We start from the raw sequence: 144,179 nt of genomic DNA, 5'->3' as shown, positions 1-144,179 counted from the left end.
AACCCAGTTACGTTCAAACTGGAACTGCCTTACAATTTGAGACGGGTCCACCCAGTGTTTCATTGTGCACTACTGAAACCAACGAGCACATCCAAATGGCATACGGAAGAACCTCCACCCCCACCCATAATGATAGACAACCAACAACATTTTGAAGTAAAAGAAATACTGGACTCAAGAAAGCAAAGAGGAACACTACAATACCTCGTGAGATGGAAACATTTCTCACACCCAGAGTGGGTCCAGGCACGACACGTCATGGCTAGACAACTAACAAGACAGTTCCATGAGGCATACCCAGAGAAACCAGCACCATAGAACATCTTTGGGGGGGCAGCATGTCATGACCTCGTTGCAAGGCACCAAGAGCCTCACAACGTGGATCATGATCATTAAGGAAAAGGGGGAAGAAGATAATCCAATCAGGGATTAAAACAAGCACCCAAAGACACCCACACCCATGATCCCATCAACAACTGAAAAGAGAGACGTCAGAGGAGTGAAGATAAGGAGCACATGGTGCCCCGGAGAACTCAACCGTTGCAGGAAGACAAAGAGGACACCGGGGAAAACGCCCACGCAGCCATCAAGGATCCCATCAAGAGGGATCGGGGCATTGAGGGGTGGGGAAGCCCGGGGCAATACAGGAGGGTATAAAAGGGGCACCCCCACACTACCTACCCCGTTCCCGTTTTTCGTTCTGTCAGCTATCATTCCAATAAACCAGAAATCCTTAATACCCATTAAGTGAGTCTGTGTCTTATTGCGAAGCGAGGCTGGCCCTGACAGCAGCCTTTCCAAGTTGAAGAAAAATCAGGAGACATAGCTGGAGTTAAGTTTATAGATTAACCTTCTCCATCATACAAATTGTCCTCACTTACCAACCACTCGTTCAGCAACTGTTTGAAGTTATGGCAGTGCTGAAAAAGACTTGCCACTGGTCCTTGAAGTTGTGGCCATCACAGTGTCCCCATGATTACGTATTTGCAATTGGGGTGCTTGGCAACTAGCATGCATTTACGATGGTCACATTGAATAGAAATTCAATATACAGTACTTTTTTAATAGGATGAAGATTGTAGTCAGATTATGTCCCTACTCAGACTTGCTCTTTATAAAAATTGTTCATAGACTTTCTTAAGGCTGCTGCTCATGGATTTCTATAACTTCAGGATCACTCAATTTTTAGTCACTTCTTGATTGGACTATTGAAACATGTTCTACGGGGGCTTTTTGTTGATATGATCTTTAAAATTCTTTGTAAAATTCTTTGTATCTGTATCCAAAATTTTCTAGCATTTTCACAAGTCCACCATGCATAGTAAAATGTCCCTTCGTGTTTTTCACATTTCCAACGTTGACTTGAAGTACTTTATACATCTCTGATAATTTCTTTGATGTCATTTACCAACAATGCATCATTTTATTAAAATTCTCTTTTAAATTATAGCACAATGTGAATTTTATCCCACTTACCCACATTCTCTCCCATTTGCCCTCTCTACATTGTAACCAAAATTCATAGCCCATTTTATCATGCAGTCTTTAACTTGTTCCTCTTCCATTTCAAAGTTTAACAAAAGCTTATACATTTTTGCCATCACATGTCCGTCATTTGTACATAGTACATTTTCAAATTCTGTTTTACGTTGTTCAATTCCAGTTACCTTTTTATCTATATTCCGCTGGAGGAAGACAAAGACCGAACCTAACCGAACACAAGCTAGAGCTGCTGTTAAGGCCTACCTTGTGGCAGTAAGAGCGGCAAAATGTCAGCATTTCTCCCCTCTTATTGCATCTGCAGAATGCTGCCTGGTGGCCCTGTTCAAGATCACCCAATCCCTTTTGGGGAAGGGTGGTTCAGAAATCCACCTACAGGGCTGTGCAGAAGAGTTTTCTGGGCATCTGTGAAATAAAATCGCTCAGATTCATTCCAAGTTGGACTCCAAGCATGAGACATGGTCTGTGGAGATGCCTGGGGAACATACTTACCCAGTTATCTGGGAACAGTTTGATCCTGTTGGGCCCGAGGAAGTGGACAGGATCCTCCAGACTGTAAATGCCACCACTTGCCAACTAGATCAACTTTGGATGGGGCTAGCGGAAAGTAATTAAATGATTCTCAGCTTTATGTAATGGTTGCCTAATCCCAAATACTCAGTCTCACAAGCTCGGGCTTAAAGATAACTGATTTATTAAAGGAATAGTATGCAAATAACGGCGTTCCGTGAGTCATGCTGGCCACATGACCCGGAAGTGTCTATGACAACGCCGGCTCCAAGGCTTTGAAACGGAGATGAGCACCGCCCCCTAGAGTCGGACACGACTGGACTTTACGTCAAGGGAAACCTTTACCTTTACCTATGCAAATACAGAGAAAGCTGAGAATGAGCGAAAGCGCACCAAATACAAACTTAAAAGCTTTGCCTGTGAGCTAGTCCCGCCCCAAGCACCCGTCAGTACGCACCCCCTCCCAGGTGCTAGGAACCGTTACACACGCCTGGGAAAGTAACCTTGAACAGGATCGCAAACCCAAACATACATTCCAAAGCTCCAAAACAAAGGAGGGCGCAGGAATGGAAAAACCCTGAACGAGCGAAGCGAATGGATACGGAAAATGACTTGACATGTGAAACGTTACAATGTTAACAGAACATTGAAATGGGGAACATGACAATCCATGTCCCTCCTGGCTGGTGAAGGCAGCTCTGGAGGTGACGTGTGGTTGGGTCCAGACAATAGTAAATACATCCTTGAGAGAGGGAGTGTTTCCAGATGCCTTTAAGGAAGCACTGGTGTGCTCCTTCCTCAAGAAACCATTGCTGGACCCTACTGTACTGGCCAATTTTCGTCCAGTCTCCCACCTCCCCTTTTCGGGGAAGGTGGTTGAGAAAGTGGTGGTGTTGTAACTCCAGAGAATTCTGGATGAAACGGATTTATCTAGACCCATTCCAATCAGGTTTCAGGCCCATATATGGGAGATAAACAGCATAGGTCACACTTATGGATGATCTCTGGTGGGAGCGGGATGGGGACAGTGCATCCATCCTGGCTCTTCTTGACCTCTCAGTGGCTTTCGATACCATTGATCATGGTATCCTTTTGGGGTGACTCAGGGAATTGGGGGTGGGCAGTATAGTTCTGCGCTGGTTCACCTCCTTCCTCCAGGGCCAGTTCCAATCGGTGTTGATAGGGAGCAAGAGATCTGGCCCGCAGCCCTTTCTTTTTGGGATGCCACAGGGTTTGGTACTCTTTCTGCTCCTTTTTAACATCTACATGAAACTGCTGGGTGAGATCATCTGTCACATTGGGATGAGGTATCATCAATATGCTGATGATATTCAATTATACATCTACATCCCGAGTGAAGTAAGTGATGCTGTGACTGTCCTCTCCAGGTGCCTGGGGGCTGTAGGGGTCTGCATGGGGAGCAACAGGCTTCAGCTGAACCCTGGTAAGACAGAGTGGCTGTGGATTAATGGCTCCTCAGTATCCAGGAATTTACCATCTTTAGTTCTGGATGGGTTCACACTGCCCCAGACAGACCCGGTGGGGAATCTGGGGGTCCTCCTGGACTCACGCCTCCTGCTCAAAGAGCAGGTGGCAGCAGTTGTGGCCAGGAGAGCCTTTGCTCAACTTCATGTTGTGCGCCAATTACACCCTTTCCTGGATCAAGAGGCCCTTCAAACATCACTCATGTCCTGGTTATCTCCCATATAGACTATTGTAATGCACTCTACATAGGCCTACTCTTGAAGAGTATCCAGAAGCTACAACTGGTCCAGAATGCGGCCCCGTGGGCAATTCTAGGTGCCCCAAGATCAGCACATGTAACACCTCTGCTGTGTGAGCTGCATTGGGTGATACATTGGTTATCACCTTTAAAGCCCTACATGGCATGGGTCCAGGATACCTGAGGGACCATCTCATCCCCATTATCTCGACCCCTCCCACCCAGTCATGCAGAGAGGGCATGTTACAAACCCTGTCTGTAAGAGAATTCTACCTGGCTGGGTCCAGGAAGTGGGTCTTCTCTGCAGTAGCAGAGTAGCATGCATGCATGCATGCATAAATAAATGAATGAATGAATGAATGAATGAATGAATGAATGAATGAAATAGATTAAATCTTTCTCTTAGCTGTGCATATGAAAACCATTGAAAACTAAATCCCACTGCAGTCAATTGTTCTCTTGACTGCATCTTAAATTCTCTTGAACAGAAAAATGCTCAAAAGAAATGTCAAGAAGCAAGAAAGTGTTTGCTTTCGAAGAATTACCAGGAGCTCAGAAAAAGGTCCATGAAGAGCAGCATTCAGCAGAGAAGAAAGCAACTGCAGAGAGAGGGAGAGGGAGAAGGAGAAGGAGAGGGACAGGGAGAGCTCAGAAAGAGTTAGAAGAATTAGAGAATGCTGGGGAAAAGGCCCTGAAGGAAAAGGAGAAAGCTGTAAAGCTCAGGATGTCCTTCCTTCCTTCCTTCCTTCCTTCCTTCCTTCCTTCCCTTTTTTTCCCCAATCTTTTTATCACTTTTAAAAAGAAATGAGAAAGAAAAAAATAAAAAATACAATAAAAGGTTCAGCAAAGGATCTTCAGCAAAGGATCGTTACCTTGCCGTGGTGCTGGAGCTTGAGCACCTCAATGATGCCATGAGCTAAACCATGAAGGGCCACCCAAGACGGGAAGGTCATGACAGAGAGGTCAGACTAAATGTGATCCCTGGGGAAGGTAATGGCAACCCACCCCAGTATTCCTGCCATGAAAACTAAATGGATCAGTACAACCAGAGATATGTCGGTATACCATGTGAAGATGAGACCCCCAGGTCGGAAGATGGTCAAAATGCTACTGGGGAGGAACAGAGGAGGAGTTCAACTAGCCCCAGATGTGTTGACGCAGCTAGCTCAAAGCCGAAAGGATGGCTAGCAGCCAACGGTGCTGGTGGTGAACGGCAGATCCGATGTTCTAAGGATCAACACACCATTGGAAACTGGAATGTAAGATCTATGAGCCAGGGCAAATTGGATGTGGTTATTGGTGAGAGGTCAAGATTAAAGATAGACATTTTGGGCATCAGTGAACTGAAATGGACTGGAATGGGCCACTTCACATCAAATGACCACCAGATCTACTACTGTGGACAAGAGGACCACAAAAGAAATGGAGTAGCCTTCATAATTAATAGTAAAGTGGCTAAAGCAGTGCTTGGATACAATCCAAAGAATGATAGAATGATCTCAATTCGAATTCAGGGCAAGCCATCTAACATCACAGTGATCCAAATATACGCCCCAACCACAGATGCTGAAGAAGCTGAAGTAGAGCAGTTCTATGAGGATCTGCAGCACCTACTGGACAACACGCCTAAAAGAGATGTTATTTTCATCACAGGAGACTGGAATGCTAAGGTGGGCAGTCAAATGACACCTGGAATTACAGGTAAGCATGGCCTGGGACTCATGCGACAAGCTGGCCTTGAGGAATCCAAGGCTGGAGTTAAAATCTCTGGAAGAAACATTAACAATCTCAGATATGCAGATGATACCACTTTGATGGCTGAAAGTGAAGAGGAACTGAGGAGCCTTATGATGAAGGTGAAAGAAGAAAGTGCAAAAGCTGGCTTGCAGCTAAACCTCAAAAAAACCAAGATTATGGCAACCAGCTTGATTGATAACTGGCAAATAGAGGGAGAAAATGTAGAAGCAGTGAAAGACTTTGTATTCCTAGGTGCAAAGATTACTGCAGATGCTGACTGCAGTCAGGAAATCAGAAGACGCTTAATCCTTGGGAGAAGAGCAATGACAAATCTCGATAAAATAGTTAAGAGCAGAGACATCACACTGACAACAAAGGCCCGCATAGTTAAAGCAATGGTGTTCCCTGTAGTAACATATGGCTGCGAGAGCTGGACCATAAGGAAGGCTGAGCGAAGGAAGATCGATGCTTTTGAACTGTGGTGTTGGAGGAAAATTCTGAGAGTGCCTTGGACTGCCAGAAGATCCAACCAGTCCATCCTCCAGGAAATAAAGCCAGACTGCTCACTTGAGGGAATGATATTAAAGGCAAAACTGAAATACTTTGGCCATATAATGAGAAGACAGGACACCCTGGAGAAGATGCTGATGCTAGGGAGAGTGGAAGGCAAAAGGAAGAGGGGCCGACCAAGGGCAAGATGGATGGATGATATGCTAGAGGTGATGGACTCGTCCCTGGGGGAGCTGGGGGTGTTGACGACCGACAGGAAGCTCTGGCGTGGGCTGGTCCATGAAGTCACGAAGAGTCGGAAGCGACTAAACAAATAAACAACACATGGCCTGGGACAACAAAACGAAGCAGGACATAGGCTGATAGAATTTTGCCAAGACAACTCACTCTGCATAACAAACGCTCTCTTCCAACAACCTAAGAGACGGCTTTATACATGGACATCACCAGATGGACAACACCGAAATCTGATTGACTACATCCTTTGCAGCCAAAGGTGGTGGACATCTATACAGTCGGTAAAAACAAGACCTGGAGCTGACTGTAGTTCAGATCACAAACTTCTTATTGTACAATTTAGGATCAGACTAAAGAGATTAGGGAAGACCCACAGATCAGCTAGATATGAGCTCACTAATATCCCTAAGGAATATGCAGTCGCGGTGAAGAATAGATTTAAGGGACTGGATTTAGTAGATAGGGTCCCAGAAAAACTATGGACAGAAGTTCGCAACATTGCTCAGGAGGCGGCAACAAAATACATCCCAAAGAAAGAGAAAACCAAGAAGGCAAAGTGGCTGTCTGCTGAGACACTAGAAGTAGCCCAAGAAAGAAGGAAAGCAGAGGGCAACAGTGATAGGGGGAGATATGCCCAATTAAATGCAAAATTCCAGAGGTTAGCCAGAAGAGATAAGGAATTATTTTTAAACAAGCAATGCGCGGAAGTGGAAGAAGACAATAGAATAGGAAGGACAAGAGACCTCTTCCAGAAAATTAGAAACATTGGAGGTAAATTCCAGGCAAAAATGGGTATGATCAAAAACAAAGATGGCAAGGACCTAACAGAAGAAGAAGAGATCAAGAAAAGGTGGCAAGAATATACATAAGACCTGTATAGGAAGGATAACAATATCGGGCATACCTTTGACGGTGTGGTCAGCGAGCTAGAGCCAGACATCCTGAAGAGTGAGGTTGAATGGGCCTTAAGAAGCATTGCTAATAACAAGGCAGCAGGAGATGACGGCATCCCAGCTGAACTGTTCAAAATCTTGCAAGATGATGCTGTCAAGTAATGTATGCTATATTCCAGCAAATTTGGAAAACACAGGAATGGCCATCAGATTGGAAAAAATCAACTTATATCCCCATACCAAAAAAGGGAAACACTAAAGAATGTTCAAACTATCGAACAGTGGCACTCATTTCACATGCCAGTAAGGTAATGCTCAAGATCCTGCAAGGTAGACTTCAGCAGTTCATGGAGCGAGAATTGCCAGATGTACAAGCTGGGTTTAGAAAAGGCAGAGGAACTAGGGACCAAATTGCCAATATCTGCTGGATCATGGAAAAAGCCAGGGAGTTTCAGAAAAACATCTATTTCTGTTTTATTGACTATTCTAAAGCCTTTGACTGTGTGGACCATAACAAATTGTGGCAAGTTCTTAGTGGTATGGGGATACCAAGTCATCTTGTATGCCTCCTGAAGAATCTGTATAATGACCAAGTAGCAACAGTAAGTACAGACCACGGAACAACGGACTGGTTTAAGATTGGGAAAGGAGTACGGCAGGGCTGTATACTCTCACCCTACCTATTCAACTTGTATGCAGAACACATCATGTGATATGCTGGGCTTAAGAAATCCAAGGCTGAGGTTAAAATCTCTGGAAGAAACATTAACAATCTCAGATATGCAGATGATACCACTTTGATGGCTGAAAGCGAAGAGGAACTGAGGAGCCTTATGATGAAGGTGAAAGAAGAAAGTGCAAAAGCTGGCTTGCAGCTGAACCTCAAAAAAACCAAGATTATGGCAACCAGCTTGATTAATAACTGGCAAATAGAGGGAGAAAATGTAGAAGCAGTGAAAGGCTTTGTATTTCTAGGTGCGAAGATTACTGCAGATGCTGACTGCAGTCAGGAAATCAGAAGACGTTTAATCCTTGAAAGAAGAGCAATGACAAATCTCGATAAAATAGTTAAGAGCAGAGACATCACACTGACAACAAAGGTCCACATAGTTAAAGCAATGGTATTCCCAGTAGTAACATGTGGCTGTGAGAGCTGGACCATAAGGAAGGCTGAGAGAAGGAAGATAGGTGCTTTTGAACTGTGGTGTTGGAGGAAAATTCTGAGAGTGCCTTGGACTGCCAGAAGATCAAACTAGTCCATCCTCCAGGAAATAAAGCCAGACTGCTCACTTGAGGGAATGATATTAAAGGCAAAACTGAAATACTTTGGCCACATAATGAGAAGACAGGACACCCTGGAGAAGATGCTGATGCTAGGGAGAGTGGAAGGCAAAAGGAAGAGGGGCCGACCAAGGGCAAGATGGATGGATGATATTCTAGAGGTGATGGACTCGTCCCTGGGGGAGCTGGGGGTGTTGACGACCAACAGGAAGCTCTGGTGTGGGCTGGTCCATGAAGTCACGAAGAGTCGGAAGCGACTGAACGAATAAAGAACAAACAATAAAAAACTCAGAGTATAATATATCCTTACAAGAGTTACAACTCTATATATATTTATCTAATGTAAATATTATTCAAGTACATAGATATTTATTTCCAATATATTTATATAACTATTCTTTGTCTTCAACGCACTGTATTTTGCAAAAATATGATCCATATTTCATTATACTTGTCCATACAAAGTCTACTTCTATAGGCAATCCACTCATGGGCGGCAAATGTAATCTGGTCTTCGGTCCATTGAATGAACGAGGCCATAGTTATCTTTCCAATGCTGCAATATCAGTCTTTGGGCCATAGTAAGGGCATGTGGAATCCATTTAGGTGTCCAGTTGTCAATTTTCATGTAATAGGTATTTAATTCAAAAAAGTATTATCCTCTCAAATTTTGATTTTTGTCACAGTCACATTTACGTAATCCACTACTTTCTCCCAAAATTTAGTAAGTACTATAAAAACGTGTGTTTTAAAGAAACATTATCCTTATTACATCTCCAACCAAATGCTGTCTTAGACAGACCTTTTCCATTCAAACATAGTGGAGTCCAGTAAATTCTAAATCTTATTCTTTGTTGTATAAGTCGTGGGTTAAGATCCACTGACACTCTTGGTATAAATGTTAAGATACTCGCCCATTGTCTAGGCAATATAAGAACCTCTAATTCTTTATGCTACTTGTTTCTTAGCATCTGCATATCACATTGTTTTATTGATCACAAATATCTGTAAAAACTAATAGTAGGTTTTTTTAGTTTTAAAGGATTGAACAAGTTGTTCTAGTATCTCAGGTATCTCTGAAGCTGAAAACCACCCAAAGTCATTGTTGAGATGGGCAATGGAAAAATGTGATAGATAGATAGATAGATAGATAGATAGATAGATAGATAGATAGATAGATAGATAGATAGATAGATAGATAGATAGATAGATAAATAAAACGCTGCTGGGCCAAACAAGGCTGAAATGCACAATACTGTCCTCTACTGTTCCTAGGGCACCAGTAAGGCAACCTCCACCCATCTTTTTCTACCACACATCAAAAGTCATGGGCTTTTTACTTGCCAGCTCAGGTGTGCTGTCCAGTTTACCTGCTGTACTTTACATCATTGTAGATAAATACTTACCTCCAATGAACATTAATTACTGCATGCTTTAGCAGGAATGTTTCCTCCCTCCAAGCCATTTTATTTTTACAAAGTTACCAGTGGAAGGATCCGAGTTGGCCTTTTTTTAAAAAAAAATCTTTTCTTTTTTTCTTATACTAATGAAACAGTGAAAAAATAATAATGTCTTTTGTTTTTAAGAAGTGCTTTTGTTTTACAAGTTTATTGATGGAACAATGGAATAGTGTAATTAGATAAAGGACCTATCTTTAAAATTGTAATTGCCATCTAACTAAAAATTATTGATTCCTTTACTTACAGGGCTTATAAGACACTCCTATCAACTGACTCTACAACTTCCCAAATCCATAATTGGAGTTAAAAACAAATAGATTTGTGCAACAATAGTTCTTACATTTCCCCCTTCTAGCCCAAATGACAGGAAAAATGGTAAAACTCCCATCCCACCCCACTCCTACTGGTCCAGGAGTGATGAAAAAGAAAAGGAATTCACCCATAAAAGGTTGTGGCAAACACACCCTAAACCAGCCTTTCTCAGCTAGGTTCTATGGAACCCTAAGATTCTGTGAGAGATTATTAGGGGTTCCACAAGAGATCATGATTAAAAAATAAACTTTTTAAAACATTTGTGTGCCATGCAATGCTACCTATAGATATAATAATTTTTATGCAGGGGTTCCCTGAGATCTTAAAATTATTTTAAGGGCTCTTCCAGGGTAAAAAGTTTGAGAAAGGCTGGCTTAGATTTTAGCCTTGGCTAGTGCATCTTGTAAAATAAAGAGTATCAGACATAAACTAAGTACAAACAAACTTAAAAAATAGTTGATCCCCAAATATTCTAACATTTAGATCACATGGAATATGCAAAAAACAACAATACATGAGCTTTTGAACATAAAGTACCCATGGAAGGATGAGCACATCTGTTGGTGATTTCAGCCAATGTAATTATAGCATAGGATCTCTATAGCAAAACTGAGTATTTTTTTTTAAGTTTGCAGACTCTGCAATAACAAGATGCAGCAATCAGTCATTTTTATAATCAGCACAATAGAATTCTTCCCAAAATTAATCTCTTTTTCTAGCAAAATATGAAGCCGTTTTCTCAAGATGCCAGTGGTGCTCAGAGAAAGCCAATATCCAGAATGACTTTTATTTACATGGTACTTATGCCATTATTTCTTTTAACTGTGGTTTTTATGTGGATTAATGCAATACAGAAAGCCATAAAGCATAGTTTGCTACAAAAATTATAGGACAAAACCACAACCACATTATGGATTGGTTCAATATGTAAATAGTTGTAGTAAATTATATGTTGCAGCTCCACCCAAATGATAAAGTGCAACACTTTTTTTCAAATAAAAGTGCCAGGCTTAGGACATTTATGGTCCTTTTGCTATGAATGTGAGGTTCACTGGCAGTGTCTTGCCCAGACATTGGCTAGATCAGATCGCAAAGCAGAAGCTGCAAGGTGGCTGCATCCTCTACCTAGTTTGGTGTGCTGAAAACGGATTTTTATCAATAAGCAAGCAGATTTTGATCTTCCAGCATCCTTTATTGCTGCAACTGATATTGTCTTCTATTCTGCCAGAAATAAATAGATGTGTCCTCTTTGGAAGATATGAGGTCGGCAATAAGCCAACAAGAGTTACTTATAAGTCATTCTTCAACTTTGCCTAAGGACTATCCAGTTACTTGCTGGAAAGTTTTGATAAATATTTGTTCTGAGAAGATTTTGTTTGCAATGCCTAATAAATTAATATGTCTTAATCAGCAAAAATTATTCCTACAGGCACATTTTCCAAAATGGAAATATCCAAAATGGCATGTTTGGAATTGTGAATAATGTAACTTTCTACTAATGAACTGTACATGGATCTTTTTATTCCCTCTGTCAAATATGAAACATCTCAAAAAGAATTTGAACTGTGCAATAAAGACTTGGCATACCAAAAAAAGGGTGGAACCACATCCAAAAGACACTGTTATTTTGTAAGCACAATGTAATCACCTTGTTCTTACTGTTATTGTTATTATTTACCATTATACATACAGATACAGATGCAATGTCTCCTCTGTCTTTTGGAGAATGATCAAAAAGCCTTGCATTAGTAGTATTAATGACTATTTATGTTTTTTTCCAAAAGAAAAAAAAATGAAACCCAGAAGAGTCTTGGGACTGCTTCCTTTTGTAACCTTGATGACGTTTAAAGAGATCTGAAACACGAAGAGCCTCTAGAACACATCTAGATTTCCAGTCCCATCACAATTGGAAAATTGTACCCTACAGAATATCTGGATTCACACATTACATGTACATGATGTGACTTGTTTTGCTTTTGACTTAGTACAATGTGCAAACCCATCCAATTGTGGATTATTCAACAAACCATGCTTATCAAAATTTTGATTAGGGCAATGCATTAATCCAGGCAATGAAAATGGTCAAGAAGATTGTCTGTTCCTCAAGATTGTAAATTCAATGTACTTGTTGGTGGGTTATTCTGCTTTGTTACATTTCACTCATACTCCTGCTGATCTGCACTTCCTGCTTGCCCCAGCAAGAGGATAGGCCATTGATAATTTTGGGAGGATAGCAACAGATGAAATTCTCAGCATGCCCCTAGCTTTCTTGAGTTTTCTTGCTCTACCTCTAAAGTAGTGTTTTTTGCTGTCCACTTGTTTCCATCTTACACAAACGCTTCCATTCCAATTGGCTGGTGAATGTTCTGGTGGACATGTCCTCCCCAGTCCTGTTGTCTGCCTTCAATGGCCATTTCTACTGAGCTGCTAAGCTTCCTGCCAAGAACCACTGGGCCCTTGCAGGGGTCTTCTGGGTTCAGTAGACCCAAAAGTGAAATTCTGGCTAAATCTTTGTTCTTTTTAACAGGTTCAGCAGGGCCTTTCCTTTCCTTTCCCTACATGAAATTAAAAAGAGTTCTGCCAAGTTTCCCCTTTCTAGTACCCCAGGTGACTAGAAAATCTCTAAAACTGTATTTTGTTTTCAGTTTGATGAAACTGACAAAAGTTATGCCAAATTTCCTCTTCTAGCCCAAGAGACAGAAAGAACTATCAAACTATTGTCATTTTCATTTAGCTTTCCAAAGGCATGCCCCAGAAGGAGAAGCAATTGACACTTGCACGGGTGGGAGGGGAACAGAAACAAGGGAATGGCAAATCTGGGGCCATCACTATGGCCAAAGATTAGGAAGGAGTTGAAATTGAGAAAATAATGTCTTAAGTTGGTTTCATTTCCAGCTGGTTTATGTTCAGGAGAGAAGCAACTGAAGGCTACAGTGTCAAAAAGTCTGTAGTAAAAGAAGTTGCCACCAAATAGGGCTTTTAGCAGAGCCATCTTCAGTTTGCCTTTCCTTTCCCAGAAGTGTCTTCATTCATTCATTCATTCATTTCTCTAGTTGTTGTTTCCATCTTATTTTCTGGGATCTCCATTTTTCCATCAATTTGTTTAACTTCTCCAATCATTTGTATTGCAGATTCTTCCATTTTTTTAATTCATTTTCTCTTCCATATTTGCAAATCTTTCAGCCAAGTCTTTCTTAACAAAAAGTTACACTGAAGTTATCACTGACTTTATAATATTCTTCCCCAATTCCTCAAACATCCTTTCTAACATCCCTGGTGTAATCCCTTTTCCTGGTATTTGCTCTGCTAATAATCCTTTCTTCCCTTCCTTCACAGATTTCCTGATAATTTCTCTCTTTTTTCAATTTGCAATGCAAAAATAAATAGAATGCAAAATCCAAAAGGGAGCCTTTCTTTCTTTTTCCTTTTCTTTTTCCTTTCTCTATATCTTTAACACTTTAGTCCCATTTAACACATTCTACAGTCTATGCACTTTAACAATGATCCCCTGTTTTTTTTGGTTAGAAAAATTCACCAATCATTCCCCAAACAAACCTCTTTCCCATGGAGGTATGTGCTATTTATTTATTTAATTTGTTTAATTAATTCGAAAATGCTTTAAAATAAGCAAAGTCCAAATTCAGCTTTATCCATTTAAAATTTTCATAGTCCGAATTTTTAGCAAGCTTTTTGCTGTAGATTATTTTTAAATCCTTATTTCTTCCCATTTCATTTTATTCATACCCTGGGTCAGGAGCACTCACCAGGAAGTCTAGTTACTCTGATGCTCTGAAGATCTCTATAGCTTTTAAGTAATTCTAATGCAAACGTGTTTTAGAAAGTGGAGTTTGGGCAGACCCAGTGTCCTTTACAGGCTCCATTTGAGGCTGTGAGGTTGATCTTTCCTCCTCGATTCCTGGCGCTCTACTCATGAGATGCCCACAGGTTTCATCGTAAGGAGCTGCTTTCCAGAGCTCACATGGGCAATCTCTCTGGCTTCTCCTTGTCCGCAAAGAATTTGAGATTTCTCTTTGCTGCCATCTAGGCATTCTCTGTATAAGTGTTCATAACTTCTACAGTATTGGGGAAATAACCAAGGAAGGGAAGAGAAATTCAGGTGGGATAAGAAAGTGTATATTAAAGCAGCTATTAGACCCATATTTTCAGCCTGGCTTTCATTAGTTTTTAGAAGTTTAAATGAGTTTAATATGAGTTTTATGCTGATTTTAATCTGTTATTTTGTTTTCATGTATTTAAACGGTTTTAATTTTAATGTAAAACACTTCAAGCCATTTGCAGTATAGAAATTAAATTAAGTACGGGCATCCTATCATTATCTGCCCACTGGAGTGATCAGGATAATGCTGAAATAAAACACAGAAAAGTTGTATGGAACATATACTGTAGTTCCACGGGCAACTTAGCATAGTGGGAAAGGAAGCTTGCATCTAATCTAAGGCCAAAAAGTATAGTACATAATACATTACCATACATCATACACAATCAGGTAATTAACTTAAATGAAGCAAAGCATCTGTGTACCACCAAAGATCATGATGAACCCAAAACACATAACAGGCTCAGCATTAAGTTAGCATTCAAACAAAGCTGTCATTTTCTGTAGGAATGTAATATATAAATACAATTGCCTAACCCATGGTGGGTAAATTAATATGCTGTAGGTATTAGGTATACTATGGGAAAAACAAAAACTTAGTAAAACTAAAAAGGAACAAAGAGAATCGCATCTGTTAATCTGCCTGATTCTTATATGAATGAGATAAAGGCATGGCTAAAAAGGCTCCAGTGCTGGGAATGGTGGAGGGAAAGAGAAGAAGAGGATAACCAGCAATGAGTGCACCATTGGGAGACTTGAAAGAACGGGTTAGGGATAGATCATCATGGGGAAAATCTGTAGTTGCTATGAGTCAAAAATGACTTGTTGGCACATAATCAGCCAACCATTTTTATATATACAAATAAATTGAGCCTTTATCATTCCTTCTTATACTTTTGTGTCTCAGCACTTTTACTTTCAGCTCATCTAACTTTCACTATCAGAGCCAAGCTAGGAGAAAAGTCTTAGGAAAGGGACAAGGGGCACATTCATTTAGGATTGGAGAACCTCTGGATACAACAACAACAACAACAATAATTCTTGACTATCATGGGAAACCAATTCCATTATAGCAGGCCTTCCATATTAGCTTAATGTCTATAACACTTCCCTTACATGAAGAATATCCATAGCTTGAAAACCAGCAGGATTTTTTAAAATCTATTTTAATTCCCTCAGCTACTTACTTTTTTGCTGGCTGTTGTATTATACACTAATATAATTAACACCATTGTTCCAATCATTTGAATGGAGTTTTTATTTTAAAAGGAACTGTGCCTGTAAATCTGTGCATTCTGATGATTCATCTTAATTCAACTTTGTATTTTGTATGTGTATACACACACACACACACTATATACACACACAGAGAGTCTCTCTGTGTGTGTGTGTGTGTAGAGAGAGAGACAGACAGAGAGAGACAGAGAGATCTGCCATAGGAAGGAAAATAATAATTCTTTCCTGGTACAGAGAATTGGTAGGATGCATTAGCAGTGGAAGGATGTGGACTTTTGACTTCCCTTGATATGTCCCTACAAAGAAAATATAAGGGATGAAATTCAAAATGGTATCTGGTGAACTTCCACATGTAAGTAACACTTCAGAGAGGCTTCCCTCCTGACTGCAGTTCTGCACAACCCCCAATAACCAACTTCTGAAATCAGAGAGCCTTGAAGAGCAGCCTTCTAGATTTGGGACTGTGATGGTTGGGGAGTCTGCTTAGAACTGTTTACTTGTACCCTGGTTTCTCCTCAGATCATATAAGCATCCTACTTGGATGTCACAAGTTGGTGGAACCAAGGATGTTTGTTTAGTTTCTAGTGTGAATAGTATGCTGTACATATTGAACTTTATACTATACCGTGTCTTGCTTTCCTGATCCTCCTGATTTATCTTTTCAGTTAGTGGAATGAGCACTCTGTCCCTTCAGTTCTACTGGCTTTTCTTTTAAAATGAAGTAGAAAAAGATTGCCTCATTCTTAAATGTTTGGATTCGTTTTCTCATCCAAAGTCTGTCTGTAACATAATACACTATGGCTCCTTTTTTGTGTACACTTAGAAATGCAAGCATGCATACCCATAAGGGAAGTTCACAATGTTTGTCAAGATCAGAAGCTGCAAATAAAGCTTTTAAAAAATTGCTGTCTTGAGGGATTGATAAGAATCATGCTGTTCAAATTGATTTTATTGATTGATTGATTGAACTTACATGGACACCTATCTTATAGACAAAAATCCTAGGCATAACAAAAGCAATAAAACAGCAATAAAACAATCGTATCACCCATACAAAGGCGCATCACACTTCCCACCATGGTACCATAATATCCTATCAACTCTACATACAGTGGGTCCTCCCCATTCTAGTGCCATGCTCGGGGGAAGAGCTAGGTCTTCACAGCCTTCTGGAAGGCTAAAAGGGTAGGGGCCCTCCAAATCTCAGGTGGAAGTCTGTTCCAAAGGGCTGGGGCAGCTACAGAGAAGGCAGTGCCAGTGGCCCAAGGGAGTGCTTTTAAGCTCACAAATTGTACTCCGCCACTCAACTCAGAAATATATACCAGTGAAGAGTAGACCAGTACTAGGACAGGAGTGTACCCCCCAAGGTTTGTGAAAATACTTTACTTTATGATAACTAGGTCCAGAATCCCAAAGGGAAAATGAGCAGTGTTTCTCCTACTTCCATCTGGAAGAAAGTCCTTAAAGGCCTGCTTTTGCATACCTCTCAAATGTTTCCTGAAAATGTGTCTAAACCATTTTGTTTTGTTTTTTTGGCATCATGGTGTGACCAAAAGCAGCAAATATTACAGCTATGGCAACTAGGACAGAGATACAGCCTTATTTGCAACAAGTGGCCTCTGAGCAATATTTTAATTCATTCATTACATTTCCCAATGAAGAACAGACAGAACCAGGACTGCTTGCATAGACTGAAAATATATTGCATGAACTACCTCTAAATTTACCATTCACATTTGGACCATTAAACTCTCTCCTAGTTTAGTCTGGTGAGAACCTAAGTGGCAATGCTGGAAAATCCTGGAATTAAACAATAAGATGGAACATCTTTTGGCATCTCTTGGCAACTTTCATGGAAAAGGTCAGGACTTCTTTGCTTTCCAACCTGATTCTTCTTTTTCTGTGTGGGTGGCTTTTGTTTTTTGTGATTTGTACCACATGTAGAGATTGGATAACCATCACATAAATTGAGCTGTTTCGCCAGCCGTGGAATAAATTGCATAGCCTTGAATAAAACATTTGCTTTCTTCTGTCTTTATGGATGTCCCTAAGTTGGGACCGGTATGACATCATTGTTTCCAAAATAATCAACAGATGCTAAATCAAAAGAAGGCAGATGAAAAAGATGGGCTAAAACTGCGATTGTGTACCTATACACACTTTCTAATTGTGGCACTTAAATAGGTAGCAAAAAAATTACACTTTATCATGAATTTGCCCTGTTGCAAATTAAGGGAGAGGGACCTGCTGTTCCTGAAACAGAAAAAGGACGAAGTCATATTTACTGGCAACCTTCTCATACATGTTTCCCATACTGCACTGGCAACATAACAGGACTTGTGGAACCACATGATTATTTCCATAAGAGTACTTATAAACCATATGAATATCATCACTTGGATGAAACTGAGGTAGTGTAATGGCTATTGTTTAAGCTTGGGTTAGATTGTTGTTGATGCTTCAGAAATTCTGGAATCCAAGTTGGAATTTGCATATTAGGAAGCTCCTGTTCCAACTTCTATATTTCTTTTTTGTAGGAAATCATGCTTGGGCTGTTGGATATATCTTTTAATTTCTTCCATTTATATGAATGATTTTAAAAAGGCAGTCCCAATGTGATCAGCATCATGATTGCATAAAGGTTCTTTCCCTAATGGCACAATTGTATATTGAGATGGTGTAAGTGGCTAAACAGAAATTAAGCATCCCAATCAAAGTATGTGTTTAAAGAATACATGTTGGCTTGCTAAGCAACTATACTAGTCTTTGTGGTACACCAGAGGCAGCAAAACAGAGAACACAAAACAGAGAACACCATCCCATAAGAGTAAGTCACTGATTATTGTGCTCTATTATGCCAAGCCTCCAGAAAAGTCACTTGGAAAGTAAGGGCATACATTTTAAATGGTTTGTGGAAGTTTTGTTTTTTAAGTTCAAGTAGGACATTTTCTGCATTGGTCCAGGCACAACTTTGGTTCTTTACTGAATACAATCTGAAGCTGCTGTGCTATCTTCTGTTTTGCTATAGCTGCTCTATAAAAAGAGGCAGAGGAAATATTTCAAGGTGACCTTAAAGATACCCAACTGAAACTTGGCAAGGTTAGCACCTTCTGAACAGTCTATTTCATCCCATTTGGCAAAAAAGAAAATGAAGGAACTTCCAGTTGCCTTCCTAATATGGCATATGATTGTTTTTCTAAGCATATTTAAAGCTTTCAAGCCTAGATATAACCCTAGGACCAATCTATATCACTGGTTATTATTGAGTTCTATTTTGTGTCTCAGCTTATAGCATTATGGGATCTAATATTCTGAAAACTGCAGAGCTCATGAAATATATGGCATATTTCTTTTAGAAAAAAGCCAGAAAGAAAATTGAAAAGGAAGAAAACATTTGGCAGGTGCTTCAGATTTTCTGGATTTTAATCAGATTTGAGCTCATAATTATTCCCAAATTAGGTTAAGAAAAGTGAATTATGGTTGGATATGATATCCTGCTCCTCACATTTAATTCTTCAGAAAGGAAAAAAAGAGGGGAAGGCAACTCAAAGCTAGAAGCCAGCAAGCAGTAGAAAAAGACTCTTTAGAATAAATTTGGGGGACTATGGATGGTAATCAGGGGTGGAGTGGCAAAGCGGCATATATAACATCAAGAAAGTAGTAGGAGGGATGGGAAGCAGAGATGGAAAAAAAAGGAGATGCTGGGGAAACTAGCAAATGGGGTAGAGTTGAAAGATAGGAAATGAATTTTAGGGAAATTGAGGAATATGTCGTTTAGAACAATTGTCTTGGCTTTCTATGAAATTGGTATTTGTTGGGTTAGAGTAGAAAACTGTGGGGTCAAAGGAATATGTTTTCTTCTCTTGCATAATGAATTTGTGTTGCATGGTTGTAGTAACTGTTACAACTTCTCACACCCATAGCAATGATTTGATGACTTCTTTCATGTCAGCCATTTTGTAATTATTTTTTTTTGTAAAATCCAAATATACACGTGTCCCAAAATCTTGAAGATGTCATAGTATGGACTATATTTTTGTAACGTTTCTCTAAAATATGGGGAACAGGAGTATTTTCTTGTCCTCATCTCCTGATTTTTTTTTAAGTCCCTTATAAATACTCAAATCTCCCAAGCAATTTATCACAATGTCCTGCCAAGCACCATGAAATGAATATTTTATAAAATTTGATTTGAGGAGGAACAAAATTTAAAAATCTAAACAGATGGTTAACATCAGTCAGACGGAAAGTGGTAGTTGGCATGAATTTTGACTTGTAAAGCAGGAACATTAAAAAACATGTTTATTCTTAATAGAGGTACATCTTGGCATAGTATACTTAGAATAGAGTCAAGAGAAGGCTGATATAATAATAATTTTCAAAATAGCAAATTGAACCTCCTAAATATGGCATCCATGAAGTGTTTCAGATTAAAAGGAAGGAATCTAGGTTTAAAAATTATAACCTTGAACGGGCATATTTTAGATCCCCAGTGTGTTTTTATCTACCGGGTGTCTCACATTGAATCCTTCTAGCTAACCCTTTTGCAATTCCACTCATTTTGAGCCAGTATCCTGTATTTTACAGCCATTATGGTACATTTTGCTAACTTAGAACTTTGATTCTAACATGAGCTCAGAATAAACATTGTGAAGAGATAGAAAAAGACATCCATCTTCTCTCTCGTAATAAATGCTGGAATATTTGAAATTAATTGGCATTAATTTTGAAACAAATTGAGTGCTTTTTCACACAATATACAGTATATTTACATGTCTAGCTTGCACAATGACTCTGTGTGGCTAACACAATAAAAACATTAGTATAAAAATAATAAAACACATAAAAACTGAAGAGCAAAATAAGGCAACTGAGAGTAGACCCATCAACAATAAATTCACACATTTAACAAGCTCAACTACCTCCCCACGCTCTTCCCTGGAAAAACGCCTAAATCTTAAGAGTTCTGTGGAAAACCAGCAGGACTGGGGCCAATTCAATCTCAGGTGGGATGGTATTCCAAAGGGCAGGCACTACAACGGAGAAGGCACGTTGTCCTACCAGGTGACACTCTTTAATGGGTGGGATTCAGAACATTCCCCTCTTGCCAGATCTAATGGGGTGGATAGAAACAGTAGGAAAAAGACAACCCCTCAAATGTCCTGGCCCCCATATGATGGCCACGCACTTATTTCATTTCATGTAAACAGCAGGACTTAGGGGGTTGGGTATATGTTTGTGTGTGTGTTAGGATGAAACAACTCTAGGTAATTGGTTCATCCCTAAAGATTCACTAGGAGAGCTAAATACATTAGCTCCATCTTGCACTTGGAGAATAATTTCAAATACCAGATACTAAAACAAAGCAAAACAGAGGGGCCAGGCAGAGGTATCTACAATGATGAGAAAAAGGAGGCAAAATGTGGATTAAAGCACTGTCCCTTTCTGCATGTATCAAAACATGGACTTTCATCCATGGTTGTGCCTGCCATCTTGAAGGCTGTTCTTATGTTCTTAAAAGAGGCTTGCAAAATCACAGTGGGAGAACAAAATAAATGGATATTGTAAATGATCATAATGAGAGCTACTTCAGAAATATTTACCTGGATGGTTTTATGGGCACATATGGAGTTGTCTAAAATGTGATTATAAGGGATACAATTTTCAAAGAAGCATAGCTAAGAAAAGTTGTGAGCTGCTTGATAGCTGCTGCTGTCACCAATTGTACCATATCATTTCATCCCATGTTAAACTCAATGCATTCCAGCAAGTGGGAAAATTGCTTACTTTTGTAAAATTGTTATATAAACATAACTAACTCCAATTTGTTAGCCAGCCAGCAGGTTTTTATTTTAACAAACAGAGGCAAGACTGATTGGAGCCTTCAGTATACAAATGTATAATGAAGGGATTAACAGATCTAACCTAGAGGTTCAGTGCAGGACACATTGTGGATTAAATGCCGAAGGTTATAGACTTTTCAGTAAACAGTATTTTAAATGAATATACTAGTTCGGTTATAAACAGAATATCACTGTGTGTTAGCTAAAATGGACTTCCAATTTTGTACTGCATGCCCATCATTATTTACTGTAATTCTCACAGTGAATGAGTCGGATTTATGGTTCTACCTACAGACTCCCATTTACTTTAATTGTATGAAGGATTTGAAATGCTGAAGTTCCGTTTTCTTTTAGCATTTCTGGGCTAACAAATTTTCTATGTGTACTCTTATGAAATGCAAAGCTGAGTTAAGCAATTTTAAATTATGTGCACAATTCCAAACACATTTCAGATTTTTCAGTACTGCTTTGCTATTTCATTTCATTCTTTCCTTAATCCCTCTGCTTAGTCTTGTTTTTATTGTTGTTTGTCATGCCTCATAGCATAGTTCATGACAGCAATTATATTTTAGCTTACATGTGAGTGTGCTTGCATATTTGGTGGCTAAAGACCTGGTGCCAAATTCAGAACTTGCACTCGTTTCCAAACTCTCAATATATTGCTAAATACAGTACAGACTGATAACACTATGGATAATCTTGCCAGATGGCTTCCAGGGAGGAATGAAGACTGTTACAGTCCTATTTTCTCCCTTTCTTTTTCCTCTGCAGTTCATCATATATATTAAACTGTATTTACATATAATCATGCATTAGAACATGTTAGGTTTTAAAAAATGTAAATTTTGGTGCAGCACTGGGCCTGCTTGCTGCAAAAGCTGAGCAGGAACCACTTAGGGATGGTTATGAGTAGGGGTCTTCATGAGCAGATCACAAAACCCATAGGCATCATCAACTTTAGGGTTGGCAGGCAACCATTTCATGATGGGATTAGATAACACACCATATCCAGGAGGAGGTAGATAATCTGGGAATGTCTGTCCTGATGGAATTAGGGAACATGTTATATTTGGTAACGGTCATGACCTGATGATGTCTGCACCATGTGGGTTTTGTTTCCTTGGATTAAAACTACTGATAAGCTACTATAATAAATTAGTATACACTACATCTATACATAGCAGCAAGAAATGATAGAGTGGAGAAGATGCTTCTTAAAAGGCAACTGGATCCATGGTCTGGAAGTCATAGAAGATGCAGGAAGCAGAACAACCATAGAGAGAGTGCCAGAAAGCAGGCTGAAGAAAAGACAGAAGAACATCCAAATGTGTGTGAGAGACTACTGAAAAAGGAAGTATGAAAAAGAAAGAAGAGAAGGAGAGAAGATAGGATGTAACTAAATCAGAGAAATTATCTATATGAATGTTGAAATCACTAAGAAGCATAGTAGGGCTGCCTTCAGAAATGAAAGAGACAAGTTAGAAATCAAGATCTGAAATGAAGTTTGTTAAGGAGACAGGATATATATTGCCTATATGACCAACAGGATGGATCCAGGGCTGGATTAAGGCCAGCTGATGCCCTAAGCATAGCCCAACAATGGTGACCCTCATTAGAAGTGAAGCTCATGCCATGAGATCAAAACAAATACAATATCTGAGGACACTTTCAGACCAAACCTTTAAACTTTAGACACTCACCATGCCAAAGGAAAAAAAAAATAACAATGCATATTAAAATCAAACATGGCAGATAAGTACAATTACAAAAAAAAAAATTACTAAAGTCAAGTGTGGCAGGGAAAGAGTTAAGGGCATGATAACTGGGGGAAAAAACGCTGGTGCCCCCCTTCCCTTGGTGCCCTAAACAGATGCTTATTTTGCTTAATGGTTAATGGAGGGCTGGACATTTACAACCTGTAAATGTCAAAACTCCAAACCAAAGGGCCATAGCAATCAGTAGGAAGAGCCAGATATTAAAGAAAACCTCAGCCACTGTCCTTTCTACAGTATTTCAAAATTCAAATTTTTTAAAAATATGGTGCAAAAACATTTCTGAAGCAAAATGGCCTCATTTTGTTTGCAAAAGCAGTTCCCTGAATTTTGGTGTAGAGAAGTTTACAATTATATTTATTTTTTAAAATTAATAACTCTAAAAAGACTTAAGAAATGAAACAAGAAGAACACTATCTTGTGAGAGGCAAATGTGCTCTGAAAAAATGAAATAAAATAATTTAAATAAAATAAATAATAACAGATATTGATTATAAATACTGAGATACCTGAAAGTTACGGTTTTGACAAGCTCTTTTTTTTTTTTTTTTTGCTTTGACTAAACCAAATGTTATGTCTGAAGCTGCTTTTAAAAGTGACCTTGTTTCAAGAGTGGTTTATCAACTGGCATTAAATGCCATGCTCCAGACATATCAAATTTCTCCTAACTCCATAAATCTAGTTGTGCTCTTTTTTGAACTGTGGCCATTAATACAAAATACACATTACAAATTTGGAAAACTTTTTAAAGTATTTTTAAAATCCTAGTAAAATAGCAGCTAAATATTTCCTAAATAGGCAGTACATATATTTTCACTGAACTGAGATTTAGTTGGTTAGTCAGCCATAATTTATTTTGCTCCATGTTCAAATCTAAAGTATAGGATTATCCATATTTATTGTTGTTCAACCTAGGGCATTTGCAGTAATTCTCAAAGTTTCAGTGATAGAAAAGTATCTTACAACTTTCTTGATGATTTTGGAATAGTTACTCCAAGAACACAGTCATGAGGTCTGTGCAAAGGTCAAAGTAAAAGAGACAGCACAGGAATATATGTGTTGGTGTCTCAATTTATCTGCCTTCACAAATGGAGCTCCCAGCTACAGAAGGCCTTGGATGAAGGTTGGAGACTGGACAGAAGTTATCCAAACTTTAGGGTCCAAGGATGGCCTCTTGAGGAGGAGGCAAACCACTGCCTCTTTCAAGGCTGGAGGAACCACCCTTACCCTTTTAGCCTTCTGGAGGGCTGTGAAGACCTGGCTCTTTCTTCAAGCACTGGGCTAGGATGGGGGGTTGAGCAGTGAGGATGTTTGGTCTAGTGCCTGGAGAAGAATATGTTTTTACGGATTGCTCTGAGCCTCCCAGAGTCATTGTATGAGATAGGCAGCATATAAGTCCTGCAAATAAATAAACAAACAAACAAATAAATACATAAAGTACAGCCTGAACTACCACACTGTCATTCAACCCTGATTTTCTATAAAGATGAATTTCAGCAACAGAGATCCAAAGGGTGAACTGTTTCTGAATCCATTACTTTCTCTCACGTATGGACTAAAGCAAGTATGAGAGCAGGAACAGTAGACATGGGGTATCCTCTCCTGTCAGCAGCTGGCACTGTACTTTGACCACATTAAACAGTTCATATGCATCTCTAACAGAACCATGCTTTGAAATTTTGGGGAGTGGTAAGAATTTGTCCTAACAGCCAGAAATCACGCTGAGACAAGGCGTAGGTCTCTAGTGTTTATTACTGCTACACTAAACAGAATCCTAACAAACTGAAGAAGCATGGGAAAAACCCAGACAGATAAACCCCGAAAGTTAAGGCGGGTCTGATCTGTGTCTCTTTGAATGGCTGCTTAATTCCTCAGTACTACGCATGCCTTTTCCCCCCTGGATAGACGCCCCCTCCTGCTCGCCATCAGTACTCATGACAGAATTGTTTTGAACTTCCCCTCCATATTTTCCTTCAAGGATAAGGTCCTTCTCCTCCCCCATCTTATCTGCCTCTTCCTCTTGGGATTTGTTGGAGGGATATGAAATTTCCAGAACTTTTGAAACACATCTCATTGTTTTAGGTGTGGGTGGAGGTGGAGGAATACTAGAAAAAATGGAAATACTTTTCTTTGCATTATTACAAATTTGAAAACAAAAATGAAGTTAATTATTTTACACATTATTCTGAAAGAAAATACATTCTAATTAATGTGCTAAATTAGTCACTCCTCCTTCATTTGCCTGTTGGTGAAGGAAGGGAGGAAATGAAAAAGCAACAAATGAAAATGGATGACATGCAAACAGAATTTCCATGTGGGAAGGAGAGGTGACCTTACCTTGGGTTTATTGGGTATATTTTCCTTTTAATTTTGAAAAGTCCATGCTTGTGCTACTCATAGTAGCCCAGCCCACTCCTAACTTCCTCATTCTTATAGGAGGTATACCCATATGAATACAAGATGTCCCCATTACTTGCTTGGTCATGTGGTCATTCTTATAGAAGGAATGAGGAAAAAGGAGGAGAAAATAATTCTGCATTACTGTCCTAACTGCCAGGAAACACGCTGAGACAAGGAACTGGTCTCTAATGTTTTATTGCTTGTACATAACAGGAATCCTAACAAACTGAAGAAGCGTGGGAAAAACCCAGACATATAAACCCCAAAGGTTAAGGCGGTCCTGATCTGTGTCTCTTTGAATGGCTACCTAATTCCTCAGTGCTACGCATGCGCTTAACAGTCTGGATGGGAGCCCCCTGCTCGCCATCCTTACTCATGACATCACTCTCCCCTCCAGATTCACATTCCATTTCAGCCCCCTCCCCTCCAGAGTCTTGATAAGATTCGCTGTCTGCTTCTAAGCTCCCATGGGAACTGGGCAACGATGGAAAGTCTTCAAAGGAAAACTCCTCCACGGACGAATCAGTGCTGCTCTCCAGGTCTGATAACGCTTCTGGCCCAGGTGGCTGCTGCTGGAAAACATCTAGATAATTAGAAAAATCATCCCCCCTCCCCCACTGGGAAATGTAAGCCCGAAGTGGAGGGCTGCGGTTCCCCCACCTCCTCTGTAACTGGAGTCAAGGCTTCAGGCGGGGGGGGGGGGGAGGTGCACACTCACGAACTCTTCTGCTGGGGATTCGTCGGCCTGCTCAGCCGAAAGAGGAATCTCAGGTAGAGTGCGAGGCTTGGGTTTGTGAGGGAAAAGCTGATGGAAACAATGAATCAGTGCTGGAGCATGTACATCTCTGGCATTCTCCCATGTGCGCTCTTCCTCAGGGTACCCTTTCCAGTGTATGAAATATCGGATGCCCCTTCCCCTCCTCCTAGAGTCCAGAATGTCCTCAACTTCAACTCCACAATTATTGGAGGCGGGGGGGGGGGGGTAGTTGCGATCGCAAGGCACTTGGGGGAAGGTCTTTGGCTAGCAAGGCTCTGTGAAACACTGGGTGGACTTTCATGGATGCTGGGAGCTGTAAACGATAAGCCACTGGATTTATCTGCTGCGCCACAGTGAAAGGGCCCACAAACTTAGAGTCCAACTTCTTGGAGGGCCTGGTAGAGTTCAAAAACTTGGTAGAGAGCCACACTTTGTCTCCTACCGCAATCGCTGGCCCTTCCTGTCTGTGAGCATCTGCCGCCCTCTTGTAAGCACTCTTTGCCCTGTTCAGCTGCTCCTTTAACAAATCCTGTGCGGCTTGTTGCTCTTTAAGAAAGTCAGCCGCGGCTGGAACAGTTCCCTGCTGGGAGGAGGTGGGCAACACCCGAGGGTTAACCCCGTAGAGTGCCTGGAAAGGGGACATCTTGGTAGAGGACTGTACATAATTATTATATGTAAATTCTGCCATGGGTAGCAGGGTTGGCCAATTGTCTTGCCGATAAGTGGTGTAACACCTGAGATACTGCTGTAACCACTGGTTAATTTTCTTGGCTTGCCCATTACTGGCAGGATGATGCACTGATGACAGGTGGATCTGGACCCCTAATGACTGGAAAAGGGCCCTCCAGAACCTGGAAGTGAACTGTGGGCCTCTGTCACTCACCAAGTGATTCACCATGCCTCTATACCTAAAAACGTGGTCCATGAACAACTGCGCTGTGGCTGGTGCAGATGGGAGGCCCTTGCAAGGAATAAAATGTGCCATCTTTGTGAAAAGGTCCACCACCACCAGTATGGAAGTCAGCCCCTGGACCGGGGGTAAATCAGTGATGAAGTCCATGGAGATAGTATCCCAAGGCTGACTGGGGGTGGGTAGGGGTTGCAAGAGTCCTGTGGGCCTCCCTGGGAGAGGCTTGGCTCGTCTGCAGGTGTGACAAGAAGCAACGTAACCCTTTATGTCTGCAACCATCTGTCATGTTCTCATTTCAATGTGCTGTTAACATTGTAACATTTCACATGTCCTTTTTTGTTCCGTGTTCCTTCGCCCGGGGTTTTTCCATTCATTCACCCTCCGTTGTTTTGAGGGCTTGGAATGTATGTTTGGGTTTGCGCTCCTGCTCAAGGTTACTTTCCCAGGCGCGTCTAACGGCTTCTAGCACCTGGGAGGGGGAGCGTCCTGACGAGGGATGGGGCGGAACTTGCTTACAGGCAAGGCTTTTAAGTTTGTATTTGGCGCGCTTTTGCTCATTCTCAGCTTTCTCTGTATTTGCATACTATTCCTTTAATAAATCAGTTATCTTTAAGCCCGAGCTTGTGAGACTGAGTATTTGGGATTAGGCAATCGTTACATAAAGCTGAGAATCATTTTATCCCTTTTCCGCTAGCCCCATCCAATCGTTGGATAAGAGGGAACGCTAGCGATGACAGAACCTCAGCTTCGCGCAAGTGAGGGAAGCGAAGAGGAGCGGGAGGCGGCCAGAAGCCGGCCAGCGCTAACCTCGAGAGCGCAAAGAGCAGCACGTCGGGAGTTGCGAGATATCCAATTAGACGAGCTGCTGATATCCATGCAGGAGAGTCTCAGGAGTGAACATAGAACTGTTATGGAAAGAGCACCGGGGAGGGGGTCTCCACAATTGTCCTGGGAGCCCGAAGTCCCCTTGTCACCGAGGGTGGTGGTAACCAACCAACCCCCGGAGGAGCCGGTCACTCCAGCCCGTATGAGGGCATTAGAGGATAAAATGGATTTAATAGTGACGATCCTCAAGGATCTACCCAGAGAGGCAGAGCCCACCCCGGAGGATTGGGAGGAAGAGCCGTCACAGTACCCCAGGCACAGTACCATATCAACCCGGGGGAGAAGCAAGACTCGATCAGCCCGTCAAGGGGGGGAGCGAGAGGCAAGACCTCCTAGGGATCGACCACCCATGGGGGCTCGGCGTACGCTGACATTCGCGGCACCGCCACAGCCAGCTGAGCCGGCAAGAACCTTCCCACCATTTGGAGTGAAATTCGATGGGGATCCCACAACGCTCTCCTTCTTTATCACTAATGCCAAGCATTATATAGAAGATTGGGGTCGGAACTTTCGGTCAGAACATGGCAAGATCAATTTCATTGCCAACAAGCTGAGAGGAAGGGCAGCGGATTGGTATGTGCAACTATGCCAGGCTGAGGCAACTGAGTTAGAGGACTTCGATGACTTTTTGTGGGCACTTAAACAGCATTTCGAAGACCCCCTAGCTCAAGAAACAGCTAAAAATGACCTGCGGAAACTCTACCAAGGGTCCCTCTCAGTTGCCAAATATGCGTTGGAATTTAAAGCTTTGGCAGGAAAAGTGGAAGACTGGTCTGAGCCAACAATAATTGAATTGTTCAAACAGGGGCTAGAACCCGAAATCCTTCGATGGGCACTAGGAAGAGATGATCCCAAAACGCTATATGGGTGGATTCAGTTGGCGGGCAGCGCAGAAAATGCCCTACAAACCTATGCCCATACCAAAGAGCTTAGACAAACGCGTCTTGCTAGAGGAGCGCGCACATCTGGACTTGCCAGCCGCCCCAAACCGAAAACCTGGGAAGAGGAGAGGGAGCGACGGTTCTCCAAGGGTCAGTGCCTCAGGTGTGGGAAAGAAGGGCATCGAGCCACGTCGTGCCCGAGACGCCGTCCAGAGGAACGACAGACGAAACCTACGGTAAAGTCGCCTGCTCCTGCTCCACCGCGAAAACTGAAAGCAGCTGTCGCGGAACTGGACCCCCCAGAACTACCCTTCGGAGAAGAGGAAGAAGAGTTGCAATTCGAGCAGCCGGCGGGAAAAGCCTACCACCTGCCCTGAAGGGCGCCCTAGGGCAGGTGGAAGAAACCGGGCGTAACCACGATTCGGTGAGTGGAAATTTCCCCACACTGACTGTTAAAGTTAAACTGAGCTCAAAAACCAAAACTGTGGAAGTGTGGGCCATGCTAGATTCGGGTTGCTCCCGTTCCCTGATGCACCCTGATGTCGTAGCGGCTCTGGAACTGCCCACGTTCCCTTTGCCAAGACCTATGATTTTCACCCAATTGGATGGAACTATGGCGGGAGGGAAAGCAGTCAATCATTCCACGGGACTGGTCGCCTTGCAGATGGGCTCCCATCAGGAAAAGCTGCCATTTGTGGTAGCTCCAGTGGGGGGTCCTCTGGTAATCTTGGGGATGCCTTGGTTTGTGCAACAAAACCCTTTTATCAACTGGCTGCATAGAACTGTGACGTTTGCAGATGGATTTTACAAAGTACCCGACAAGGACCTACTGGAGGACATGGAGGGTGGAGGGGTAGCGTATACTACTGTGCAAACGCTTCAACCTCTTGAGGGACTACCCAATCAGTATCAGGATTTTGCTGAGGTATTTGGGGAAAAGGAAGCGGATCGCTTGCCACCCCACCGAAAAACGGACTGTGCCATTGAGTTTTTACCAAACGTAAAATTGCCTCACCCAAAAATATACCCCATGTCTCCCAAAGAGCTTACTACGCTAAGGGAGTTCATTGACAAAAACCTGGCTAGGGGTTTCATTGAGCCGGCAAATTCCCCGGTAGGAGCTCCTGTCCTATTCAGGCCAAAAAAGGATGGGTCATTAAGGCTTTGTACCGATTTCCGCGGGCTCAATGCGGTCTCAATATTAAATAAATATCCTTTGCCCCTGATCAAAGATATGTTATCACATCTGGCCAGAGGCAAAATTTTCTCAAAACTGGATTTGAGAGAAGCTTATTTTCGTATTCGCATAAGGGAAGGGGATGAGTGGAAAACAGCATTTAACTGTCCCCTTGGGGCTTTCCAATACAAAGTCTTACCATTTGGGTTGTCCGGAGCACCTGGGGTTTTTATGCAACTAATCAATGAGGTCTTGCATGACCACCTATTTAAGGGGGTACTGGTATATTTGGATGATGTATTGATTTATACTGAAACCATGTCAGAACATATCCACTTGGTGCGTCAGGTACTGGCTAAATTGAAAAAAGCAGAGTTGTACGCAAAACTGTCAAAATGTGCATTTCATCAGTCACAAATTGATTACCTAGGCTATCGAATTTCAGCGCAGGGCATTGAAATGGACCCTGCAAAAGTAGAGGCTATTGTGGCATGGGAGCCTCCCCGTACCAGGAGACAATTACAAAGTTTCCTTGGATTTTCTAATTTCTATCGGGCATTCGCCCAAAATTTTGCAGAAATCGCCCTCCCCCTTACTGAACTGTTAAAAACTAAAGGACAGGGGGATACGCGACGTTCCAAGAACCCAGGCGCGCTCCTTAAATGGACTCCAGCCTGTCAGCAAGCGTTCCAAGCGCTCAAACAAATCTTTACCACAGAACCAATTTTACAGCATCCAAACCCCTCTAAACCCTTCGTGGTACAAGTCGATGCTTCTGATTTCTCCATAGGAGCAATTTTGTTACAATCTGACCAATCCGGCGCTTTAAAACCCTGTGCCTACCTCTCTCGCAAATTCACTGAAACAGAGAGAAGATGGCACGTTTGGGAAAAAGAGGCTTTTGCTGTAAAAACGGCTTTAGAAACATGGCGACACCTATTGGAAGGCACTTCAAACCCTTTTGAAGTCTGGACTGACCATAAAAACCTGGAAGCTCTAAGCACCAGTCGAAAACTCAGTCCCAAACAGCTGCGCTGGGCTGAGTTTTTCAGCCGCTTCGACTTCACCCTTAAATTTATACCAGGCAAGAAAAACTTCTTAGCTGATGCACTCTCGCGCAGACCCCAAGATGCTGGCCCAGGGCCAACGGTCCAAGGCACCGTCTGGACCGACAAACAATTAAGTTTGGCAGCAGTGACGCGCAGCCAGACCCGAACGCAATCAACGCAGCCTCCAGCCGCTCTGCCTTCCAGCCGCTCACCGCACTTGTCAATTCCCTCCGATTTGCAACAACAGTTGCTTTCACACCTTAAAACAGATACTTGGTTGCAAACCAATAGACACATTTTAACTTTCACCGACGATCTTGCCTGGCGCAACGATCGCCTTTATATACCCGATGCTATGCGAAAAACCATACTCCAGCGCTGCCACGATGACAAGCTGGCTGGACATTTTGGCTACGTAAAAACTTTGCACCTTGTTCGCCGGCAATTCTGGTGGCCAACTTTACTCAAAGACCTGAAGGCATATGTGACTGCGTGCCCTGTATGTGCTGCGATAAAGCGCAAACCAGGCAAACCCCAAGGTCTCCTTCAACCCGTTGCCACCCCATCTGTCCCTTGGCAGGACATTTCCATGGACTTTATCGTTGATCTACCCCCTAGTCAACGCAAAACTGTCATTTGGGTGGTCAAAGACTTTTTCTCCAAACAAGCCCACTTTATCCCATGCGCGTCTATCCCCACCGCACAACAGCTGGCACGCCTCTTCCTCACCCACGTGTACCGCCTCCACGGTATCCCCGCCCGTTTGGTGAGTGACAGAGGCACACAATTTACGTCACAATTCTGGCGGGCATTTTTAAAACTTTTGGGTACAAAACAGTCACTTTCCACCGCCTGGCATCCGGAAACGGACGGATCTACAGAGGCGGTTAATTCCACACTGGAACAGTACCTCAGGGCGTTTGTTAACTACCAACAAGACAATTGGGTCGACTTACTCCCATTTGCTGAGGTCGCTTACAACAATGCCGTTCATCAAACCACTGGTCAAGTTCCTTTTAAAACAGTTTTTGGACGTGACTTTGTTCCTATTCCTGAACTTCCTCATCCTCAACCACTACCAGCCTCCCTTATTGACTGGGCGGACTCTCTAAAAGACTCATGGTCTAATATTCAACTGGCTCTCCTCCATGCCCAGGCTACCTATAAACGCCATGCCGATGCAAAGCGTTCCCCAGAACCATCTTATGCTGTCGGGGATAAAGTCTACTTATCCACTAAGTTTATCAAGTCCCCACAGCCCTCTAAGAAACTTGGCCCTAAATTTGTCGGACCTTTTCCAATTATTGCTCAACTCAACCCTGTTACGTTTAAACTTGATTTGCCTCACAACCTTAAACGTTTACATCCTGTTTTTCATTGTAGTTTACTCAAACCCTGCCTGTCGTCGGACCGCTGGCATCCGCAGCCCATTCCACCACCTCCCCTCATGATCGACAACCAGCAACACTTCGAGGTGACATCCATCCTCGACTCCCGACGCCAGCGCTCCACTTTACAATACCTCGTTCGCTGGAAACATTTCCCTCATCCTGAATGGGTTGCTGCTCCGGACGTCCTTTCCCCTCGTCTCGTAGCCCAATTCCACTCTGCCTACCCTGACAAACCTGCTCCATAATTTTTTTGGGGGGGGCAATATGTCATGTTCTCATTTCAATGTGCTGTTAACATTGTAACGTTTCACATGTCCTTTTTTGTTCCGTGTTCCTTCGCCCGGGGTTTTTCCATTCATTCACCCTCCGTTGTTTTGAGGGCTTGGAATGTATGTTTGGGTTTGCGCTCCTGCTCAAGGTTACTTTCCCAGGCGCGTCTAACGGCTTCTAGCACCTGGGAGGGGGAGCGTCCTGACGAGGGATGGGGCGGAACTTGCTTACAGGCAAGGCTTTTAAGTTTGTATTTGGCGCGCTTTTGCTCATTCTCAGCTTTCTCTGTATTTGCATACTATTCCTTTAATAAATCAGTTATCTTTAAGCCCGAGCTTGTGAGACTGAGTATTTGGGATTAGGCAATCGTTACACCATCTTAGGCCACCAGTAGTCTCTCAGAGCTCTATGGAGAGTTTTGAAAACACCTCCGTGGCCTGCCGTTTGGTGGTCATGGCAAAGTCTCAGTACTTCTTCCCTCAATGAAGGGGGAATATATAATCGCCCACTATGCCAGAGGATTCCTGCCTCCACATTGAATGGTGAGGCAGTGTTTTGCGGGGCCCTCTGGAGGTCATCCATCCTGGCCCTGGCATACGCGTCCTGTTGCTGCTGAGCTCTGACTCTTGTAAATAGGTCCTCTGCTTGTCTGCCTGCTGCTAAAATCTCTGTCTGATTCCCCCTCATAGACTGATCAAAGTTGTGAGGTTGTAATATAGTAGCCTGTACCTCCTGGTGAGTGGCGGGGGTTGCCTGAAAGGATCGAGACAGGGTGTCTGCCAAGCAGTTTTGCGCCCCGGGCACATAAGAAATAACAAAATTGAAACGGGAGAAAAACTGGCTCCATCTGATCTGGCGTGGGGTGAGGGATCTGGTGTTTTGTAGAAGCTGTAAATTCTTGTGATCGGTGCAAACTTTCACAGGAAGGGCTGCCCCTTCCAGCCAGTGCCTCCACTCTTGGAATGCTGCTTTAATTGCCAGCAACTCCTTGTTAAAAACATCATAGTTTCTCTCTGCTGGTGAGAGCAGGCGTGAAAAAAAGGCACAAGGAAGCAATGTATTCTCGGTTTTGTTTGTATATTGCAATAACACTGCCCCAATGGCAATATCTGAAGCATCTGCGTGCATTATGAATTGCTTCGTGGGATCAGGGTGTCTTAACAGCAGCTGGGATGCAAAGAGCTGCTTAAATTCTTGGAAGGCTGCTTGCTGTCTCTCCCCCCAAATGAATTTTGCTCCTTTCTTCAAAAGCTGTGTGAGGGGTCTAGCTGTGTCACTAAAAACGCTTAGAAAATGCCTATAAAAATTACAAAATCCTAACAGCCTTTGAACATCTTTAACATTTCGGGGAGGTGGCCAAGAGAGAATTGCCTGGACCTTAGCAGGATCCATGGATATGCCTTCTGTTGAGACTTTATAGCCCAGGAAATGTAATTCAGTTAAATCAAAGGCACACTTCTCTAGCTTGGCGAACAGCCTGTTCTCTCTCAGTCTTTGCAAGACATTACGTACATGGGTTACATGAGTTGTAGCATCCTCAGAGAAAATTAATATGTCATCTAGATAAATGACCAGATACTTATCTAGTAAATCAGAGAAAACTTGATTCATAAATCTGGAAAATATGGCTCCTGCATTAGACAAACCAAAGGGCAAAACAAGGTACTCAAATTTACCAAACCTGGTGTCGAAGGCAGTCAGATATTCGTGCCCCTCTTTCACCTGGATCAGATTATACGCACTCCTGAGATCCAACCTGGTAAAAATGCATGCCTTCTGTAAGCGATCTAGCAGATCCGAGATTAAGGGCAGAGGATAGGATTCTCTTTTTGTTTATTTAAAAAACTGAAATCGTGGACCACTCTCATGGGTGTCTCCTGGGTTGCAGGTGCCAACGGGTCAGGCTTCTTTGGTACGAAGAAAGTAGGAGCAGACGCTGGGGAAGTAGATGGCCGGATGAATCCCTTTTGGAGATTGGAGTCCAAGTAATCCTTTAAGGTGGATAGTTCCTTGGGAGACATGGGATATTGTTTCCTTGCTGGAACCCTGGCTCCTGGTATCAACTCAATGGTGCAGTCACAGTCCCTATGGGGGGGGGGTAGTGCTGTGGCCTCTTGTTCGCTGAAAACGTCTGCAAAATCTGCATACTTGGCTGGCAACTGGACCCCCCTGCTTCCGTGACTGCGTTGGTTGCTGGAGAGCGTGGAGCGGCTTGAATCTTGTGGTGCAGGCATTCCTTAGCTGGGAAGGAGATTGCTCCTGTAGTCCAGTTCAGCAACGGGTTGTGGATCCTCAGCCAAGGCGTGCCTAGGATTACCGGCACATTAAGCGATGCAGTAACATAAAGCTGGATCCACTCAGTGTGGTCTCCCATTGTCAGTTGCACCGGTTCTGTGAGTCTTCTAATCGGCCCTGCCTTGAGGGGCTGGCCGTCAATGGTCTCCACTTCTATGGGGCATGGCAATTCTCTGGTCGGGATGTTGAAGTCTTGTATGGTCTGCACATCAATAAAATTCGTTGAAGCTCCAGAATCCACGATGGCCTCTAGCTTGACCTGGTGCTCTGGGCTGATGTGCATGATTACGGGTAAGTAGTAAAAGGCTTGCCTGGAATCCTCGGAATGAGCCCTCCTTAATTGATTGATGGTCTCCCTGCTGAGCTCTGTGGAGGGAGACCGCTGGAGTTTCCCTGGTTGGAAGCAGAGGCGGAGATGGTTCCTGTTTCAGCTGGTTGCCTTGGGGGTCTTACTGAAGTTGCTTGGCCTCTCGCTGGGCAAGCTCTCACCATGTGCCACCATGGGTTCTGCAGTAGAAACAAAGGGCTCGCTCTCTCCTTCTCTGCCTCTCAGCCACGGAAATCAGTCTCCTGCTCGCCCCAATCTGCATTGGTTCCTCTTGTGCTGAGTGAGTGGATGCTACGGAGAGAGCTGGAAATCCAGGAAACGCTCTGAGGGTCCTGTTTCTCCCCAGCTGCATCTGCCTGAGCTCTTCTAGTCTGGCATCTATGACCACCGATAACTGATATAAGGCTTCTAGGGTAGCTGGTGTTCCCTGGCGCACTAATTCATTCTTAATTTCCTCATCCAGCCCCTGTTTGAATTGGTCTTTTAATGCACTCTCATTCCAGTCCAGATCTCCTGCTAACAACTTGAAATCAGCAATGTAGATTCCCACCCTCTTGTTACCTTGCTTGAGCTTCCGAATTTCCCGGCTGGCCGTGGCCTCTCTGATCGGGTCGTCAAAGTGTGCTTGGAACCCTGCCAAAAAGTTCTGGTAGTCGTTGAGAATTGGGTCATTGTTCTCCATCATGGGAATAGCCCATTTGGCTGCTGGTCCCTTTAGCAGGTTTAGGATGAAGGTGACTCTGGTTCTGTCTGTGGGAAACTCTGCTGGTCTGCTGTCGAAAAACATTGTGCACTGTGTGAGAAATGTTCTCAACTGTCCTGCTTCTCCTCCAAACTTCTCTGGTAGACTGCCCTGGGATCTCAAGACTACTGGCGGAGCTGCTGCTGCTGCTGCTGCTGCTGGCGCCGGTTGTGGGTTAATCGGAACTGGTTGTTGTAACTGCTGTAGCATGGCAGCTTGTAATGTGTTGATCTGGAGATCTACTTGTTGTTGGTGTTGTTGCAGGGCTGCTGCCAATTGTTGGATGGCGAGCCGCATTTTTTGGTTTTCTGAAGACATTCCAAATGTCTCTCCTTAATTTCTTGTTCCTCCCTCTTTCGATGGGAGTAGGAGTTTGTTAGGATTGATGTCCTAACTGCCAGGAAACACGCTGAGACAAGGAACTGGTCTCTAATGTTTTATTGCTTGTACATAACAGGAATCCTAACAAACTGAAGGAGCGTGGGAAAAACCCAGACATATAAACCCCAAAGGTCAAGGCAGTCCTGATCTGTGTCTCTTTGAATGGCTGGCCAATTCCTCAGTGCTACACATGTGCTTAACAGTCTGGATAGGAGCCCCCTGCTCGCCATCCTTACTCATGACAATTACTGTGAACATATCCTGCGACTTTTTCAAAATAAGTGGAGAAAAAGACAAAGCAAGGCAATATCCCTTCTCCTGCCTTGTGCTTCCCCTACCTTATGTGTTTGTACTCAAGAAAAAAAAAATGTGGCGAGGACAACAGAAAACCAAAAGAAACATTTTCTCCTAGTTTGTCCTTTTTCTTTTTTCTCTGCCCCTTCACATGATTCCTTCCCAGTGCAGCTGCAAATAAGAATGTATGTGTTGGATGAGTAAATGAAGCATAGACAATGCATGGGACCAACAATGGATAAAGTATCTTGCCTTGCACATTTCTTAGAGTATCTGGTTGGAAAGACTGATGTTTTGATCTCACTAGATTCTTTTTGAAATTCTTATTTTACTCATGAATCTATTAATGAACAGTCTGTGGATTTTAAATTATGTTACCAGAAATACATATTCTTATGGAAATTCAAGGCATCTAATTCACAAATGTAAATGTATATTTATGTCTATTATCTGTTTATCACAAGTAATTTACTCTGTTTACTCCCTTCCTCTCTTCTACCGCAGACAGGAACTGAAAGCAACATGCTATCATTTTCTAAATTTCTAATACCAAACTGTGTCTGTAGAGCAACTGACAAACCACACTGCTATCTACAAACACCAGGATATAAGCATATAAGAAATAAAAATAATATTGCTAGGATAAGCGAACTAGTGTTCAAGCAAAGCTGCAAATCGTAAAGGTTCTTTACAAGCATGCACGCACATACACTGCTATGTATTTCCATTCCGAGGAACAGTGAACTCACATGTACACAGACAAAAATGGAAATGAAGTATGGTGTCACATAACAGATGTATGCACAGTGGTTCCTGGAAGCAATTATGCCTGGTAGGTTCTTCCAAAGAAGTAGAAATTCTGGGGATGAGCTGAAAGGGATTCCCATTCCCTTTGACATGTAGTTTTTATGGATGTTAATGTAGCAATAACAGTTATTAGAACAAATTGCCACTCTGCAAACTTGGCTTGTTAAACAATTACTGTTTCCTCAGCAACAGAGTCAAATTAAACTGCTTCAATAGATGATGAGCTCTTGTAAACTTCTCTACTTATGGAAAAGGTTGCTGCTAGTAGTGATAGATGGTCCCTGAAATAGCACTGGGCCATATGTGGCCTTCTGTAATTGACAGATTGAAATTTTGTCAATGAGCAGATTTTCTAACTGCCATCCAAGGTTTTTTGGTATGGCACCCAGTGTGCCGATAACCACTGGGACCACCACGGCTGGTTTAATTATAATTATGGCTGATCACACAGTCAGCCAGGTGTTTAGACTGGATTTTGTGTTTTCATCCACCTATCTAGTCCTTCCCAAGGATATCTGGGATAGGCAGATGTTGTTGTTTAATAATATTAAAGGTACTGTTGCAGAATGTAATCTGTTTCAAGTAAAGCTACCTTTTGTAATTGACTGATGGTGATTTTGTCAATGCCGATGGTGTTGAGTGGTGTCCAGATGTTTTGGGATTGCATCCAAGGTGCCTTTTACTATTGGTACTATCCTTGCTTTCTTTTGCCACTGTCATTCTACTTCTCTTTGCAAGTCTTTATATTTTGTGATTTTCTCCAGTTCTTTCTGTTCTGTTCTGCTGTCTCATTGCAGGTATTGCAATGTCCACTATCCAGATTATTATTATTATTATTATTATTATTATTATTATTTATATGCCACCCCCAGCTAGTGTTACATAAAAATCAGGAATGTTTAACAGTGTTTTGGAAGGGACTTATAGGTGATGTTTGAGGAACCTAAAGTTTCTTTCTAACTCTTATCTATGACCAATGAGAAAATCAAAAGCAACCGATGTCTTTTGTTAATCAAATCACCAGAACAGATTGTGAATTTTAATCATGGCTGAATATTTTATAAGTATATTTCCACTGAATGCAGTATTATTTTGTATTATGTTCTACATCTTGGTAGATAGACATTGTAGGCGTTATCAGAGGAACACCCATGAGATCAAATTGGATGTGGTTATTGGTGAGAGGTCAAGATTAAAGATAGACATTTTGGGCATCAGTGAACTGAAATGGACTGGAATGGGCCACTTCACATCAAATGACCAACAGATCTACTACTGTGGACAAGAGGACCACAGAAGAAATGGAGTAGCCTTCATAATTAATAGTAAAGTGGCTAAAGCAGTGCTTGGATACAATCCAAAAAATGATAGAATGATCTCAATTCAAATTCAGGGCAAGCCATCTAACATCACAGTGATCCACTAATACTCTGCAGTATAGAAATTCATGAAACACCTCATTTATTAACTGCATAAACACATCTGGTGCCCCTGCAGGCTGAATGGCATCACAAGGTACTCAAAGAACCCCAACTGGCAGTTAAAAGCAGTCTTCCACACATCGCCCTCATGGATTCTGACACAAAAGTAAGCTTCTCTTAAGTCTAGTTTTGTGAATATCTTCCCTTTCAAGAGGTGAGCCAGTAAGTCCTGCATCAGGGGTACAGGGTATTTGTTGGAAGTACACATGGCATTGAGACCCCAATAATCTGTACACAATCTCAACAACCCATCCTTCTTCTGAAATAGTACTGGGGCTGCCATTGATGATGACATGGGTCGAATGAAGCCACGTGCCAAATTCTTATCTACAAACTCTCACAATGCCTGTGTTTCAGCCTGGGTCATGGGGTATAGTCTGGTTTTTGGTAATTTGGCTCCTGGCACTAGTGCTATGGCACAATCAGAGCTTCTGGGGGGGGGGGGCAGTTGATCACATTATGTCTCGCTAAATACCACTTTCAAGTCTTTGTATTGTCGTGGAATGCTGACTTGCGCCTCATCGGTTGCCCTCGCCAAAGTCTCCATTAGCCATCACTCCCTTCTCTTGGATTGTTCAATCGGCCTCAACCCCAAGTAGGTCCCATCTGCAAACACCAATTCTCCTGACTTCCAGTCCAAATTAGGGTTGTGATCCTGCAGCCACACTAACCCTAGGGCAACTGATTGCCTCTCTACGGGTGCTACCAAGAATCGCAAAGTCTCTTTGTGTGTCCCTATCTGCATCTCCACTGGTTCAGTGTAAAACTTGACATGTTTGCAGATAACACTGTAGCCACAACATTCTGGGATCAATTTGCTGGCTCTGTGATGTCTCTGCTGTCTCTGGTTCTCACTCACAGTAATCGAGTTTCCCCCCTCCCTCCTTTACAACCCATGACAGAGGAGAGGGATCAGAAGGGGTTTTTATGACTTCTGAGGCCAAACCTCTGACAGTGGACTTCAATACATTTGGTCTTTATCATACCATCAATCTGCAAAATTCCCCAATATTTTATCTTGAGAGAAACAAAGAACATCTTACTGCAGTTGGCTTTGAACTTAAGGCTGATGTCAGCAAGAGCTCAGCTTCTTTTTAGCTGTTCTTCTTATTGTGATACCACAAAAGGATTTTCACTGGCCTGGGAATTATAAATAGAACCACATAATTTTGAAGTTGGTTGTGAGGCAAATGTTTTCACAATGTTTTGTTATATGAAACATTTATTAAAAATCAAGGCAAGTGGGTAAAGATTCAGGAAATGTGTCCAAACAGAGCTAAGTGAGATGAACTCAGAATGCCTGTTACTTCTTCTGACTCAACAAGCATTCATACTTTCCACTCTGACTGTATTCTCAAGGAGACAGGCCTTGTTTCTGTAATACTGCATTCCCTTTATAGTGACAAGGAAGTTAATCAAATATTCTGATCTGTGTGGCATTTTGAAGGGAAATTGTTCAGAGGGCAAGGAAGGTCTGACAAGGACATACAGAAGAATCCCATAATCCTACACTGGTAGTGGTTTTTTTATTTGTTTTGTTTTTAGAAAGGGAAGCATTAAATTGGGAGAGACCGTGCAGAGTTAAACAAGGCCTGCTGATCTGCAATAGGAGAAAGGCTTTTGAAACAATAGCTTTAAAAGCCACAAATCTTAATCCCACTGATATAGTATTAAAAGTGGCATAGATGTCAAAGCAGCAGACAGTATACTGCTTTAAAAATTATAAATTTATAGGGATTTCATAGAATTGTTCCAGATAGGGTTTTTTTTAGTATGCGCTGTTGCAGGAGGTGGAAGCTAGGTGGAAGCTAAGTAGAATTAGATTGGGTTAAAACCTAGATGAGAAGCAACCAGGGAATTCCAAACCTGTGGGCTAGACAAACATCCCAGGAGAAGTCAAAGGTACACTATTTCCATTTTATTGCCAAGAACAATTGCCACTGATGTTACCATGTGGTCCAGGAGTTCAGCTTGATTTGAGATTGTCTTTATTAGACAATGTTCTGCATATTGACAGTTTTTATGATGCCAGCACTTTCCAATAGATAATCTGCTATATCTTCCCAAATGATGAAAAGCTGACTTCTTCTTTGAAATGTGCCTTGAAAATTTCTTTGAAACTTGCACTGATAAGCATTGTTGATGAGAAACTTCTGTTGCACTTCTGCTACCCTTGGGGCAATCTGCTTTCCATGGGAGAGATTTCTTGCTGTGCTTCTTATCATTCCATACCTACATAGAACTTCAGATGTTCATTTCCAGGTGACAACAGGGCAGATAGAGCATCTGCAATCTTCTCTTCCCCTCCCTATGAGATTTAGCACTAGATCCCATATTTATAATGTTGTTCATGACAGTAAATTCAGTATTGATCTACAGAACTGAGATATGTCTTACCATTAAACAATGTTTTAAACTCTAGCACAGGTGCTGAATACGTGCTACTTGATTCCCTTCATTCAGCACACTTAGAATTTATCCTATCAGCATGCCTGTTGAGCCCCAGAATTGCACTTCCCTTTGAAGAGTTAAGCTATTTTGTAGGCTATGAGAAATGTGATTGTTGTACCCTATTTGGCATTTATAAAGACTGACCTAAACATCAGCACAGTCCTGCATTTATTTTGAAGGATTCTGAAAAATGTATACAGGCAAAATGCCTCTCTATAATTATTTCACAATCTCAGGACAATTTGCCATGCATGTTAACAGCATAATTGTCCATTTAAAGTTCCAGTTCCAGCTGTAGTCCACACCCTTTTGCAGGGGGTAAGAGGAAAAAAAATAGAAGTGTGTGTAAATAAAATCACATGGGATGTGATATGACACTGAAATTGCAGACTGGAGTGTGTAATAATAATGAAGAAAAATTGAGCAAACCCCAGACAACCAGCAACAGAGAAGCAGACAACTACCGTAGGACTATCCCATGTATTGCACTAAGTATCACGGATATGCCTGTCTGAATGCTGGACAGAAGTCACAGGTATTCAGTCACTGCAATGAGCACCTGTCTCTGAAGTTTGTTTCCTGAGACTAACTTAACTAACAAGATGGGAATGACATCTTAGTGAAGCAAACGTTATAAGTAAAATAGTGGCAGCCCACTGTAAGTGTGATTGTTGCACTACAGTCATGGAGAACATTCTTGGTATATGAGGTCATGATTCTGAAAAAGATGGAAAAGTTTCCTTAGAAAGAAAGGATATATTACTTAGAGGAGAAATAAATATCCTTTCACACTAAGGACATATTCTGGGAGCTAGGGAGTTCCTAATAGTGGTAGATTCAACTGATGTTGGTATGAGTCAATCCAGATTACCATTTTAGTACACATTGGCAGTTGCTGAATGGCCAAATTACTTTTAACATTTGGTAGGATATTAAAGATGAGTGAGGTACTCCAGAAGGAGAATTAGGGGATATCATGATTTTTAATATAGATTTTATTCTGGAATCCACATTTATGTGGTTATTTCCACACAACTGCATCTGATTCTCTTTCCTACTTGAAAGGATAATACTGAAAAAGATATAATAATTATTTTTGCCTTAAATTGAAAACTAAACATAATTTTAAAAATCAGAATAATTGGCAATGTTAATTCTGATTAATATATTGCCATTTCTGAAAATTAGCACTACAGATGAATGCCAGCAGTGGTTAATTAGCTAGCTCACTATCTACCATATGAAAAGCAAATGCAGTTAAATAAATATCAATGTTTGCGGTCACCCAGATGGCAAAGATCAGTGATTCTATAATAATGCTCCATTTAGTACTCTGTATTGAAAGGATACACACCATGTTTCATAACAAGAAACAACTAATTTAGTTTGAGCAGACTCTACCAATCGCTGAAGTTGCACTTACTATGGCTTTGGTTATTCAGGCAAACCCACTTGCTGGATATCTGAATACAGTGGCAGATTGCGGTCCCAGGGGCTTTCAGTGGTGTGTAATAGAGCATGTCATTCAATTTCCCTCAGTGTTTTTGCAGCATTTTCTTAATGTCAGAGGGATAAAGGCTACAGTAGTTTGGAATATGGAAGTCCAATATATGTTAACAACTGCCCACTAATTCCAGTCACTGTTTCTGCTTCGGCTACTGGAGTTGGCTATTCCTACCAACAGATGAATGTGGAAGCTAGATGAATATTTGCATATAGCTGTAAAATATTCCACACTAGCCTTGGAGACTAGAATAAGAAAAGTTTATGTGGAAAAAAAAATCCTTGCTCAGTCATGAGGTTGGATCTACTGCTAACCCCAGCTTTTTGCCTTATTCATGGAGAAAAAAAAAATCCCATTGCACCATCATTTACACAGGCCCTCTCCAGGCCTTCCTCAGTGTTCCCCCACAAAAGCAGGTGAGGTGGAGCTCTACAAGGGAGAGAACATTTTTTGTGAGGTACCCCATTTATCTTCAGCAAAGGATCGTTACCTTGTCGTGGTGCTGGAGCTTGAGCACCTCAATGATGCCATGAGCTAAACCGTGAAGGGCCACCCAAGACGGGAAGGTCATGACAGACAGGTCAGACTAAATGCGATCCCTGGGGAAGGTAATGGCAACCCACCTCAGTATTCTTGCCGTGAAAACTAAATGGATCAGTACAACCAGAGATATGTCGGTATACCATCGGAAGATGAGACCCCCAGGTCGGAAGATGGTCAAAATGCTACTGGGGAGGAACAGAGGATGAGCTCAACTAGCCCCAGACGTGATGACGCAGCTAGCTCAAAGCCGAAAGGACGGCTAGCGGCCGACGGTGCTGGTGGTGAACGGCGAATCCGATGTTCTAAGGATCAACACACCATCGGAACCTGGAATGTAAGATCTATGAGCCAGGGCAAATTGGATGTGGTTATTGGTGAGATGTCAAGATTAAAGATAGACATTCTGGGCGTCAGTGAACTGAAATGGACTGGAATGGGCCACTTCACATCAAATGACCACCAGATCTACTACTGCGGACAAGAGGACCACAGAAGAAATGGAGTAGCCTTCATAATTAATAGTAAAGTGGCTAAAGCAGTGCTTGGATACAACCCAAAAAATGACAGAATGATCTCAATTCGAATTCAGGGCAAGCCATCTAACATCACAGTGATCCAAATATACGCCCCAACCACAAATGCTGAAGAAGCTGAAGTAGAGCAGTTCTATGAGGATCTGCAGCACCTACTGGACAACACGCCTAAAAGAGATGTTATTTTCATCACAGGAGACTGGAATGCTAAGGTGGGCAGTCAAATGACACCTCGAATTACAGGTAAGTATGGCCTGGGAGAACAAAACGAAGCAGGACACAGGCTGATAGAATTTTGCCAAGACAATTCACTCTGCATAACAAACACTCTCTTCCAACAACCTAAGAGACGGCTTTATACATGGACTTCACCAGATGGACAACACCGAAATCAGATTGACTACATCCTTTGCAGCCAAAGGTGGCGGACATCTGTACAGTCGGTAAAAACAAGGCCTGGAGCTGACTGTAGTTCAGATCACGAACTTCTTCTTGCACAATTTAGGATCAGACTAAAGAGATTAGGGAAGACCCACAGATCAGCTAGATATGAGCTCACTAATATTCCTAAGGAATATGCAGTGGAGGTGAAGAATAGATTTAAGGGACTGGACTTAGTAGATAGGGTCCCGGAAGAACTCTGGACAGAAGTTGGCAGCATTGTTCAATACATCCCAAAGAAAGAGAAAACCAAGAAGGCAAAATGGCTGTCTGCTGAGACACTAGAAGTAGCCCAAGAAAGAAGGAAAGCAAAAGGCAACAGTGATAGGGGGAGATATGCCCAATTAAATGCAAAATTCCAGAGGTTAGCCAGAAGAGATAAGGAATTATTTTTAAACAAGCAATGTGCGGAAGTGGAAGAAGACAATAGAATAGGAAGGACAAGAGACCTCTTCCAGAAAATTAGAAACATTGGAGGTAAATTCCAGGGAAAAATGGGTATGATCAAAAACAAAGATGGCAAGGACCTAACAGAAGAAGAAGAGATCAAGAAAAGGTGGCAAGAATATACAGAAAACCTGTATAGGAAGGATAACAATATCGGGGATAGCTTTGATGGTGTGGTCAGTGAGCTAGAGCCAGACATCCTGAAGAGTGAGGTTGAGTGGGCCTTAAGAAGCATTGCTAATAACAAGGCAACAGGAGACGACGGCATCCCAGCTGAACTGTTCAAAATCTTGCAAGATGATGCTGTCAAGGTAATGCATGCTATATGCCAGCAAATTTGGAAAACACAAGAATGGCCATCAGACTGGAAAAAATCAACTTATATCCCCATACCAAAAAAGGGAAACACTAAAGAATGTTCAAACTATCGAACAGTGGCACTCATTTCACATGCCAGTAAGGTAATGCTCAAGATCCTGCAAGGTAGACTTCAGCAGTTCATGGAGCGAGAATTGCCAGACGTACAAGCTGGGTTTAGAAAAGGCAGAGGAACTAGAGACCAAATTGCCAATATCCGCTGGATAATGGAAAAAGCCAGATGTTTCAGAAAAACATCTATTTCTGTTTTATTGACTATTCTAAAGCCTTTGACTGTGTGGACCATAACAAATTGTGGCAAGTTCTTAGTGGTATGGGGATACCATGTCATCTTGTATGCCTCCTGAAGAATCTGTATAACGACCAAGTAGCAACAGTAAGAACAGACCACGGAACAACAGACTGGTTTAAGATTGGGAAAGGAGTACGGCAGGGCTGTATACTCTCACCCTACCTATTCAACTTGTATGCAGAACACATCATGCGACAAGCTGGCCTTGAGGAATCCAAGGCTGGAGTTAAAATCTCTGGAAGAAACATTAACAATCTCAGATATGCAGATGATACCACTTTGATGGCTGAAAGTGAAGAGGAACTGAGGAGCCTTATGATGAAGGTGAAAGAAGAAAGTGCAAAAGCTGGTTTGCAGCTAAACCTCAAAAAAACCAAGATTATGGCAACCAGCTTGATTGATAACTGGCAAATAGAGGGAGAAAATGTAGAAGCAGTGAAAGACTTTGTATTCCTAGGTGCAAAGATTACTGCAGATGCTGACTGCAGTCAGGAAATCAGAAGACGCTTAATCCTTGGAAGAAGAGCAATGACAAATCTCGATAAAATAGTTAAGAGCAGAGACATCACACTGACAACAAAGGCCCGCATAGTTAAAGCAATGGTGTTCCCTGTAGTAACATATGGCTGCGAGAGCTGGACCATAAGGAAGGCTGAGCGAAGGAAGATCGATGCTTTTGAACTGTGGTGTTGGAGGAAAATTCTGAGAGTGCCTTGGACTGCAAGAAGATCCAATCAGTCCATCCTCCAGGAAATAAAGCCAGACTGCTCACTTGAGGGAATGATATTAAAGGCAAAACTGAAATACTTTGGCCACATCATGAGAAGACAGGACACCCTGGAGAAGATGCTGATGCTAGGGAGAGTGGAGGGCAAAAGGAAGAGGGGCCGACCAAGGGCAAGATGGATGGATGATATTCTAGAGGTGACGGACTCGTCCCTGGGGGAGCTGGGGGTGTTGACGACCGACAGGAAGCTCTGGCGTGGGCTGGTCCATGAAGTCACAAAGAGTCGGAAGCGACTAAACGAATAAACAACAAGAACCCCATTTATGGAATTCCCTCCCCAGAGAGGCTCAACTAGTGCCCACGTTAGCATTATTCTTGTGAAATTATTCTTTTCATTTCCCCAGGGTTATTAACTAACTTTTAATTGCCATTTAATTCTTATTTCAGATTTTGAATGTCTGGCTTGCTGCTGCCTGGTTTGTATGGTGTTTTCATTTTGCATTTTATCTGATTTTAGTATATACATTTTTATTCAAATTGTATCTCTTAATGTGCTTTATTGTAACCCACCCAGAGAGCTTCAGCTTTTGGACGGTTTAATATAGAGTCATCTTCAAATGCATTAATTATGTAAGCAAAAAACCCATAAACCAAATATTGAATTCATGAATAATTAGAAGATACCAAAGAAGTTACGATCAGTTTTGAATCTAAAGCTTAACACAAAGTGCATACTTTGTATTATGAATATACTAGCAATTCTTAATACTAACATGCAATTTATATTTTTAGTTAAGTCTCAGGTGACAAAATTTTTAATTTTTTTCTCATGATGAAAAACAATTCCACGTTCTATTAGCTAAATAAAATTTAGATACTAAAACCAGTATGGATTTATGGAATTAACAGATGCATATTTTCACAACAGAATTATTACATCTTTCAAGTTACTATTTCACCATTTTGAGTATTATTCTAAGTTACTTAAAGAGCTTAAATAGCAAGTGATATACACATGTTTAAATAAAATTAATAAATAAAAGTTAAAAGTGGAGTATACTACACACCAGATAATTTGCACATACAATTCTAAACAAACTTCTACTGCTACAACCTTCCAAATCTCAAAGATCCCTTGAAGCCTTTTTCAACATACCTACTTCTGTAAGAGAAACTTCAAAACCATAATAAGCTCCCCAAAAGACCTCAGACAGAGTATTTCAATATTCCTCCCACAACATACTATGATTTGTAATTTCAGTATTTGTAGAAGCAACTGTAAGCTATTTTAGGTCACTTAGTTACATCTCTCCTTTTCCCAACCAACCAATATCTGTATTTTCTGTAATAGATAGCTTGGAAAAAAAATGGTGTTTTGTAAATTTTCTCTATATATTATTGTGCCCTTCTAAGTTCTGAATAATTAACATGTGACCAATAATTCCCTGAAGCCCTCACAGATCCCTTAAAAAAAACGTTTACACTGATTGTTTTAGTAACATCTCTATGACAGAAATTGATTTTCACCTAGTTCATAGATTATTTTCATTTTTGAGGGCACATGTCCTCAAAACATGGTGATTTACAATATTATGTGTATGTATATGTACTTCTTGTTTCTTATATCTTCTTTGACTCATTAACCTCTTAGGCATCTCCTTGGGCTTGCTGGTATGTTTCCTAACAGATTCTAGCTACTGTAATCATCTAATATTGAAATCACCAATAACTTCCAAATAGCTTGGAGAGATATGATCATGTTGATTCTCCTTTTGCTTTCCTCTGTGTTCATCAGCTGCAGGCTTTGAGACAGAGATAGTAATCCTAATATCTTTAAAGACCTTCATGGTGCCACCAATAAAAACTAAAAGTGAACAGTGGGATCCAACTCCAGTTGTTTTTCACAAGGTCCAGATGGCAATTAAGGAATTGCAGGATCTACTTACTAACACTCCAAGGTTCTTGGTTGAATTCCCCAAGGAGATAGAGAGGAAAACTATATGTATGGCTTACCTTTTCAGGAAAACTTTTAACAGTTGAACTATAATTTAAAATGACTTATAACTATCAGTAGTGTGACCTGCTGGGGGAATTTTAGCTATTATAGTCTCTTCTCATATTCCTAACCCAGTCACTTCCCTATTACTCTACTTTGGCTAACCTTAAAGTACACATTCTATATCAGTGTTTCTCAACCTTAGCAACTTTAAGATCTTCAACTCCCAGAATTAAAGTTGCCAAGCTTGAGAAACACTGTTCTATATTAAAATAGCAATGGAAATGTATTTTATCCTGTTTAGTAGTAATAATAGATTTAGTTCTCTTCCTCATGTACTGGCATAGCTATGCATTCTGCCTGATATCTGATATTCCCTGGTTCCTTTTGGAATTCATTTCAGTTTATGCTGTGAATGCAGGACCAAGGCTTCAACATAATCTTCCCCATCACACACACACACACTTCCCTGGAACCACTTTTTCTTGAAATGTCCATCCCAGCAAGTCTTCAGCTTTTGTAAGTAAGTAAGTAAGTAAGTAAGTAAGTAAGTAAGTAAGTAAGTAAGTAAGTAAGTAAGCCAGCCAGCCAGCCAGCTGGCCAGCCAGCCAAAAGAACTTTCCCCTGCCATAAATTATTCAGTCTTGTAAAGTAACATTTTTCTGTTTGGAATAATGCTGATCCACAGCTGCAAAAAACAAAATACAGTGAAGTAAAATAAAATGATCCAGGCATGGATCATTATGATTTGGAAGCCATCCTTTTGTTATCTTGCAGGAATAAGGAAGAATTTCATGCCATGAATATCTTTGCTGCAGGAAAAGAATATTGCAGCTTGTGAGAATGCCAATTAGAACCCATTAGAAACACCTAATCTAACTTGCCTTAGCATGAAAAATGTTTAATGGAATTTGTTCTTGTCTGAGCAAGATAGATGTTTTCTTTGGTCTTCCTCCCCCTATTACAAGACAGTTACTCCACTACCAATTTTACTTAAAGAATACTATTTTATGTTCTAATTGCATTCAAATTCTAGGTATAAGCATTTGAAAAACAAGAAATTATCTGACATAACTTCAGAATTTCTTGGCATGGAGCAGAACTTGACATTGTATGGGGTAGTCTCCAATTTAGATTTTTTTTCTTTTAGATATTATAAGCAGAACTTGTTACCTTAAACATTGTGGCAGCGGGTGGTAACTGCTGATTCCATACAGCAGGTTATTGTTGCTTGATTTTTTGGTACGTGCATAAACATGCAGCTCTGTTACCATACTTGCCTAAGTAAAGGAGGCCTAAGGCCCAGGTTTTGTATTCTCTGCAGGAATATATGGGGGGAAAAGGTTTAGGAAACAAATTAGATGCACTATTTAACATGGGCAAGCCCTTAACCATCCCACTGAAATGATTACAACTTAAAATAAATGATTTAATGATTTAATTAAATTTATTTTATTTTATTTTTCTAAACATTCCTCACTGCGACTTATAAAATGTCAATATAGCAAATAAAATAAAAAATGTTTCACACATGATTTGGTCCAATGCAAAGTGCTGAATTAAGGGCAGGGCCGCCAGGTGCAAATCTGCCTTTAGTCACAGAAGCTCACTAGATGGGCTACCAACCTAACTCATGGAGGCCCTGTGGAGAGAATTAGAGGAGGCTGTACAGTGTACACTAACTTTTGCTCCTGAAGGACAGGAGATATATAAACTGAACAAATAAATAAAGTAATATATTTTAATGCAAAAATAGTAATTCTATTAATTTACCCTTAGGTTTTTTAAACTTATGCATAGCATACATTAAAATTACTACTTTATATTTATAGTATGAAATATTTAGTTAAACTTTATTGTTTACATTTATACTATGAAATATTTACTTAAAATTCTCTTTAAATTGATGTTCTATCTATTTTAGATATTAAAAAAATTATCTTCCAGGTTTCAAGAGTATTTTTTCACAACAATTCTATTTTTATAAGATATTCCTCTTATACTTAGGCCCAATTATTTAATGGCATTCCCTCTTTTACTAGTTTGATTGCTGGTGAGGTGTGGTGTGCCATAGCATGTTAATTCCAGTTTGATCTTTATGACCATGCTAAATTAATATTCTGGGGGAATCCAAACTTGAAAACAGCCCAGCAATCCTTTTGTTGGAAAACCTGGGTGGAGAGTAGAAAGTATGCCTTAGATGAATTAACAGAATCAGATAAGTGATTTTTGTTATATGAGGAGCAGTAGTGTAACTATCATTTGCCAAAAAGTGCAGAGTGATGGCATCTTCTATGAAAACATCTCTTGATGTCTAGTTACAGACAATTACCCTAACTGCCTCAGAATCCCTTTAAAGCAGGAGTGGGGAACTTGAGATGAATTTGCACCCAGCACACTCACAATCATTCCCTATATGCAGATCAGAGCAAGCAGGCATGTCACTCAGTTCAACTGGCAAAAATACAACAATATTTATTTATTAAACATCAGCAAACATTAAAAACAATTAACTGGCAAAACAGAATAAAAGGCAGGTAAAAGCAGGGAGTGAGTTGTGAACAAAGAGAAGAAATAAGGTCAGAGGAATTAATATTAACAATCCACATTCTCTAAATATCTGTACCTCTAAAGCATCAACTTTCCATAGCCACTGAAAGAAATAGCTGTGGTTAATTAACATGGACAAGGAGTGACCTTTAATTATTTCAGCTTTAACATTTTTAGGAAAGAAGAAGACTGCAAACATGATGGAGCCTTCTTGTACAACTGAGCAGGCCTGAGTTTTGTGGAAGGGTGCATTTTTTTAGTGTTTTCTTTGCTTTTTAATTGCAGCATATTTATGTTAGGGCTTATATTATGGTTTTTATCTGTTTCCCAATTGATGATGGTGGAACAGGATGCCATCAATTTTCAGCAGTAAGTGGGAAAGCTGTTTGAGGATTACAAAAAGAAGCCACTCATGGAGTTGAACAAAATATAGTCTGTAGAAAATAAGAAGTTTAAAATACTTATTTATAAACAGCTAGAACATAGCAAATTAACTGTTGTGGAATAAGGAACTGGAATATCCATTACATAAATATAGCAATATATATGTCTTATTTCTATAGATAAATAATTGTGATTAATGCAAGAAAAATATTGTTTCATTTGAGTTGGACACCTAGACTTTTTGGAAAGAAATTAGTATGGTAAGTTCAGCCAAATGCTGGAGATACAGTGTTCAAAATGCAGCGCTTATTGATGTGATATGGTCCTATGATCATATTTCTATGAAACAAGACAAGCTGAAGCCAGGAAACACTTTTTTTCAGTATTTTTTTTTTTAATACATGAAGTATGTGGAAACAGGAGAAACAATATGCCTTTATGGTTTCAAAGAGGTGGATAGTAAAAGACTGGAAAGAAAGCCTTCAGTTATACAAAGATCTACAGAGCTTGCCTCTCTTTCTATATCTAAACAAATATTTTTCTATCGGGATCCTGTTTATATGTTTTACTTCTCTTTTTATTCTTTTCAAACCAATGGAATTTTGGGGGAAAAAAAGTAAATTGGATCAGCATTCTATCCTTCAGCACAATACCTCTCTAAAAACTGAAAGAGACCAAATTCAGTGTGAAGGAAAAGGTCAGGAAAAGAAACACTGAGTTTGAAAGTAGGCCTGATGGGGCCAGAGTGTGTGCAGAAATTTCTCCAATGCATCCTTATGAGAGGGATCAGCAGCTCCCAGTCACATGACCCTTAGTTGTGCTATTATTAAGGGAATTAGAAAGAATTCCAGAAGTCAAGTGTTCCCTATCTTTTTGCTTTTTTTAAAGTGAACTGATAAATGTTAATAATTTGGTTGTATAGCTATGAATATATGTGTGGAACTCATTTTGTGGGCTTTTTAGTGTTTTATGCCTTTTCTTGTTTCTTGTTTCATATAATAAACAAGAATAGATGAGGCATATGGAATTATCTTAATGAGAAGGTGGTACTTAAGTTAGCTTGGATCTAAACTGTTTAGATCCTTAAAGGTCTTCATCAGTACTCTGAACTGTGCTGGGAAACAACTGGCCATCACTGTATATATTTCAGGGAAGGAATAATATAACCCCACAGAATAAATATAAATAAAGGTTAAAATATTTCTTAAATAGGTAACAATATAATCATACAGAACATATATAAACAGACCTATTCCGGATCATTTTCTTAATTCTTTGTAAATTTCCGTGTGCTGATAGCTGTTGGTCTGTGCTACCAAGTCATTTCCACTGTAAGAGTTCACTGGATCTGCCCTCTAATTTTGGTTTCAATTCTGTTGCTTTCCCTCTGCTGGTTCCTCTTATCTTCCTTTCAGCTGCTCCGCTTTCTCTCTTGGCTTCCTCTCCTTCATTCCTTCCCTTGTCCTCCTTCTCTACATGAACTGACCTTTGCCTGAACTGACCTAAGCCAGGCTCTTCCCCATCCATTCTAAGCCCCTCCCATTTTCCACCACTATATTCCAAAGCCTTAAAGCTCTACAGACATTATAAGGATTTCTTTTAATTGCACCCACTGCCTCTGCTCAAAAATGGAATATTATTTGTGCCATTTTGGAATTATTTGTGAACTTACAGAGAAATGATTCCAGCTGAAATGTTCATGCTTCTGAAACTTTGCATTTGGCTTGCAGCATGAAGACATCTGGTGTTTTGTTCAGTTTCCTTTTTACAGATTTATTAATTTCCAGGAACGTGCTGCCAGTGACAGTGTTCAGTTCCCACACTCAGCAAAGCAGGTTGTATCCTTACATATTAGCAATACATTTTTATTTCCATGAAATCACATTTCAAGCTCCTGTCTTCCATTTTGTTTAATGTAGTTCATAATTAACATGCATTTTAATTTATTTTCATAAAATATTACAAACCTGATTAGTTTTTCTTAATTTTCAATTTTCAAGCGAAATTCTGAATTTGGATCTTTTTTTCATAAAACAGATATGCAAACTGTAAAATCTGAAAATATGTAAATATTTTTCATACAAATTCTATTCTGTAGAAGAAAGAATCCAAATCAGGGCAGTTAATTTTGGCTCACCTTTGTTATAAGAAGTGTTATAAGAAGTATTCAATGTCAGTTTCATTTTGTCGATTTCATTTATAGGCAGCATAGATGAATTAAAAGGTGATCTGTTACAGAATTATATTTTGAAATGAAATATACTTGATCAAGGATCCAGAAAGGTACTGAGTTCTCAATATGCTGACTACTCAAGTCTCCTTGTTTTCCTAGAAGCTTCCAACTGTGGAAATCCATAGACACTATTTAAAAATGCCAGAGTTCTAGGCTTGGCCCATTGTTTACAAACCTAGTTCAATTTTGACCTTAATTGTGGCAAAAACCTGTTTACCTTTAACCAACAAACAAGTTCATTCTCTTGTTCCATATGGCCACTCCAATATCTAGGTTTCATTGCACCATCCCAGCTTTCCTTGTTAATTGGGGATGGGGTGGGGCAAATTCCAACTCATCTACTGCCAGGTCATCTGCATGGGCAAGACAAATTTGGGATTCTTCCTGGATTCACGACCCCTGCTCAGAAAGTCAGGAAGTGTACCATGATTCATCTGGTGTACTAGCTGCACCCATTCATTGACCAGGAATCCCTGGTTTCACAATCACAATTCACAATTATTCATACTTCGGTCACCTCTTGTGTGGACTATTGCCATACACTCTTCATAGGGTGCCCTTGAAAACCACTTGGAAATTATAGCTGGTCCAGAATGTGGTGGTGTAAGCAGTTATGAGTATGCCTTATATACCCATGTAACACTTCTGGCTGTATGAGCTGCACTGGTTGCCAGTAAGCTTCCAGGCGCAATTCAAATGCTGATTGTTACCCTTAAAGCCCTTCATGGTAAAGGGTCTGGTTATCTGAGGGACCACCTTTCTCCCATTGTTTATGTCCATTTGGTAAGATCTGACACAGTAGGCGTATAGCATATAGCACCAAGACAGCATTGATCTTACTTGTGGATGATCTCTGGTGGACCCAAATTAGGGGTGGTGTATCCATCCTGGCCCTACTTGATCTCTCAGTAGCCTTTGATACCATCAATCATGGTAACCTTCTGAACTGGTTGAGAGGGTTTGGAGTGGGATGCACTGTTTTTCAGTGGTTTTCCTCCTTTCTTCAAGGCTAGTTTCAGTCAGTGTTGTTGGAGGGGAGAGATCCAGCCCTAGGCCCCTGCTCTATGGCGTGCTACAGGGCTCAACTCTCTCCCTGCTTCTATTTAAGTTCTACATGAACCACTGGGTGAGCTGAGGTCACCTGTCAGCCCTGGGTTAACTACCATCAGTATGCTGGTGATACCCAGCTGTACATCTCTGCCCAAGTGATGCTGTCAGGATGCTTTCCTAGTGCCTGGAAGCTATACAGGCCTGGATGGGGAAGAATTAGTTTCAGCTAAACTGGGATAAGACTGAGTGACTATGGGTTTTAAGGTCCCCTGTATGTACTGATTTGCCATCTTTAACTTTGGCTAGGTGACACTGCTGCATAATCTGGAAGTTCTCCTGGACTCTCAGCTCCTGCTCAAAGAGCAGGTAGCAGCCATTGCAAGGAGGGCCTTTGTACAAATACAGTTGTGCCCTTTCCTAGATTGCGGGGTACCACTCAAGGTCATTCATGCCTTAGCCACCTCCCAATTGGACTATTGCAATATGATCTATATAGGGCTGCCCTTGAAGAGCATTTGGAAACTGCGGCTGGTCCATAATGCAACACCATGGGCAGTAGTGGGCACACCTGGTACACCCATGTAACACCACTGCTGCATGATTTCACTGGCTCCCAGTAGTCTTCCAGGTGCAATTCAAGGTACTGGTTGTCACTGGTTGTTTAAAACCCTACATGGCATGGGGCCAGGATACTTTTGTTTTTTCAGTTTTAGAATTAAAATGGTGAAAGCAGTGTTCCCTGGTGGGGCCTTGCAAGCATGCCCTCTCTCATGGCACTTGGCTTATGGAACAGCCTCCTCCCATAGATATGGATGGCTCTGAGCCTGTTTGCTTTCAGCTAAGCAGTGAAGACCTGGCTTTTTCCCAGGCACTGGGGCCAGGATGTTGATAGGGTTGGCACAGGGTGGTTGGCGGATCGATGTGAATTTTATCAGAACTTTAATGTTGTTTTAAGTGGTTGTGTTATTGTTTTGTGTTTTTATTTGTTTGCTGCCCAGAGTTCCTTCTGGTAGATGGGCAGCTATATAAATTTGTTAAACAAACAAACATGGTGCCTTCTCAGTTGCAGTGACTGTTCTCTGGAATAGTATTCCCCTGGAGGTCTGAGTAGCCCCAAACCTGCTGCTCTTTACATAGGCCTTGAAGACCTGGCTTTTCCCTCAGGCCCTGGGTTAAATGGAGCAGGTATCTCCTCAGTGTGATTGTGCTGTCCCTTTGCAGTATGTTGGTTCCTTGGTGATCACAGTCTTCCATTTTTTTTAATGTGCTGGCTTATGTTTTTAACTTGTACATTGCCCAGAGTTGTTCTTAGTTGGATGGTCTACTAAATTTGATAAATAAATACATTTGCCTCAAGGGGGCTTGACTTTAGAGGAGCCCTGGCACTGGCAGGTTCCAGACAGTAGATCGCTGTGAGCAGTGGAAACTCTTGAAGCAACTGTTCATCATATTAGCTACATACATTGACACTGGTGTGGTGGTTTCCCTAGAGGAACTAGTTCAGGCAGAGGTAAAACAAGCTTGACTATAAGTCTCCAAGTGCTGTGGGATTCAAAAAAAGAATTACAAAATCATGAAATCCTAAAGTTCAAAGTGACCTTAAGAGTTATCTACAGTAGTCCAATCCTTGTTCGATTCCAGATCCACTAGAGTATTCAGCCTCTCCCTCAAGATCTCTAGTGAGAAGGAGTCTTTCAGTCACTGCATGGAACCCAAAAAACTCTTCACCCCTAAAACAAGCTCTTGCAGAGAATGTGTTTTCCCTCCTTAAATGTTCTAGTCAAGCTTTTACCTACCAGGATTGTCCTGGTCTTCCTGAATCCCACCTCTTTAGAAAGAGGAAGCTTCTCACAATATTTTCCCAGCCAATCCCTCCCAAGAATTAGCCTGGCCCTTCTTAAGAGTGACTGTTTCTGTGGCTGTCCCTACATGACCTCTTAACACAACTAACTTCATTCCTTCTCCTTGGCTGAAGAGTTCTTCTTTTATCTCCTGCATCCAAAGGGTTCTTACTTCACCTAAACCTGAAGGTAAAGAGATAGAAGAACTCTCTCCCACCCATTCTTGAACATCAGAATCAAGCAACTCACAAGCCAGATTAATGCAACACAATTCCTGTGTTTATAGAACATGTTCTGCCCAAATAAAGAAGCCATCACATGGCTTAGCATTGGGTCCTATTTGCACAATATCCTAAGACACGGACTGGGTTCCTACCACACACTGAACCACTCCTGCCCACCTTCAATTAGCTTGGTCTTGAGTGTCATGGGAATGCAGATGAAACAAAGATTCCAAGATTTTGCCTTTACTTCAGGAAGGAATTGCAGTCCAAATCTAGTTGGGTTGTCCCTTTTTATATCTTGACCAGCTCTACCAGCTCACATTCCCAAAGCAGAAATCCAAACCCAGAGATTGAGTTAATATAGCACCTTTTATTAGTTTAGTGACTTAATCCGTATTCCTATTTTTCCCTTAGTTTGTTCCTTTTCTGATCCTTGTTTTATTCTGATCCTCCTCTGAGCATTTTCTTTGGCTCTTTGGGGAAGAAGACTGGTACCTTTCCTCCTTCCAGATAGTTCTTATGCTTTTCGCAAATATGAACCATGAAAGTTGAGCAAGATCCATTTCAGCCCCTTCTAAAGTTTTTTTGGTAATGTTAAGACTCCACCTTTGGTGCTAGCCCAATGGCCCTTCCTCCTCCTATGGGAACATTTTCCTGTAGGAAACTAAATTAACTCATCTTTTCTTATAAGCTAGCTAGCTTAAAGCATTTGCTTAGGTGTCTGCACAAACAGGGTGTAGATAAGGTGGATGTGATGAGATTCAGGTGAAGGCATGTGAGCAAGTGATCAGAATATGCACAATGAAGGAAAGGAAGAGCCTTGAAGCAGAGAAACAAAGACCTTTGTCACAAATTTTATGTGCTGCAGATGTGATGACTTTACTACACTTCATTCATCATTCTGAAAATGTAATCAGCTCAGAGTCTTACAATGGTTTACATAAATCAAATGTTTCTGAATAAAGGAAGGACTGAGGAGGAATGAATTATCATTGATGACTGTGGTCAGGCCATAATCTACTGTAATACTCTTTCCTATACAGTCTCCCATATATCACATATGGCTGTTTCCCAGACTCTGTGTAACCTAACAGCATATGTCATTTGGGCAAGATTCCAAAGTTGATGTCATTACCCCGGACATCCTGCCTTGCACAGCAAGAACTTGCTGAGCCAGCTGGTCCTGCCATGTATCTCCTACTGGAAATGGCAGTGGCCTTACACAATCCCTGTTCACAGAGTAAGATAACCAGATCCTCTCTTCCATCCCAAGGGAGTATTTTGAGAGTTGAGGGAGGAATAATGCTTGCAGATGGAACAAAGAAACCTTGGTGACAAAATCCTGGTGTGTAGCATTTCTGAAGTCCTAGTAGTAAACTGTAGTGATAGCTGAATTAAGGGTGTCACTAGCAGGGCTAACTGAAAAAAATATGCTCCTTGAGGCAAAGATGCCCCATTCAGCCTAGTTTTAAAATTATATGCATTTATATGATTCTATCCCAGGTTTCTGTCTGCTCTCATACTCATTCTACATACAGAAATCAGTGAGCCTAGCAGCTGAATTATATGTCCAGCCTGGCAAGTGGGCAATATTTTTTGCCACACTTGAGAGCAACAGATTAACTCAAAGGCATACACAATTCCTGTTATTTCTTTCCCAATTCCAGAATTTGCCTTGCTCTGCCTAATGCTATGGCTGATCCAATTCTGTTCTTTGGGAGGTGAATGTGCAGGATGACTTGTAGGTTGTAAACTGATGTAACTCAAATCTTTGCTGAACATTTGAAAAGTCTGGGGAGAAAGAGGCAGCTTGAGGATCCTCAGCCATTCCTCTTCAACATTTCTTAAGCCAGGTTTACCAGGATGAGGGGAAATAATGGAGGTGGAGGAAGCAGTTGCCATCAAATGGCATCAAAGGTCTCCAGAAGCTTGTTTTTTGTGAAGTCATTTGTCAACATAACTTTGGTTATGCAGGCAGTTTGTTCATCAGAGTTTTTCTAATTATCAGCAGAGCTAAAATATGAAGGGTGCAGATAAACTAAGGGACACCTGGTCACTCTTCCCATGGAAAGGCATGGTCCTTTTGCCTTTCCTTGGAACTGTCTGAAAAGTGGGCACCTTACTGATGTCTAGGCACAAAGAAATAGGAGAATGACCCCCTGATTGCAAAGCTTGGCTTTCCATTTGGGAATTGCCAGGATGATTCCCCATCTCTGGATGTCATATTGCACAAACATTACTGAAAGAGCATTAAAAAATATGGTGCAACCTAGGCTGCATGACATAGGATTGTTTGTTTTGCCATTTAATTTTAAGAACATTTAAAAGCAAATCTTTGAGACTTTCTACAGATCTTGCTCCCTCTTAGATCTTATTCATGGAAAGTTTTACTTATTTTTCATTCATTCATTCATTCATTCATTCATTCATTCATTTTCTCTGGCTGTCCATCTCAAACAAGTGACTCTGGGTGGCGAACAATCAAAAAATCAATTAATACCAAATACAAACACAATACAAAAAATAAATATATATAGTAGCCAAGAAAAATCATAACCGTAGATGTTAATATAACCAAGAAATGGGGCCCTTAACACACTTGGCGTCCCAGACCCAGGCACACAATGAGGTCTTCAAGGCCTTATGAAAGAGCAACAGAGTCAGGGCCATCCTAATCTCTGGAAGGAGAATGTTCCAGAAAGCAGGGGCTATGGCAGAGAAGGCATACCTCCTAGTCTCTACCAGCAGACATTCCTTGGCTGATGGAACCTGGAGCATGCCCATCTTGCCAGACCAAATTGGATGGATAGAAACAACTGGGATAAGGTAACCCAGTCACAAGCCATGAAGTTGTTACTAAATTGTTGGGAAGGAAAGCAATGTTGGCAATTCTCTGATTTCAGACCATTTGACCTGATAGAAAACAGGAGTAATGGAAGCTCTGAAAGGCTCTAGGCAAAGCATTCTCCATCCCCTATCCCCTACCCCCTATCTTTCTGGCCTCTCTACTATGCTTTTTTTTTTCCCCGTCTTTCACCCCAGTGAGCATTTTCATGCTTTGTTCTGGGCTTGTTTTGTTACTTGCCCTAGTTCCTATTTCCTATTCCTGCTTCCCCCAAGTTTTTCAAACAGCAGTGAAAGGGCTCCCCCCCCCCCCCCACACACACACTTTTAACATTTGCAGCTGCTAGCAAGACCTAGGGAAGCACAAGGCCTAAACTCCAGGTAGGTCCATCTGACATCACCACCTAGCAATGCCTGTTAGTGAGATGGAAAACATGAGATAGACTAAAGAAGGTCTCAGAAGTAGTCTTCAGCATCTCCAGTTCTAAGAAGCCTTGCTGGCAAAAAACAGCCTTAGTTGCCTGAATATCCCTTTGAAGACCTGCTGTTCATCACAGTAGTCAGTACACAGTAGTCAGTATAGAGGATTGCCTATAGACGTAGACTTCGTATGGATAACTATAATGAAATATGGGACTCGTTTTTACAAAATATAGTAGTTTAGGGAAAAGCATGTTGGTTTTATAACTGTATTCTATATATGTGTGTGTGTGTATGTGTGTGTATATACTGTACACACACACACACACTTGCATCATATTTGCATTAGATAAATATATAGAGAGAATTGTAATTGTTTATTGTTGTAATGATACATTATATTTTATATTTTTATTTTACATCTTTCTCTTATATTTTTCTTTTTTAAGCACTTGTTATGTATTTTTATAACATATGTATCTGATAGAATAGTGTATTTGTAACATATGTATCTGATAGAATAGTGTATTTTTTGTTTTTTCCCCTTTCTGCCATTATTTTAAAAAGCAATATAAATAAATAAATAATAAATAAATAAAAACAGTAGTCAGTATTGTCCTAAATAAACCAATAAACTGCATAAGGCAGTTTAATATACATTGTCATCATCCTACCGATAATGCTTCCAATGCTGCATTGTCTATCTCCTTTCCTTTCCTTTTTTTCCTAGTACAAAAAAAAAGATGGAAGTAGCACTGGGAAAGCACTGAAAGTTGCAAAATGATTTCATTAACTCATACAATTCCATGAAGGTAGTATGTTGCACAGTACAAGCCTCATCTGGAAATGTCATCTATCCTTTCAATTGAAAATTTGAAATTAAAAAAAAAAGTATAGGTAGTTGATTTGTTCCATGCTTCCATCTTCTAAAATTGATTCTGGACAGGATGGAAGCAGAGGTATCTACAATGGGGAGGTCAAAAAATTCAAGATTGCAGTTGCAACTGTGTAATCAAAATGCTGCCCCATTTTTATGTGCACCACATGGTGACACATGTAACAAGGGGCAGGACTTGGACCACATGGTCACAGTGCCATCTTAACTTTTCAAACCCTACCTTGGATGCCCCAAAATAAGAGCTACAGCCTCAATTGACAGAAATCAAACTTTGGTTTCATGAAAGATAGTTGGACTTTTGCCATACTTTTTCTGTTGTGTTTTAACAGTGACGGCTATTACTGTTCCCAAGCAATTATTTTCACTGTGAGACAAAATCACCATTTTCAGAGTCTTCTAGCTGTCACAAGTACAATAAACATCAAGTCAAAGTTCCTGTGAGACTGAGGTGGCCACCTTTTCCACAATGAAAAGAATCTCTCTACCTTTGCTTTTATTTCCAGATTATTTTGTAGTCACACTGTGTGATAGAGCATATTTATGCAGTTGGTTTCTATTCTTTGTCAGACTGGTTTGACAGGCAATATTTGGGTCACCTGAGGTAAGTTTACCATTGCCTGAAACACTGACCTCAATATCCACATCCAGCATAACATTACCTTCCTTTTTTAAAAAAAGTTATTCCTGCAGCCTCCTGGCAAATTACAGTGGCTAATAATCATTGCACAGGGTTGTATACACACACCCTTCATACAAGACCTGTCAGACTGTCTGTTGATAACTATGAGGTAAGATAATATATTTTAAATATTTTATAATGAGTTGAAAACGTCAGTGGCTATTAATACACTACTTAAGTTCCTAATTAGCAGTCTTGCTTTGCTTTTAGACAGAGGTAAATGGAATAATTAAATGGCTTTAACACCTTAATTGGTAAATTCAAAGCTAATTAATGCTTATACTTTAAAGTTGGATACAAAGAAGTACCCAAATTTAATGACTACTTAAAGTACATTATACAGTAAAAATGTGCTTTCAACTAGCACTGAGGAAGGGACAGTCCTAATCACTGCTTCTTTATTGCAATATTAGGAATTAGCAAATTTATATTTAAATTTACCCAGGTATCATAGGTAAAGGTAAAGGTTTCCCTTGACGTAAAGTCCAGTCGAATCCGACTCTAGGGGGCGGTGCTCATCTCCGTTTCTAAGCCTTGGAGCCGGCGTTGTCCCTAGGGACACTTCCGGGTCATGTGGCCAGCATGACTCACGGAACGCCGTTACCTTCCCGCCGAAGCGGTACCTATTGATCTACTCACATTTGCATGTTTTCGAACTGCTAGGTGAGGAGGAGCTGGGATTAACAACGGGAGCTCACCCCACCGCGCGGTTTCGAACCGCCGACCTTCCGATCGACAGCTCAGCGGTTTAACCCGCAGCGCCACTGCGTCCCAGGTATCATATTTGACCTCAAAAATAAAGTACAATTCCATCTTCAGAGTGCATCTAGATACCTACATCAGCTCCCTTTATGAAGTACACATTTCTACTTATATGTGTTTCATTCTGTTCTTGTTTCCCAGCAGTCTCAACCACCCTCTCTCCTCCCTGAAGACTGCCTTAAAGGTACAAATCACAAGATTAGCTGAGATACAATGATAGCATTTTACAGGCTAACAGTTATTGTATTCTGCCAATGAGATCAGATAAAAGCGCAACCCAACAAAAAAAATAATATCCCATATACATCTAAGGAGAAACCACCCCCAGTAGGATAGGTGTTTTTTCCCTTATACTGAAAAGGTTACAGACTGAAAGTTTCTGAAGAAACAAAACTTAAAAACATTTACAAACCAACAAGAAAAATCCAAGAAATGATTTGATCATATATTGGAACTATTGTCTGTGTGTGTGTATATACACACGATAGATAGATAGATAGATAGATAGATAGATAGATAGATAGATAGATAGATAGATAGATAGATAGATCGAAAGAATACATTGGAAGTACAAAACATACTGTAGTAGTAACACTCAGTTAAAAGAACATGAAAGATATTGCCAGCTAGAACAACTTGAAAAATCCACAGTAGCTGAACAAGTGCTTCTACATAAAGGGCACAAAATTCAGTTTTAAGTCACACAGATATTAGCCATCATGTCAAATCATCATGCACAACTCCACAGAGAAGCTATTGAGATTTATAAACATCCCAATAACTTTAACAAGAATGAAGAGAGTCTGAAGGTTAACAAAGCCTGCTTTCCAGCTTTACAAATAAAACAAAGCCCTTAATTAACAAACCATTTAGAATTCTCACCTGACAAATAATAAACAGCAGCATGTTTCAAAGAAAGGCCAATAAAAAATTAGCTCCTCTGGAACTTCTTTAAATCAGACCAATTACAGATTCACCTGGATGAAGAACCTGTCAGGTTCACTTTGCAGGTCTGCCATGGAGTCGCTTCTACACGTATCAGCTGCTAGATGCTATGCAAGAATGAGAGCAAACACGTGTCAGCTCTCGCAGCTTTGCAGACAGAGAGGATAGTTAATCACATTCCTTCACAAGCCGCTGAAGCCAAGGACGGGCTGATAAGACACCTGGAATTTAATTAAGTCTAAGGAGATGGGAGGGGGAAGATCAGGAGTGAGAACAGGGTTGTTTGTAGATGAGACATGGAGGAGAGACTATGTCAGAGGGAATGATTTAATTTGAAAGCCTTGGTGCCAAAAAGTTATTCAGAGCTTTGCAACTGTCCTATGTAATTGGATTTTAATAAATGAATTCTTTAAGCATCCTGATGGAATATCTGGAGAATTTCTAAAGTTGAGATCCTGGTACTGGGGCCATCACAGGACCAATCAGAAACTGGCTTTCCAGAATTCTGATGACATGGTTCAATTGGAGATTAGTTCTGTTACAATCACAAGTCAGTCAGTTTTATTTATTTATTTTATTATTCAAATTAAATTACCGCCCATCTCCCCCAAAAGAGGGACTCTGGGCGGTTTACAATAAACCTGCCAAGAAGTGTGCTATAGAGCAGACCGCATTCACCTCTGAAGATGCCAGCAAGAGTTGCTGGCAAAACATCAGGATACCAAATAATTAGTCCACGACCTCTCAGCCTGGAAGTTCATCGCTACTGAACTACTGTTATAATTATATTTATAGAAAGTGCCATGACAAGACAAGACCCTGCATGGGAAGTACCATCGACAGATAGCAGAGGTGGCTGACCTTGGGAAATCCTACCAGTGGCTGGAAAGGGCTGAACTAAAAGACAGCACTGAGGTACTGATCATAGCAGCACAAGAACAGGCACTGAGCACCCAATCCATAGAAGCAGGGGTCTACCACACTAGGCAGGGCCTGAGGTACAGACTGTGCCGAGAGGCCTTAGAGACAGTCCAACACATAGTGGCAGGGTATAAGATGCAGGAACAGCATGCACTGAGCGGCACAACCAAGTAGCTGGCATTGTGTACAGTGTATATCTGCACAGCATATGGGCTAGACCCTCCCAAGTCCAGATGGGAGATTCCACAGAAGGTCATGGAGAATGACAGGGCTAAGATCCTGTGGGACTTCCACATCCAGACAGACAGGCAGGTACTGGCCAATAAATCAGACATCCTGGTAGACAAGGACCAGAAGACAGCAGTGGTGATAGATATAGCAGTGACAAGTGACAGCAACATTGGAAAGAAGGAGTGTAAGAAGCTAGAGATATATCAGGGCCTGAAGGAAAAACTAGAGAGGATGTGGAAAGTGAAGGCCAGTGGTGGTAGGAGCACTCAGGGCTGTGACTCCCAAGCTGGGAGAGTGCCTCCAATAGATCCCAGGAACAACATCAGAGCTCTCTGCCCAGAAGATTGCAGTGCTAGGAACAACTAAGATACTGCGCAGAACCCTCAAACTCCCAGGCCTCTGGTAGAGGACCCGAGACTGAGGAAGATACATACCACCCATAGGGCTGAGAAGGGCCTATGGTGTACACACACACACACACACACACTATATATATATATATATATATATATATATATATATATACTTCATAAGAACAAAAATTAATGTGTAGATACACAAACCCTAGCTTTCTGAAAATTATGAGAGCCTTGTCCTTTTTCTGCCACAGTTATAAAACTGAATATACAATAAATGTTACCATATATTTCCACAATGCTCTGCCCTGTGCATCTCTTAAGAACTAAATGCACTATATTGTTCTATCAGTGCTGTGTTAAACCAGATGAACCATCAAACAGCACAATACACCCTAATCAAGGAACTAGTAACTCAGGCAATCAAACAAGCAGCGATTGCCCAATCAAGGAACTCCCAAGGAGAGAACAACACCCCTACCAACACAAGCAGGGCAAGCCACAGTATATAAACTGAGAGCAAGGCCCACTCCCTCTTCGCACTGAAGATGTTGCCTAGTCTGGCAATGAAACATCTGCAAGAAAACAACAAGGCTCAGAGAGCACCACGGACTCCACTGTTTTAGTTTTTCCTGTTTCTTTTTTAGACTTGTATTCTATCTGTTCTATATTCTGTATGATGTGTTTTAATTATCTCTTGAAAAATTAATAAAGCTTTAAAGGAAAGACAAAAAAAAAAAGAGGGCTTGATATGCTGTTGTGGGGAGTTGTAGAGACAGCAGTCCCATTAGTCCAGCTTGTTACATAGGTGTGGGGGACTAATTTTTATCATATTGAAACCAGTCCTATATTTCTCCTACCCGTACACACACAAACACTCATCACTAAATATATAGTTACTTTCTGCAGTCATTCTTTGTAGATATAATTATGCTACAGTCCAATCTTTCCTTACAGCTGCCCCTTAAACCTCAGAGCAAGTCAGTCTTCATCTATAACGAAATTTTACACAGTGTTCTTTGTGATGGACATTTTTTTCCTGTCATTTTAATTAAAATTGTGCATATGCTGTATAATTTCTTTTTTGTATAACAACATTGCCAAGGCATTAAGTCTGTTCTAGCTCATTGTGCTTTGTAGAAAGTTCTTTTTTTTTTTTAATCTTCTTCAGATTGGAGAAAGAGCTTTCAGTAAGATAGGAACATCTGTCTGGTGTTCAGTTGCTCCAAACACTCAGTTTCACTGCACCATCTAGTTTGTTCTTCACTAATTTTGTTAATTTACCAAAGTAGGTACTTTGAGTCAGTCACCTTTCTTTGTGTCACAAAGTTTCATTTCCATGGCACGTAAAGCAATATAAGGCATTCTTAATGGAGTATGTGTTAGATATGTATCTCTTTATGTGATTTGATATGCAGCTTTTCCTGACTGATCAGTCTTGCAAACTAATATTGTTTTCTATTGATCAAATAAAAGACATTACAGCCAGGAATAGGTTTTTCTGCTGCTTACTTTACTGAAACTTCCAGAAGAACTAATACCAATGAATCTGCAAGAATTACAATTTATATAGGCAGACCAAGATAATAATAAGGAGGAGGAGGAGGCAATGACAATATTGGATCACAGGTAGGCTTAACAATAACAATAAGCCAATACACTACATGTTTATCTAGAGTTGTTGTACAGTATTCATGGCTTTTCCTTACCCACAGAAAACACCCCTGTTTCTGGTTCATTACTACTTGGCTAAAAAGTGATTTTGGAGTAGAATGGTATTTATACAATAGGAACTGGAAGCTATTGACACCGTGATTAAAGTAAATTAAAACTTTCTATTATTTAATTTATTAAAATGATATGCTGCCTGACTCCCAGTGACTCTGGGTGGTATTTGTATTCAATAATATAATAAAACAATTTTAAAAATTATTCTGGAGTTGAGTATGTTTATTTATGAAATGTGTACATTACCTCAGTCCAACTAGACAGGCATATATATCTCTATCGTAGATAGATAGAGATGCAATATGAACAATACAATATAAGTAAACAATATTTAAATACAAAACTAAAAACTAGAGGTTTAAGTTGGGCTTCCTGTTACAGGAACAGGATAGGCTTTTCTCCTGGATTAATATTGTGAAAAACATTGGAGGGTGGGGGGAGTAGAATCTCACAGGATCCCAGCCCTCACAATAAAAAGTTGATACTGTACAAGAGAAGCTACATGTGAATGCAGCCCTTGTCATACTGTAAGAGAAGCTGGCCTTGATTTCAAGAGCAGGTTCTGCAGAGAATCTTATTCAGCTTCTGCAGAATTCATTTCAGGCAAATCTGGTGACTAACTTTCCACCAGCAGGAAGGCTCTCTTGGTTGACTTCCCTCCATTCTGGGGCATCCAATAAGAAAAAAAAATCCCATTCTAGTTGTGAACTTTTTACAACTTTGACTGATATTATTAGGACATAGCTTACAACCACAAGAACAGAGTAACAAGGTACTATAGTGAACAACACTAAGCCACTGAAAATATGGATGGATCCCTGTTTCCTGCAGGGTGGCTTGCTTGGAGCTAGGAGTCCTCTTTCACCCAGGGCAGACCAAGCAGTCTCCTTAAAGAGGTATAGTACATGTCAAAAGCATATTATATATTCAAACAATCTCACCCTCCTTCTTCTTTTGGCCAATGCATTTATTGCAAAAAGTCTCAAGTAACTACTTCACTCACTGCTAGGTCCCTCCCTCTGAGTCAGGTCTCCAATCTGTCTGGCCTGTCTAAATGTAGTCTGTTTCTCTTCATCTAAGCCCCTGAAATCTCAGTTGTCCCCCAAACAAATCCCCTGAGCAATTTTCTCAAAGGTGAAACATTTAGCTTCTACCCATATTGGTCAAGCTGCCAACCAATAATCTTAATTTTTGGCAACCTACCCCCCATACTGCTGGTGCCTATCTTCTGCAGGGAGCTGCAGGGAGTGGAATTCAGCTGGCAAAGAGTTGCAGGGAGAAAAGATTATTTGCTTACTCTTACTCCCAAGTAGTCTTCCTCCCTTCTGCTGGTTTCTAATATTTTGCCTTTCTTCTTTCCCACTTCCTTCTTCTGCCTTGTCACACCCAAATTTGGAATTTTCTATATTTGGGGGGCCAGCACTGACCTAGATAACTTCCTGCCACTATTTTACGTGATTGGCTGAAAATTCCTTTTACTGAAAATTTATTTTGGCTGATCATTTGGCAAATCACACTTTCCACAGGACTTTTCTACTCAAGTGGGCCAGGGCAACAGAGGAGGCCAGTTTGACCCTCCCTGTATTGAAGATATTGCAGCAAACCTTCATGTGTGATTTGTAATCTGCAGCTTCCTTCCTCTGCCAGCAAGAGGCTAGAATCATGATTCAGACATGAGAGAAGCAATGGAAAAATCAAAATGAAGTAGGATTACACAGACAGCAACAGAAGTCTTTGTCGAGTTGATTAATGCAATTAAATATTAAACTCCTTCCTTCACCCTGACCCTATTTGGCCCCAAAGAACAGCTTTTACTAAATGTGAGTGATGCCTAACATTTCTGTAAATTGTGCTATGAGAAATCCAAAGTATAAGTTAGTGTCACTATACTACAGTTCAAATTCAGGGTTATGTCCTAAAGCAATTTTGCTTGTGTTTCCCAACTTACACTGAGTTACCTCCTTTGAAGTTAAAATGAACAAGATTGGGCTATAGTCAAACAGAAGTTCTTGATAGTTGTTGCTGAGTTGTCATAAAATCCGGTTTAATGGCAGAAAGCACCACTGAGTCTTTTGCTGATTCTGAGTAATCTGAGATATTAGTATATGGAAAGGACTTGCAGATCTTAACTTGAGTTATATACTGGACACAGAATGTGTCAGTAAGGCCTAGATTTACTACAGATATAAAAAGTTGAAAAGCATTTTCAACATACAGCAAAATTTATGTCGCAGCTAACATTTCTTTTTATTTCAAAATACAGATACTAGCCCACTGCTTGTGAAATGATGTAAGTCAGCAACTCTTTTTGAGGTGTCAACAGGAAGAACATGTTCAGCTAATGACTTGGGAACTGCAGCTAGTTATATTAAGCACATGCTTTATGCTTTCCTACTTGTAAGGATATCTAATGATGAAAGATTATTGCAAAAACAAAAAAGTATTTTATGAACTAGCCCTATCTTTGCATATGGGTTAATCTTTGTGAGCAATTTCAAACTGGACTGTAATGGATGTCATACTGTAGTTCCATGTATATTGAGCAATCATTTAAAGAACCAGTAGATGGCAGTGTGCCATGATAATGCCAAGAACAATACATGTTACAATTCTAGAAAATACTGTTGTGCATTTCTGATTAATGCAGAAAAAAAAAAAACCCAAGCCCAACATGGCATAAATAAGTAAACCATAATTCCTAGTAATAAGAAAGATTTCCAAATATTTGTTGATATCATTGAGCAGAACATATAGTTCAAATGCTCCATTTACACTGGCTGGCAGTGGACTTCTCCCTAATATCTACTCAAGCTTTTACTTCCTGTCCAAGTCCATACAGTGGTTGGCCTGCCAACTGCATGGGGAATGCATTGTGGTGCAGTAAGAGAAACAAAATTTTCTGTCATGCTTTCGTGGCATGTATAATAATAATAATAAGAAGAAGAAGTTAATAATATTCTGGGCATTGATTCTGTAGTAGGATCCATCCAGCTTGATTCCTGCTTATAGGGTTGGGTTTTGTTTTTTGTTTTGGAGGGGGGAGATTTACACAGGATTGTTGGTGTGGGCAATAGTCCACTGCTTCTTTTAATTCCCTGTCTGATTTCTGGTGTGGTGTTAATCATGATTAAGAATGTATTCTTACATCTTTCCCTTAAAAGTACCTTGGATGACTTGGAAAAGTATATGATTTTTTCCCCAGCATTTTATGTATTTTCAAATGATAATTTATACTGGTGAAAAATGACAATATATTTGCATCTTTTAGTACTTCTGCCCTTTCCAGGCTACTTGAAGGGCAAACATTCCAACATGACCTGTTTAATGCTGTAACAAAAGCTTCCAGGCAGAGAATTTCCCTGGGTTAGAAAGAGAAAACCTCAGTCACCACAAAAATGCTCAAGATCAAGGAAATATTTGGTAACCATATTACTGCCTCATTTATCAGAACTTCTGAAGTTCCTCTTCCAGCAAGATGCATTTGTTAACCTTAATAAAAGGCTCAGTGACAAGCCAAAAGGAAAGAGAAATGCCAAAACCAACAGAGGGCACATTTTCACTTTTTTGGAAATGGCAGGCTTTGGCCTTGCCATTGACTGCATGGGGGAAGAAAACAGTGTGTTGCTGATCCTAAGCACGTAGATACAGAGGAAGTGATATCCCTGCCTGTAAAGGCTACCACAAAAGAGTCTTTAAGCAACAAAAGGGAGAAATAAAGAATGCAGAGATTGTTCACAAATAAAGCACTTCCTTCCTGCCCTCTACCAAGACACCATTAAGAAACACAAAGAACCAGAACAGGCCTTGAAAAAGTCGGTCTGGTGAAAAGGGGCCCTCTATAGAGATCCCCTCTGAGATCTGGAAAATCAAGGGAGAGAATGAAATCCAAAGGCCAGATGCTGCGAGTGAGAAGAAATACGAAGTCTGTCCATGTTCTCCTCGCCTGGGCATTCAGTGGCTGGGACCTCAAGAGGGAGCTTCTACTCTGAGTTTCTGGGGTGGCAAACATGATGCCATGGTTGGGCACAAACTGATGGTATCCCACAATTTCCAAGATCTTCAGACGTATGTACTGAATATATCTCAGAGTATGCTGAACACAAGGAACCTCACCCCATTAACTCCATGGGAGAGCCTCCAGACTGCATAAGAAAATGGCTGATTCTCCCAATTTGGGAGAAGGGATCACTCAAGTGTTTGCTCCTTATATCCAGAAGGGCTGAATCCTAAACTGTTCCCATGTACTATGGGAAGAAAGGAGCCTCAACTATCCAGTCCCCACCCCACCCCTCAAAAAACAGGGGACTTAAGACAGTTCTGCACTGTGTACTAACCAAGCTAATTTCCAAGTTTGTTTATTTCATTTTTTCCCCTTTTCCACACCCTTTGCTTCTTATGCTATGGTACTCATCCCATTTCTGTCCTACAGTTTTTCTGGGGAACTGAGGTCAGCACACTTTTCACCCTCAGCATCCTTGGGAGGTGGACTTAGTTAAGAAAATTTCAGCATCAAAAGCACCTAATGTATTACATGATTTTGTCTGAATTTCCCTCTGACAGGTGGGAATTACAATGTTTTATCCTTAATATGCATTAGTACTGTATCTTGTTAGCTGTTTAGCATACCCCAATATGCTAAATTTCTGTTCTGATTGTCAGTCTTGAAAATGTTTTAATTTACAGATTATCTTTAAGATAATGAATTGGTTTTGTTTTAGACTGTTAGAGAACTTAAAGATGGCATTACTTAGCTAAATCGAAATAGGGGAATATTAAGTAAGTTCTTGACAGTTAGGGAAAGCCTTGAAACTTAAAGGTCAATATTGAAAAATGATAGCCTGATTTCACTATGGAAACCATGATGCAATTGCAGTTGCATATTTTTTGGCATAAGAGTTTAGGTTGCTTTGCTCAGCTTGTTCGCGGGTGAGGCACCATTTTTTCCTAATGTTTATGGTTTGCATTTGCAGAATGAATACTGGTTGTTTTCCTACCATTGTCTGGTTAACTGGGACAGCCACTGGGCAACAAACTAATATTTAGAAATTATTATTTCCATGACAAAATGGCACCCCAGTTGGGATGGTCATAACATCACCAGATCGAATGAGGGAACATCCTTGCCGGTACATTGGGTGATTTCATCTCAGAAGGAGTTTTTCCAAAGGCTTGAACTGAAGGAAGTCCCTTGTTTTAAATACAGTGGTAGGAAAACAAATCTCATCGTACTTCCAACATAAGGCACTTGTGTAAGTAGCCTGATATATGAGATTATGTAATGGGTTCTGGTCAGTCAAAAATACCTGCAGGAAGTCCTTTGTAGTATGTTGCTAAGAATTTCAGGGAAGTGGCTGGGACAGCCACTGGGCAACAGACAAATATTTGGAAATTAATATTTCCATGACAACTAGTATCTTGTTAGCTGTTAGCATTCCCCAATACAGTATGCTATAATCTTGTTGTGGCTGTCAGTCTCTTAAATGTTGGTTTAATTTCTAGATCACCTTTTAGATAATGTTTTATTTTATATTAATCTATATACTCTCAAACCCTCAATGGCAATCCTTTTGAAGGAAGTTGAAGGCAGCATGTTTTAACTTACAATAAATACAAGTAATTGTGCAAAGCTAATCTTAAATGTTCTCTTGTTCATCACCCATCATAGTATCACTTGAAAACTGAAATAGCTCTTGGTTCCAGGGATTCTTTCCAAGAATGTTAGACTAAGGGCTTTTCCCCACTGAATCTTAACCTGCTTGTCTCCCATGCATAAACTGGTTGGAAATGGTTGGCTTAAGAGATGCCTTTCAGATTTCAGCTCCTTCTTCAGCTTTAGTCATGGTGTTATCCTGTTGTTCTGTCTGGACCACTTTTACCAGAGCACCTGATTGGTGGATTCTCCTTTTTCTTTACCCCTCCTGGACCACTCAAAAACAAGTTGGTCATGCAAATCAGCCCCAAAGGGCCTTGATCTGATTCATCAAGGTATGTTAGCAAGCTGCAATATTCAGAATCTCTTAAAACATGTTAGTTATGCTTTAAATGTCAAGGCAACTTGATGTACACATATTAGGTTTCTAGGTTTTTCTATAAAATAAGAAACTATTATACTGAAAACATCCCACATTTTGTTAATAAACCAAGTAAATAAATATTCTCCTTCTTTACAGTAGTATGGATTGCAGTATATTGGTGATATCTTGAGAGTATTCCAAATTAATATGGTCCCTTTATATGATAGTTCATAACTGCCTTCATAATGTGGGTGCTTCTAAGCTAAAATAAAAGTATACACTTCCATGAGGTTAGGACTTCACATTGCAACTCACAGAAGGAAAAATCACAGGAACTGCTTAGTCCTGTAATCATGACCATTGCCTGATCATGGGGCAACCTCTAATGAATTCAGAGAGTGTTAGCCTACTTTTTTTTTGTGGCAAATAAGCTTCTATGAACTATGAGATATATGATGAAGCGGACTTTAGGCTATAAAAACTTAGGTTGTGATATGTATTTTTACCATTGCAAATGCCATACAACTCTTTAAAACAGAGCGTGATATCTATAGCTTCCTGCCTCCTGGATAAGAGTTATGGATGTAAATTCTGTGTAATGAGCATACTCCTGCCACAGAGTTCACAGCTGGAAAGATGTTCCAGAGTACTTGCCAGCTGGTGAATTCCTCCCTGACCTTTGCCTTTCCAGCCTGAAAAGAAGTGTGCTTTGCTGTTTAGTTGATGCTTTCCTTAAAAAGAAAAGTGGCATGTCTAACTGGACATGTAGTTTGATCTCTGGGAAGAGAGGATGACTTGTGACATATAATCTCTTACCTCCAGCACAATGCACGTTTGTGTGGAGCCCAGGGCTAAATCATTCGTAGACCCAGTAATGAGAAATGATTGATTGGAATCTATAATCTCAAATCATATGGAGGTTTTGATTGAACAGAGTCTGCCAGGCAACTGTGATGCCTGCTGCAGCAGTGGAGTCAATTTAGGGGGGAAACTAGATTTGAGTAGGTTCTGAGGAGGTGCCTGACAGTAAGAAAAAGCTGCTTCCTCTTTTGTTTTTCCTTGAAGAGCAGCAATAGGGAGCTTTACCAAAGCTTTTGGTTTGCATATAATCAAATAGCTGCTAAAATGTTAAGATGTTTGGTCAATAGAAATGGGGTAGTGGGAGTGTGACATTTCACATCTTAAGCACAACCCATTAGAAAAGGTCAATTATGCGTTTCTTGGAGGATTTAAAGAAACATCTCTACCACATTCCCATTATTTAGCTTTAGATTGTCAATCATTTCACAGCTGGATACAGAGAGATTTTTCTCCTCTTTCCTATATTTCTCTGTGGTTTGATATGATTCTTAGCTAAATATATTACAACATAGCATTTGCATCATTCCATAACATCAGGACTGTTGCATGGCTTCTCCACACCCTAGGACTATATAAGATAGATGAAAAAGGCTGGTATCCCACTGGTATTCTGTTTCATTTCCCAAAAAGCACAGTACAAAATTCTCCATCTAGCCAAATTATGTATGTAGATGTCATACAAAACACCTTTATGCTTTAATGTGCGCACTTATATGTTTAAGGGTAAAATGTTGAAATAGAAAAACGAGTGGTCTCGCTAGTGCACCAGCCATTTTTGATCTTAAGAAATAGAGTTATCTTATTTATTAGAAGCTTCTGAGATATACACTGGATTTTAAGGCTGTGATCTGGAGAACCTTGAGGTGTAGAAGCTTATTGGTGTACCAGAAAATTTCCTTGAAAAACTGTGCATCCTTTTCCCTTTCCCTAAAAGGTGTAGCTTAGGGGGAACTACCAGCTGTGTTCTGATACATTGTTATTTCACAGCAAAAATAGGACTTGAGAAATCGAGTCAGTATCTCTTATGCAGGGAAGCCCAGTATGTGGGAATACAATTAGAAATATATGGAGAGAGCAAGGACAAGCACACAGTTCTTCTTTGGTTGCCATCTTTATTATCATCACTTCCAATTTATGGAAGCAAACATATTCAGTGGGGACTTTGTTCTATTTGTGCCCAAAATTTTTTAGATCAAATTCTGAATCACACCAAGAGTGTACATGAATAGAAGAAGCTCTCTGCTCTATATATTTATTCTTAAAACTCATGGAAGGTTATGACACCAGGGGTTACAAAGCTAGCACACCATTCCAAATCTGAAGATTACTGCTGGACAGGAATGTGAGCACTTTCCAAAATCATCTGTAATACACAGAATAGCAGATGTGCAGTGGCTCCTTGCCTGACAATCATATAGGACTGGTTCCCTGGAGGTACAATATTAGAAAACTACTGGAATATTTCATGGAATAAAAATATATGAAAAAGTTGAAGGAACTGAGTAGGCAGATATAGGTTGACCATTCATGGTCATCTTGTCAAATTTGAAGTCATTAATTCATTTTCCCTTAGGATACTTTGGTTGGTAAGATGAATTTCATTTATCATTGAATGTGATGTATACTCACACTATGGGATATTACTCTGGTGAGTGGTGGCCTAACATTTGGTTATGAAATTTATGGAAAAGTTGGGTGAGAATGGTTTTCACACTGTCTTTGGGTTGAAGGATAATTTTATACGGAAAATCCATGGCAACCTATTCAAAGGAGTTATGTCCCTATTTATATAGCAAAATGCCATGTCAGGATTGTACGTTCATTTCTGACATTTATACCCATTTCATCTTTTACCAAATACTTCTTTGCATTATGCTAAACAGGATCCCATTGGCCTTTTTATGCATCAGAGGGAATGAGTATATGAATTGGTATGGGGTATTGTGGTGACAGGCTTCATAAATAACCTACATATATTCATTTAAATGTCTGAAACACCAAGCATGTATTTAAGGCAGCTCTTCCTGTGGTGTGTAGGAGTGCCACAACAACAACACTCCTTTCCCATCTGCATCCATATTTCCATTAAATGTAATATAAGATGGATTATGCACTATTTTATCAGAAATGTTGAATATAGAAAGACTTGTCTTAAGAATCTGAACTGAAGGTAATGCTGGTCTCTTAATATTCTGAAAGCCTATTTATCAGTTCGCATAGCCTCAAGTAAACCATATATAGACCTTCAGATATCATTAATATCACATCCTGACATATATTTATGTATATGCATGTGCACATATGCTATAATTATGTGGTTCATATAACTTTATAATCTGGGTCATAGATTAGGTGCTCCATTTGCAGTTGGGACAGGCCAGCTGAAGACTTACAAATGTAGCAACACAATTGCTTTTAGGTACACCATTCTTGAAATTTCACTAAAACATCTCCTTTTTTCCAAGACATTGAGCAATTGGGAGATATGTGTTCTGAGTCCTTTGCAAAACTGCCATATTTGTGTGTGATCATCTTCTTTATAAAATAAGAGTGTGCAAGGGTATACATCTTTTTAATCAATTTATTTATTAATCATTTTTAAAAGAAGAAGGAAGAAGAACAAATGAACAAACAGAAGGAGAACAAGAAAAAAATAATTGAGGGTATACCTCTTCTGTCAGTTCTTTAACTTTTGGATATGGGTGTTATCACTCTGCATAAACAAAACAGCTGTACAATATTTCTCCTTCCTTGGGAAATAATTGAATGTCCAGTCAACCACAACATGTTAAAATCAACATAAAACTTTAACTAACGCGCTGGGCCTAAACAATGGTATCATGTTACTTATTTGAAATGGCAAAAGTAAATACTGGCACAGAAAGACATATTCTAAGTTATAACATTGAAGTTATCACAGCTAGAGGTTATTGGTGAGGTCAAGATATTCTAGAAAATCTTCTGCTTTAAGTATTTGGAAAAAAAGCCTGTTCGAATGGGATTTATCTATTTATGCAGGCTCACAGACCAGCTATCCAATATATCATTTGCTCACTTCATGCAAAGAACAAGGGTTGCAGACAGCCCATTTGTTATTTTTGTTAATTTATTCCAAAAGCAGAGGACAAAGATTTAATTTCATTAAACAGGCCCTATGGGGAAAGAAGATCTGAATCCTTACTATTCTCCATTCTATTTGCACGTTCTTTGTTCCAAGCCCACTCTCTTTCCAAATTAGGCCAGGTAGAAACAAAATCTGTAAAATAGTAAAAAAAAAAAGTTAAGGTTCAACTTCACATACTGTCTGCAGTATATCTAGGCTGGATTAAATACTGCACTTAAGAAAGTTAACCCAGAACTATAAACTGTAAACAGTTTATTCAATAAATTAATCAATTAAACCCCTATTTTAGTAACTAATAGGAGCTCATTTTACTTAGCTGATGCTAAGTAAAAGCATAGTTGTGGTTCTACATTACTTTACAAAGAAATGCAAATGGGAAAATTAAATATGAAATTTCTAATTAAGTATTTACTTAGAAATAATAAGTTTATTACTAACAAATAATATTAGAAATGATAAAGATGTTTTACTAATTTTGAGAGAATAACTCAACTGCCAGGTAGTGGAAGTATTTCCAGATCTCATGGAACAATCATGATGAAATTGAAGTAAAAACAGAAAACGGACTTAAGCTTGAGTAAAAGCAGGAAGCGGATATTAGCTGAAAGGCGGCATTTAAGGCAAGCCAGCAGCATTTTAAAAAACAATCAGGTCAAATAAGATTATTTTGAAGAATCAGTCACAATATGAGAACCTGCAAAAAGAAGGAAGATCAGGTAGAGTTTAAGTTCCTGAAAGAGGAGCCAAAGATCCCATCCACCTGTTAGTCAGATTTCTAGTTGTTTTTCATAAGCTCTGATGCATTCTATAGATCAGGAGGAGGATTATTGAAGAACTCCCTGGCAGACCATTCCTTCTAAAGCCTCTCCAGTTAAAGATAAACACAATAGAAGGGTCAGCCTGACTGGTGGCAACCTAACACCTTGAATTATCCTGGTGGCAGTACTTTGTTCTTCTATCCTGAATTTCTTCACAATGCTTTGGATCTTCCAATAGAAGATAATATATGTAGCTCAGGGTTGAACTGTGGAGTTCTTGGTGCTCTCTGAGTTGGTTGTTTTCTTGCAGATGTTTCATTATCCAACTAGGTAACATTACTGATGGTGTTACCTAGTTGGGTAATGAAATGTCTGCAAGCAAAGCACCAGGCTCAGAGAGCACCATGAACTCTACCACTTTGGATTTTCCTGCTGAAAGCTCAGAAATACAGAACTTAACAATCTTTCTGCCAATCCTGAAACCGAAGAGGTAGGTACATAATAGTGCAGCCTTGCATGTAGGTAAGATCTTAATGAGTAATCCCCTTATAAACCAAATCTATAGATATAAAAAGGAATCTATTAGGAAAATGGAAATACAAGGGAAACACGGAAAAGCAATGATCATGCACACAATTTTAAGGAAAATAAGCCTAGCTACATTAGTTACTTATTAATTTCTTGAATAGGCTCTTCAATTTCAACACATCTGTATTGCAATGTGGAGGATTAGCCAGTTTCTTTGGCAACACTGATCATTGCTAGTAAAATAATTTTCCAACTCTGATATTTAGCCAGCAAATTAGAAAATATCTAAGAGCTTAGGACTGAAGTCACTTTCCTAATAACCTGTAACGATTGCCTAAACCCAAATACTCAGTCTCACAAGCTCGGGCTTAAAGATAACTGATTTATTAAAGGAATAGTATGCAAATACAGAGAAAGCTGAGAATGAGCAAAAGCGCGCCAAATACAAACTTAAAAGCCTTGCTTGTAAGCAGGTCCCGCCCCGTCGCCCGTCAGGACGCTCCCCCTCCCAGGTGCTGGAAGCCGTCAGACGCGCCTGGGAAAGTAACCTTGAACAGGAGCGCAAACCCAAACATGCATTCCAAGCCCTCAAAACAATGGAGGGCGAAAGAATGGAAAAACCCCGGGTGAAGGAACACGGAACAGAGAATGACATGTGAAACGTTACAATGTTAACCAGACATTAGAATGAGAACATGACATATTGCCCCCCCAAAAGAAACTAGGGAGCCGGCTTGTCAGGATAGGCAGAGTGAAATTGGTCTACCAGACGAGGAGAATGCACGTCTGGAGCAGCAACCCATTCGGGATGGGGGAAATGTTTCCAGCGGACGAGGTATTGTAAAGCGGAGCGCTGGCGTCTGGAGTCGAGGATAGATGTCACTTCGAAGTGTTGCTGGTTGTCAATCATGAGGGGAGGTGGAGGAGTGGGTTGTGGATGCCAACGGTCCGACGACAGGCAGGGCTTGAGTAAGCTACAATGGAAAACAGGATGTAAACGCTTAAGGTTGTGAGGCAAATCAAGTTTAAACGTAACAGGGTTGAGCTGAGCAACAATTGGAAAAGGACCGACAAATTTAGGACCAAGTTTCTTAGAGGGTTGTGGGGACTTGATAAACTTAGTTGATAAGTAGACTTTATCCCCGACCGCAAAGGATGGTTCTGGGGAACGCTTTGCATCGGCATGGCGTTTATAGGTAGCCTGGGCATGGCGGAGAGCGAGTAGAATATTAGACCATGAGTCTTTGAGAGAGTCTGCCCAGTCAGTGAGGGTGGCTGGTAGCGGTTGAGGATGAGGAAGTTCAGGAATCGGAACAAAGTCACGTCCAAAAACTGTTTTAAAGGGAACTTGACCAGTGGTTTGATGAATGGCATTGTTGTAAGCGACCTCAGCAAATGGGAGTAGATCGACCCAGTTGTCTTGCTGGTAGTTAACAAAAGCTCTGAGGTATTGTTCCAATGTAGAATTAACCGCCTCTGTAGATCCGTCCGTTTCCGGATGCCAGGCGGTAGAAAGTGACTGTTTGGTACCCAAAAGTTTCAAAAATGCCCGCCAAAATTGTGACGTAAATTGTGTGCCTCTGTCACTCACCAAACGGGCGGGGATACCGTGGAGGCGGTACACGTGGATGAGGAAGAGGCGTGCCAGTTGTTGTGCGGTGGGGATAGAAGCGCATGGGATAAAGTGAGCTTGTTTGGAGAAAAAGTCTTTGACGACCCAAATGACTGTTTTGCGTTGACTAGGGGGTAGATCAACGATAAAGTCCATGGAGATATCCTGCCAAGGGACAGATGGAGTGGCAACGGGTTGAAGGAGACCTTGGGGCTTGCCCGGTTTGCGCTTTATTGCCGCACATACAGGGCACGCAGTGACATACTCTTTCAAGTCTTTGAGTAAAGTTGGCCACCAGAATTGGCGGCGAACGAGGTGCAACGTTTTTAAGTAGCCAAAATGTCCAGCTAGCTTGTCATCGTGGCAGCGCTGGAGTATGGTTTTTCGCATTGCTTCGGGTACATAGAGACGATCGTTGCGCCAGGCAAGATCATCGGTGAAAGTTAAAATGTGTCTATTGGTTTGTAACCAAGTATCTGTTTTAAGGTGGGAGAGCAACTGTTGTTGCAAATCGGAGGGAATTGACAAGGGCGGTGGGCGGCTGGAAGGCAGAGCGGCTGGAGGCGGAGTTGATTGCGCTCGGGTCTGGCTGCGAGTCACTGCCGCCAAACTTAATTGTTTGTCGGTCCAGACGGTGCCTTGGACCGTTGGCCCTGGGCCAGCATCTTGGGGTCTGCGCGAGAGTGCATCAGCTAAAAAATTTTTCTTGCCTGGTATAAATTTAAGAGTGAAGTCAAAGCGGCTGAAAAACTCCGCCCAGCGCAGCTGTTTGGGACTGAGTTTCCGACTGGTGCTTAAAGCTTCCAGGTTTTTATGGTCAGTCCAGACTTCAAAAGGGTTTGAAGTGCCTTCCAATAGGTGTCGCCATGTCTCTAAAGCTATTTTTACAGCAAAAGCCTCTTTTTCCCAAACATGCCATCTTCTCTCTGTTTCCGTGAATTTGCGAGAGAGGTAGGCACAGGGTTTTAAAGCGCCAGATTGGTCAGATTGTAATAGAATTGCTCCTATGGAAAAATCAGAAGCATCGACTTGTACAACGAAGGGTTTAGAGGGGTTTGGATGCTGTAAAATTGGTTCTGTGGTAAAGATTTGTTTGAGCGCTTCGAACGCTTGCTGACAGGCTGGAGTCCATTTAAGGAGCGCGCCTGGGTTCTTTGAACGTCGCGTATCCCCCTGTCCTTTAGTTTTTAACAGTTCAGTAAGGGGGAGGGCGATTTCCGCAAAATTTTGGGCGAATGCCCGATAGAAATTAGAGAATCCAAGGAAACTCTGTAATTGTCTCCTGGTACGGGGAGGTTCCCATGCCACGATGGCTTCTACTTTTGCAGGGTCCATTTCAATGCCCTGAGCTGAAATCCGGTACCCTAGGTAATCAATTTGCGACTGATGAAAGGCACATTTTGACAGTTTTGCGTACAACTCTGCTTTTTTCAATTTAGCCAGTACCTGACGCACCAAGTGGATATGTTCTGACATGGTTTCAGTATAAATCAATACATCATCCAAGTATACCAGTACCCCCTTAAATAGGTGGTCATGCAAGACCTCATTGATCAGTTGCATAAAAACTCCAGGTGCCCCAGATAAACCGAATGGTAGGACTTTATATTGGAAAGCCCCAAGAGGACAGTTGAACGCTGTTTTCCACTCATCCCCTTCCCTTATGCGAATGCGAAAGTAGGCTTCTCTCAAATCCAGTTTTGAAAAAATTTTGCCTCTGGCCAGATGTGATAACATATCTTTGATCAGGGGCAAAGGATATTTATTTAATATTGAGACCGCATTGAGCCCGCGAAAATCGGTACAAAGCCTTAATGACCCATCCTTTTTTGGCCTGAATAGGACAGGAGCTCCTACCGGGGAATTTGCCGGCTCAATGAAACCCCTAGCCAGATTTTTGTCAATGAACTCCCTTAGCGTGGTAAGCTCTTTGGGAGACATGGGGTATATTTTTGGGTGAGGCAATTTTACATTTGGTAAAAACTCAATGGCACAGTCCGTTTTTCGGTGGGGTGGCAAGCGATCCGCTTCCTTTTCCCCAAATACTTCAGCAAAATCTTGGTACTGATTGGGTAGTCCCTCAAGAGGTTGAAGCGTTTGCACAGTGGTATACGCTACCCCTCCACCCTCCATGTCCTCCAGTAGGTCCTTTTCGGGTACTTTGTAAAATCCATCTGCAAACGTCACAGTTCTATGCAGCCAGTTGATAAAAGGGTTTTGTTGCACAAACCAAGGCATCCCCAAGATTACCAGAGGACCCCCCACTGGAGCTACCACAAATGGCAGCTTTTCCTGATGGGAGCCCATCTGCAAGGCGACCAGTCCCGTGGAAAGATTGACTGCTTTCCCTCCCGCCATAGTTCCATCCAATTGGGTGAAAATCATGGGTCTTGGCAACGGGAACGTGGGCAGTTCCAGAGCCGCTACGACATCAGGGTGCATCAGGGAACGGGAGCAACCCGAGTCTAGCATGGCCCACACTTCCACCGTTTTGGTTTTTGAGCTCAGTTTAACTTTAACAGTCAGTGTGGGGAAGTTTCCACTCACCGAATCATGGTTACGCCCGGTTTCTTCCACCTGCCCTAGGGCGCCCTTCAGGGCAGGTGGTAGGCTTTTCCCGCCGGCTGCTCGAATTGCAACTCTTCCTCCTCTTCTCCGAAGGGAAGGTCTGGGGGGTCCAGTTCCGCGAGGGCTGCCTTCAGTTTTCGCGGTGGAGCAGGAGCAGGTGTCTTTACCGTGGGTTTCGTCTGTCGTTCCTCTGGACGGCGTCTTGGGCACGACGTGGCTCGATGTCCTTCTTTCCCACATCTGAGGCACTGACCCTTGGAGAACCGTTGCTCCCTCTCTTCTTCCCAGGTTTTTGGTTTGGGGCGGCTGGCAAATCCAGATGTGCGCGCTCCTCTAGCGAGACATGTTTGTCTAAGCTCTTTGGTATGGGCATAGGTTCGTAGGGCATTTTCTGCGCTGCCCGCCAACTGAATCCACCCATATAGCGTTTTAGGATCATCTCTGCCCAGAGCCCATCGAAGGATTTCGGGTTCAAGCCCCTGCTTGAACAATTCGATGATTGTTGGCTCAGACCAGTCTTCCACTTTTCCTGCCAAAGCTTTAAACTCCAACGCATATTTGGCAACTGAGAGGGACCCTTGGTAGAGTTTCCGCAGGTCATTTTTTGCCGTTTCTTGAGCTAGGGGGTCTTCGAAATGCTCTTTAAGTGCCCACAAAAATTCATCGAAGTCCTCTAACTCAGTTGCCTCAGCTTGGCATAGTTGCACATACCAATCCGCTGCCTTTCCTCTCAGCTTGTTGGCAATGAAATTGACCTTGCCATGTTCAGACCGAAAATTTCGACCCCAATCTTCTATATAGTGCTTGGCATTAGTAATAAAGAAGGAGAGCGTTGTGGGATCCCCATCGAACTTCACTCCAAAGGGTGGGAAGGTTCTTGCCGGCTCAGCTGGCTGTGGCGGTGCCGCGAATGTCAGCGTGCGCCGAGCCCCCATGGGTGGTCGATCCCTAGGAGGTCTTGCCTCTCGCTCCCCCCCTTGACGGGCTGATCGAGACTTGCTTCTCCCCCGGGTCGACATGGTACTATGCCTGGGGTACTGTGACGGCTCTTCCTCCCAATCCTCCAGGATGGGCTCTGCCTCTCTGGGTAGATCCTCTTTGGGTAGATCCTTAAGGATCGTCACTATTAACTCCATTTTATCCTCTAATGCCCTCATTCGGGCCGGAGTGACTGGCTCCTCCGAGGGTTGGTTGGTTACCACCACCCTCGGTGACAAGGGGACTTCGTGCTCCCAGGTCAATTGTGGAGACCCCCTCCCCTGTGTTCTTTCCATAACGGTTCTATGATCACTCCTGAGACTCTCCTGCATGGATATCAGCAGCTCGTCCAATTGGATATCTCGCAACTCCCGACGTGCTGCTCTTTGCGCTCTCGAAGTTAGCACTGGCCGGCTTTTGGCCGCCTCCCGCTCTTCTTCGCTTCCCTCACTTGCGCGAAGTTGAGGTTCTGTCATCGCTAGCGTTCCCTCTTATCCAATGATTGGATGGGGCTAGCGGAAAATGGATGAAATGATTCTCAGCTTTATGTAACGATTGCCTAAACCCAAATACTCAGTCTCACAAGCTCGGGCTTAAAGATAACTGATTTATTAAAGGAATAGTATGCAAATACAGAGAAAGCTGAGAATGAGCAAAAGCGCGCCAAATACAAACTTAAAAGCCTTGCTTGTAAGCAGGTCCCGCCCCGTCGCCCGTCAGGACGCTCCCCCTCCCAGGTGCTGGAAGCCGTCAGACGCGCCTGGGAAAGTAACCTTGAACAGGAGCGCAAACCCAAACATGCATTCCAAGCCCTCAAAACAATGGAGGGCGAAAGAATGGAAAAACCCCGGGTGAAGGAACACGGAACAGAGAATGACATGTGAAACGTTACAATGTTAACCAGACATTAGAATGAGAACATGACATAACCTTTGATGGATTTATAAAGGTGCAGACTATTTTTCACCAGCTGTACCTTTCTTTAAATAGGATTACATGGGAGAGGTTTTTTAGCAAATAAAAGTTGAATACCAGCTATCCAGTCTCTCATAATGCATAGTGGTGCCATAATAATACTAGAAATTTGTCCCAAAGCAATAAGTTTCCCATGCAAAATTCAGTATGCAAAAGCAGTGAGCACCCTCTCTTCTAAGTTTTACTCTGCCATCCAAGGGGATGGTAAATTATCTACACATGAATGCTTCCACATGAGCTGGAATCCTGATAATGTGCTTTACACATGGAGGGTTGTCACTAATGTGATTTAGCTGAGGAGCTGCTAACTGTTCTTCACATGTTGACATTCTTTATGGGAACAAATTGTCTGAATGGGACTATGGTCACCTCTTGAAATAAGGATTATAAACCAATGTCTGCCATGGTAGAGAGCCACAGGGTTCCTTCTGAGTGTGTTCTGTCCTTGTCAATCTTCATTCCATAATTTTTGTTACTTTAATTTCTGTTTAATCCTCCACACAAACTCCTAATTTATCATTTTTCCATGGCCATTTAATGTTCTAGATTTGCCTGTAGAAGCTATATATGAAAGCCTCTACTTCAAATAGTAATCTGAATAATTCAGATAGTAATCTGAGTAATGTCTTAGTAAGACTTTCAAGTTTAGGGGTGGTATAATAAGGCAAAATTTGCATTGATGTTAAAAACTCAAAAACCTTTGTACTTAACAATAGCTACTAAGATATTCCAAGTATTGGACTTTGCTTCTTGTAATTATTTAGAGAAGCTTCATTCCATCATCTTCTTTTTGAGTGTCTTGATAAACCATTCCACAAATGCTAATAAGCTGCAAAGGGAAGAACAGAAGTAGTATATTGTTGTTGTTTTCAGTGTTTGCCTCACTGGCTCCTAAACAGTTTGAGTCTGGATACCTAATCTCACCCAGTAAGTGATCAGGTGCTGTTCTTTAGAGGTTTAACCAGGCAATAATAACAAATAAGAATTACTGCTATTCAACATTAAAACTTATAAATACATCCTGGAGATTAAATAGAAAGAGGAAGTTTCCCTTCTCTTCTTGCTTAGGAAATTCTTGCACATGTGGAAAAAAAAATTAATGTCTTTGCAGTAGCAAATTAAGCCAATATCTGGCTACAGGCCCTTGCGGGTGTTCCTTATTATTTTTATTTGTTATTCTAAGAAAGGTTTTAAACTCTGGGTAATTTAAAATAATTGTCATAAATTAACTCAGGTTATTAATAGCAATCAACTTTGTATGATTGAATAGTTCTTCTAGATTTTGCTATAAGGTCCAAATATAAATTAATGTGTTGCACTGAATATTGTAAATATTTCCTTAAAGTTCTTCAAATTGTTTTAAAAATATGTTTTAAACCTGCAGTGGGCAGCCTATAGGCCATAGACCATCTGAGAACCCCCAACACTTCCATGTAATTTTGGAGCCCCCTCTAAAATTACCATCAAATGTGGCAGCACTATCAACTCATTGGTAGCATTGCTACATTTTTTCTGGAGGCTGGAAATTCTTCCCAAGTACCACTTCAACATCTGTTTTTGCATTTTAATTTGGTTTTATCAGTTGGCTGCCCAAATTCTATGTAAAAGTGCTAATGACAAACTAAGAGCCTTAACAGTTTAATGCCAAGTTAAATTGCCACTACTTCCCAACATTATGCATATTGCTCTGTTTGTCTTCAGACTGCTTCCTGCTTCCTCCTCCTACTTTCCTAATTCCAAAGTGGCTGTTTTGAAAATATTCTGCATTTGGGAGGCTGATTCACCACTATCCATTCTTTTAGAGCGTTGATGCTTACACTAAGAACACAGAGCTTTTTGGTTTAAACTTGGTTTAAAACAAAAGTGAACGAGGGAAAGAAAGGGAAAATAAGGGAATGTAATTTAAAAGTAAAGATTTCAAAGGGGGATAGATTACAACAATATTGATTTAAAATGGATTCTTAATTAGGTCAGTGATAATAATTTAGTCTTAACTTTAATCATGGCTAAAAATGAACTTCCCATCAATTCTGCCTCGTTCCCTTCCCTTGCAGCAATCCTGACCATGGCCATTGTGAGAAAGAGACATGCCATGGGCTGCCCCTTCACTGCTGCCCCCCATCCAAAAGCACTCATCACAATGACCTTGTTTTCCAGAACTGGATTCTTGGTGCAGAAAAGCATAGGCACTGGCATTGGATAAGAATTCTAATTCAGCCTCTCTCAATATTCATTTATATTGTTCATTAAACAAAAAGAATGATAAATGAAACTTCACCTTACAGTCCCCAAATCTGTAAAAATTCCCATTGTGCAAGGACAAATCAACAAATCAACAACAACAAATCAAATCCATCTGAGACGTGTTATAGTTTGTCCTTTGGAGCCTAAATCCAAAAACTCTGCACCAATGTTTCTGTCATTGGAAAATGTTTAACCCTTAAGAGTTATCTGTTTCTCCTTTGGAAATTTCATACCATTCTGATGAAAAAACTAAAGTCACATCCGTTTAAGTTTTTTCCATATTAGTCAATGGGAAGCACAAATCTGATCTGATTTGGTCTGGGGGTGGGTTTATATCATATATTCTTTCAATGTGACAATTATGGAATATACAACTTATGTATCATTTCATTGTCCCGATGCTACTTCCTTTCAAAAGTCTGTTTTCATATCATACTGTTTTTATGCTTTTGGTCAATGGCAGCTTCATGTATTGTAGACTATGATGTATTTCAAAGTTGCATTACTGTCAATTTCATTTATGGGATACTGTTAAACAAATGCTAACAGAGGTCAAATCAAGCTGAAGAGTCCTTTGCTTTGTGAGACTGGCTAAATTATAAAAGCGACCAGACAGAGCCCTTTATGAGGGTAAGTAACATTGACTAGACATGGAGCAGAGTGTCAAGAAGACAAGTAAAGCCAGAAAGTGCCTCTCATTTTCTGCTTCTTTCAAGAGATATTATTTTTTAATTTAAAAACCTCTATGAATTGTGCAGAATTGCATAGTGGATAGAACTGTATATGTTTGCAGACAAAAAGTTGTACAAAGCAAAACATAGCAGCTTCCAAAAGCACATGGTCCTCCTAGTCCCTCTTACGTCTGTTGTAGCAGTTACACTCTAAACAACTTGTTCAACAGATACTACGTGGGTTACAGTTTGTCTTGTGCCTACTTAGCAGCAGTTGCATTTTAAAAAGGGCAGTCATCGCAATGCCTCATTTTTTCTAACAGGGAAGGAGATATTTTAAAACCTCACTGACAGACTTTTCTTCCAAGGGTTCCTTGGTACTATATATATTATAATAGGCTGCCTTTGGACACATCCTAGTCTGTCTAGCTGGGGAAATTTTAGCCTTTCTGTCTTTAACCTAGCTTTTACAAGAAAAGGAAGGAAGGTTCTTTGGATTTTCCTTTCCCATACCTGGAAATATGGAACTTAGCAAACCTTCAGCTAATCCAGAAACACAGGGCAGATGTTTAACCATGCAGTCAGACACACTGGGAGGGCTTTAATGATAAATTCTCTAATTTAATCAATGAAGCCAACATTCTAGGTATAAGAAAGAGATTTTTGGAAAAAGAGGCATCTAAGAAAAATCAAGGGAAGACAACATTCACACACAGAGAATTCAAAACATAGACAGCTTTTCGGATGCTTTAGGGGGCATTGTTATGCCAAACCAAATCTATCAGTCTGTCACATTCACATTAGGGCTCCCATGTAGAATCTGTCTTCCAAAGTACTAAGACTTTAGTATAAAATATTCTACACATTCTACATCCAGTAGCATGCCAAATGAAAAATCTATTCAGCTATGTGTAGAATATTTTATACTAAAGTCTTTGCATAAACAGGACATAAAATTGCCTTTCTTATATATACACAGAGGGACTATTACTGCAGTATACCAATCCTTTGGCATTTAGGCAGTGGCATTAGATTTTACTAAGTGAGGAATACATAAATGTAATAATAACCATGTTATTTCAGTCACTGATCATCATGGGATAACACTTAGAACTGATAGTGTTTATAGTCATGATATTGAAAACAACTCACACCAGCAAGCTGTGAAAAAAAATAGCCATATGGTTTTTTAAAAAATAGTCACAGAAAAGTGTAAAATAACTATAAACCTAAAATCTGTGGGAAGTTACATTACAAGGTTAAAGTTAATACTGAACTCCTGCCTATATAGTTTAACAATAATAAAATATATTTTTTGCTGTCTAAAAAAAGAAACAGCCAGGCTATAAAGATAAAAAATGTAATATTAAAGAAACTAAAGGTGAAGGACAACAGTGCAGATAATAGGCTATGTTGACTAGCAATCAGTTCTCAATAAAGTGGTCTGCTGCTGCTGCTATGCAAAACAGTAACAAAGAGATAAGCAGTTGCTCTGTACAACCAGGCAACTTAATAAGTACAAGTAATGGAAGACTAATGGTACTTTGTTTGATGGTTTCAACTTGCCCAGCATTGCAAGAGCAATAGTGTTTGATATAAATTGCATTTGATATAAAATCGATATGCATAGAATATCATCATCATCATCATCATCATCATCATCATCATCATCGAGTATCCTATTGAATAACTAGAATAGAGCCATTCATATATTAATGAATAGTGGAAAAAGAAAATGTGAACATTTGCTGTCATGATGTTTTCACTATGAAGATTATAGCAACCTGAACACACAATGCTTCTAACATCAGTCTATCATCCCATGTAAAGTTGGACAGAATAACTGCAGCTAATATTTTTAGTGTGAAAGAATGGGGCAGGGCGGTTGTTTTAGTTTTAAATTGAAAAGCTTCCCAGTTGCCTATCATTTCATACTTTTTTGAACCCTATTTGCTGCCTGATATAAAAATGGTTTAAAATAGGCTGACCATATTTCCTTGAGACAGAAACGGGACATTGGAATGGCAAAACAGGCTGGGGTTAAACTTATGTAATATTCCGTATTCACGAAAAAGACGATAAAAAAAGTTATCAACAGTAAGCTGGCAAGGTGCAGGAGGGGGAGGTGCGGCAATGGTGGGTCCGGAGAGGCTGGTACAGGGGTGGCGTTGGGCGGAGAGCTTGCAGGAGGGCTGAGGGCAGTGGTGAGCTGGGATGGAAGGAGAGGAATGGAGGCAGCTGGAGAAGCAGAGGGCTGAGGGCAGTGGTGAGCTGAGACAGGGGGACAGGAACAGAGAAGTCTAGTGAACGGTTGTCCCCGACAACCTGTTCCTCTTTGGTGCGCCTTTTTATTTTATTTTATTTTATTCCTGCCATTTTGGCCTGAGAGTCAATCGGCTTCGTTTCTGCTGGGCATGCTTTTTTGACCACCTTCCATTGCACTGATTGGCGGCAGCGACTCTTCCTCTTGCTCACCGCCGATCAGCTGTTCCTGCAGTTCTGCTCTAGGTTTCCCACCAGATTGAGAACTGCTGCCAAGTCAGCCTCCTTTTCAATTTCAATTTCAATTTTTTCCCGCTTTTCCCAATAACAGCTCCAACGTTTTTAAAAAACAGGACAAATTTGACATTTATATTAAAACGATGGGACGGTTGGGAAATGTTAAAAAAAGGGATTGTCCCGTTCAAAACGTATGGTCAGCCTAGTTTAGAAACACCCATTTTTATTTGTAAATATTTGCTTCAGAGACAATGGAGAATTTCCAGACAACCAGGCTTTCCATCTCACAATACTTCCAAGTTTGCTTTAAAATGCAGCTTGCTTTGACTTGGATTGTTTTGACTGTTTGTAGACGCTGGAATTCTACAAGCATGAGCATGTCTGCAAACATGACAAGCTTGTAGAGACCTGTGAGAACTTACCCTTCCTGGCCCATCAATGGACAGAATGAATTATCAGCCAATTAGTGCTCACTTGATGGTCAGTAGTAACAATAAGGTCATCCTGCCTTCTCAGTTTCATTGATATTTCTATAAATTGACATTCTATCCACTTTTTTAAAATAAGCAAACAAATACAGTAGCAGCAGCAGCAACTTCATTGCCTTTTCTCCTCCTGATGATATGATAGCTATCATCTATTAGGTCCCCTTCAGCAGTGATGTTTCTCATACCCTCAGTGGGATCCCAGGATCTAATCATCCTCCAGTCAGAGAACCAACTGCCCCTGAAATGCAAGATGTGCTATAATTTCTATAGCAGTAGCTACAGCATGAACCAGAATAGTGGATATAATGCCATTGACACAGAGATAATTTGCATTACTGCATCATGTGATCAGTTGAGGCTCTTGTCACCCATTATGGGAACTACCCCATGTGGAAGAGCCCATGGATAAGAACACATGATATATCTACTTTAATTTGGTCATATCACATGGAGGAATTCAGACAATCTGCCTGATGCCTTCAAATAAACATAAGACATATAGGAATGATGGGACAGTAAAAGGCCACCCATGTGGTCAATGTATGCAGCAGCTTCAATCCCACTTAAGTATTTGGTTGATTCAGGACCATCACCAAAGTGCATCAGTACACAAAAGGAACCTTTAAACTAATTGCTTCTATGAGATTCTTCTCACATCCACGCACCATCTCTTCCTCCCCATTTCTCTTGCTTCCAGAGTGATCTAACTAGTAGTACAAAATCCCTTGTTCTTTGCTATCAAGCTCCCCCCTAATCCATTGTGCTTTTGAAATAGAAGTTTGGTCTCCCTTCAGTGAGATTTTCATAGGTCTCTTCTGTCTCTGTTTACCTACAGTAAGCCTGTGGGACCTCTCTAGGTGAGCTGAGAGATCTCAATAATTAGATGCCCGTTTCTTCCTTCTCCTCACATCATTTGGCAATTGGTCAGTATAGACTTTTTAGAATTATTCTCTGGTTTCTCTCAGGCATCCTGCCAGAAAATTGAAATCTGCAGCGAAGTTTTGGACTCCCTATTACATAGCAATTCTGCACATGTGTTATAAGCAAGGGCAACTTGCAGGGCTATGAGCAGTCTGCAGACCTCCTAAAAGTGGACTGCTGATACTACATACTGTTGTTCTTCTGCTGCAAAGGAGGAGAGATTGATCCTGCAGTGACTGAATTATTTGCAGCCAACTTTCTGGCCCAACTCATCTATAGAACTCAATTAGAACCATATTTTCCAAATGTATTTGCTGCTATCCATGCAGTCCACATTTTTGAGCTCCAGATTCCTAGAAGTGCACTGAATGCAACCTTGAGATTGAAATCAGGACTGCCAACAGTGGAGACTTAAGCTCTTCACACCTCCCCTGGACTCTGTTTGCATCTCCTCAAGGGAGGTACACCTTACAGTTTGGGAAACACTGATCTAGAGGGACTGTTAAAGAGCTAGTAAAGAAAACAGAATTACAAAGTGAGCACATCCATGGAACCTTAAGTTTAGATCACTTTGTAATTCTTAGCTAGCTTTTTAAGAGCTCTTTCTCTGAAAGATCAAGTTGCTCAATCTAGGAGTTAAATTCTAGGAGTTTCCCCCTGGACTCACAGGTTCTGCTGGACTAGCAGGTGGAGGCTGTGGCAAGGAGAGTCTACGGGCAGCTTTGGCTGGTTTGCCAGTTGTATTCCTGTCCTGGACAAGGAGGCATTGAAGATAGTGGCTCACACCCTCTCAGGCTATTGTAATTTGTTTTATGTGAAGTTGTTCTTGAAGACAACTCAGACGCTATAGCTGGCACAGAATGCAGCTGCCCACCAACTGACTGGGGCTAGCCACTTCAGTGAAGAATAACTATTTTGCAAGAGTACTATAGGTGGCCTGTAGGCTTCTGGGTCCAATTCCAGTAGCTGGTGGTTATGGTTTTATGCCTTGGGCCCTTGCTACCTTCAAGTCCATCTTCTCCAGGTAGAATTAGCCTACTTTACATGTTCTAGACAGGAGAGAATTGTGTGACTCAAGACATTGGGGGTTTGCAGCCCCCTCACTGTGGAACACCTTGCCATCTCAGATCAGGTTAATCCCCATGCTTTTCATCCTTTAGAAAATCAGTTGAAAAAAGTAATAGAACATTTGAAGAGGAGAATTTTTAATTAGGAGTACTGTCACAGATAACATTTAATTTTGGATTCTGTTATATGATGCTTTAATGTTGTAATATTGTAATCTGCCTGGAATCTGATGAGTAGGTAGCTGACAAATTATTCTAATAAACAAACTCATTTACCTGCAATTTTCAAATTATCTCAAAGGGTCATGATTCTGTGAATATGGGTCATGATTCTATAACAACATCTTCAGAATATGCCTCACAGTCTAACTCTAGTAAAATAATACAGAAACAGGAGCCAGCCTCAATATCAAAGACAACACATAATAAATTTATTATAATTGTGCCTAAAAAAACTTTTTCAGACAAAACAAAACAAACCCAGCCCCACCTAATGCATAATGTGACCTGGTTTACTTTGCATCATTGCCCCACTTTCTGTGGCCCTGGCTCACCCCAAATATGAAATGTTGCACATTCTCAAGGCAACTCATTTAATTAGCTTTGCTTTTTATATGCAAAACTAAACAGAATTCTAAAAAGAGCTCCTTGACATTAAATGTGTATGTGTGAGTACATGTATCTCACCTGTCACAGTACTGTATACAATAACTGTTCTTATGTTAAAGAGGAATATAAAGTATTTGAAGTTTATCAGATTGACATGCTGCAGTATAGCATCAAATGACTTTGAAATTGATACTGTATGAGATTTCAATTGCCAGGATCAGGGTGATGGGAATTCCCTGGAGAGTAGCTCACTTTCTTATGTGTTGATCCAGACCAAATCTATTACATTTTACAACCAACAGAAATCAAACTCAGCAATTACTTGAGTTAAATTCCATTGACATCAATGGGAATTTAGTGCAAAGACCTTAGCTTGAATTCAGACGTATATTCCTGTCCCAGTGTACACACTGTTCCACGAAGCCTTAAGATATCCCAATAGCCCTTACAGCTGAAACAAATTGTAAGGATCAGATGCAGGTATTACTGATGATGCATCCTATCCTCATGCAACTTTTAAAATAACTACATTCATTTCAGGTACCCTAAGTACTGGTATCGATGTACAAAGCCCCAAATACCTCAGGGTCTCCCTTATCACACAAGAACCATTTGTTGTAGGTAGACATATGTCCCTGCCCCTCAGGAGTAAGGCATTTGGTGTCAGTAGTACCACTAAGGTCCACTCAGACCTGAGTGAGAGTGAAAACATTGTGGTTTTGACCTTTTGAGAATTGTATTTTTATTAAATAGAATCTGGGTTGTGTTTCTAGAACTGTTCTGCATTTTAACTATGTGCTTTATTTTGGGCTAACATGAAGGTTCTCAAATGTTTTCAATAAACAGGAGTGTGAACAGTTTCACAGAAGCGAGGGCAACAGATACTTCTCTTACAGATGTGTGTGTGCATCTCCTAATCCTAGAAGTAGACACTTCGGTCTTTCGCAAACTACTACTGCAGTGGATTAAAGGGTACGAACAAAAACCTCTTCCCTCTTCTGCTGCTAGTCAGCCCCCGATGGGTGAGGTAATTTTACTTTATAGAGCGCTGGAGCATTGATAGAAAGATGACGAGGGACAATCGCTAGGCAACGCCACAGGCAGGGCATGGAAAAAAGAGGATGAAGCGTGCTGCTAGGCACGAGCGAGCTGCTCCTGCAGGACGCAAATCTGCTTCTCACTCCGAGAGCGCGGACTACGCGGGTAAGTGGGGGAAAGGCGACAGCAGACGGGAGCGGGGGCGCGTTAAACTGCAGTGTAGCGCGTCCTGTTGCTGAGGAAAGGGAGCCTCCAGGGAAGAGGCAAAGGGAGTTTCTGGGGCTGGCGGCAATGAAGACGCAGTGTTAACCCCGGACCGACCCGCGTGAATTATGTGTTTCCCAGCTGCTACCCACAGGAGTGTCGGGAAGAGAGAGCAGAATGCAACACGTCAGGCAAATCGCTTTTGTTTGTGTTCCTGGAATGAGAAAGCGGCGGCTCACCACGGGCGAGGGGCGGGACAAGAAGCCAGAGGTGAATAGCATGTCCCTTACTTTCAGCACGTAGCTCCGGCCTCATCTCTGGCATCGCCCCCGCCTACCCACCTCCTCCTTTTCCCAGGTTGTTGTTATACAGATTTTTAACGAGCGCCGGCCAAGCCCTCCGTGACTGATCTCAAGAAGTTAAGCAGCATCTGACCTGAACGGCTAATACTTGCGTTGAAAACCACCAGAAAATCCTAGGGCAGTAGGGGTAGACTGGGAAGCTGCAGAAGAAGGTTGCTACTAAGAGACGTAGAGGGGCTGTTCGTAAAGCCCCCAGATTCCAGTCCGGCTCAGAAGTCTTTCTTTGGCAGGCGTGTGCGAGGCTTCTGCCCTGCCTTTGCTTCCTTCTGAAACCAGCGCGACTGTGCCAGAATTGGTGACACCTTCCGCATCAACTACTTAGCGAACCTTTTCTCAGGCAAACTGAAGTTAAAACAGCTGGCCTCCTAAAACACGTGTCTGAAACGGGTAGATCAAATATCGATTTCCTGCCCCCTTAACTGCCTGTTAAAAGTGGAGCATTGGATAGAAGTCACTCTGAGCTTTTAAAATGCTTCTTTCATCTGTAATAATTTCCTGTCATAAACACTGAGCCCTAAAAAGAACTCACCCCAATTGTGTTGAACTACATCCTTAGGAGAACCGGAAGTGCATAATGACCACATAGTTGTATGTCAGCTGCTCTCCACACCCACTCCCAGAACACTTTGACACTAATTAAAGGGAAGGAATATTCAGTGTTTTCTCACTCTACAAGCAGCCATCTTTGAATCTGATTTTAATTTATGGCAACTCATCACTACATTATTCAGAGTGATGTTCTTTTAAGCCTAAAGACAGTGCAAAATTCTTATTGTACATTCATACCTTGTAAAGAATTCCTAAACACCCATTCAAATTGCTGGGAAACACAAGAACCAAATATGACAAAGAAGGCAAGCTTCTGACTGGGATTCCCTTATGATGTTTGACTGTAAAGTGAAAGTTTTGACAGTTTTCCTGATATTTTGATTTCCCACAGAATCCCTTTAAAAATAGTGTGAATGGCCCTCTCCAAATCTGCCAGTAATTTAAATGAAAATTCAGTGGCAATTAAAATTACAACTGGTCTGTAGAAATCCAGATGACCACTAGATGACAGCAGAGAAAGAGTGGCAACTTCTAACTCTTTCCTTCCATCTAGAGGCCTCAGGATTTTTGTAGCTCAGATATGGTATGCCTATTTTCCCTTTCAACTCCACCTTCATCACTTTTAAGTTTACGGGAATTAATGTAAGTCAGTTTACGGGAATTAATGTATATATAAAGAGATCCCACAGGAATTTCACTTGAGCAATCTTTTTCCTATTCTTTGCCACAAACTTCACTTTAGATAAAATTGACAATTGTTCACACAGTTACATTTAATTCAGATTATTCATGAATAAACATAGTCATAATTACAATAGGATAAAATATTTGTTTTCCAGCTTCATAATTTTATTTTTAAAGTTTTTATTATCTGCGAAACTGGGTATTCAGACCTTTAAAAACAGATTTTTGTTTTTTCTCCAGTACCTCTGTATTTAATAATGATGCTTATGGCATCAGGCAGCCATTTAATCCATTTAAAAAAAAAAATCTCAATTTTCCAATGTCAGTTTTTAGGACATTTTGGATAACACATTTTTCCTGGAATAAATGAAAAATGTTAAAATCCCTTTCTCCATTTAAAACCTTTGTAGACATTTCAGTTCTAGACACTAGCCACACATTTGCAGCAAATATGTACATTCAATTTTGTTCTGTTCCAGAATCATAACTTAAAATTAATAGGACCTTGATTTTATTAAATTTCCTCTGTGGGAAGTGGAAGAGCGATGGAAAAACTGAGGAAGTATGATTTTTCCATGATTTTTCATGAATCAGCAAGTTTATGGTAGGTGTCATACAGAGACCTTTTCAGAGAAGCACTTCCTTCTTCCATAGCTTAAGCATTAATTGGCTAAGAAATGTGCAATGGTCTATCAGCACTATATTATTATTATCATTATATGTATTTATGCATGCACCCCACTGGCCAATTCATAACAATGTTCTTGGAAAAACTAGTTTAAAATTGTAAAAAGATAATTTCTTTTAAAAAATCATATTGCAGTTAAATGCAGAAATTCATCTCCATTAAGATGAAACATATAAATTAAAAGGAAGGAGCAGTGATATAAAATGTACAGACTTAGCAGAATATTAAAAATCTGAGAGAGCCTTTCACAAATGGAGTGCCATATCTTCTTATCCACTTGCTATATCACATTTGTCAGAGGAAATCAAGATAACAGTATAAGATAACAGGTATAAATTGGTATATGTAGACATAGTGATTCTCCAGTACCAAAATCAGTGAAGGACTTTAAAAGTCAAAATCAAAAAGTTAAACTGGACCTAGAACTGGAGTTAAAGTGAGCAAGAATGATAAAGCAGTGGCTTTCTTATCTTTTTGCACTCATATTCTGTACCACTTTCTGTTTTCAAGCCACTTCCAAAGGCATCCCCCTCTCCCCTCCCCACCCCAAGTCAACTAGAGAGGAATATGCTATGGATGGGTCATTATTATCACTGTGTTAAGATCTTTACTGATGTACCAACCAAAGGTGGAAGACAGTTCTGTGAGAAACAGACACCTCATGCCTTTAGGAACAGGGATAAATCAGGGAGCACCTTTTGAAACAAATTTAGTCTTGGAAACGAAGCTCTCTCTGAGACAGGTAGAACAACATAGAAACTATGAACTACCCATTAACAATAAGTCTATCTTGTTTGAAGTGAACTTGTTTAATGGCCCTCATCCAGTCCATTATGGCATTATAAACACTGATTTTGTGCTTCTACTGCCCCACTTAAGTTTGATAAACAGGGAAAACAGAATCAGGTGTCACCTATATTCATAATGACACCACACCCTAAATCCTTGAATGACCATTATTCAAGTTACTGAGGTAACTACCAACCATCTGGTTGTTGTTGCCATTATGGTAAAAGATCCATAAATAGAGGTGTTGTTATTAGGTATTATATCTTGAAGGATAAAATGTAACATGAGAAAGCTTAACACTGATATTGCACTGCTTCTCCAACCTAATACCCTGTAGATGTTCAAATCCCATATCCTTAGCCTTTGGCCAAAATCTATATATTCAGCAGTGATTATGAGTACACCCAACACATACTCATAATGAAGCAATAACCAGTTTCCGGAGCAAAATGAGAACTTTGAACCAAAATATCTGGGTGTTGACTGAAGGAGGAATGTATAACTGAATTCTGCAAATAAGGTGATTAGATTATTGCTCCCATACCTTATATGGTGGAAAGGAATTTGGAGATAACCTTTAAGAAGAAATGCAAGAGAAATTACACAAACAGCTTATCTGTGAAAGAGAGGAGGGGTGAGAAAGAAACTCAAGATTGCCCTGTCTTGATTCTCTCTGGTGTAAGAGGGGCGACAGAGAAACTCTGTAAGACTTTCAAGATTCTGTTATTGTACCCTGCAACAATAAAGTAGAGCTCCAGTCACCTGGCAGAGTGACCGTTTACCTCAAAAGGGGGATATATGGGCTGACAGAAGGCTTACATCAGGTGGCTGAACATCATGGAAAAGAAGCTTCTCCCCATTCCACCCCTAACCTCTCTCTTTTTTCCCCTCTGTGCAACAGTGGGAAAAGAACAATCACTCCCTTCCTCTTTCCATCTGGAGGAAGCAGCAGATTTCTTGAGATAGAATAATTCAGGAAATGATCAGTTACTGACCATTTCTGCAATGTGTGCCTTGGAAGGGGCAAGGATTCTAGAGAGGAGATTAAGGAAGGAGGTGGGTTTATTATGCAAGTCGAGCTCTTGTGCATCCAGTAAACAATGAGCACTAGAGAAAAAGTGTTAACATGGGGGTGGGGTAACCATTTACTTGTGGCTCTAATCTGAATTAATCCACATGGTCTCTCTCCTAATTCCCTGATCCCTAACCCTGGCAATTGATGCAGTACAAAGCAGGGAGCCAACATTAACTCGATCACCTGTACAGAGCACTTCTGCCTGTTCAGGGTGAAGCTGGGACTGTTGATCCCTGACTGGTCCTGCACAGGTAATCTCTGCAGAATAAGCATGAAATCAGTGTTCTGTCTTTGCCTCACACAGTACAGCTTCAGTCACTCCACACCTTCTGCACTGGGTAAAATGAAGTGACTGCATCACAGTTCCTGTATAGGTGCTCCAACTGCATTGCCTCTAGTATGGTTCTGCCTGATCTGGGTCACCCTGTTGTCTTCACTTTTGAGAAAATTGCCAGATAGCCAGATCCATTCTGGGAGCATCCCAGCTGGAGTTCTTACCAGCATGTCTCAATCTCTTTTCCTGCATTTTCCCTGAAGGGGGGAAATTCAAAATATGGACATGGCTCTATGTCTCGGGAGAAAAAGAAAAGAAAGCTAGTATTCCTACGAACAAAAGTGGTGTGTGCTTTATTGAGCAGTTCAGTGCAAGAACTGTTGCCTCCCCACAGGAGAGAAAGGGTGTGATGGCTGAATAACTCAGGGACAGGAGTAAATGAAGGGTGTCATTCTATGAAGCCATGCCCTTCCCATTACCCAGCCCATCAGTTAATGGGTGATGGGTATGGATACTGTTTCTGGACTGAAGCTAGTTCACCTCTTTTAAGAAATACTATAAGGTTCCTATGCTCCCTGGTAATAACAGTACTTGACTGTATCTTTAGTTGTTGTCCTGAACAGGAGTAAGTGGTTACCTGTATAATTAGTTAAGCCAGTTAATCTTATGGGTTCAGATGTTATCTCAACAAAATCAGTAGAAGAAAATGCCAAGAATTTCTCCCTGTTTAACATTCAAGCTTGGTTCTGTCTACCTTCTGAAGCAGATGTCAGGGACAGATGCATGTATGCCATGTATTATCCTAGTAACATTCTCATCCTAAGTTCTTCTTTTGCCTTCTACTTAGATGTTCTAAGTTTAGATGGCTGTTATTTTTAATTCAAAAGTCTTCCAAGAAGCTCCAGTATTACAGTTAGAACATGAGAGAAAGAAAAAATCCAAAAACAAAATTATCACTGTCTGCACTGCTTCTTATGGGCAACCCGCTGCACTATAGCTAAAACAGCCCTGAAATCTGTTTTGTAGCCCTCAGAGCCACCCAGATAAAACTGCCAAATGTTGGTAGCTCAGTTGCTAGTGGCATACCAAAGGGGGAGGGTGTTTCACCCTAGATGCAGGCAGTAAGCGGGATGCTGCTGAAGACAATGAGGGGACTAGTGATGGGGTGTGGAGTCAGATTGCAGCACGCCAATCAGCTGTTTGGCAGTTGGTAGTGTGGCTCAGCTGTGACGGAAGAAAAAATGTTTGCCTTCAAGACAGTCTTAACTCCTGGCAACTGTCCCCTCAGTTTTCTTGGCAGCATTTTTCGGAAGTGGTTTGCCGGTTCCTTCTTTCTAGGAAAAAGTCAAAAGAGTTGACTGGCCCAGTCACCCAGCTGGCTGTGTGCCTAAGGTGTAACTAGAACTCATGGTCTCCTGGTTTCTTGCCCAATGCCTTAACCACTACACCAAACTGATCTTGGCAATGGAGGAGGGGGTAGGTATTAAAAAAATGATTTGTTCAGGGTGTGAAATATGCCAGGGACACCACTGCTAAAAAGTAGCGCGGGAAGCAAACGAAAGCTACTGTAAACCCAAAATAGTTGTTAACAACTTAAAATGAATAAATCTACTTCGCCCCGCCAGAATAAATGAAAAACTCCAGCTGGATTTGTCACTTTTATCATTGTTCTGCTGATCAGCATCTACACAGTTTTAAATGGAGAAAGAAAAAAATGTAGTTAATTTATTTCTAGTCTTGATTTAAAGCTTCCCTAAACACCATTGAATTAAACAGTTTTACTCCTGTAAGTGTGTGAAAAACTATGCTACAAATTTAGCAAGTGGAAGTATATTAGAAATTGGAACCTTTTTATATGTTATACTTCTTTTCACATGAACAGTAGAATAAAGTCCACCCACATTTTACAAACTCTGTATTACAGTATTGTTACAGATTACAGAAGGAACCTAATTTCCATTGAAGTTCTCAGTTACGGTTTTTGCATTGTTATGTCAGAAAGGATGTTAACACTATTTGGGAATGCTAGAGTTCTCCAACTGGCAATTGCATGTCGCCCCCTTTTTATGACTACAAGCATACTTTAAATGTTCTGTTGAACGTAATTCTGTTGTTTAAATGAAGTCCCAAATTCCATTTTAACTAATTAATTCCAAATGCCAGATTTGCTTAGGAATTCTGTATTTTTATTATAGTCTCTTATTGCCACATACTGTGCATCCTATAACATCAGACAGGAAATAATTGTTTTCAATCTTTTTAACCTTCCAGAAAAGTTATGTATGTTCAATCCTTTTCAGATGTTTGAAATATTAGTTTGTGAAGATTTCTGGAGTATACGTATATTGAAACAATGCCACAGTTTCATGCTTGTCTTCTAAAGGTGATCTTTGAGAAATGGGTGATGTGTACAACCAGATTAAAACTGAAGTTCAGTTTTATAATGAACATTTCTACCAGTAATGAGTCCATGCAGGGACATACCTCCAAAATTTTGTCAGAAAGAAAACAGACCTCCTCCACCTTTAGCATTTTCCAGAGATTTGTGTGCTGTGTGCATGGTTAGATAAAGGAAGATCTAATTCTAAACTGATTTGTCAGACCTCTGAACTGTTAAGTAAAAACACTGAAGGCATACAGTACAATACAATATTAACTGATATATTGTAGCAAAAACAAAGCCACTATGAAAGAATCCCAACAACCACTATGTATCAAATATGAGCTCTATTTATACGTCAACTTCACTTTTTTCCACCTCTTCTTCCTGCCTGGCATATGTGAAGGGCTGGAAGCTATACTTTTTTGAGTGGAAGACAGAGTTTCCATCAGTTCCTTACTTGGGTTACAGCCTGATCAGGTTGTTTACTTTTGACTGTGTGTGAATTTTCACATGATCCCTTCCAGACCTCTACGCCCAACAAGATGTCTGAAAATAAAAGGGAGAGGCAAAGACAATGGCAGGATATAAAGGAATGGCCAGTGTATGGGGTCCCAGCCCCTACATACCTTTTGGCATTATGCATTTCAAGGAATGTTTGCTAGATTTAGGGTTATTTCACACATTTGTAAACACAAGACTGGCTGCAGACCTGTCCCTACTTCCATTTGCAGAAGAATCAGGATCAAACAGAGACTTCCTGTTGGAAAAGGGGACAGTGGCTTTTTCTACTATCCCCTCTTCATCCTAAGTTTCAGAGCTGCTTCCCATCCATGGAATGATATAGAATTGACAGTGGAGCTGAAGATGGAAGAGGAAATTAGAACAAATTGCTATTCTAGCTGGCACAACTTTGCTGAAAACAAGTTTGGATTCAACCCTTTATTGTGAACCTTACTCTGTGAAAAACATTTTGTTTGAACTATCATCAGTTGGTTGCTAATGTTCAAGCCACACCACTGGTAAAGATGCATTCATTTTCAAAAGCTGTTTTTCTACTGAGAAAAACTGATATTTTTGCCTGGAATTCTTTCTTTATTAAACTGAAAACCTATATGCAAAGATTCATAAATTGTTTTATAAAGTCTGTGCTTTATATTGCATTTTGTTAGCTTTAAAAAGGTTAATTAGTTGTTGTTTTTACTGATTGACATAGTAATTTACATAGTAGTATGTTCTTTAAAAGGAATATATAACAGCAGGCCAGTATATTTAGATTTCAGGGAAAACATAGGAAAACCAAACTATATGCACCTCAGTTTTTTAATTCAAGTCAGTCAGTGAAAATGTTAGACTCTCCAGCAGTACAAATATGCACAAAATAGGTTTTATTTAATATCTAGATAAAATAAGATAAATGGATGGAAAAAGTTGAGAATAAATTATGTGAGGTCTGACAATACTTGACAGAATATAAATATATATTCTTGCAAACAAATGACAAGAAAAATTCAAAATATGAGATGAAAAATCAAAAGGGAAACAGAAGAACATCTGCTTGTGGTGGAGATGCTAATTTCTTCCCCAGAAGTACTTTCTGTGTCACAATGTGTCATCTTCAAATCAATCCTAAAACATTATTAGAAAAATAAAAATCCAAAATCTCTACATAATATCTAGGGGAAGCTAGAATGTTAGCTGGTTCCACTTATAAATTTGCTAAGAGTCACTATCAGTGTTTTCTTCTGTGACTACTTTAATCAAGGAGGCCATATTAGGATTTATACTATGTAGCTTGATTTCATCAACACTTTTCATGCACTTCTACCCAGGCACAGATACAAGCAGATCAATATTACATAGTATTCTAACTAAATAATTTACTATCCAAAGCTTTGCAATTTGGCTGTTTATCAGGAACTGTAGTTGTATCAAATATGGGGGGTGGCAAAAAGAATTATATTAAGAAATTGGAAAATTGATATAATTCCAGATGTCAAGGAATGGTTGTTGGAAATGTGTGGTGTATGTTTTGGAAAAGGCATTGTCTTCTACCAATCAAAGGATGCAGCAATACGTCTTACTATGGCAGAGATTCTGTGATATCTTACAATAATAACTTATATTGTTCATATTATAGTAGTGAATTCAATGGTAAACCAGTGACTACTGATAAGTATATATATATATTTTTCTTTCTTGGGTTGTATTTTTAGTTTTTACTTTTACTTAAGTTTTTTTTTTAAGATTGTTTTGTTACAAAAAAAGATATTAAGTAATTAAAAAAACTAGATAATTTGATGAAAAACCTATGCATGTCTATTCAGAAATAAGCCTCTTTGAATACGTGGTAAATGTGTACATAGGCAAGTGTGTATAAGATTGCAGTATACTCAGAAATAAGCTGCACTGAGTGCAGGCCACTCATTCTTGGATAAGTACATAGAAAACTGTAACACTACTTTAGAAACTTTGTGGAATAGTCTATTTATTTATTTGTTTATTTATTCAATCAATCAATTTATATAGCCGCCTATCTCAATAATGGCTCTAGTATGCATAGAATAACACTATGTCAGTTATGTACAAGAGTGCAATGCTTTGTATTCTATTGGTAATAGTAGGTTTTTTTTATATATTTTGCTATACACCCAATACAATTTAATATTATTTTAGTGATATACATTATTGATTAACACATAACTTGCAAAATCAGTATAATTAAATACATCAAATAATCCTTCAAATTCAGGTTCATTTTGAACATATAATTAACATAATCAACAAGAATACTGAACTTTAAACTGAAACATGTATAGCACTACAAATGTCTCCTTAAACATTATCCAAAGTAGAGTACATGATAGTATATTGTACTTAATTTTGCCACCACAGGCATCAGACAGGATGAATATTGGCTATATCAGAGACAGAGGAGTTTGGCTCCTGTTCTTTTTCAATGTTTGAATGAAGTATATTATCATCAAATTAAAATATGAGAAACACATTCTTCTGAGTTAAAGAAGTTCCCAGCATTATGGCTGCCTTCTACTGTTCCTTATTTACAAAAAGACCAACAGTACCATGATATAACTAAACACAAAACAAAAATATGTATGGAAAATATCTGATTAATCACTCAAGCTAGACTTACAAAGGGACTTTATATTCTGAAATGTATAGATTATGTGAACAATCTGTGAATGTCCTTCTGAGTTTCTAGAGTCCAAATATATCCAGGGTACTCTTAAATAATTATTAGTAACATTATTCCTCTTCATTTGACTTGTTTGAATTCTGGGGGAACTCTGGAGCATTCAGGAAACTATTAAAATACTGTCATGTACCCAATATAAGAGTCCATGTGGGTCCAAAATGAAAATGCACTCATATGTTCAAGTGTACATGTATTTCCATAAATCTGAAATAACAGATAAAAGTAAGTACCCTGTGGCTTATATGTCACTCAATCTAAAAGTCAGCTTATATTCCCTTATTACAGTAAGTCTAAAAAATCAAAATACATTATACGTTTATAAAATAATTTATAATTATATATATGTGGCGCAGAGTGGTAGGTGGCAGTATTGCAACTGAAACTCTCCCCACAACCTGAGTTCTATCCCAGCAGAAGCTGGATTCTCAGGTAGCCAGTTCAGGTCGACTCAGCCTTCCATCCTTCCAAGTAAAATGAGTACCCAGCTTGCTGGGCAAGGTGACGACTGGGGAAGGCAATGGCAAACCACCCCGCTATAGTCTGCCAAGAAAACGTTGCAAAAGCAGCATCCCCCCAAAGGGTCAGACATGACTCGGTGCTTGCACAGGGGACCTTTCACATTTTCCCCCCCACATAGTTACAGTTATTAAAAAAAACAAAAAAAACTCCTGCATCCAAGGAACAATAAAGGAATAAAAAAACACAAAACATGACAGAATTGACCACTCACAGCAATTCCACTCCCAAGTCTCTCTTAAAAAGCTACCTTTTAGCAGTTTCCCTAAAACAAACATATGCTGAGAAATTAAAATTAAATATTATGAGGTTGAACCATGATTTTGCATGATCTAACATTTTAGAATAACGATCTAATATATTTCCTACATATCAAGTCAGGAAAGCTCTTTTGTGAATTTGCATTCTGTGCGCATTCAGTACTGTAGATATAGGGAAAAATAACATTCCAAATATATGATACAATATTTCTGAGTTGTTGAACTGCACTTGTTCCAAACAGCTAATCTTTGGTATGGATATCAGTGCCTATAAAGCATTTGGTAAATTGATCATATGCTGAGAGGCCTAAATTGATGGATTCATCTTTTTAAAAGAACATCTCCCATATAATCTCATTAACACAATAGCACAACTAGAAAACTAGACTGCACTTTTGTCTTTCCACCAAGGATTTTTAGAAAGGTGGCTTCAGTCACTAGGTAATTTATGATTTATTGGCTAGTATTGATTCTATTAATTTTAACATGATAGATAAGGGGATTTAGAAATATCTGTAAGGAATACTAAAGTCTGCCAAACTGGATCAGACTATGGTAATTTTGGAGCTATATCACAGAACTCTGTGGCATCTATATTTTACAAAAATAAAATGAGCACCTTGTGCAGTTTAGAATTCTGTTCTGACATTACTTTTTGCTATACGTCTGTTCCACTTTTTTTTTTTTCATATTTTCAGTTGTAATCTTGAGGACAAAACTGTATAAAAAGAGAGGAAAAGCTGGCATCATATTTTATATCATTTTTGAGTTTTTGCTCAGTAATACATTACTAATTATTACATTAGTTTGGAATGAGCTAAATTTTAAAATGCATGTTCAGAGAATGCCTAGTTAATGGTATGGCCCTTCCTGAAATTTCAGAAATAATAATCCTATTTCAAATATGTTTCATTAACTCTTACTAGTTCTCATCCTTTCCCCCAAGTTTATGTTATGAGGAATTAGGAAAGAGTAAAACCAGCACCATAAGCCTGTCATTGCAGGGAATGCTTAGGAATATAGTTTTTAATTTTGGGGGAGAAATTAATTGCTTAAGTCTCATGGTTTTCAGAATCAGTGTGAGTATGTATTATGAAGAAAAAAAAATAGCTTTAGGAAAACTGAATATTCTCAGGAGCATAAAGGAGACCAATGTTTTTATTCATTATCTCTTGGTGTGAGGAACGTGGGTTCAGATATCCCAATAGTAAGAAATCGCTCTGGAACCAGTTAGGTCTCAGTAAAGTATTTAGTTCATTGAAAGATACAGTACCATCGCCCTCTGCATCTAAAGACTCAAGTAATTGCATTTCCCCCTGTCCTCTTCTTTTATCAGACCCAAGTCCCCACCCAAGTCCCCAACTGAAGTTGAATATTTACAACTGCCTTCAGTTTTACAACATGGGCTTCAGCAACATTCTTCACTACCCATTGGCAGATAACACTTTAGCCACAGCATTCTGGTGTCAACTTGCTGAGTCTGTGAAGTTTCTAATTCTTGTTGGCTCTGTGATGTTTCCCGCTCTCACATCAATCAAGTCTCCCCCCTCCCTCCTTTACATGACAGAGGAAAAGACCCAGAAGGGGGTTTTATGACTTCTGGGGCCAAACCTCTGACACTTGGATAGTCACAGAATATCCAGATTATAGAGTACTTGAAAAGGAATGGAGCACACAGGTGGAAGTAGGCAGCAAATCTTATGAAAATGATATGAGATGCTCTCTCATACCCCCCAGTGAGAACTTTCCAAGTACAGTATTGCAGAAGACCAAAAAAGAGAAAAGGTATATCTCTGTGATAGGAATAGTGCAATCTGAGTGATCATGTATCTGTACAATGACTGAGAGCCTTGATACGACTTTTAAATTCTTTCCTAGACTGGTAAAACAAGTTTACAAGGAAGTACTAGGAAAACTTTAAAAAGAAAGCATTTTATTTACTAATGCACAAGATTAAACTTTGACTCTGAGACTATTAGAAGTATACTGGAAATTACTGCATATAGGTATGAGATATAGTTGCTGTATTATTAATAACAATTATAAAAAAATAATTTGAAGAACATTCCATTAAATCTTGCAGAGCAAAACAGGTCATGCTCCAAGGAACTTTCAGTAACACATTGAAAACAGTATCTGATCTTGTTTCTATATCTGAATGGTGAAATATTAAACTTTTATAAGAAAGATTCATAGGTGGTATTTTTTCCATAACTGTTTTTATGAACACTTCTATAAAAATACAGCTACTCCTCTAAATGGGACAGGTGAGGTAACAAGCTTAAATAAAATTGTTTTAATTTGGTTTAGTTTCTTTAATTTCTCAGAATTGAGAATCTGATATCATTCCTCTAGCCTCTAAGTGTAATAATCAATAATTCTGGAGTGGTAGAAGTATTTGTGAAAAGTGCATTTAATTATATCGTGTTGGACTGACCCAGGTTCCAGTCCACACTTAGTCAGAAATTTGGTGAGTGAACTAGTAATTTTCTCTCAGCTCAACCTACCTCATAGCATTATTATGGAGAAAAATCTGAGGAAAGGGCTCCTGAATGAAAGGCAGCACATCTGTCTGTCCGTCTGTCTTCAATCCAACCAATACTAAGTTACTTCTTAACTCTCCTTACGCAGTTTGCAAATTGTGGTATACTAACAAATCAGCAAAAGCTGCAACTAATATTACAAGAACAGAAGAATATAAAAGAAAGAGCAAAATCAGGCCTAATAATTGATAATACCCATAATTAAAGTTACAAGTTTGTTTGTTTGTTTATATAATTTATATAACTCCATTTCACAGCAGTGACTCTGGACAGTGAACAAATGATAAAAACCTTTTTTTTAGGGTTAGGGAAGAATGACAAGTATATTACAATATTTATTTTTATTCTCTCTATGAAAGTATAACAAAAATATACTTTAAGAATTGACACCTTCTTAAAGAATGCAGCTTTTCCGTAAAGAATCATAAATCTTGATATTCGTATGTGTTTACTTGATACCCATATACAGTATGTTTACATACTTCTTGATACTTGTGTTTTGATACATGTATGTGTTGTAGTGTGCCAATACTATTTTAAGTGTGTTTGGGATTTTTTGTGGGTTTTGTAAATTTTTAAGAGTGTATTAACAAATGATTTGATCAGCCTGATGGTTAGGAGAGAGACTGTTCCTATCTGACAGGGAGAAGAGAGAATGTACTCTCATGGGTGATAGAAAAATGACAGGAAACTGGTAGGATCCTGAAGGAAACAGAAAGATGGCTTCCAAGCCACTCAGATACAGTGTTAGTGGTAGGAATTCTGGAAACTTATTTTTTGTATGAACAAATATTCTACATGTTCCATATTATTTCCTTTTTTCAGTCTCTAAAGCTCTACATTTGCACCTACAAATAAATCCCAATTTGAGCACTAACAATTTCTATGGTCTTGTTCCTATTTCAAAAACGTATCCCCTATAATATCAAACTCTCATCAAACTTACTGAAATTGATATTATAAATGCAGAATTTGGTTAACAGCAGTTACAATGAAAACCTCCGAGAGGATCTTAGAAGTAATTGTTTTTTAATACAGAAGCATCATGTTTCACAGAGAGTTGTGTCAGAGTAGATAATTACTTATTCTTAAAGTTGGGATAGTGGTAATGATAGTAATAAAAACATAGTCAAATGTTTAAACACAAAAAAGGTACTGATGAAAACACATTTGGAGATACACAAATGCTTTGATGTCTGGGACTCATTCACACGCCTTGGTGCCAAAGCAGACACACCTCACTAACCATTTGCAAGACATGTCCTCACCGTGGTGCCTCATGGGCAGCCTGAGGTTGAAGGCTTTCTCCAGGACAGGGGACCCATTAGGACAGTCTGCCCCTAGAGGCCAAGGATTCCAAATTGCTCTGAGGAATTTTCCAGGTAGTATGGTAGATACTCTTGTCAAAACCTTGATTATTATGGAATATAAAGATGACATGGGCAGTTTGACAAGACTTCTTCCTTGCTGAGTACAATGAAGCAAGGAAGAAGACCACTAGAATACAGATAAAGAAAAACTCATCTACAGTCTGAACAAACATTGAGCTCCTCAGTGGCTGTAATAAGAGGCAGAAAAGCAAGTTTTCCTCCTCCAACACTCCTTCCTCTTAGTGTTGCCCTGCAGAATCTGTTAAATGCTTCATAGTCTTTTGAGAAGTAGGCCACCAAGAAATCATACAAAATTCTTGCTAGTGTTGTGATATGTTGGCTACTCACTTGGAAAATAGAAACAGTTATATTCATCACGACTTTATTCTGCAGTTTTATCAGTGTAATCTGCAGAGGTGTCCTGGTCACTGACTATTCAGAATCTCTTACAGTAGATGACTTTCCGTTCTTAAGACAAGGAAACGTGGACTAAGTGCTTGCTTGAGTTTGGTCAACCACCTCAGATGCCTTATTATATCTAGCAGGATGTTTTCTTTAACAGCATGGAGAATAAAATGCAATTTGGGTAGTACAACAGCATAAAGGACCACATGATTGGAAATTTAAAATAACATGTCATCAATAGGTTTATGACATGCAGGACTTCTGGTGGGGACATGGCTGACTGAACAGCTGTGTCTGCAAGCTCCGCAGACAGAACTGAGAGCAGCGGGGGGGGGGGGTTTCCCCGTGGGGCATGGGCAGTTTTTTTCCCAAAGCCTGGAGCATTTTCATGGACAAAGAAAATGCTTGGAATCCTCCCATCTGTCCTCTGGAATGGTGACTTGCAGCCTGAGAATCGCAAACAGCATTCACACCAATTGGGTAAGAGTTGTCAGGAGGCTGGGATATCATCAGTTCCAACCCGCCCTGTAGCCTTAAGGGACATTAGGTCAAGCCACCCCATTTCTAAATCAATCAATCAATCTATCTATCTATCTATCTATCATGTACCCTAAGAGAGACTTTCTACACCAAGGAGAAATTATCTGTCTTGGTGCTTGTCATTATTTCTGGAATTAATTTTCAAAAATCTTTTTAAGCTTTCGCTTGTTTTCCCATTTGGATATTGAGGCGGATTGAAAATAAATGTCTCCCTGCTATTGTTTTTGTATTGAATTTGAAGGATTTAACATTTTCCTACACGTTGAATCTGCTGTTTTGAATCTTCAATTTTCTGTTCACTTTCTCTGGGAGCTGCTTGTTAGCATACTTTCTCCTGTGTCAACAACTTTTGGAGATCTTCTATTAACTCATTAACTCCTACTCTTGCAAGTATCTAGGGGATGCCGTAATCTACTGCCTGAAACATGGAGGATTTTAAGGAGACTTTCTCGGAGTTCCGTTATAAGCTTCGCAGTGAGTTTAAACAGATCTTTCATGATACCTGTCAAGCTATTCTGCAAGATATTTGGGACACTGCAGAAAATATCAGCTTTAAAATGTTTCATCTGGCTGAGGAAGTTGTGGAAGAAGTTAATTCTAATGAAGGAGGAGATATTTCTACTGACAGCGAAATTTAAGCTCTTGTTGTGCCAGATGACCAGATTTTGGTGTTGAAGGAGTTAGAAGAACAGACTGAATTGCAAATCACAAATGCAGGTGTTTTTTTTTTTTTTGATGGAATGGAAAAGAAGAGGCTCTGTTCTGTGGGAGGTTTTTTTCTTTTACTGAGGAGTTTGAGTTTCCAAAGGGGGCAGTTGGGAGATTTGATTCTGTATGAAAAATGCCTTGTGTGTAATATGGAGATATGTAAATATTTTGGTATATTTGAGATGGGGTAAAAAATTAAGAATTGATATTAAGGCTTGTATGATTTTATCTTTCTTTAATGATTTGGATTAAGATTTACTGGATTGCTTTTAGATTTGTTTCATTTTTAAGATTTATAAGATATAATAATATTTGCTTGGTTTTAGGTTTAGTAAGGTTAAGATTGTTATAGTATTATTAATTATAAAAGTAAACAATTTAAATGTTTTTATAATTTGATTTCTATTATAGTGGAAAGAAATATATAGAATACTGGTAGGAAGGAAAAAATTAAATAAATGCTGTTTTTTGGGGGGAAGTTGATTTGGAGGTTTATATATTTCTTTTTCTTTTAATATACGGTGAAGGAGCAATTGAGTTTAGTGATTTTTATAATGTGCTAATAGAATGATTTATAGAAATAATGTGATCTTGGTTTGATATAGATTAAGGGATTGATTATGGAAATTGCTGTACATTCTTCTTGTTGAAAGTCAGAAGTCATCTCTATGTAATCTTCAAAATTCTTTTTTTCTTGTGTTTTATACTCTTTTGATTTTTTTCCTTTCTTTTTGTAGGTCTTTTTTTTTTTTGCTTTTTTGTAGTTTTTATCTTTGTTTCAAAGTTTCTTATAAAAACTAGGTTTATGACATGAAATATGTTTATGACATGTTTATGTTTGTTCAGGTTCAGAAGTGAGAGTGCTGAAGCAGTTCCTGACCATGGTAATAAACTGGATGAGAGCTAACAACTGAAGCTCAATCCAGAGAAGATAGAAGTGTTGATAGAGGATGTTTTATCTATCAATCCGATTAGTGTTCAACCTTATTCGAAAGGGTTGGTCTCTCCTAAAGCAGGAGTTTTCTCTAGGTCATTTTTGTGATCTGTTCCGCTTTTCTTTCTCTCTCACTTTCACACAAGGACAGTTGGAAAAAGGGCAGAAGCTTGCCCATCTTGGCCAAGGGTTATTAATCCTCCCTTAAATTAGCTGATAGAAGAAAGTGTGACCCTGAACCTGGGTGGAAAAGGATGTGGGGCTGGCACAATCTTGCATCAAGGTATCATCTCAATTTGGGCCAAGGCCAAGGCCTGGGTTTACTTCCAGTTAGTTTTGTACTCCTCAGTGAGATATGCCTGGTACCAAATTTATTATCTTTTTAATGCCACTCAAATTTGTTTTTATTCTCCAGGGCATTTTAAGCAATAATTAATGCATTGATGTTTAACATATTGGTGTATTTTTTAATTCAGGTGTCTGCTTTTATTATTTTAATGTTGTGCATTTTAATTATTAATATGTTATTATGTTTTATTGTCTTAGCATTTTGTGTAATTTTAGTTTGTCAGAAGCCACCCCAGGAAAATCTGGTTTTGAAGAGCAGCATATAAATCTTTAGAAGAATACATAATAGTCCCCATTTTGGGGGGAGATGGGCGGTGATATAAATTCGAACAATTAAATAAATAAATAAATAAATAAATAAATAAATAAATAAATGTATAAGTAAGAAACTATGGCAGCAACAGTTATTGATGGGAGATACATGAACATTCCCACATTTCCTGAAGCACTGCTTTCCCTTTGAATCTGAACGATTCATCACAACTCTAACTTGAAGTTCATGGCAATCAATCATAAAGGGATTCCATTCCTTAATATGGTGGATATTTAGTGTTAACACCATGAAGATAAAACTTAACTGGATATTGTGTAAATTGTTTTCAATGATTAGGGGCCTACAATTAATAAACTGGACACTGAATTACATAAATTGAAAAGGAAGTCAGCATACTGCAAAGTAAGGTGTCAACATCATCATCATTTTATGACTTGTTACTATTATTAATAATAATTTAGTATTAGTGAAGAGGGCTTCCAAGGATGAGTGTGCAGCTGACAAAACACTTGCATCACATGATTGTATCAGCCAGACCCTGTTCCCTTTTCAAAGGGATCTCCACAGATAGTCCACTGCAATAATCACCAAGAGATTACCAGAGCATGCATAAATGATCCTAGGCTGTTATTTCTGCTTAGGACTGCAGTTGGTATATCAGTCTAAACTAATAAAAGTTGCTCCTAGTCACCTATGTCTCCAGTCACAGTAGAACCTGCACAACTGATCTTTCTTTTCTCTCCAGAATAGGCAGAACACAATTCCCCTGGAGAAATAGGTCATCTACCATCCGTACTTCCATCTTGTCCAGATCGGGTCTGAAGGAGTAAAACAAATACCTGAACCAAGACCTTTAAACTGCCAAGGACCCCAAACTCAAGTAAGCCTCCTTAATAGCTTGCTTAGGCATTTGTAGAAGCTGGTTCATGAAATCTTAAATCAGCACTTGTGTTTTAAAATGGGAACAAAAAACTCATGTGCTGACCTCTACTTAATTATTTTGCTTATCTCACTGTAAGGAAAATCTAACCCATGTTATCAAAAATAAAATGATTTGCTATGACATCATTACTGGCCAGCATTTATTATACTACCATATAAAAATTGTTTGTACCCTCCTTAAGTGGGCAGAACCTTGTGGTCTGTTCCCAGTGCTATTCAAATAAATTTGGCTCAAGCAGATCATGTGGTCCCCACTTGTAAATTGGGTCATGGGGAATTTTCCTTCAGGTCCTAATACAATCTATTAATATATTCCAGCGCTGATCAGCCATCCACCACCTCACCTGAGTTAGAAGAAAAGGAGGCAAAGCTAGGGTCATATAATGTATTAACCTTCATTCTTGAATGATTCCTCCCCTCCCCAGCAGTTTCATGTTAAACAGCATAAGCAATAAAACTAAGTTCTTAGGAACCCCATGATACAGTTGCCACAGAGAAGAATAATCTCCTAGCACCATCTTCTGGAAACAACCAGTCAAATAGGAGCAGAACCATGATAAGGCAGTGCCCAATCAGCCCATAAAGTTACCATGATCGGTGGCATTAAAAGTCATTTGGAGGGCCCCAAAATCGACAAGGCTGTACTTCTCATCTCTCCCATTCAACAGAGCAGCCAAGGCAGTTTCTGGGGCCAACACAGACCCCAGGCTAGACTCAAATGGATTTAGAATATTATTTATCCAAGTGCATCTGGAAGTAAGCAGTAGTATTAGCAAACAATCTGTAACTCTCCATACTACTGGGTCTAAGTCCTGTAAATTCTTCAGGAGCAGTCTGGTTGATCACTTTTTCAAAGAGACTAGTATTGTTTCTTAAACAAGAGTTAATTATTACCATTCATTCATTTCTTATTAGATTTATTAAAATAAGATGGTAAGGGATCGAGTACACAGGTGATTGGTTGGATTCACCCAAGGACCTAGTCCATATTCTCAAACTTCAAAGATTAGAGTTAATCAACTGCACAAGCCTGTGCACAACTCTATTAATTTAATTGCATGAACTAGGGAACCCAAGTCATGCTGATTATGAACTGTGCTTTCAAAATGTATTAGAAATTTACCTCAGGAAGCCACTGAAGGTATGACTAATTCCCTTTGGGGGCCAGGATGAAACAGTCTTTTTCTCCAGGACTGTGCATTGCTTGAGAAGTAATTCAGAAGATATGCTTCGAAGTCTGAAGAGTGCAAATATAGCATCTAACTCTTCAAAATAGCTTTATCTGTTTTCTACAATCACATGGTTATGACATGATTCTGGAAAAATATGACACAGGTGTTATGCTTGTCTTCCTGTGAGCTCCAAAGTATCTTTTTGGAAATGAAAGTGAAACACTACATAACTCCATTTTTACCACATAAAACAGCTTTACTAGGTGAAATTATGAAGACACAATGGAGAAAACTTCCTCCACTGCCACATAGTAGGCTGTCAGTTAGCTGTTATTTGTATTTAATTGGATTCAGCATAAGTTTCCTCCTCCTCTTTTCAAGCTGTTGGCCCATTTGCTCCACTGCTCCCAGCTCAAAATATACCAAGATGCTAATTTAGTTCTGTCTAGTAGAACAAGATACTTGGAATAAATTAGTGTCCAGGATCAATTCTGCATTTCACAGTTTGATCAGAACTTCAACAGACCAGCAGTGGCAATTAGTAGTAGTTTTTATTTGTAAGCCACCCAGAGTCACTTTTATAGTGAGATGGATGGTGTATAAATTTAATAATAAATAAATAAAGTATTTCAGAGACTCCAAGGACAGACCTTTCTAATTCCTCACACTTGCAGAGGGGAAAAACTGTTTAATATGTTGGACTAAAGGCAACTTTATACTTGTTATGGATCCATTAAATCCTGAGCAGCACAGTCCTGCCATGCACACAGGCCCTATCCAAAGGTGGATGCTACACTGCAGGGCTTTTTGGGGAAGTGTACCCACTTCCCCCAGAAAAGAGAAAGATAAACTGAAGTCCTAGAGAGAACTCTAGGGTACTAAAAAAGGTGGCAGAGAGCAACCTATTATTTATTTATAAATGTTTTTTTGCCTGCTTCAAAATCAGGTTCCCCTCCATGGCAGCCATTTTGAGAGTATGACTACAATTGCCTCTTAAAATTCCAAATATGCCCCTAGCCCCCAAAATGTTGTCTTTCCATTATATATAAATATGAATGCAAACTCAGCAGCTGATATATTCTGGTCTCAGAACAGTTATCAGGATAATTCACACTGACATTCAAAACTGTAACCTATTAGCAGCTGACCTCACCTTTTATTAAACTTAAGAGAAAGATGAAGTTCTTAAAATATTACAAATATTAACCCTACAAATGCCAAGCTAATTGAAGTCATCACACCATCACCATTCCCAAGGTGATCCCTATGTACTTATGTAGCATGTAGATTAAGTTATAATTACTAATTACATCTTACCAGTTTTATTTGAAAGATGAACTCACTTGATAGTTTTATGTACAATTGCATCTCAAACAATTGTGTCAGTTGCGGTCATTTCTGGAACAGGAAGCTACTTGATTATTTATGCCCTTGTCACATTGTAACTAGATTATTACAATTTGCATGGGATTGTCCTCAAAGACCTTTTGAAAGTTTAGCTGGTTCAGCATGTAGCAACTCAAGTTGTTATGAAAATACCTACAGTAGGTTCACTTAAAAAGGTAAAGGTTTCCCTTGACGTAAAGTCCAGTCGAATCCGACTCTAGGGGGCGGTGCTCATCTCCGTTTCTAAGCCTTGGAGCCGGCGTTGTCATAGACACTTCCGGGTCATGTGGCCAGCATGACTCGTAACGCCGTTACCTTCCCGCCGAAGCGGTACCTATTGATCTACTCACATTGGCATGTTTTCGAACTGCTAGGTGAGCAGGAGCTGGGACGAGCAACGGGAGCTCACCCCGCCGCGCGGTTTCGAACCGCCGACCTTCCGATCGACAGCTCAGCGGTTTAACCCGCAGCGCCACCGCGTCCCTTAGGTTCACTTAGGTAACAATAATATTGTGGGAGCTGTAATGGCTGCCAGTTAGCTTCCATGTGCAATTCAAGGTGCCAGTTGTCACTTTTAAGCCCTACGTAGCCTACATCATCCGGTTCTCTGAATCTGCTTTCTCCAAGTTGGATCTGCTCATCCAGTGAGATCTAGTATGGAAGGTTTTCTCAGGGTCACAGATCTCAGGGAATGCCATTTACAAGGATCCATGCTTAAGCCTTCTCAGTGATGGCCTCTGGAATAGCCAACTGCCAAATATTCAGCCCATCCCCTCCCTCTTATACTTTAAAAAAGCCATTAAAATGTAACTTTTCCTGGAGGTATTTGGGGATGCTTGAAGATCATACGAGAGCCTTTTTGCTGTTACGTTAATAATTTTTATATTTAAATTTTATTATTGTCTGTAAACTACTAGGAATCTTTAGAAATGGACGGCTATATACTGTAAATCAAAGCAATAATATATAAATAAATGTAACCACCAACTATAATTACATTTGCTCTCCAGCTACAACATAAAACTGGGTTGTTTATATGGAAAAATATGTACTTTATAGTTTGGACACATTATTAATGCCCCACAGAGACTGTTAAAAGTTTGAGGCTATGGCTCCAGTGAGGCATTTCTTAAAACTGCTTTTAAGAACACCCGGACAGGCTTCTGTCTTTCAGAAATGCTACAGAAGGCAGTTTTAAAGCCAGTTGCCAGCGAAGGAGTGTGGGGATGTTGAGGATGGGGATGGTGAAGAGAATAGGCTATTGTTCATTTTCTAAGGATGATTTTAATGACTAAAATATTGTTACCCAATTCATCATTTGGAATGGGGTGCATAATTAGACTAACATAAGAAAGAAGATTTATGTAAACAATAGGGGAAAATCTTTATACAAGGGACTATCATTCTGCCCTTCCCTTACTATGGTAGCATTCTAAGGCAGTTGTGGAGAACTCAAAACCTTGTATCTGAAAAACACATACAGTCTCCATTTCAGTCAACTTTGGGATATATTTTAAATATCTATTCCAGTCTGCATAATCTATTTTGTGAAGTCACCATACAAAGTAGCTAAAAATAAATTCTAAGATAAAATAAAAAAATAAAATAAAATAAAAATTGCTGTGTAGCACTTGCATTTCATGAATGTGCTTCAGGGATACGGAAAATAATTTCAGGAGGCATAAATGGAAAAAAAACCCCATAGTTATTTTAAAACTGCACAAAGATCACAATATTGGTGTTGACTAGTAGAGGATTAATTGGTTTCAATAGGAAGAACTGGTATGTTTTCTGCAAAATAAAAATGGAACATTCCATGCTTTAGAAACCTTGATTAAGCAGATTGAAGAGGTATAACTTATAGGAACATTTATACATCATGTGAAATGTCAGATTTAGCTGAGATTGTCAGATTGATTCATATAAGCCCTAAAATCTTATTTTTTGAATTTCTTATCTATTTGGTCCAGATATAAAACTGGGCATAATTTGTATACATCAAACTTTATACTCTGGTTTCTCTTTAGATCATATAAATCTTTACATTAAATTATAAATTGAAGGCACCATGCCAACTCCTAAACAAGACATGGGCACATGATTTGGAGTCACCAAAAATGACTGATGTGCTCTCCCAGTCACCTATTCATTTAATCATAACTGTCTGTTATTCATATAAGAAACCCATATTTAACAATAACCAAGGGCAATATTCTAGAAATGTAACTGAACATATAAAGCATTCTAGCTGTTATATTCTGTTATGCTGGGGCTGCCTTAAGCATACAAAACAATGTGGTTGCTATATATCTACCACCAATTTTCCATCTTTTAGGATATAATTCTTTCCAGATATCACATTTTGTATTCACTTATTTTGGTTACATGCTGCAAGGAATAAAATTGGAATCTTTAATATAGAAACTCAGTTGGAGCAGTTTTACCACTTAGATATCTGAAACTGCTGCTTATTGAGAACTTTCATTTATTACAGGACTTCTGCTAGTATTTAAAATATAGAAAAGTATACTCTTTCTTTTGGTCAGGATTCATAAAGTATCTCTGTCATTTTTGCATCTATTTAAATAGATGCCAGAATGAAACACAAGTACATTTAATTCTATTTAAGTATATAACTGAAATTACACTTAACTCTCCATTAGATGGTAACCATAACTTACAATAGAATCCCAAAGCTATTCAAAGTTAACAGCCTATCAGAGAGTTAGGAAAAAAAACAAAAAAACAGGAAAAAAAAACCCAGAAAACTTTTCTGCAATGGTATACCAGTAAGAAGGAAGTGATCAATAGTATCTTTGTAAATCAGCTCAATCACATTTGGCCCCTTAGCTCAGTGCTAAGCATCTAGCGACCTCTGTTGGCGAGTCCTCAGGACAAGAGCAACAAAGAAAGTCTTCCCTGTATAATTCTGGCAGAACTGAAATTCATTTCCTATTCCTTCAGCCTACTTTAGAGGATAATTTCTAACATAAGCAACAATAATATAAGCCAATTTAGTTTCTTTTTTTCTTTTATAAAATGGTATGGAATGGCAGTTCAAACACACATTTTAAAAGGACTACCTATAAAATTTTGGGTAAGTATTCACTAAAAAAACTGACTTCTAACATGGTCACATGAAAATGATGGAGAATTGCCATTTAAAAAATAGACTTTTACTTAAACAAAGGATTGGCAGAGATACTATGTCAGAATCTTTTTCATTCTTTGTTTTTTACTCAGTAAAAACAACTGACAGAAATTACTTCAAAATATTAATTCTGCAGAGTGAGCACAACTAATTGATCCTGTTTGCTGAAGGAATAGTTTATTCATTCAACAACAGTTTGTGATACTGACTTTTCAAATGTCAAATAATGTTACTGATCATTATCTATGCGCAAACTGATGATCTTTTTGTAAAGATAAGTCTTTTGATAAAATTAAGAATGTCATGCAGAATAACCATGAGCAAAGTTCTTAATGTAAGTTAGAAATTAGTGCTTAATTTAACTGATACAATGCAATTTGATAGTGTTAATTAAACTAATAAAATGCAGCATTTATTTGATATAATATAAATACTGATAGAACAGATTTTTTTTTGCCCTAGTACTAAAAATACTGTTCTAGGACCATAGAGGACATTTGAATGTACCCCTAAGGAGAGAGCAATCTTAGATAAAACTGGACAGAAATGCAGTGATTGTCTTACAGAGCTGCCAAGAAGAAAAGCAGGCTGACAGAAACATATATAAAATCTGTACACGCGTTTCAGTTTCTCAAGGAACTGCAGATATCATGTGAGATGAAAGCTAGTTCCAAGATCATGTCCTAGACACTGGGTGCCTGTTAAAAAAGCACGCCTTTTAGGTTTATCTGTTCTTTTAGTCAGCTGCACTGGAGACAAGAATTCGAAAAGGCATTCCCATTTGGGGTTGCGCCTGCCTTCTCTTCTTGAGCCAAGGGGCGTGGAGGGGCATTTTCCTTGAAACAAAGGCAAAAGGGGCTTTTGCGGGGGGGGGGTCATGCTATGTGCAAAGTAGCTACAGTACTTCACCAAAATTTCTAAGAAGTGAACTTAAATTACGATTATGAATCATTCGCCGCTCCTCCCGCCCTCTTTTACAGTACTTTCTTAACCGAAACCTGGCTTTCGGTTTCCCCCTCCGTTTCTCCTACTGCCAGATATATTCATTATTCATAGTCCGGGGCGTGTCTTAAGCAGGGGATCTATATAGGCAGCAACTGCGGCTGAATGAGAGACCAGATGGAGCAAAGTTAGAGAGCGAGCGCAAGTTTCAGGCAACAAGGCGATTTAAACGACAAAAAGAAAGGACATTTATCTCCTTTCAATTATTATTATTTTGCATCATCTTTTCTCTCCTGCCTTTCTTCTCTAGTCTCTTCCCCCCACCCCCCGAGAACATATCATGCTTTTTGGGGAGGGACGCTAAAAATTGTATGGCAAAATAGAAAAAGTAATCCCCAAAGGAAGCGATTTTTGTAGCTTTGAAAGGAAAGCGAGCACTAGCTTTGGAAACAGAGAATATATACCTCTGAATGACTGTATTGATGCTAAAGGGCAAAAGAGGGGAATTGTTCCTGCGGCAGAACTGAAGGGACTGAGAGCCCTCTCTTGTCCTGGCTTGTTCCTGCGCATTCGCTGCGTGTGTGAGAAAGAGGCTGGTCTCCTCCAGTCTTTGGAGTTAGGGAGAAGACCGTGCTCAGATCTCTACCCTCCTGCCACCGTTTTTAAACTGCTGGGGCTCCCGCAGAAGCTGCAAGGACCTGCGCCTCTCGTCCTCCCCTGGCAGGCAGGACGGCGCTGTGTTCTGCCCCTCAACTCGCGACTCCAGAAACGCGTGTGTAAGAGAGCGAGTGAAGTTGCGCGTCCCTTGTTGCGTAGGTGCTTGCCTGTTCCTTGCCCCGAGCACGAGGGGGGTCCGGTCCGGTCCGTCCCCACCGCTAGAGGCTGCTTGCCGCCCCTCTTTCCTCTCTGACTGCCGCTCTTGCTCCTCTTTTCGCCCCCCTGTCGCCGTTGCTATGGTGTCGGGGCTCTACGTGCTACTGTGGGCAGTGGCGGCGGCGACGGCGCTCCTGAGCCGGCTGGCGGTGGCGGTGGGGCCGGTGGTGCGGTGCGACCCGTGCGACGCGCGGGCTCTGGAGCAATGCAAACCCTTGGCGCCCGAGTGCCCGGAGCTGGTGCGCGAGCCGGGCTGCGGCTGCTGCTTAACGTGCGCCTTGCAAGAAGGACAGCTGTGCGGCGTCTACACCGAGCGCTGCGGCTCCGGGCTCAGCTGCCGGCCCCGGAACGACGAGCCGAAACCTCTGCAGGCGCTGCTCGACGGCAAGGGGCTCTGCACCAACGTCAGCGGCGACGCAGCGGGCGGCGGCGGCAGCAGCAGCTCCTCCGCCAGCAACAGGCTCGGCTACTTCCTCCCGCGCGGGACTCACGGGGCAGGTAAGGAGACAAAGGGCCGGGCGACTTCCTCCCTGGGGACCCTCGGCAGCGGCGCCCGCCTGCTCAGAGCGTCGGAGTGCGCGTGCGCGGGGGCGCAGCTGGTAAGGCAGGCCAGGTCGTTTGTGCGGAGCAAGCAGCTCGAGCAACGCCAGGGCTCCGCGGGCTGGTCTGTTTGGCTGGTGTCCCGCCTTCCAGAAGCTCCAGGCGGATGGTACAGCTTTCCTTCCTCCGATTTTTCCCCGCGGTGACAACCCCGTGAGGAAGGTCGGGCTGGGAGGGAGGACGGCCTAAAGTCATCTAGTGGTGGTCTGTCCTTGGCTGAAGGTCTCCCCCGTGCGAGTCCAACATTTTAATCACTACACCACACTCTGTAAGCAGCAGGCGGGACGTTAAGGTTGGTAGGATGAGTGTGGTGTTTTCTTTGATGTGCATATGTACGTGCGTGTGTGCGAGGTCCAAACTATCGGGTAAAAAAATGATACGTAGTTTAGTTGATTATGTTGTCTTTAGAGAATGAGGGCCTAGGCACACACGGGTGGATGGACACAAGTGCGATAATAATGATATTCCTTACTGACCTCTGTTAGAAATAACATTTGATACTTTGTGAAAGTACAAACGCTTTGTGTTAAGAACCTCAAGAAAAGGCGAATGCGTGTTTCAAATAGCCTGACTCCTGAGTGAGCGCACTAATGACTAAGAAATCTTTCAGTTTCGTCTGATTCAGCGTGTGCGTGTGTGTCTGCATGTAGGAACTGTTCTGTATCATTAAGCTCTGTCTGCAAAGGCAATTCCGTATGCCGTGCCAGCTCTGTGTCGTGATGGGTGCCTGACTCCCATGGTATCTATATGCAAATTGCCCTGGTGAAGTGGTGTGTGTATATAATGCCCTATGCAACTTCAGTCTGGACTGATAGAGAGCATGTGAGGTTTACTCAGCTGTATCTGCTGCTGGTCTTCCATTTGTGTTCACATCTGAAGTAAGCTATACTTGTGTGTTAGGAAACGCTTGATTGCGATACAGCATAAAAAGAGCATTCTCATGTCAGTTTCATTTAAAAAATGGTTTAAGTGAACTAATGAAATAGCTATAGTGACAGCTTCTTTAAGATATAAAGCATAACCTTTATATTGAGAGCAGGAATTATTCAATTTTATATGAAATTGGTGTTGTCATTATATAGTGTGTATGTGTGCGTGTGTGATATACTGTATAGAGTATATGAAATATATATATGAAAGACTTTAGCAATGCCTCAGAATCATTCTTCCTACTGTGTTCCTCAGTCCATCCTGGCAACCTAAAGACAATATCTTAGGATGATTTATTTGCAAATTTCCTAGAAAGTGGGAGGAGAAAGGGAGGGAAATGATGCCCTGGGTTCTGCAATCAGCAGACTGAAGTAAGACATTGTGCTGTGTAATTCAGTCTTATGAACATTTACTGGGTAATAAGTACAATAGAATTGTAGTGACTAAGCTAAAACTTTAATGTATTTGAAAAGTGCTAATGTGTGATACATATGTGTAGAGGATTGTATAAACTAAAATAAGGTTATCTGGTTTCAGAGGAGGGAAATAAAGAGGAACTTCAAATGGATCAAGCTCAGACTGCCCCATCTCCATTTACAGGATGATTTATAAGAGAGATTTAGGGTTTCACTTCCAGTGCAGTTTTTCACTGATTACAGGGGTAACTTCTACATGCATATATACTTTCCTAGAATGCCAAGTTGGGATTCGTTGTTGAGAAATATTAAAATAAATAAATTCCACAGGAAAGCATTTGTAAGAAACTGATGTCATCATCATGGTCATCATGATCATCATGATCATCATCGTTGTCATCATGATCATGATCATCACACACACACTCAATTGGAGGCTTTGTGTACTTGATTGCTGCCCATCTTTAGTTAAACCTTTTTATCTCAGAATTTGATTACAAGTCAACTGTTACAATGTTGCCCAAAGTAACTCAAAATCTATTTTGATGGCTATATATTTTTGATCCCCAACCCTCTCCTCATCAATTTGTGACAGAGAACAGAGAAAATATTTAAAATGACAAACTTGATTGATACAAATTACCATCAAAACAGAGATGAGAGTAGATTCAGATGTACATTCAGAATAAAAGTCAAGGTCTAACAGAGACCAGGGATGGAAGGGGTTATGTGTGAATTCACCAAATAACCTCCCTCCTTCCTTGTCAATGGGAAGGAGCCCATTTAACTGAAATAGAAACTGGCCACAAATTTGTATTGTAAAGTAGTATTACTTTTCATTAGAAATCAAAGAAACATTTGTTTAAATAGAGAGATCTGGTATGCTCGGAGCACTTAATAAGAGGCCTGTGGAAGTGATCTTTGGTTTCCCTGTCCTTGATCTGGAATAAATGATAGGGTCTACATTGTTGTATGTAATAGGCCATTGGGCTTCAAACTGTGTTCTGTGAACTTTTGGATTCATTGAGTTGACCTAAGGATTTCTTGGTGAGAAGATCCAGAATAACATGCAAAGCTACCCTGGACAATAGGGTACCACTACCAACATTCCCCTGTTCAACTTCAGGGGAAGCATTCACTATGTTCAGGGTTATTTTGCCTGACAAGATCAGACAGTGGACCCTCCAGTCTTTATGGTGTCCTGCATAAACCATGCATACACCATAAAACATATCACAAGAATCTGTGCAATGTACTGGAATATCCTGAGTTCCTGGACAGATATTTCTATGAAAGTAAGAAATTGTCAAACTGTTGTATTAGAGCAAGTTGCTGCAGTCTACAGATGAAGAGGAATTAGCTGACAAACCTCTGCTTAACCATGAAGCTCCTAAAGTGGGGGAATGTTAGTATAGCCTTATTCACAAGGTTGCTGCCAGGTGAAAATCCAGATCTGAACTCCTGGGAGAATGTTGGTATATAACTTGTTTTTTTTAAGGGCAATGTCTGACGAACAGCACCAATCAACTATACACTGAAAGATTTGAGAGTAGTTTTTTTTCAGCAAAGCAAAATGAATTTTTTCATGGACACATATGTTGTGGCAGATGTTCATTCTGATTTTGTCAGTATTAATTTTTATGGTGTTCAGGTACTTTAAGACACCCCTAAATATCTCCAGGAAAAGAAGGGAATGCAGAAAACAAACCCATCTGGAAACTATTTTGTTTCCATTTAAAATAATTTGGAAGCAATTTAATTAGTAATGTGGTACAGGGATACATTTCCCAGGACGATGGAGACTCAGGTTCAGGTACTCTGTCTCTGAATAGGGCTACTGGATCTGGGCATCAAAAATACAGATAGCCACTAGATGGATATTCTTTGCTGCCATCTCATGTCTGTCCAGATATTTGCAGCCCAGGTACCATAGTCCTCCCATGAGGCTCACTGGATGATTTTAAGTCAGTTTCTTCCCCTTACTCAGCTAATCTTTTAATGTTGTGGGTCTAGATTTGGGCAAGGGTCTACTTTCCATTCTTGGGGGAAAGTTGGTCTGTCTGCCAAATAAATGAGGTAATTTAAATAAATAAGTTGATGACTTTTCATTCCCTAGTCAGAAGGAAAGAAATGAATGAATGAAAAAGGAAAAGAGCCAGTTTGGTGTAGTGGTTAAGGCATCAGATTAGAAACTGGGAGACTGTGAGTTCTAGTCCCGCTTTAGGCACGAAGCCAGTTGGGTTACTTTGAGCCAGTCACTCTCTCTCAGCCCTAGGAAGCAGGCAATGGCAAACCACTTCTGAAATCTTGCCAAGAAAACTTCAGGGACTTGTCCAGGTAGTTGCCAGGAGTAAACACTGGCTCAAAGGCACACATCATCATGATTTAATAACAGGCATTAAAATATTGTCTAAATCCATATGTTGGGGAGGGATTTACAAAGCTGAAGAAATAGGAAAGTGTACTGTATTCTGGTAAAGCCATTAATGAAAAATAGGAAAATGCTATTTAAAAAAAGTAATTGCATGAAAAGCAAAAAGGTTCAATTTTGATGAGGCATAAAATTAAATCTATAGAAAGAAGATAATTTGCTTCCTCCAACCATTTGTTGGAAATGTATTATCCCCCACTATTTTTGCCACTTGTCAATAGCGGCAGTGCCAGAGATACTAATAGCAAGTGGCTAGTTTTGACCCCACTACTTTGCCTCTTGCCAACATGCCATATGCCTTTTCTAACTGAATAGAAATGCTTGGGACTTTATTTTCTGTACCATGAATAGCATTTTGCCCTCTATCGTTCTGAGTAGAACTTTTTATATCATTTTTTCAATAGCTGAATGTGAAGCTGCTGTGTTTCTGGGCCCACCACTTAATAGGCGAACACATTTGCTGTTAACCATTGAATATTGTGCATTCTTGGAGCTATTGACTCAGGTGGTCTTTGGCTGAAATATAAACATCCATTGAGGTTGGGAGATATTAATTTTAATAAAATACACAGAAGAAATGCAACCAGGTACAGTAGCAGCTGGAGAGAAATTGAGCACACATACATGCTTCTTAACTGTATGGAAACTTTCTATCTGCCTCATATTTGAAGCACTTCCTTTATAGAAGTGACATTTTTTTTAAGTCTCAGGAAAAATCAAGTAAGCATGTTTGTTTTTTGAACCATAGCAGAGAAATATTCAGAGCCCTGAAAGGGATTACCAGTTCCTTCAGAATAGTAATAAATATGAAGTAATAATTCAATAATGACATAAGACTAAAAAATAAAGCAAAATTACCAGTAATTGGTAATTCAGTTTTACCAGAGTATGTCTTTACTTAGAGTATGTCTAAATCCATTTGTCATGGGTAGGGGAAAAAGTTGTTCATGGCAATCACAAAAATAGACACTCTTACAATTAATGTTATAAGTAATAAATAAGTAACCATTTCAATCCCTTAAAAGTCAGGACAAATTGGCATAAATGTATTTGGCAATCTTCCCAGCAGATTTCTGATTTAGGTCCAGATTCAGAAGCAATTCAGACACGATACGATTCTGCCCTCTGCTGTTGGGAGCTAGAGATGCTTCTTTAAATACAGGAAAGGCAGTTTTCTAGATGTATGTGGTTTAAAATTATGACTAGGAAAACAAATCAATTTAGAGTTTATAGGCCATTTTTCAAACTTCTAAATATAAGTGAAAGATACACAAGCCCTTCAACCCAGTAACAACGCTGGAATGATAGGTTGAAAAGTCACTAGGTTACTTCAGTCATGAGAACACTGAACTCTTTCTATTCAGAAAATAGATCCTGTTCCCTGCACAATCCTAAGGCTGCCATCTTCAAACCATGTGCTCTGAACTATATATGGAATTCAGGACACAATTTTGGGATAAGGAGGTGTTTTTAAGCATTGTGGCCTGAATAGTAGATCATTTTCTGTATGTAATCCTGAATCTAAATGTATGGGACAATATTTATTTAGATTTCTGCTTTGTTGTGCTTCCTCAGAATTGTACTGAACTGATTTTTTATTTGTTTGTTTGCTGTTCAGTAATGTCCTTTGTAAATGATAGCAAAATACAAATTGCTAATATCGAATATTCATAAGCTGCTGTTCATTGACCTGCCATGGCTAACTGCTTGTTTTAACTTGTTTTTATTTAAAGGGAATTCCAGTGATTCAGATGAAGACCAGAATATCAGTAGTAAAGAAAATCAGTCTGTCACCAGCACAAACAGGATGTTAGATTCCAAGTCACATGTCCACCAGACCAAGATAGATGTCATAAGGAAAGAATATACCAAAAATACCCAGCGCTACAAATACGATTCACAAAGCACAGACACACAGAATTTCTCATCTGAATCTAAACAGGAGACTGAATATGTAAGTATTTAAGTTTGTATGTACTTATTTACAAATATGTAACAGTATAACATACATATATGTTTTCATTATTTGATTTTAAAGGGATACATTTTCCAGATAGGTGTTTGTTTATTTACTTTATTTGTTTAATTTGTATGGCCGCTCATCTCACCAAGTGACTCTGGGTGGTGAACAAAATTTTTAAAAGCAATTAAAATAATACAAAAATTAAAATGCATAGCATTCTGAGTTTATCCTGAGTTTTTGCTGCCATAAAAATTAGAATACTGATAGAATGGGAAGTTTTTTTTTTAAAAAAAAATTCTGTTATTCAGTGATTATTCTACAGGTGGATTTAAATATTTTTTCTTATGGAATTACCCATGATTTATAGCTAACGATGTCACCAAACAGCATCTTCAATGAAATTTTATTACTGTAAAACTTCTATTTTGGGGAAAACATTGCAGTTATTTAGAGAGGGGTGGGGAAAGAGTTTTCTTGACTTGATTCCTTAAAGAATATTTTATTTCTTTATTCATTATATATTCTTAGAGTTATATCTTGCCTTTTGTTCAGAAGCTCCAGGCAGCATATACAGTGTTCCCTCCTTCCCATTTTCCCCCATAACAACTCCTGTGAGCTAAGTTGGGTTAACAGAGAACTGGCCCAAAGTCAACCAGTGTCTTTTTGTGGCTGAGGGTGGTCTTGAACCTGCCCCCCCCCCGCAAGGGAAGTCCAATCCATCAGCCACTGCACCACATTGGGCCTACTTGAGATCCAGTACAAATGCCCAAGTATTTAGTACCTTTAATGCTCCTTTACCTTTCACAAGCACAAATTTTCTTCTTGGGTTTGTGGAGGATGTCTCTGTAAAATAAGCAGACTAATAACAGTTACATCTTATACCCAGAGACAAATTTTGTGATTCCTATTCAGGAGATACATCCAGTAATTTTGCAAGATGCAAACGTTTTAGTAAAGTAATCTTATTTTTAGAGAGGTTTGTGTTCATTCATCCACGCTTACTGTTTGATTAGACCAGTTATTTTTCTAGTAATGCATCGATTCACTTTAATACCTCCCAATAGACAAGACAGATTATTAATAAATAAAAATTCCTTGCTTCTAGTCTGTGAGCTTGTATCCCAAGCCACAAATTTTAGCAAGTGTAGTGAATGCAAGATTCTGTATCAACTTTTGGCTGTCTATCGAAATGTGTCTACTGCTCATAAAGTAGTGTCTAGCTTCGTTAGTGATTGCTCTGCCATACTGAAAATGCCTTTGGGCAAAATAACACATGGAGATGAAGTGGCTACTGTTTCTTGTTCCGTATGTGCAGTGCATGAACAAAGTCTGCAAGACAGCCGGGTTGTAGGAAATGTGAGCAGAGAATACTCTGGTTCATGTACTGTTCTTGGCAGGAAAGCTGCTTATCCCCCATGCCTATGCCAACAGGCACACAAAACATTGCTGGGTATTTCTTGGCTTTGCATCAAAATATTCATGGCTGATCTAGACACAGTGTTGTGTTGTTGAAAAGGAAAAATTGCAGGAGAGACTACTCCAAAAGCCTACAGAAATGGAAAACGTTTGGAGTTTGAAAAAATGCAGAAAGTGTCTGTCCTGCTAATTCTGTCACAAAAAGTCTCTCATTTTTCAGAGACAGTCCATGGATTTTGGCTTTCAAAGTGTGTTGCCCTCTTCACAGAAACGAAATAGATAGAATAAATGTATTTCTGTATAATCACCTTTTAACCATATCCCAAATGAAGGTACCCAAACTCTAACATTGGAACAATTCAGATGTATAGGTAGTGACATGCTTTTATAAGCTTGCTAGATATAAACTGCAAGTAGTATTGATGATCAGGGAGAAAGAAGCAGGTGACAGTGAATGAACCTGGTAGCATGGGAGACAAAAGATGACTGTAAAATGTCAAGGACTCGGTTACTAGAAATCATCATGCATCATGGTTTGGGGAAAAATATTTCCTAGATGCTAGATTAATTTTTATAAAACCACCTCAAACTGTGCAAAAGATTTTATCCATAGCAATTTTGCTATGGATCATGCTTTCATGAAGTTCAGTGGGTCTGGCTTCTGAGAAGATATGGGCAGGATCAGACTATACATAAATATTTCACATTTCTAGGCATCAGAATCAAATTTCAAAGTTATCCCAGGCTTTCAATCCGAATCCAGATTCTGATGGCTTATAAGTCTTCAAAAGTTAGCAACCACTTTTTTTCAAACTTTTATCTTCAACCACTGGAGCTATACATTTATTTTCACAAATAAAGTTATCATACTTTTGAAAAATCCAGTCCACTCATGTTTGTTTCTACTAGGACTTTACATATATGAGGGAAATGTGTTTCATTTTCAAGTTTCAGAAAAATAATGCTACTTGAAATGTTCTGGTAAAATACTTCCATGCTTTCTTACCATTTTTTAATGTTATCAATTTTTAAAAAAATAATTTAAAATATTTTTAAAATAATTATATCCTTGGCCAGTTTTTATGCAGGTTGGGTGGAAGTGACAGTCACTAGGGATTACCATCCTGCTTATTTAGCATGTTTAAGCGATCCTTCCTCCCTCTCTCCCTCCCTCCCTCAACACAGCAAAAAGTGACTGCATTGTTACCTGTTGTAAACTTGAGTGCCCATATTTTCTTTGTAATAATGGCTGCAAAAAAAAAGCAGTAAAATGTCTCCTTCAACTTGAGTTCAAGTCTATTTAGTTGTCTTCTTTACAGAAGAAGTTTGAAATGATTCCCCCCACCATCCCCAATCCCCCAGCCTAGCCTATAGGCCTAGTACTTTCTGGCTTTCTTCCATCCAAACACTGCTACTTATTTCTCAGGTAAATGGCATTAATAATACTCACAGCAATAAATACACTGCTACTCTATTTGCAATTCCCAGGTTGCATAATTAGCAAAATCTGCTTTTAAAAGAATTCTGAAATAGCAACAAAATACATGAGCTTGAATAGAGTGCACATACATAAAGTTCAACAAATGAGAAAAAGCAACATAGAAGTCCTAGATTTTTAAATGTTCAGCATTGCTGGGCATAAGGTTAAAGTTTAACAAAATAAACAAAAAGAGCCTTTTTGAAAACCCTCTCTGTTGGTTTGTTGTGTGTATGTGTACCTTGTATGTTTTTCTGTTCTATCACTGAGTTTCAGGATGCATATAAAAATCAAAAGATTGGACAACTGGACACCTGTGACCCACTAGATGTTGCTGAGCTAATACTGCCAGCATCTTTCACCTCAGGCTGTGGTGGTTAGGTTTGCTTGGACTTGTGATTCGACAACATCTGAAGAGCCACAAGTTATACACACTCAGGCTAGGCTTCACCTCCACAAGTAACCTTGCTACAAGTTGGACTTTTTATTTTTTTAACTGTCTCTAGATTCACAGGATATGAAAACAGACTATTCAACAAAAGGGTCTTCTTTAAATGTAGAAGTGTATTTGCTAAGGAATACTGTAATTATATCAAGAAGCTCTTCTGTTGGTTTTCAGATTTCTGATGCAGATGAGATAATATCAGAAGAAGTGGTGCCCAGACAGCACCCGCAGCACAGACATAATTTCAGAAAATGCCCAAATATGTTCCCAAGTAACTTCAAATACAAAACCATCAGTCTGGTCTGTAAAGTTCTTGGCTTATTGCTCCCACCCAAGACAGATCAAAATTCATGAACTGTACAAGATCACTGGGAACTCATGAGGGGAGGGAGAAGAAAAAGGGAAGCTGTTCTTTTATGAATGCAAAAAATGTGAGAAGGTGCTGGGAGACTGAGGAATTATCCCAAATTGGTTTTTGACTTTCAGTTAATTTAAGGAAGTCAATAAATGTTCCAGTCTTCTCCCAGGTTGTTCCATCTTACATAATCCAGAAGCCCCATTCCCAGCCCGCACTTTTCCTAACGCACAGGTAGTTGTAGTAGGAGAGTTTATTTTAAATACCTTAGGTTTGTTTTAGGATCTAAGTCCTGAATCCAAGAGATAGGTATATAATTCATTCTGACTGACCTGGAGGAGAAGCTGGAGGTTGACCTTCAAGGTTACAATTGTCCAACTGCAGTAGTGCCAGTCCATTGGTCAGAAGAAGGAATGACAGATTTGGACATATCCTCTGCATAAAGCATTTGTTCAGTTAATCATGTGTGGTTCTGCATGAGAGTATGTATGGATTGGAACCAATTTTTTAAAAGTAGAGTTAAGTAGTCAGGTTCTTAGGGTATATGTGTGAGAGGCACATATTCATTCAGCTCTCTTTTTATCTTTCTTGAGTGATTCTTGGTATTTTAGATAAGTTTGCATCTTTTTAATGCAGTTGCTTATAATGGTATAAAATGCATCAATATGTTGACCTACAAGAAATGGTTAATTTGTATAAATAAACAGAAATTGCTATTGGCAGGGTCCTTGTCGGAGAGAGATGGAAGACACATTAAACAATCTGAAAATTCTGAATGTTTTAAGCCCAAGAGGATTGCATATTCCAAATTGTGACAAGAAGGGATTTTACAAGAAAAAACAGGTGAGATGAAGTTATTGGCTACCGTTTTTTCATTTCTTCTTCTTCCTTCTATGATATGCAGGTCCATTACTGTGTAATCATCACAAAGTGACAACAAAGAAGAATTCATGTTCAGTACCTGCTGTTTGAAATGTAAAATAAATTGGCAGTAGTTTAAAGCACCTTTTGGCTTAGTTCCAAAGCAACATGTCAAGGACGGTTGCTGTTTTTATAGGCTGTTGTTAATGGCAACAGAGTAAACCTCATACTGAAGTCACAGATGAGCTGACCCAAGTCCTAGATACCAGTGCCCTTCGGTTTAAAAAAAGCAGCAGCTCTTTGAAAAAGAACAACAGAGCAAAACAAAGATGGAGCCAAAGTTTCCATCACCATATGACTGTAATAGATCAATGCTTTGAATTATAAATAGCTCCCTGAGAGGGACTAGAAAAATTGGGTTGGGTTGTGTTACAGACAGCAACTTCAGCAACTCCACGTATCACTCCTCTATATGCTACAGAAGATCACTTCCAAAATCTACATAGATCATGTGATCATGAAAATGATATGCAGTGAACATTTATCTCATAGTAATGCTGGCCTCTCAAGTACTTTGGCTTTCCATCTGGATCAGCCCCTGAGGCTGTGATCTTTCTGACAAATGTGAGTCATTACAGCTACCCATGTATTGTTACATTAAAGGTAGTCTACTGCAGTGTAGCTCATTCAACAGTGCCAATAAATGGCCTTCCATTGCACAATGAATTGCCATGCGTTGATTTGACATGTATATGAGCTTGATACTTCTTTTCTTCAAGAAAGCTGAGAATCTCAGCCACATGGCTGGGAATTCTCAGAGCTCGAATCCCAGAAGATCTGTACAACATAATATTTGGAAAACTGATCTGTGTGTATTCAAATATGTTTAACTTAAATTAGAGATGCTGAATTTCCATGTCTTCGATTCAAAATGTATCATTTTGAGTGGTAGAAATTTTCTTCAAATGGATTGTCAGATTAATCGAAAAAAATAAAAACTTTTATATACAGAGCATATAAACAAGGTGATGAATATCCAATCCAATAGCACAGAGTGAATGGGAAAATGTTTTGGATCAAGAATAGAGGAGCTACAGTGTTATGAATGATAATAAATATAAATTTACAGAAACTGCTGAAAGATCTCACTGGTAACAGAAAGATCCCCAGAAAAGGAAGTATTTTTAATTGATGCAGACCAAAATAAAGTAAAAACTCCTATGACTAATCCTGGTTCAGGCCTAAACTGGAATTCTTTGATGATAATCCTTCACAGACATGTTCTAATTCCTTTCTGCGTATTCCTCTGTCAAGAGGAAGATTTTATACCTTATAGGCCAAGTTCTCTTTGAAGTTGAAAACTTGTGGATAGGTTATACCATTTAGCTTCAGGGCTCATGTCATTGAATGTTGAACTCCTTAACCATAACTTTTCAGGGAAAACACTAGAATGAAATATCCTGATCACTAATTTTTTGGTGTGGAGAAATTGTTTATTTTGAATTCCTTCCCTTCTGGGAGTGAGTGTTTATGGTAGAGGACTTCTTTCATGTGATCACCATCTGTAGTCTGAGGTAGTACAGACTAGAGTGCAGTATGGAAAAGATAGATTTGATAAATCCCTGACTAATTTGTAGTAGATTAACAGAAATCTTAACTACTAGTTGTCTAAAACAATTATTTATTTTTTGTTATACCGCTGAAATTAAAAAAAAAGCTTTGAAATGGGTGAAATAAGTGTGTTTTATGTTGAAGAAATGTGCATTTCTGGTCCTCAGAATAAGTTCCTAGATTAAGAATTTCTGAATTTGCCTCTTGCCTCTTGGTGAAATCTACAAGCTTTAAGTCTGTTCAACCCATAATCTAATTCAGGCTTCCCCAGTTGTGTTGAGATTCCAGGAATATTAAGAAGAGCAGTTTCAATATAACTGGAAACATTGGCCTAGTCCATAAACATCCATATATTAACAAGAGTCTGTTCTTTTTAATACCATAAGTTATATGAGTAGATTTGGTTTGTGGTATGAATACTGATCAGGCATTAATTTAGATGGAATCCCCCTTTCAAGTTCTAGATCAAATCTGCCATAGGTGAAGACATTATTATATTATACTTACTTTTCACTGATATTCTATATGCTCTTCCCTTATTAACAAACCCTGTGGTTATCCGTTTGAAATTTGTGGGAAGGATTTCTGGATCAGAAGTTGCAGATTCCTCATAGGTATGTTCCCAAAAGTCATTTTTTTAGAATCAAGGCACTTGGAGCTAATCTGCTATACATCACAACAAGCATCTACTCCTCCGCCGCCGCCGCTGCCGCCGCCGCTGCCGCCACCACCACCACCACCACCACTGTGTAGATTGTACTTGTAAAAGAAAATTTTGCTTAGAAGACAACCCATGAATGATTTCCCAGGCAACACCTCTGGCTTCTAGGTGCCATTTTACAACAGCTCTGCAGCACTGGCTGCACTGCTTTCATTAGAGAGTATTATTAGTAAACCATTCAATATTTTTAGATGGGCTTTTATATGGTTTGAGAATTGAAAAAGAGGAAAGTCAACAAGTTACCAGCCAACTTGCTGTGACTTCTGAAGAGTCTAGAAACTTTCCTTCTAAAAAATTCCTGCTCTTTCTATTGCTCATAGTGTCTCTCTCTGTGACATTTTTAGAAGCAGCTATATCAAATCTTTTCACATGACTTATGTTTAACATTATCTCCTGGTGCAATAATTTTTATATTTCCCCATACACCATTTGGACAATTGAGGATTTTCTTCAGTTCATATCTGAAGTTGCCATTCTAGCAACCTTTACAGTCAATTTGTGTGTTTCCTTACAGAAGAACTTTCTGTCTTAAAAAAATATCACCCTAAGTTCCAGCTTTCGGCAAAGACAATTTCATTGATAATATCATCTTCTCATTTTTTTCCTGTTTTTTGAACTCGGAAGTTAGTAATTCTTTATAATTGGTCTGTCTGTAGGTATGATGTCTTTAAAACAGCACAGGATGGTATACTTGTAGGTTCACCATTGTATCCTGTCTGGGCTGAGAGGTAGTGAAAAAATAAGATCCACCCACTGAACTTTGTAGCTGCACAGGGATTTGAATCCAGTTCTTTCCTATCCATATCTAACACTATCTGCAAGTACACATTAGTTTTCTGTGCTTTAATTAGGACAGGTTGAAATTTGGGCAAAATATGTTCCTCCTGAGGTTGGTGAATAAAAACTTCCAGTAGGCCCAGCCTGCATAGACAATGGTGCAGTAGGGTGGGAGTTATAATTCAGCAGAATATGGAGGGTCATGCATAGCTCACTCCTGAATAATGAGGTTCCAGTTGATATTCACTGAGAGTTTCGTTGATCGGCCTTTGTATTTAAAACAGAAAATATTTTCCTTGCTCTGTGAAACACAAGCACAAGTTAACTTCCCAAGAACTGCGATTCTATCCAGCAACAAGGAAGAATATCGGCAGTAAGCTCCTACTGTGTTGGCCAGTGAAGTATGAATGTTGCCCAAGAATACCCCCAGATTCCATGACCAGAAAGCTGACAGAGGTAGTGGAATAATTAGTTGCATATGTCTTTGTGTCGTTTTGATACTTGTTACAGAATTTGGGAAGCCACTTTCAGTGTTGGCAAAAGTAGAGAAATAGGTATGGTATTTATGAAAAAAGAGCAGGGTGATAGCAATGTAAAGGCATAGAAACAGACTAGCTTTTCAGAATCTTTCTTTCGGGACGTGGAATGTTCAACTTGAGCACTCCATGCTTATAGTGAAAATTCTCTCCATATTGCTTTTCTTAGAACCCAAATACTGAGACTTTGAATACTGTGTGCCAGCTATTCTGTTTCTCACTGGGGACCACAGTTCTGCAGACTCATTGATTTTGAATGTTGATACATTTATTTATATTCTGCCTGCCTTCCGTCATGGAACTCACAGCTTGCCACAAAGCCCAGATAATAAAGAGAGGGAGGGGCTTTCATTGGCGTTGTGTGTTAAATATAAGTAACAATTTTTTGGATCCTGACATCTTTGTTGAAACGGCAGAAAACCTCTCATCCTCTAAATCACAACCTTCAGAAGAGGCTACTCTTATCCATATTTTCAGCTTGTTCCTATAATAAAGACACAATAAGTTATATACAATAAATCGTTTCTGCCACTTGGGACTGTTTCCTGGGGTATTACTGAGAACAATAGCAAAATGTTTCTTGAACTCATTGCTGCTGCCATAGCTATCACTTGCAGTAATTTCAGATGGAGGCATCATGCAGTATCAGCTGTTGCTGCACTCTGTATTGGTGTAAGCATCAGATACATTCCACAAAAGGAGAGGTGTTGAAATCCCAGCAGCTGTGCTCCAGAAGGACTGAGGGTTTAAATGGTTGCACTGAATAGTCCATCAGAATTGTTGAGACTTCCAGTCCTTGGAGATCTGTCTGTCAGATGAAGAGCATTCTTGCACAGTCCTACATGCCTCTCTGCTTGGCCACTACCTACATATGTACACAAACCTGTCTCTCGTCGTCTTTTCAGCAAAAGCTTTTCTGTTATGTGTGAGAATGTAGCTCTGAAAGGCACTTTTTTCAAACGGGTTTGTGCTCCTCCAGGCAAGGAAAGGAGCATATGCCTGGCGCTATGTGAAGCATTTGACTTGCAAATCATATTGCACAAGCAGAGCACTTTTGATTGAAGAGTCAAAGCAGTTCGATCCTTCAGAAAGCTTGGTAAAATTGTTTGGCTTTCCCACTGTCTTTCTGTGTGTTGGTGTGTGCTCAGTCCCTTTGCTTTGCTGACTATCTCAGCAGAAATACAGATAGTTGCCTTTGATGCAGACATAACAAACTTTCTGGAAGATGGGACTGCTTTAATACTTTGAGCAAGATCTTTCATTTATGCATTGTGCTTTGCAATATGTCTGTTTATACAGTCCCAAAGTTTTCTGACAATGGAAGATTTTTAAAAGAATGGACACTAGAAGAGAAAGAGAAAAAAGCCAGTAGGGAAAGGACTACATCCCCCTCCCCCCACTGCCACTCCCCCAATTTATGTGCATCTTTGTCTCACTGGCCCTGCAGGATTTACGAATTAGCAAGTCTTTCTTCTGTTACATTCACTTATGTGTTAGCATAAATAGGCTCCTAGTGTTGAGACAACTCATCTGTCTTATAGATGTCAGTAAATTAAACTTGAAGATTTCATAGGTAGGGGGCTAGTTTTGATTGAAGTAGAAATAAAACTTTTTCAGGACTATAGGGTTTTACTGTACAATAAGAGCTCAGATGCTGGTCAGTGACTGTAATAAAGGTTTGATTTGATAAGAGCTCAAATCCTGGACTGTTCCTCTAGTCCCCCCTCACTCTTCTGGTCCTTCCAGGCTAGATTGGAACTCATTTCACTGAAGAAGATTTACATAGATCACGTGATCTCAGCTGCAGTTCGTTGACAGTTTTGTAGCTGAAGTGCACAAATTAGGAAAGTACTAGTACTAGGAATTTATATTGAAGCCAAGTAATTATGTCATAATTGGTTGAAGTGGGCTGTTAAATTTATAGAACATATAGAAAGATTGAAAGAAGAAAGATTGATGGGAAAAAGGACTTCAGAATTCTGGGTACAAATAATCTGCTGCCACTTAATTGACTTGTGAGAATTGGATGGATAAGGGAGCTGTTGATCCAGGATACATTCAACCTTTAGGATAAACATGTAAAACATAAACTCTTACCTCAGTTGAGCCCTGATGACCACATAGACATGTCCACGTAGTTTTCTTGGCAATGATATGTAAGTGGGAAAGAAGGAGCAGTGTTGTAAATCAAGTCTTCTTTTTCTCCCAACTTGGCTTTTTTATTGTTCCTGACCTACTGCAGCTTCACTCACCACCTCCTTTATTTGGCATTGATCTGTCCGAGAAATATTTCAAATGTAAAAAGAGAGAGAAAAATAATTTGCTTTCTTCTCTGTATACATGTATATGGATGTGTTTCCTCAATGGGCCAAAAGGCTTTGAGTAAAATTAAGATTTGAAGGCTCAAGTGCCAGGATACATTTTCTAGAAAGAAAAAGGATTGAAGAGGGAGAAGTTGAAACTGCTTGCTGCAAACAAGAAAACATGAGTATGTGGATATATTTGAGAAGATACATTAAATTAATACAGCAAAAAGATTAATCTGGGGAAATTGAAGGTATAGGACTTGAGTCAGGTGAAAGATTTATACAATCTGAAGAGAAACCAGAGGATAATTTATACTGAGGGAGCAGGAAGCCTGATTTGTACAAAGCTGTACGTTGGATAAGATACTGAAGAAAAGGAATCTGTGTGAATAGTTGAAGCTGAGGTTCTGAATGGATGACACTGACATGCCCCTTAGGAGGTAACCCACAAGGGAGAATTGAGACCTTGGATTGAAAAAATGTTCCTAGCTTCTGCACTAGATTGTTTGTTTATTTTTGCAGGTATGTTGAAAAATACTGTCGAAAAGACGGCATTTTTAGAACTGTTTAAAAACAGAAATAGCTCAGTTTTTCTTTTATAAGTTGTTAGTATATGATTTTTTTTTAAATCCATTCAGTCATGTCCATTTCTTGGAAACTGCCTGGACAAGTCCCTGCAGTTTTCTTGGCAAGGTTTTTCAGAAGTGGTTTGCCATTGCCTCCTTCCTAGGGCTGAGAGAAAATGGCTGGCCCAAGGTCACCCAGCTAGCTTTGTGCCTAAGGCAGGACTAAAACTCACGGTCTCCCTACCATATGTGTAATTACATTGAATCAAACTAGGCAACAACATTAGAGATTTCTTGGTAACTTGTAATTTGTTCTCTGCATTTTTTGTTGCATATGCTTGAGTCACTTATTTAATTGGAATTACTTGTTTGGCCACATATCTCAGACTGACTTTTCCTGCTTGTTTTATTCTTTGTTTATGAAATACCATACAGTAATCTGGATAAAATTAGTGGACCTTTTGAAGATTGCTGTGTGCAGGACTCTGTTTTGGGCAAGGACTGTGCTTTGTGACATTTAGTTTTCTCTAACCATGAATCTCTGCTTCTGACCAAAAAAATCTGTTTCAGAACCAATTAAGGTGTGTTTTCCCCATCTCCCTGTCATTTATTTACAACAGGAAAACTGTCCATATAGTTTCCTATTTAACTATGTAACTATTACAGTTGCCCTGTAAGATGCCAATTCCATTACTCTACCATATAACTGGCAATGAGATTGAATGAAAGACTTAAGTAGAAATAGCTGAGTCATTTTCATCTCATCCTCACAGTGCCTCTTCTCTTTATCATTTTATCTGTTGTTATTTCAGTAGCATCGCTACCTACAGCTGTACAAATGCATTTGGCGTGCATGCCTGTCACAGTGACACACATTGTGACAATGTACGTCTTGCACTTTCCAATTTTTCCATCATCTGTTTTTTTTAATAAAAATTTATCATGGGATAAAAGTCATTACAGCAATATTTTAAAAATGGTATTTTTTATTTCTTTTTACTACTATCAGTATTTAGCAGTTATGTGGTTTTTTTCCAAGAAATAATATGCAGCCCCATTTAAAAACTCTTATTAAAGAAGATTGATAATAGCTGTGTTGTTGTGACATGACTGTATGGTCAAAACCCCATAGAGTTAGTTTTCTGTATTTAGACTGACTATTAAAGAACAGAGAGCAATGGAATCAGTCGGCTGGGGAAGTTGCCAGGTGCCTGGGAATCTCCTTCACAGGCATTTTTAGGGAGAGGCTAGGTAAACATATGTCCGAAATGGTTAAGTCTAAACCACAGTGCAGGCAATGAGGTGGGAAGACAGAAGCATCACTTTGCATTCAGGTTGACTTGCAACCATTATACCAACGTGTTTCCAGTTTTCCTCAGCAATGATAAAGTCCAGCAGTTTGTTTTAAAATATCAGTAACTAGTACAATTTGGAAATCGCATATAATGTTTTCAGTGAATGTTCTGTCAGTGAAATTGGAGATATATTTATTAAAGAAATGTAAAAAAGATAATAATATATCAAAACTAGCACATAACTATGAGAACTGGAAAACTGGATTCTTTCATCCCAAATTTTTTAAGTTTTATAGATTCTGTCCCTCACTCACTCACTGACTCACTCACTTGAATCTTCCTTAAATCCATGGTTCTGTGTCAGGGATGGAAGGGGATAATAGCTTCTACAAGGATAAGACATGGTAGGCACAGAGATAATCGCAACTGGAGGAACAATACCAGAATAAAAAAAAAGCTAAACTTCAATGCGAAAAAATGTTTTTAGTAATCTGATTTCCGGGGAGGTTTATTTGTTATTTCCCAAGTTTCACACACACACACCCCCAGGGAAACTATTTACATTTACTCTAAGGAATTAATATTCATTTTGCTACCAAACATTGTTCATGGTTCTAGAAAAGCTCTTTTCTCCATATTTCACCATTAGTCTTTTAAATAAATCTGATTTGCTAAGTTTATTGATTTTCTAATTTTTAAAACTGAGCATTTTCTCCCACAGTAGTCATGCATTAGAAATAAGGTAAAGAAAAGCTTTCACCTTTTTTTTAGATGGGGGTCTACTTATTATTCAATTGCTAAGATGCATTCGGGATGCGGTGGCACTGCGGGTTAAACCGCTGAGCTGCTAAGCTTGCTGATCGGAAGGTCAGCGGTTCAAATCCGCGTGACGGGGTGAGCTCCCGTTGCTAGTCCCAGCTCCTGCCAACCTAGCAGTTCGAAAACATGCAAATGTGAGTAGATTAATAGGTACCGCTTCGGCAGGCAGGTAATGGCGTTCCGTTTAGTCATGCCGGCCACATGACCACGGAAGGGTCTACGGACAAACGCCGGCTCTTCGGCTTGAAACGGAGATGAGCACCGCCCCCTAGAGTCGGACACGACTGGACTTAATGTCAAGGGAAACCTTTACCTTTACCTTTAAGATGCATTCAAGCTAAGTGAAATATTTCCTAAGTAGATGGAGAAGCAGTATTCCTATCTTTTTTCTCCCAATCTCTGCAAATGATCACGTAGTAATATGCTGTTGCATGACAGCAAGGAAGGTTTCTTTGTATTTTATCTGCTAGCATTGTAAATAGCTAGGTTGGTCCATCATCTGTGAAGAATGGGACTTCATAAAGCTCACTATGATATGTTGGAGAATCTTAAAAGTTCTTTTTTAACTTAGAAACATTTTACAGTGTCACATATAAATGTATTGCAATATTCTATTGGCCAATTTTGATTCTGTAAGAAAAATGTTTGCATGATACTTAAGTATGATTTATGCACGTATCTTAGATGGTGTCAGTAATGCCTTCAATATAGCAGATATTTATTGTAGGCTGTTTTACAGTTAGTAACTTTGCTTTTTGTAATTCTTTTTTACAATCTCCTTTTGAAGGAGGGATTCTCAAGCCAACTTGCTGATTTTTTTCAAGATTTGCTCCAGTACATAATTAGATGAAAATCATGAGTTAAGATGACTTTGCCAAAAATCTCAATAGCTTACACTCTGAATCCTGTGTAACTAAGTCTATCTATAGTCAAAACATCTTTGGTAAGCTCTTTTAATTAGATGGTTAATTTGAGATATATGTAACCTGACACTACAAATTTGAACAGATTTTCATTTCTGTAGAGAAAGGCATATGTGATCTGAATTTGTTATTTTTAACATGGATAAAGTAATTAAGTGAATGGTCTTCTTCGCCATTTATTAATTTTTCCTGAGTCATAACAATTGCCTAAATTATAGTAAGGAATTTGCTTTCACTGGTCATTATCTCTTTGGACAACTGCATGCATAGGAATACATAGACTTCCAGTATACCTAGCAGTTGTTGAAGTGATAACTCTGTTGCAAGAGATTATGTATCTGCTAATAAATGTCAACTACAAGCCTGGAATTCCTCTGGCAAACAGATGCAAGTGGAGTTGTCACTGTAACCAAAGCTGCTTGGTCAGGCATGTGTTCTCTTTAAGGCCTATCAAGAGGCAACTGCCTTTCTTTCCCAAATAAAGGGTCATGCATAATTCCCTTACCCGTGAGATTTCTGTTCACCCATTAAAGGTTGATGAGGCTCTGTGGTGGTAGACAGCTGTAGTGTGTAGTATTACTTCCCATGATTTATAAGGATTTTCCACATTTTGGGGTGACTAAGAATAGTTTGTATGTTGTGATAACTAGAACTTTAATAGCTATTTGGCAATGTAAATTTTCGCTCTAATTCTTTTGAGAAGATAAAATACTATTTATTCTCAATGCTAGTACTGTTGATTAAATGTTTATTGAATTCATTGGATCCAGTACCATGATGTGGAACATTCTGCTCATCTGTCTACAGCACTAGGGAGTTCTAATGCCAAATAAGCCAAATGTAGCCCAGTCTACCCAATGTTAATCTTACTTAACTTATGCTGATCAGATATGAACATGCTCAGTATTGTCTGGATGGTGTTAAGTACCAGATATGACTTTGTTTTTGTGTTACTTTGTAAAAATCATTAAAACTTCAATGATCCAGTAGTCCATACAAACTGTTTTACAAATATATTTTGCTGGAGAGCCTTAAGAGTGGAGACAGGTACAGTATTTTCAGAATGACGTAATTATCGTATCAAGTGCATGAATATTTTTTTGATACCAGCAGGTATGGGTAGGCGTTCAATTTTTCATGTGGTTCAGTTTGAACTGGGAAAAGCTGATACTTGGCAAGCAAATTTTGAACAATACATCTTCAGTTTCTAAGAGACATATCCTTGTTTCTCTTAGTGCATAGGATAGTTTTGCAATCAGTTTTAAATGTTTAATGAAAATGGTTATTCAAATAAATCCATATCCAGCTAATTGGCTCAGTAATTGCATGTATATATCCTGAACACAAGTTGTGAACATGGTACATCACTGCAGATAATCTCTGCTGTGATTTCTCTTTGGAGAAATACCATTATCTTTAGTTAGGGCTTGGCCCTGAAACTATTAAAAATATTTAGCTAAATTGGTTTTTTGTTTTATATAAATAAAATGCAACCATTTTTCCTCCTGTTTTCCAGTGTCGTCCATCCAGAGGCCGGAAGAGAGGCTATTGCTGGTGTGTGGATAAATATGGGCAGCCACTCCCTGGATATGATGGGAAAGGGAAAGCAGATGTCCATTGTTACAATTTAGAAAACAAATGAGAAGAGGCCACCATCTTCCAGGGAGTCTGTGTGTGGCATCTTGACCAGTCAGAGGCCTTGGAGTGACTGGGCTATAGCATGGAATGCGTTGGACTTGGGAATTCTGAGTTTTGGCCCCTATCTATATTGAGGAGAGTCAATGACTCTATGGATTCTGCAGCTGCATCCTGCCACTGATTCACTTTCAGCTTTCCATAGATTTACATAGGGAGCTCTGAAATCCCAGATAAATCTGCACTATTGATCCCCAGAATGAATAAGAAAGGAAAAAAAAGGCACTTCAGAATGGATTCAGGGAGCCTCCACTGACTTTGGTTTCTGTTTTTGTTTTTTAAATAACGGCCTGTGACCAATTTGATCCCGAAAGATAACTGTGTTTTTATTTTGAAGAATTTATAGACTGTAAGTATTGTGAAGATATTTAACACATTGGGCATGACACAACCCAAGCTAAGCACTTTTTAAGTCACATCAATTATTCATGTGTTTAAATATCTTCCATTGAAATAAAAAGAACTGAAGTTGCTATCCTGTATGCACTTAGCTTGAGAATAAGCCCCATTAAACTCAGTGGGACTTATAGCTGATAAATGTGTAGGATTGTGCTGTTAATAGTGCTTATCTTGGGCTGAATCACACTCAAGGTTTTAAACTAAGCTGTTTTGTTTTTATACAGGTCTGACGGGAACTTTATTTTCACGGGTAAAACATGTTTTATTAAAAGAAAAAGCTCAAAGAACTTTTAAAAGATACATGTTTCTACATGGTTATTTTTCCTGTAAAAATATACTGTATTATGACTGTTCTGTTAGTCTGTATTTAATATAATTTTTTTAAAATAAACTATTTAAATGTAACATATAAATATTCAAATGTTACCCAATCATTATAGCATATGCTTCCAAATTCTCTTTCCCAGGAGACTTACCAAAGCCTGTGCATGTTAAACAGATAATGGATTGTGAAGTGGACCAATCAGTATTTGCAAGATCCTAGAGACAAAAAGAAGCAATGCTCTTCAGTAGATAATGTGCAAAGGTTTCCATTCTTCATGATCATTAAATCTTAATTAACATTATTCATGAATCCTTGTCCAAGACTGGCAGATTTCAAACTTACATCTCTTGAGGCTCGTCTGAACCAGTTTCCTCCAAATATTGATAAAATCAGTTGAGTAGCCATTAGGCAAAAATAGAAACAGTAGACAAGGAGAGAAGGATTTGATTAACTTGACAACAAATACATATCAAGTACTTTACTAGACCCTTAAATAAAGTTTAGGCACTGAATTACAGGACATGTGAAAAATGCCTCTCAAAGTGACGTCTGATCTACAAAAGCTTATGCTATAACAAATTTGTCAGTTTTTAAGATGCCATGAGATTCTGTTGTCTTTGTCTGGCAGATGTCTAAACAGCCTGTTCAAAAGGTTTAAATATTTGTCCCTTGTTTCCAGTATGCATGTTCAGTGGCTTCCTAAATTCTTGACATTGCATCTAAAGAAATGGGATGCAGATAATGAAGATTTCATGTAAGACACTGAACTGTAAGAAACTTTACATGGGAAAGGATTGTGTTTTCACATATATGGGTACTTATTAGTATTTTTAAGAGAAAATACTAAGCAAACAATGTCATACCCCTCTTTTAAAATGAATTATAAAAACTACAACATCCTGTGGCAATATTTCTGGTTGACTTGTATGTTAATTGGGAGATTGTGAGACAGGAGTTAATTCAGATAGCAGTAAAAATAATAGGAATTGAAGTGATTGATTATTTTCCAGTTTAAACTGAAATATTTTGGGGCCTATTCTAAACTCCTTAACAATGTGAACAGGATCAAGCTTGATATCAGCTTGGCAGCATTCTTTTTGTATTCCATCCAAAAATGTAAAAATCAAGTTCTCCTGGTTGCCAGGTGTAATTAGAGTGGGACATGATTAAGTAAAATATGTGGAATTAGTTATTTTTGGCATGCAGAAAACTGA

At 39.7% G+C, this 144,179-nt stretch overlaps 1 protein-coding gene and 1 long non-coding RNA gene across 2 annotated transcripts; one reads left to right on the top strand and one right to left on the bottom strand.

Moving 5' to 3' along the window:
- Positions 1-76,506: 76,506 nt before the first annotated feature.
- On the bottom strand, positions 76,507-119,777 carry LOC134498079 (uncharacterized). Its single transcript, XR_010067987.1, has 2 exons — positions 119,690-119,777; positions 76,507-76,688 (listed from the first exon to the last, which is right to left on the bottom strand). It is a non-coding gene; the product is annotated as an uncharacterized LOC134498079 (long non-coding RNA).
- A 401-nt stretch (positions 119,778-120,178) lies between these two features.
- Positions 120,179-143,564, top strand: IGFBP3 (insulin like growth factor binding protein 3). The gene is made up of 4 exons (XM_063304220.1): positions 120,179-120,596; positions 126,209-126,429; positions 130,855-130,974; positions 142,063-143,564. Exons 1-4 carry the CDS (start codon positions 120,179-120,181, stop codon positions 142,186-142,188), a joined length of 885 nt encoding a protein of 294 aa, XP_063160290.1. The 3' UTR covers positions 142,189-143,564.
- Positions 143,565-144,179: the final 615 nt, after the last annotated feature.

This window comes from Candoia aspera, chromosome 4 (assembly GCF_035149785.1).
Source record: "Candoia aspera isolate rCanAsp1 chromosome 4, rCanAsp1.hap2, whole genome shotgun sequence".
Lineage (NCBI taxonomy): Eukaryota > Metazoa > Chordata > Lepidosauria > Squamata > Boidae > Candoia > Candoia aspera.
This window is presented reverse-complemented; position numbering and strand designations above follow the sequence as displayed.

Excerpts from the sequence above, each read along its gene's own strand:
- IGFBP3 (XM_063304220.1), top strand. The coding sequence starts at position 120,179 with ATGGTGTCGGGGCTCTACGTGCTACTGTGGGCAGTGGCGGCGGCGACG. Across the intron at positions 120,597-126,208 it reads GCGCGGGACTCACGGGGCAG|GGAATTCCAGTGATTCAGAT; the intron begins GTAAGGAGACAA and ends TTTTATTTAAAG. Across the intron at positions 130,975-142,062 it reads GATTTTACAAGAAAAAACAG|TGTCGTCCATCCAGAGGCCG; the intron begins GTGAGATGAAGT and ends CCTGTTTTCCAG.